Consider the following 118,391-nt stretch of genomic DNA (forward strand, 5'->3'; position numbering starts at 1 on the left):
ATTTTTTTATCGTATGTTACACTTCATTTAATATTTCGAATTAAAATTACGTTAAAACACTTGCACTATAAGTTAAAAGTAATTACAGTGGACTCTCTATAACTCGAACCCCTATAACTCGAATCTCTCCTTAACTCGAACGATTTCGCTGGCACGGTCGGAATTTCCTAATAAACTCTCATAATGAACTCTCTATTACTTGAACTCATATAACTCGAATCGCTCCTTAACTCGAACGTTTTTTGGTCTCTTCTGGTATTTCCTCTCTATAACTCGAACGTCGCGACATGTATCTAGAATTTTATATGACACAAATAGTTTTTTGCATTGTTTTGGCTCTGTAAACGTAAATAGAGTCTTAAATGATTCGAATAAATCTTTGAGATAAATTTTTTTTTTCAGTCCGTTCTTACCATACAAGGTCGAGATTTTATCCTGTACCAAAGAAGATTTCGTCCCCATTTCATTTAAGGGAGAAAAATGACGCTTTGTTGGCCATTTGTACAAAATTTATACAAAAACTTGGAAAAACTCCTAACTCTCTATTACCCAAACCTCTCTATAATTTGAACGGTTTCCAATTACCTGTGGCTGTTCGAGTTATAGAGAGTCTACTGTATAATTTAATACCGGATTTACGAAATTAATGCGGTTTATCAAATAGTGGAATGTTTTTAAGTATTTTGGATTGGCCAATCACGAAATATATGCTATATTTTTATATTATACTGAGAAAAGAGCGCAATTTTTAATTATTATCCGATTCTTATACTCTTTTTTTGATTGGCCGAAATAGCGTGCAAGAGTTCAGTTTTTCCCAATTCGTTAATAATTCGTTGAGTTAAGTTTTTGTTTTCGTTAAAAACGAGAAATTATCGCTAAATTTATTCAAGGAGTAATTTTTATGAAACTAACAACAATCATAAATATTCACAGTTCAATTATTCTATTTCTCAGAAATATACATTAGAGATACATTAAAGTAAGTGCTCTCAACCGCAGAAACTAATTGTTAACTGTGAATTTAGATGGGCAAGCTTAGATTTAATGGCACACGAAGGAGTTTTTTCTTTAATTCCATTCGTACGGAACGACAATAAGTGAAAAGGAAATTAGGAATGAATTTGAATGTTTTTATAATAGATTTTGGAATATTTTGGAATAAAATTTGCTATTGAACAAAGACTTTTATAAACCGTGATGGAAATTAAAGTTTTTTAATTCTCGTATAATTCACTTGTCTAAATGCTCGTTAAATATATAAAGGGGGAACATAAAAATTATTCCGATATTTTTCTTAGCACCATGCGATAACCACGTCAAAGCGATAACCGCATAAATTCGTATTAAGACTCGTTTTCAACTTGACTCTATTTCCCGGTATAGAAAATTCAGTCAAGTTGAAACGAGCTTTTACGCGTTTTTTTTTAAACATTGCTTGTTTTTTTAGTTGTCTTACACGCGTTTAGCTAATACACACCAAAACATACTTTTTCTTTCAGGTTAATTAATAATAGCAAATATTTTTAAGGGCGTTAATAAAATAATATCCGCTCATAAATTCACCAAATAACGTAATTCGTCCTTGTTTTTAGCTATACCTCAGAAGATCGAGAATTTTCAATACGCTATTGATAACACATGCTTTGTGTTAAGCTGGTCAAGACAGTACACTGGAAATTGTATCGTCAATCACGAAATTCAATATATAACTGGGAAGAACACAACAATGAATATCGATATTGTAACGTCGAATACAAACAAATTGTCTTATTGCGCTCCCTTACCAGAGGATATAAAAAAAATAAAAGTTATAAAAATAAGAAGTATTTATGAAAAGAGAAGAGGGGAATGGAGCAGTGTGAATATCACATTAAATGCACCAGAAAGTTCAAATGATTATGATGATCTTAAAAAAGGTTAGGTGCATAGTTGGAAAAATAAATAAGCAAATAAAAAATAAATTAATAAAGGATAGACACTTAGAGGCTGTTTATATTAGGAGCGGGACTAAAATATCTTCAGGAAGGTATAAACACCGACTATTTACTATTAAAACCGACTATATACTATTAAAATCTACATTTTATACATTTTTTTATTGTTTTATATTGATTTCTACCCCTTTTGTCTCTATGTAAACAGTACCCTTTTCTACTTTTTAAGTCTAGTTCATTCGGCAGAGAGTAACAGGTCCAATTTCGAACGTGTCATAGCAGCGAATATATCAACGGAATTCAATCCTTTTTGTCCTTACCAAATCGGCTATTTACCATTTCTTTTTTAGGAATTCCAGTAGCTGTTGCTTTGATTATTGCTTTAGTTACGGTTTTTGTTGTCGTAAAGAAAAAAAGAAAACGAGTACATCGTGCACCAGGTACGTTTTTTCTAAGAACATTAAAAACATGTTTAATTAGACGTGTAGTCAGAATGGTAGTTACTTCAACATTTAACAACATGGACAAAAGCGTAAAATGGGCTAATACTCCGCAAACACAGTTTGCGAAAATTGCTATCTTGACACATACGCTATTTGAAACCTTCGAGTCACACTTTCTCACACGCCTTTGTTACAAAATAATCCAAGTCAGAGCCTACAGGTCCTGAAAATCAGACAAAACGTGTATGCCGACGTAAGCAACAATTAAAACATTTGAAGAACATGTATGTAACCAAATAAACCCTAGATAAATTTTGAGATTTTACGAGTATACCTTTACAGGTTCAAAATGCGTGACTTTAATATAGAAACAGCCTAAATAATTATTTGTGTAAACGAACTTTGAGTTTGACAGAGTAGCTACTTGCAAGCTGAAAGTATGTTTCTTATGAATAAGCTGAATAAATTTTCTTTATTACCTACTAGAAACTACTCGGTTAATTTCGAAAAGAAATGCAGAAGGTAGCAATGAGATGGACGAGCTAATTGTTACTATAGCAACTAGCCAGGAAGATCACAAATCAGACGTATAGAACCTCTACATTTTGTTATTTCATAAAAGAGAAGAGAAAGTGAAAATTGTATACAACCCGTTTAATTCTTAGCCGTGGGAAAGGTCAAAAGGTATTTTGATTTAAAGAAACTCAATATTCTGGGGAAGTATGTACACCATTCGTGTTTTGTTTTATCTCCTAATCATAGTCGGAAGAGAAAAGCAAAATTCTACAGTTTCCATATTGATGATTTTTGTATTATTAAACAAAAAACGAGAAGAATTTGTATAAATGAATAAAATGGTTGGATTATTTTGCCAGGTAAAGCGCCAGTTAGATTTTATGTCTTTTCTCGCTTTAAAGATACCATTTACAGTGTTAGACCACTTTGTCCTAAAAAAGATATTCAACGAGGGTTATATCTTCGTATACTTGAACTTAGCTGTGACTTCCTGTTTAAGTGAAGTATTTTCAATCCTTAATTGTCAATTTTAACATGTTTTTTATATTATGTTTATATGTATATTTGTTGATAAAAAATATTTGTATGGCTCAGACTCCATTTTATCCAAAATATCCCAGAATTCAGTATGTTTAGTGGATATTAATAAATTGGGAAAGTTCAAAAGGTATTTCGGTTTAAAGAAACTCAATATTCCAGGAAAATATGTACACCATTCGTGTTGTTTTATCTCCTAATCATAGTCGGAAGAGAAAAGCAAAATTCTACAGTTTGCATATTGATGATTTTTGTATTATTAAACAAAAAACGAGAAGAATTTGTATAAATGAATAAAATGGTTGGATTATTTTGCCAGGTAAAGCGCCAGTCAGATTTTTTGTCTTTTCTCGCTTTAAAGATACCATTTACAGTGTTAGAGCACTTTGTCCTAAAAAAGATATTCAACGAGGGTTATATCTTCGTATACTTGAACTTAGCTGTGACTTCCTGTTAAGTATTTTCAATCCTTAATTGTCAATTTTAACATGTTTTTTATATTATGTTTATATGTATATTTGTGGATAAAAAATATTTGTATGGCTCAGACTCCATTTTATCTAAAATATCCCAGAATTCAGTATGTTTAGTGGATATTAATAAATTTCTTAAATAACAAACATTTCGACCTGACTAACTTGTGAAACGTTTTTTTTTAAATCAATGATATGTACATTTGCCATCTTTTATTGTTATTTATAATCTTTGAAGCTTCTATACCTGTCATGGTGGTAATGTCGCATTCAGACGCATATTGCGTATTTTTAATGCCTACTTTAATTCTCTGATGTGAAACTGATTAAGTTTAGAACTTACAATCACTACCAAGTTAATGCTACCGCCATCGTTTTCTTCATCCTTTATCTTCTTTTCTCCTTCCCCAATTAAAAAATCCCCTGCTTTTATATATCTTAAATAATTCGTATTCTGTTCAGTATTTCCTAAATAGTGACGTTTGTTATTTAGAAATGACACAACAAATATGGTTGCTTGACCATTAAGCTTTTGTTCCAACTGTTTGCTTTTGAAAACATGTTCGTAATATATTTTCAAAATCCGCAGGCACTCCTGATAGATTGCGGGAGGGGTAGAAGTAGAAGCTTAATCATTTTCTTAATCCTATACAAGCATAATTGTCAGGATATGTAAAGGATCAGTAATTAGTTTTACTCCAAACACAGCCAACACCCAGTGACGTACCTTCTCCTATAGGATTTTGAATAAAAAACTAACACATTGTGTCTCTTACTATTTTTCTTTATCTCTATGGGAATAGCTAGTGACTTTATGTGGAAACAGATAAGTCGAGGGAAGAATCTGGGTATGGTCGAAACACTTATTTAGTGTTATTTTTCTTTATTAACATGCTTTTCGTTTTATATGTTTGCTTCCTGAGATGACTTCTTGTGGGTACAAATATTGAGTTTAAAGTGGTGATTCTAATATTAGCTACCAAAATTTTGTCTATAATGGAGCTGAAGTATTGGGTTTCTGGCACATTTTGGGTGGCTTTGATTCTGATACCCTTTTAAAACTAAATTCTTCATAAATTGTGTTATAGTTGCGTACGACGCAGGGTATTAATTCTATTTTAATAGAGTCTTAAGCTATTAACATTTGTCAGGTATATCTCAACTTTGGTCTACAAACATAATGGCATAGCCTTAGCCCGTTCAGGACAGTCTTTGATCACAATATTCAATATCTAAATAATCATAAAGAATTAAATGCGGTCGATAATTTTACGCATTAACCATATTCATACCATATATAAAATGTTCCGTATTGAGCTTAATTATAATTTGGCCTAAAAAGTGCCTGACATGCTTATTTGGTCTGAAATTGTCTGAGCAATGTGCACTGGCTTTGTTTAATAAATTGTATCAATTTCTTTGTTTTTCACTCAAAACACAAATATTTTCTTTAAAAATCCTCATAATGCGTAAATTCTAATACTATAGCTAATAAAAAATAATTTTTAAGCTAATTCCTTTACATTTGTCTAAAAGAACCCTATAACAACTTTCAAGTCAATAATCCTGTTTGTACTCAAGTTATTGCATTTTTCATATTCACGAAATGGGAACCCCGCGAGACTCAATAATGACGATATGAACGCTACGCTTCAACAAATGGAATTTTTTGTCTGTCTTTTATATACACGCTTACCGCTTTACTTAAGTACAAGAGAAATTACTTTCTAGTAAAAGGAATAATAAACTAAAAGGGTTAAATCAATTCTTCAATACATCCTGCAAATTTTCGTGCGAATTATGTAAAAACGGGAAAATATGCTAAATAACTTTTATTGTTCCGTGAAAAACTATAAATATAATGTAGAAAATTCACTCTAGAGATAAGCTATCTAAATTTTAGGCAGATAGTGATATTTTGGACAAATTTTAGGCTTCGTCACAGAAAAGGGCTGAGATAAAGATTTATTCCTGCCCTTCATGACGTACTTAAGTGTGTTCAACAAATAAAAGCAAAATAAAAGTTGAATTAGCGTATTTTTAACCGTTTTGATTTCGTCACTCTTAAACACGCAAAACACGTTAATATACGGTCGAAAATTAGTCAAAAACAGCCCAACAATTGAACCGCCACAACTCCCGGGGAGAACATTCTCATAAAAAGTGCTGTTCGTGTTTAAGAAAGAAGACGAAATAAACCAATGCCAACAAACATGAACAATGTATATCAATCGTGTTATAAGTATAAAATCTATGTTAAAAAGTCTTATCAAAGTAAAACAAGAAGCCCGATGGCTTGAAGATTTCCGCCATCAGCAGAGATAAGAAGTATGGCATTAAAATATGTCATATACCTTATACAACCTCGTCCCTAGGACATCTTGTATCTTTTCTGACCCCGGGACGGCGATACGAACATGGCGAGGAGGCTGGTCCGATATGAAACCTGATTGGCGCGGATATGTCAAATAATTATTGCGTCATACAAAACATTTTGGCGAGGCGGCGAGTCTGTGACCAACAGGAGGAAGCTGTTCGTATTAAAATGGCGGAGGGGGTGTATCAGCAGTATCAAGTTTTTTCAAAGTAAAAAAATTAATAAAAAACATTACTAAGCAATGAGAGTATAAAATAAGACATCATAAAGTAATACTGCTTACATGACAATATTTCAATAGCTGGGAATGTTTAATAAAGCTACAAAGTAGCTAGCTAGCACACTATACCTAGCAAACTATCAAGATAAGAACAAAAGTAAGAAACTCAACTTCTTTCTGGCCAGGTTTAATTTGCAGCTTTTTGCAAAGAATGACGTTGCATAAAATTGCTGCCCATGTCTTTTATAGACAAAATAATTTTGCACAAAATATCGAAAATGTTTTTTTTTTACAAAATATATATACATTACGTTTTAAATTATATCAGGTTGTTATTAGTGGGCATGTTTTATTACCGTATATGCTTTGGTTAGTATAAAAGATATAAAAAGTCAGTAGGTTAACCGCCGGAGCCATTTTATCATTGAATGAACATTTACCCGGCCTAATTCAAGAAAATTCAAAGTGCAATAGCTTCAGTAAAAAAATAAAGTTATTGACTTGAAACTTGTTAAGGAGTACTTTTAAACCTATCTGATAAAATATAATTTTACACAAGGCATAAAAAATTTACAAAGCCATTTTGAGGAAGATTTTCTTAAACTGATTCTTGCTAGGCCTTTTTTAACACGCTATGAAGAAATTTCAGAAAATCGAACTCAATCAAATTTGATTGAGCGCTCAATCAGGCATATGGTTAAATCCAGGATGTACTGAAGATGGTGGTAGATATTTAACAGCTCACCACTGTGATATATTATCTCCAGAGTTTTAATACAAATTACAAAGCAGTGAACATAAAAAATAACAAAAAAAGTCTAAACCGAGTATATAGTTTATATGGCGTCCCATAACTTCAGTAAAAATTAAAATATTGACTTGAGATTTGGTATGATATGGTTTTAGATTGGTTTGATGAAATTAAGCCAAAAAATAGTTCTATTATCATCATACTTTCCGAGTTTCAGAATTTAACCCTTTTCAGAGACTCCGATAAGCGTTTTGACAGCATATCAATTTTGATCAAGATATAGATTCAGAAAATTTTAAAAGCATTTCTAACCTCAGAAATAGGTCAGATAAGATTCAACCTAAAATTATGCCAGTAAACAAAAAATTTAGTTGCAAGGAATATCTCTTTGCTGATATCTTTTTGCGATAGGATGCTCTTATGAGAATACTGAATTAATCTTCACGGTTAGCTAGTTTGGCATTTTAAATATTTTTCAAGCAGAATGATAACAATAAATAGATGTATATATCAATAAAAAATCGATTTTTGAACAGCAGCAGAATTCTACTCTACAGTTTTAAACGGAACGAGTGTTTCAAACGTTAAAATATACAAATATAATGTTTACTTAAAACAAATATCAACAATAACCATTCTTCATATCTATATTCTTATGAAGTGTTTGTGAAATAGTTTTCAATAATTTTGTTTTTTGCCCTAGGTAAAGTGCTGGTTACATTTGTTGGATATCGCGTGAAGTTTTTTCCTTATTTCATCACCATCTTTATCAAAAAGCGACCAGCGATCGATCAACTCCAGGGCATCCTCTATCTCCGATAATGTCTGTTTTTGTGGAGACACATCGTTTACTTCGATTTCTTCATCAAAAGTATTCAATGAAATTTCCTACAGCAGTCGAGGAGAAGTAACAAAATCATTATGGATCTTATGTCATTGATAGTAAACAATGAAGATCAGATGGAGATAATTATTCTAAGGAACTTTAAAACAACTTCAACAGTTATGGGGTTTCATGTGTACCGAAGCAAGTGGCAACCTGTTATTGGACAAGTTCTTAAAATACGAATGGAGCCTATGAATGAAGTCGACAAATATGCTGTGACTTTCCTTGACGACAAGGAGAACAACGTAGTAGGTCACTTAGCAAAGGGACAAAGTGGAAAATATGCAAAGACTATATCTTACTTCCTAAGATCAGATCCATTGAATAGTTGTTTTGTGAAAGTCACAGGTAAGGCGATAAATATGGGTGATGACAAAGGAATGCGAATCCCTTGTTTGCTTGAATTTTCTAGAAATGGTGAAAGCATTCAACTTTTAAAAAAATTGCTTTGTACATAGTTTTATTTTTAGGAATAAAGACTATTTTTCTTTTATAAAAAGTGTTTGAAGTTGAAAATTCTCACTTTTACTCCAGCTATTGTCAAGAATTTTGAATAACTGAGAGAATATTGAGCCAAGGGGGTTAGAAAACCACTTCGAATAAACAAATTTTCGAATAACTGTAGTTTGAATAACTGAGAGAGATTTACTATAAAACGAGTTAGAAAATTCAAGGGGAATGGAAATCGCTTCGAATAACCGAGAATTTCGAATAAGTGCAGGTTTGAATAGCCGGGAGTCTACTGTATAGAAATAAAAAAATAAAATATTTTACATATAGTATTCTCTCAAAAAATAAAAGCTTTAACTTGATGTCTTTGAAATTAATCTAGAAAATTTTGGACATTTTATGATATATACAAATTCTTCTATGTGGCATTGAACTTCTGAATGTTTCAAAATTTAGGCGTTATTCTTACTCTCTCGCTCAATTTGAAAATGCCGACGGTGGATGTTTTGATAAAGGCTGACCTAAAAAAAAACATTCAAAAAATGAGGAAAAATAATACAATTGGATACTTTTCCATACACAACATATTTATCCCTCATTTTTATCCCTCCATCTAATTTTAAAACCATCAGGAAAGATAGCGTATATACATGACAGATATATACATGATTTTATTTCACATGTAAGAAAGACTAATACAAAAAATAGTATTAATTGTGAAAATATTTGATTTTTTTAATTATACTTCTTCAAAAATTTGTACAACATCAGTAAAACACAATTTCAGTGAAATATCACTAGAAAGACGAAAAAACATTTTTTCTTCCAAGTATAAAGCTGCTTTCATTTTAATAGGGTCAGGTTTTTTATAGTAACTTCAAAATTTCAGCAGATTTTACGCTTTTTCGCCTTCAAGTGTTTTTTAATTGTATTATGTAGCAATTGTAGACTCATAATTTTGTTCTTAAAGTCTATTAAGGTATTTAAACATCAGCCTTTCTAATTCAATTTTTTCTTGTTGGCAAAAAATTCCCAACATAAACTACGCCTGCTCTTAGTTAGCAAACTCCGTTTCATGTGGGTAATTTATATTTTGTTTATGATTGCATGGAAAAATGGAAATGGAAAAAAAACTTATGTATGTAAATTAAGTCACACCCAACTGCAATAAAACCCATGTCGGCGAATACATACCAACGTGAATCGGCCAATTGCAGTGTCGACAATGTAGTGAATTAGAAAGGCTAAACGTATGTATATCTGGTCTGGATTTTCAGCTTACGGAAAAACATACATGTCCTGGTTATAATATAGATGTAAAAAACGATTAAAACATAGTATATAAGTGAGAAAAACACAAATCTTTGATATAAAGTTTGATAAAATATTATCGCCTGCATATTTTAGCCTGTCAATTTGCGTTTGGGGTCTGGAAATATATAAACACCATTGTGTCATAATGAAACATGTCTAACTAGCTAGCTACTAGGGACAAGTGATTTTACAAAATTCAAGTATAATTTTATCCAATCGAAAAAAATATTTTGTACCTAAAATGCTTCTGGTTGGTTAGGGAATTTACCAAGCAAGTTCGACAAAGTGCCTAAGCTTTCAGATAAAAAATATGAAAGTTACCGAAATGGATAATTAAAACCATTGTAAAACTAACGAAAAAAGGGGTAGCTACCTACGTCCAGTTGGCTAACTATTAACACAACTAAAAACTTTGCTTTTCTGGTAGCAAGCTAGCTTTACCTATTCTATAGCTTAGCTAGCTTCTTGGTGACTAGACAAAGACATGTGCAGATCAGCTAAAAAACACCAGCTAGCTAATCAAATTACAATAATTCTTACCTCACATCAAGTATACTATAATTTAAACTACTCTGCAGTTCCCAACAGAAAGCCAACCCTAAAAGAAATTCCCCAAAGGCACAGCCAAAGGACAAGATTCGTACAACCTGAATTCAAAATGCTTTTAGTCATAGTCCAAAGCTGGGGCCAAGGAATGTAGAATACTAGAAGATCGTGAAGATCAGATTATTTACAATCTGTACTCTTATTAGTTGTAAACGAAACGAAGCTTTCCTATTGGCTTCTCAGGTAATAACAATGACAGGGTCCGCGCAAAAATTTTAGCCTAAAGCCTAAATATGACAACCCCGTGCATCCAGCCTAGCTACGCTGTCTCTCTCTGTATCCCTCAAGGCGATTTTAAAGATTCCGCCTCGCGTAGCAGTCGGCGGAAATCAACAAAAAAAGTTTTAAAAGTACAAAATCTATGTAAAAAGTCTTATCAATGTAAAACAAAAGATGGTGTGAAATTCAAATCTCAAATGTGTTCTATATACAGTAAAATGTAAAACAAGGCAAAACAAACTAATCCCAAGACAGTTAAAACAGCAACAGTGGTAATATATAACAATTATTTGTACAAAAACGTCTTTTTAAACACAAGCACCTAAAACGGTAGCTGAGCAAATTGTTCTAGAATATTTTAACCAATCAAGTTTAGCAGCTAATGAAGTGGGAAACAAAAAAAATTAATGCTTGAAAAATTTTAATGATATGGAAATCAACATGACATTGATCTCAAAGAAGACCAAAACAAAGGTTTAATTAGTGTAATTAGTCCATTTTTCCCAAACAAACCCTGGAACTGTAGCTAAACAAAAGTTTAATTTTATGTTTTAATGTTACACAGCTGCCCTCTAAACAATCACATTATTTTTATTCCAGTAGGAGAAGGAACGAAACCAGTGAGTATAGTAGTATTATTTAAATCAAAGTGATCTATATTTGATAATCTTAAATTTGCATCATGCAAATTCCTTTGTGAAATAGATAGCTGTCCTTCAGGGAAATAACATATTTCCCAGCCATTGCTGTAACCTCAGTGTTAAAAATTATTTTAATGATTCTATTCATAATATAAAAATCAATACAATACAACAGTTAATCCATGGTAATCCATGGTAAAACAATCACTTATACAACTAACAAAAATTATCTAAATAATATTCATACACATTTATTTACATTTATTTACATAGCTTCTCTTCACTAATTTATACACTCGAGATACTGCAACACCGTCCTTAGAATTGCATTCGTAGTATAAACCATAGTTTAAACCAACAGTTGCTTTTCAATCACAATGTTATTTTTTGATAGGGTATGCAGTTTTTAGATAAAAATTCGACTCAAAGACCATTAGGAGACGATAGAGCTGAATTCGTCTTCCATTTTCTATCTCATAGCCAATAGATTGGTTAAAATCGGCCTCAACAACTATCGTGTTAAATCTTGAATCTTTTATACTTCTGTAATTTTTTGCACCTCTTCGGAAATATGAGAGCAAATCGTCTTTGCTAGATGTAAAAAACTGGCCTTTGATGGCGGCATTACCAGAGCAATGTTCTTGTTTGATATGTTGCCAGTCAATACCTCTTGAAAATGTTCCACTGTTTAAATATTTTTGGAAACTGCCATGCTGGACAAAACCGCTATGCTGGACAAAACTACCATGCTGGACATGTGGGTAACCACCGATAAATTGATACTTTGGTCCATCAGATTGATCTAACTCTATAGCCACGTGATTTGATATCTGCAAAAAATGTATTATTTATGTATGTATTTTTAAATTTTCTTAGATATATTTGATGCAAGAATTGTACCAGAAGTTCTCTAGGTTCGCTGTGAATGACATACTGCATTTAACGTTACGCTGGCAAGTCAATAAACACACTTACAGTTGGTTTTGGAGATTCCTTTTTGTTCTAGGCAGAAAGTAAAGAAAAATATAATAATAGTAACAATTATGAAAATAATAATGATAATATATATGAGTCATCATTTAATGACATTTGATTTCATTGTGAAAAGTCTTACTTCATAAATTGAAACATGTGGTGAAAGTTGAAAGTCCCCTCGGTATGAGTTGTTCTAAAAATCCAATACAACAATATACATACAATATACGTTGTTGTTAATTTTGTTATCTCTTCAAACTGTCAAACAACGACTGTTGAACGATAATTACAGACTTTAATGGAACAAACCTTTACAAACAAAGAACATAATATTTGAGTTTGATTTTATTAATTTTTTTGCGAGGATTTCAAATATTCTATCCACAAAAACGCTGTGCCATATTGAAGAAGATAAAATTGGTGTCTGTCACAACTAGCTTCTGTTTCACAACAATTAAAGTACTTTGGAATTAAAAACAACAAAGTTTGCTAATTGTTTTCAACGGTACATACCTCCGAGCATTTACAACATACACACGCAACACAGCAGAGTACTATTAAGCCAACAACGCAACCAACAATAATATATATAGTTTCATTACTTAATCCATCCCCCTCGCACAAAACTGAAACAAAATATAAGAAAATATCAGATCATGAATAACCTTTCGTGTATATAAAGAATCAGTTAAACTAATGGTAGTCAGATGTTGTAAGGTTCTGGAATGAGTGAAAACGAAAGTAGCGTACTCAGATCCAAGCCAACCTTTGCTGCTTCATTGCAAATTTTGAAAACAATGAAAACCGCTCCAAGTCATTAGTTAACGGCATCAGTTTCAAGTAATATGATTATGCATAAAACTTAAAACTTGTACAACTACATTTATACTAGCTTGAGTTTAATTATTACAATCTTGGTAGAAAGAAGAAGAATTTCAACTGGCCCGATTTATTTACAAATGGTTAGTTTGACCTTTCATTTTCCTATGTTAAAATCAACATGTTCTAACAAATTGAGTAAAGCTGACAACAAGCAACGTAATAGCGGGAAAACAGCGTTTAATAATTTTCTTTCACAATAATTTTATTAAAGCAACTGCCAGAGAAAAACATACAAATATTAATCACCTACCAGGAGATATAAAAATAGAGAGTAAAAGAAACACAGCAGTGCTGGCAGCCATGTCTATGTCTTGTTTTGAATAAACTCTTCCAATGTAATTACTAACTCGTTGTACGTCTATGTAAAATATCTATATTAATTTTTAACTCCAATTAATGTTTTTATAGCATATAATAAAAAATTCATATCGTGTTAGCTGTTTATTGGCTTATAAAATGCTTACGAATGAATTCTTATCAGGGTATTTCCCATTATGTCTTGTTTGTAGTAATAAACAATAATTTTTCATATACAGTAACTTGTACAAACAGGGGAAAACGTTTTAACTCATTTTGTCAAATAAAATTTCCCATTCCTTTGGGGTCACACGAACGCTTAGCAACGTAAATTTTCAATCACCTGGTATTTAATAAGATGTATGTTTTCTTCAACTTCCTCAAGCAAGAAATATTGGGATTTATAGGAAAGTTTCAGGAGAACATAGAGAATCCGGCAGCAGGAATCGCGTCGAGATCAACCTTGTCCCCAGGGGTGCTTGCCTTTTTGACATTGAAGCCGCCGGCGGTACAGCCTGGTGAGTTCTGTAATACGATTGGTTTTATCCGACATAGATATCTTATTAACGCGTCAAAATATATGCAACGATTTGGTGTAAAGATTTCGTAGTTAGTTACAAAAACATTGAAACATGAGGGGATTCCTAACTATCAGTAATGTTCAGGAGGATCGACCAAAGAAATAGTGAACCATACAGTAAATATTTCTATGAAAGATGGTATTTTGGCAGGTTTTCCAAGTTGAGAAGAGAAAAGCTCTTTCTTAAACTTTGTAAGCAACATGACTTTTAGCAATTTAGCTAGTTGAGAAAAGACATGTAGCTATTTTGCTAACATGTATATTGGCAGGTGTTACAAGCCATTACTAAATAAAAATAATTGTTATTTTTTATATTTCGTTTATTTTTCTACTTAAAAAAACAAGTATTTTTCTAAAAGCGTAGTTTTAGGTAGCTTTTACACGGATCCGACATGAGATTAACCCGAAATAAATGTCGCGTATAAAAACAAAATTTTGACCTAAAAACACCACAAAATAATTTACAGCTGAAATGAAATTATCCGAAAGACATATTTTGTTAATGATCCTGAAAACGTATAAACTAAGAAAAAGCTATACAATATACGACACATTTCTAAACAAGTTTTAAATAAGTTGATTTATCTTTAACCTCTTGGGTGAGGTATTAGATTCCTAAGGCCTTCTTTGATTACAAATTTCTAAGCTGGTTGTTTTTAGCATATATAATTATTTTACCAACAGAGTTCCGAAGATGTGAACCAGGATAAGCATGCTATATTGCTGTTTAAATACAATATAATTATGCTATGTACCAATGTATCTCAACAAAATCAGTTTTGTCTAATCACACGTTATTACAACGTTACCACACTCTTTTAATAAATAATGCTTCTTAAAAGATTTCATCATTATAAAATATAGTTTCATGGTAAAAAATTAATAACTTGATTTGAAATAAAACTTTTTAAATTTACGCGTTGAAAAACATCAACAACCAAGATCCATTGTCCTAGCAATGTGCAAGTAAAGAATGACTTGATCAAGTTGCTTTTATTAGCCGGAGAAATTGAGACAAATCAATAATTATTTATAATAAAAAAATATGCTGGTTATGAAAAGCAGTCTGTACTAGGATCTTGTTAGGCGTCATGTAAGCGCTTGCGGCTTCATCAGGCAACCAACCCTGGGAACGAGGATGGTCGTGAGATATAATCTTTGGCAGGAAGGAAAGGGGAAAGGGCTAAGACAGGGTAAGAAAGTAAAAAAAATTTCGTCCACAACGGTTGGGCTGCAAATAAAACTTTTCACTTTAGGAACGCTCTGAGAACTATAAAACAATTTGTTTGTTTTTACTTTAAAAAAATAATATCGTAGTTTAATTTTGAGGAATCACACAGAAGCATAACTGGTGAATTACGACTTCGGAATGTTGGTTCTCTAATAAGACCTCTGGAAATCTAAGTTAAGATTAAAATAAGGGAAAGACGAAACATTTAATTCCTAGAAAAAGGAATTCAAAATATAGTTGTTTACATTAGATAATGTTCTTCCTACAGGAGGATTCTATATTAGATTGATAAGAAAAACAGGGAATTTCCAAACAAAGCTACGAAAACCTTCCAATTCATAGTAGAGTCGAAGGGAAACAGAACAGGGAATTAAGATTCTGGAGCCTTTGGTTCTCTCTGAATTAAAGGCTTCCGGAAATTTAAAGCAAGTAAAATCACTTATGTTTTCATCGGGTCAAAAGAGGTCCTGGAACCAGTCGACAGTTTACAACACGCGGCGACAGTTCTAAGTGTCCGTGACAGTAATGACAGGCGGCGACATTTGTAAGTGTCGAGTGCACAGTTATAACACGTGGCCACAGTTATAACTGCCAAATCGACCGTTGATAAGAAAGTCCTTAAACATTTATAACACTCTGACGAAGTCATGACTATCGAAAAATTATAATTGTTGGCTCGGCAGCTATAACACACAGCAACAGTTATAGCACGCGTCGAGAGACATGATTTTAGTAATTTTTTTCACCTATTGGCCGCAGAAGTCCTAAATAGGAAACCTTTAAAAAAGATTCTTTTCATTGGTAAAGTAGTATTGGTAAAACTCTTCCTAAAAAATGTTTGTTAGATTGGTAAGTATCCAAGAGATCCAGCACATATTTCTATTGTTTTTTACCCACGTGAATATTATGGAGAATGCTTTGCTTTGATGACTAATGGCCTCACTCACCCGAACAAATTTATATTATAACATCCGTATACGTCTGTTGCAAAAAATGGTACCGTGAGACGCACACAATGTTGTGTAAAAAGGACGGTCTGTGGATTAGTCAACGGGCCACCGACAAGTATAATCAGTTCTCGTGCTAGTTCGGACCGTAAAATGTAACCACGCTGGCTTTGTGCTCATTGTTGATTTTAATTCGGGGTTTTGCTCTGAGAAATTACTAATCGGTGAATTTGACTTTTAGAGATTTGCTCTGACACATTTGTTTGCGTCAAAGAATTTAATATACTTGAAGAAAACTTAGTTAACTAGGGTAATTGATAAATAGGGAAGCATCTCAATATTGTGAAATCTTTGTTTGTTAAATTAAATATGTTTTTGCTAATTACCATTATTTTTTTACTATCTCGTCTGTGAGAATAGCATTAATATTAAACTCCTAACCAACGAATTAACTAACTACGTCAGAAATAGCCAATTTCTACGTCATCAAAGAGCTTTCAAAAGCAAAAAAGGCTGCTTAGTTATCTGAACTAGCATTGTAACAGACTATTGCACATAAGTGCAACGCGCTAACCATGCCTCGTGGCTTTTCTACTAAGCTACAACTTTGACTCAGCGAACAGTCACCTTTATTTTCATCGTTCATCAATCTTTATTACACTCTTTCAGAATCGTTACAATTTTTTACGTCATCTAAAAATATATATACATAGTATAAAAGATACAACAAGTAATCAGAAGTAATTCGCTATTTTTCTGTTGATTTAAGTGCAAGATTTTGTTAGAGATTTGCCTTTTCCAGACTTTAAACTCTTTGGTAGCCAAATGAGGTTGGTTTCATTTACCTATTTTCATATAGAAGCGGCATATTTCTAAACGTAAAGTAAGGCAATTATAATGTTATTTTTAGAAACTTTTTTAAGGGTGGGTGAGCGGGGTTTCTCTTTAACTTGTTGCAGCTCTAATGGTTAATCGACTTGTAAGAAGGGTGGGAGTTGTTGCATGTGTTATAAACGTTAAGGCTGAAACTAGTGTATCGTGTAACAAGCTCACGAATATTACGTAACGAAAATAAAAACGAATATTTAAACATTTAATATTTACATTTAGATATTAAAACTGCCTGTTACAAACTTTGCTCTATTTAGCCAAAAAAAAATTCTCTTATTCAGTTACGTTATTTATTCAAGCTTTTGTTTCAACGGTAGCTTTGACACGACATTTAAAGTGAAGGCTGACGATAAAAGGTATACACATAGATTAGGGATATCCAGCCTAAACACATTGTAAAATAGTATTGGTTAAAGAGATGAACAAATATTTTTTAAATGTTTACCTACTGTTGCTTGATACAGCTACTTTCAAATGTACCGAGCTATATGTAAACTTTTTATTACAAAACATTGTCAAATAATTTGTATTATCGCTCCAGATTTAAGTCGGGACATTGATCGAAGAAAACCATTTACGAATTTCGCTGGACCACAATATTTAATATATTGATATCTTCCCTGTCGTATTTGTATGTGTCGTACGTGACAGTGAAATGTGTCGTCTTCTGTTCTACTTCATTTGGGCTCTGCGTGAATATTCTATGCGTTATTTCATATAAGAAAACAAATTTTTACGGAGCTAAGCCACCGAGCAAAACCCATTTGCCATTTAAGTAAGTGAAAATATTTCAGGAAACTTTTCTAAAAAGTTGTCCACTTATGAACTTCAGATTAAAAAGTATTTTACTTACTGTCGTATTCCAAAGAAAATATTTTTAGCGTAGATGTAAAGTGACTATTCCGCGCAACATGTGCAAATCAAAATTGGAAATCAACCACGACGTTGAAAATAAGTTATAAAGTTTTGTTATGTGAAGGACGGAATTAAAAAATATTAATAAATTTTATCATTTTTCCGTGTTTTATGATGTCTCTTTGAATTGAGGGCCAATTTTTTTATACCTTAAAATCTACCTGCAAGTGCCACCGATACCTACAAAATTGTTAATATGATGCTTTTCAACATTTACGCAAATAACTCTGGGTAGAATGCTTGTTCAGCAAACTTTTTAATAAGCACTTAGTAGCCGAATAATCGTTCAGTCCAAATGAGCTGCCAGATTAAATAGTTTAAAAATCCTTAAACGCGAATTATGAAGGGACAACCTAGAAATTCTCTTTGTAGTCTTTTATAATTTTTTTTGCAACGTGCATGCCGTTTGCATTTACTGAAGAGATTCACGATTTTTATTAACTTCTATGGAACAGAAGTGCTTTGCACCTCGACAGCCATTCTAAATAGAAACCCTGGCGAAACCCTTATCAAAAAGTGTGAAAAGACCCCTAGGGACGAGGTTGCCTATGGACTTGTAATTCGCTATAAAGATTTCTTTTTGATTGCGATTTTGCTTAAAAACATAGAGGGCATGTCCCTGCTCTGTAACCCTTTATATAGTGATTCCTCAACCTCGATCTAATCTATAATACTCTACTTTTTGCCTATGAGACAAAGATGGCAGCTGCAAGTAACAACGGGGACATTCCCGTGGGTGTTTTCTAACAGGCCATTTGTCGTGGATATTTCCGCGAACTTTCGCGACAAAAGTTTTACAAATTAAACCCAAAAAGAGGTTAGTCACTTCTATTATGTTCATATGTTGCAGACCGTTTTGTTTTAGAGGTATTCCATAAATATGTTAACCAGATCAGTCCACATGTGTACAGTATAGTGTTTTGTTTCACCTAAACCGAAATGAAAATGGTTAAACATGATGGCGTCATAAAGTGACACAACTTTTAACTGGACGGACAAAGATATTGAGCTTTTATTAGAGACCGTAAAAAGTTTTAAAGCTGAACAAAAGGTCAACGGCAATAATTTGGAAACCATTTCTAGCAAATACGAAAGTGTTCTAGAATTTATAGAATGATAAATCAGCCAACAAATAAATAAGAAAAGTTTTAAAAACACATGTTAAAATTTTATTTTTAATTTATAAAGTAGCACGAAGCTTTTCGTAACTGAGTTACATTTTCAAGTGATAAAAATATCCTAAGCTAAAAACCTTTATACAAAATATCTACAATAAAATAATTAATTGATTTAATAAAATGTTCTACCCAAGGGAATACAAGTAAAAATCATGGACAAGCGAAACAAAAGAAAGAAAATGTGCAAAATCACCATGTGTAAAAATAAAATAAAAGAAACAAAAACTAATTGCCCACGGGAATAGAGAATAAAAACAGGCGATGGTGTAGAAAAAAAGCTATGTAACTCCATTCCTAAATAACAAAAGTGATTTGGTCTCTTTTTGATCATTCAAGAGGTTCTAGAATTATTTCATAACGCTACAGAAGACTACCTTAGGAGCTACAGAAGACCATCCTAGACGCAAGTTAAAAAAAATAATTTCAGTCAACTGTAAAAAAGCATTAGATTCGGAGCGAAGGAGGTGATGGGGCAGTACGTTAAGACAATTAATCTCCGCACGAATTTTTTTTGAAAATAAAAATATAATTTTTGTTTGTCTGATAAATTGGTAAAAACGAAGTATCAACAACACGTTCACGCACGAAGAATTACTTATCCTGCTTGTGTAAACTGTGCAGTTTGTGTGTTTTAATAGCACTTAGAAGCTACGGAAATGGAAGAAGGAAGGAGGTAAATTCACTAACTCAACCAAGAAGAATCTGTACAAGTAAAAAAATATAGAGCCATAGCTTTCGAAAGTGTTAAGAAGACAACAATGACTGTAAGAAGTATTTAAAATGACTCCAAAATGAATTATCATACTGGTCTATATTCTCTCATGTTCTCCAATGCTTTGTTTTTAATGAAGCCTCACTTACAACAAGCGAATTATTGGAGAAGATAAAAAGGTGCAATTTTGTTACAGAAATCATGCGTAAAATTAACTTTGTAAAAAATCTGACACCGTGACAAGATTGTTTAGAAGCGTCATTATGTTGTACAACCTAATTAAAATAGAATTGTAAGGAGAGTTGACGCACTTGTAGTCTGTAGTTGCTTATTGACCGACCAAATCCTTAACAAATCAAGAATGTACGAAGTTAGACTATAAACATTATTTACTTTAACAATGCTAAGCCCTTTCTAGATATATAACTTTTTTATCCGATTGTCATGGTGGGGGTAGAGAAGAATTATTGTTACGCTTTGACATTCTCGTCTTTAGTGTCTTTTTGTCTCATGAGCCGTTATTACAAGGAGCGCTCAACAGTAATTCTGGTACAGATTGGTATTGCGATATAAAAATGCACAGATATACTGGCCATTTTTGAAGTTCTTAAGTTGATAAGATACAAATTCGATGTTCGCCTCAAAAGCAAAACTTAGAGATGTCGGGCGAATAAGACACGAAGCAAAATTATTATAATTTCACTGATTTCACTCCATCCATGCGGATGAACTACATTGTTTGCATTAATTGGAAAAGTAACTGAAAGTTTATTGTTGTTAGCTAAATTTTATGAGGTGTAGGTAGCTGCTGTATTAGCTAGCATGCTAACATGATACCTGAGACAGCTTTCCTTAACCACATATTTACATGGCTTTTATATTTCCAAGTGGGATATTTTCGAGAACATCTTAGATATTGTATGCAAAGAGTTGGGCACAATTTTTAGCCAATTTTCGCCATTTGAAATTCGAAACTAATGACAGGTTCCATCTACAATCAGTAAGAAAGACTTCAAGAGCCATCATCTTGTAAATACTTCGCATCCGGGATTTACAAAGGTGCAACTTCTGTTTATGTGTAGGCATGCTAAGTATCGTTTAGAAGGTGCTAGTGGCACTCTCAACATTCCGTAGTTATGGAATAATTTAAGTCAAGTGCCGTGATGTGTCGTAATATTGAGAGTCCTCCTGGTGTCAATAACAATAAGCACGCTTATTGTTATTGACACCAGGATGACTCGCAAGAGTTTGGATTGAACGAAATAAAAAAGTCGAGATAACTACTTGTGGCGACAGACTTTGAATTTGTGCTTGTGTACCAACAATTTTTTTGTACTGTTTGTAGTTGGGGTATTAATTACATGGAGTATTACTAGAATGGTAAATTTTATCGGGATGCTCTTAATCAACATGTAAAGTTAAAAAATGTCAGGTCCAGTTCTAAAATGTTTACTGTAACTGAGACAAGAAACCATTTTCTTCAAAACCGGATTGCATGAAACATTTAACAATTATAAATAACAGAATGTGGCTTGTTATAAAGCTGCAGGGTATTAATCCTAAAAATATTGAGTTCGACCAGGATACGTGACAAGATGCTGCTGAAGATTGAAAAGTCCCTGGCCTAAAACTTTTGCGGCCTTTTGTGTTAAATTTTCTTCTTGCATTCATTTGGCCTTAAAATAAATTCGTTTCCAGCCATATTTGTTTGTTCTTATTTGACTGACTGATCTAAAAACACTTTAGAAGTTAGTAAATCTTAAGTTAGTGAATTTTTTTTAATTCAAGTTCAGTCAACCCAAAGTCATAACGCGCTGGATACTTACATTGCAGTACAATAATGTTAAAGTATGCCACATAGAGAATAAAAGCATTTCTGTAAATAAAGTTTCAGACATTTTGTGGGAAAGGCAATGACACACAAAAAAAGGAAGACAGTTTATCTGTTAGTGCTACCTTTGGCATACAATGCTGGGTCTCCCAGGTCTCCCAGGTAAGTGATCTAAAAACATCTTATGAACATTCTGACAGATTGAGGTAAAACCCACCCCATATCTTTTTCGGGTCAAGGATTTATGGATGACATACATCTGGAACTAAATGGCTACACAGTTTATCGCCTGTATTTTTTGGTCTATCTTTTAAATGCACTTACAACACTTGGTATACATAGGAATAAAATTAGTGACAAAAAATTTGTGAGCACTTTTGTCATGAAAAAGGCAATAATATGCCAAAAGAAGTACAGTGCAGTTTACGTTAGTGCTACACTTAATGTTAAATCGATGGATCTAGCTAGTACATAATTTCATTATATTTCCATATCTATGTGGTTTTTAGTCAACATAATATTTCTTAGGAATGTGATGGATAATTTTGTTATCTCACTGACTGTGTTCTCTTCAAACCTTTTGAATAAAACACAGCCAACTTGTCATCAAAATCTTTATAAAAATAGAATCAACCATTGACTTTCAACAATGGCTTGTGTACCAAGAAGTAAAAAAATAAATTCAACTAAAATACTCGAAATATATTGCTAGCTAGCTAGCTACAATTCTGCAGGGGAAGCACAAACACAAATATGGTACTGGCCTTATCATTATCCACTCCACGTAATAGATCAACTGCATTATTTGCTATTCTTGTTTACAAAAACACCCGCGCGGGAGAGAAATAAATAGTTTTTAGTTATTATTAAAATAAATTATAAACGATCATGTGACCAGCCTGTGCCTGGGCCTTTTTGCCGCTACTAAATTAATCAAAAAAGGAAGAATACCTTGGGAACGATGTTGGCAAATCAGGTAATCTATCTTGTCTTAACAATTGACAACCACATTCTCTTCTAAACGCTTTCAACATCAACTATACCCTCTGTCCCACGTTAATCACACTAAGGGAGATTTGTATCAGGAGAATGTTATTTTTTTCTTTTTTATGTGTGTGTTAATCAAACAAGAAGAACAAAGTATATGTGTCAATGAGCTTTGTATTGTGATTAAAAAAAATATATATATATTTTTAAACTTTAATTACAGGTGGTCAATTAACTAGTAGTTTTCTAACCATCCTGAATATTTACGTTCCACTTCGATCTAATTAACACAACACTTTCAAAATCAGCGTTGATTTTGGCTCCTTAACTTCCTGGAAAAAGGTATAGCGTAAATGAAGGGGAAATCAGTACTTTTAGTTTTTCACTGTCGATGAAAAGCAGTTTTAGTGGTACTTCTAAAGACTACTGTAGTCTGTGATTCTACCCTTCCTGCTCTAGAACCATAAACAAACGTATCAAACACTGCATTTGTCAAGGTAATGAAGTATATCCATGGATCAATATAGCTCTGCTGAAATGCAGAATTGCTGTATATAAGTACATGGATATTCTTTAAACCTCCAGGCAAGTAACGCGATCTTAGCTGGTTTCTTATTTCTTGCTGCATATTTGCTCGGACATACGTAAAGATACCTTTGAACAAAACAGCATAACAATAAAAACTAGCACACCCCAAACTGTGGTTACAACTTTGCAAATACCATATAGAGATGGAAAAATGTAGTAAAAGAATAACGGACTGAATATCCATAATACCCAAAATATAATCAACAAATAAACAAGCACTGTGTTATCGGGTTTTGTTTTGTATAAAAACGGTTTCATGACGGCCACACACAAAGCCGCAGTGATGAATCCAATTGTTGTAATTGCCAATGTAGCACATACGTACCCGGTTATCAACCGGATCCTTAGCATCGTGTAATTTGGAATTCCTTTATGATAACCTGTCAGAATAACTGCATATATAGGTAACGACACTACACCTTATGATAAATCAGCCAACAAATAAATAAGAAAAGTTTTAAAAACACATGTTAAAATTTTATTTTTAATTTATAAAGTAGCACGAAGCTTTTCGTAACTGAGTTACATTTTTAAGTAAACTACACCAGTGACACTACACCTGTTATTAAATCACATGAAGAAAGCAAATCATTTGTCACCCGTTTTGAACCCTTCGAAAATTTTACAGACCATTTAAAGATACTGTTTATTGTCATTATAAAGAATATACATATCAAGCTTGCCCAACATGAAACGATCAGATTCACTTTAGCGCTACTTGTTGACAACATTTCATATTTTGTAGAGGAACATCTGATAACACCACTACAGTTAGGATCCATGTTATACTAGCGAAATATATGTAGATTTAAGATATCAGGTTTTTAACTCACAATATGAACAGTATTGTAACAAATGTAACATTACGCAACCCTCAAGTTATTATATACACATTAATTTTTCTTTTTATCATACTTAGCTATTTACGTTATGTAAAAGCTGATATTTTGAATCGCCATTCGATCATTATCTCACTATAACCTGGCTATACGGTGAAGGGTGTTTTTTCGAAACATCTGCTAAAATTTAAGCAGAAATAAAAACTTCAAGGGGTGATATTGAATCGCATCAATTTATAATACTTTATATCTTGTTTGCTTGTATCCTAAATGCACTTTAAAGGAACCTATTCACCGTTTAGCATTTCTCTTATTTAATTTAAATTTCACAACGAGTAATAATAGTACTCTAATTTCTTCAAATTCTTTGGCTTTTTCCATCCGCCATATTTAACGATTTCTTTGATCGAGCCGGCTAAGTAGCGGCGGGTCTTCGCAAAATAATATTAACAAATATATGTTGAATGGAAAAGTGAGACTTGCCTCGCTTGCCTTTAGTATATACACATCGATACACGTGTTGTATAAGAGTTAGTTGTCTGAAGATCGTGAATAAGTAACACGAACATGAAACATGTGTAGTTCTTATTTTGCGATCCCACTACGTTCAACATATATTAAGAGAAATTCATATAATTATACTGGGAGTTGGAACAAGATGATTACCAAATAATATTGCATTTGTATTTTTTAATTGTACGAATTTTCACGACATTTACATTAATTTACAGACATTCTCACGCGTAAATAGAGCGAAAATTGAATCCAGATTTTGTACATGTTTGGGTAAATAAAGAACGCTTGTGGTTGTTGTTTAAACCAGCAAAATAAAAAGCTAAAGTCAAAAAACCATGGAAATAAAATGCTTGTCGGCAACATGTAACAGAAAACCTTTGAAGACATCAAAAAATTGGGGTACTTTTTCAGACAGACAAAGATTTTCTGACCAAGGTGGGAACTTTAAGGTGGATACTGGCAATAAAAGGTTTTTATAATCATATTTTAAATTAATTTGATGAGAATCAGCAGCAAATATGCAAAATAACTGAAAATGTTATGTATACTGAAATGCACATACCATGAAAGTAATAGAAAAAGCAAGCTATAAGTAATAATCACTGCAGATATTACCTTTTCACGAATTTTGTAGAATAACTGGAGCTGCACTAACTTTTGCTCAACACACGCTATTATATGCTCACCGCCCTGGACGATGTACATTTTTTAACCAAGTTCATTTATTCAGGTGCCAGTTATGTCAACTTTTGTTTCGTCTATTAAAGGACAGATGCGCGTAAAAGAAATGCGTTAAAAGTAAACACGTTACCTTAGCCCCAGGGGCGGGGCTAAGGTAAGTTACGAGAAAAAAAGATGAGCTGTTTACAATACTTTGGTGACGAAGGATATTTTTCGCTTCTAAAACGTTCTGAGACTCGTAAAACGTCTTTACCTTTTTTTAATTGAAATATTCTTTATTTAAAACGGCGCTACAACTCATGCCTTAAATAAATAGCCCACCCGTGATTGATAATATTGTGCATAGCCTCTTTTTGTTGAATTAAGAAAAAAATCATACTATTAAAAAACACTTTAAAAAATTGATTTTTTACACTTCGCAGCAAACATTGTTTAGCTACTTTAGGAAAAAACGCCTCAAAACTTGTTTAGTTATTGTTTGCCTGGATATGATTATACGGAGTTAATTATTTATTTCAAAGTATTTCATTTGACAAATAAGAAAGTTTTAAATAATTATATAATACTATAATAATTTCAAGCGATATGTAAGAAATAAAGCAGCTCCTCGTTTCCTCTTTTCGAGAAATCCGCAATGCATTATCGTAGTTGTATTCAGAAAACCCTTCGCGAAAAAGCAAAAGCACTCGTTTCTTAAAGGTTACATATTTTCGCTTTCAAACAAATGTCCCAATGATTAAGGAGCTGCAGAAATAATATGACATACTTTAGTCTTTGTCAACAACAAAAGAGGACGCTAATATTAAAAGGCAATTACTGAAGTTTGCAAATTTCGGTGAAATATACCGTTGTTCAATGTCTGACTTAAACCATTTTTGTTGTCCAACTTTTAGAAAGTTTACAACTCGATGCAATGATTTAATTTTTCCTGTTTATAAAGTATATTAACTTACCTTATTTTTTAATGTTGCAGTTAATATTTTTTAATGTTGCAGTAAATATCTTTTAATGTTGCAGTAAATATCTTTTAATGTTGCGGTAAATATCTTTTAATGTTGCAGTAAATATTTTTTAATGTTTTAGTAAAGATCTTTTAATGTTGCAGTAAATATCTTTTAATGTTGCAGTAAGTATCTTTTAATGTTGCAGTAAATATGTTTTAATGTTGCAGTAAATATTTTTTCATGTTTTCATGTTGCAGTATGTATCTCATGTTGCAGTAAGTATATTTTTTCATGTTTTCATGTTGCAGTAAATATTTTTTAATGTTTTAGTAAATATCTTTTAATGTTGCAGTAAATATCTTTTAATGTTGCAGTAAATATCTTTTAATGTTGCAGTAAATATCTTATAATGTTGCAGTAAATATCTTTTAATGTTGCAGTAAATATCTTTTAATGTTGCAGTAAATATTTTTTAATGTTGCAGTAAATATCTTTTAATGTTGCAGTAAATATTTTTTAATGTTGCAGTAAATATTTTTTAATGTTGTAGTAAATATCTTATAATGTTGCAGTAAATATCTTTTAATGTTGCAGTAAATATCTTTTAATGTTGCAGTAAATATTTTTTAATGTTGCAGTAAATATTTTTTAATGTTGTAGTAAATATTTTTTAATGTTGTAGTAAATATTTTTTAATGTTGTAGTAAATATTTTTTAATGTTGCAGTAAATATTTTTTAATGTTGTAGTAAATATTTTTTAATGTTGCAGTTAATATTTTTTAATGTTGCAGTAAATATCTTTTAATGTTGCAGTAAATATTTTTTCTTGTTGCAGTAAATATTTTTTCATGTTGCAGTAAGTATCTTTTAATGTTGCAGTAAGTATCTTTTAATGTTGCAGTAAATATCTTTTAATGTTGCAGTAAATATCTTTTAATGTTGCAGTAAGTATCTTTTAATGTTGCAGTAAGTATCTTTTAATGTTGCAGTTAATATTTTTTAATGTTTTAGTAAATATTTTTTAATGTTGCAGTAAATATCTTTTAATGTTGCAGTAAATATCTTTTAATGTTGCAGTAAATATGTTTTAATGTTGCAGTAAATATCTTTTAATGTTGCAGTAAATATTTTTTAATGTTGCAGTAAATATCTATATACGGTAAAAAAAACAACTGAAAGCAGGGTTTTTAACTGCAAAAAATATAGGGATGCTATTAAACTGTTCCATGTTAATTAGGGTCTCACAATCAATTACAAAGTAATAGTTGTCAATAGTTCAAGATAATAGTTCAATCTCAGGAAGTACCGAAATTTGCGCAAATTATGGGCTATTATGGGGAAATCAGGAATCAAAGAAGCGATTCTAATCCATGAAATTGTTAAACAAATGACATGATTGATGTTCTACCAGTATGGTTTGAGCGGTTAATGTTTGTGATATTGATGTAATGGCACGAAATATAAAAAATCTTAAGTGTTATATTTACATTCAATTAGTTGTAACTTCTTAACACTTTATTTTTACTCATGTCAGTATAGGTTTTTCTGATTGAGCATAATCTGCTGCAAAAAGAGGGGGCACACAAAATTTTTTGAAAAAAGAACATCGACATCTGACCCATTATGGTGGTGGAAAGCTCGAACAAAGAAAAAGGAAAGTAATCTGGTCAAATAAAGAGACAAAACCTCTCTACAACGGATTTTATACGAGACTGCTTTCAGCTACTAAAGTATTTTTCTTTTATAGCGTTTTTTGAAAAAAAAAGACTTACACATAGTTAATATAAAGCAACGTAAATAAACATTCAATGAATTAAAAATTAACAAGAATTGATACATAGAGATATTTATGCAAATATAGGTATTTTATATATAAAGGTATTATATTAAAGAAATATACAATCTGTATATTTATCTCGGATACTTCTTACATCATATTTTACTAGTTGGTTTGCTTCAAGTGACATGTTTCTTCAAGTTAAGCACGTTTCCCACTAGGTTGTGTTTGCTGTTGGATAACAAGAAAAAAGAAAAGGAAAAAAAATCTATCTATATAATCGAATTATGAATTTATCAAGTCCAAATTTTTACGCATATGGGCATCATCTGATGTTTGGCTTTAACTAGCGCAAAAATACCAATTTTTTTATATCTGGCGCTGGCGCTAACTAGCTTTAATTATGTTACCATAAGACAAAACAACGTTCCCACTAGAAAGAAAATATTTCTGGCTTTAAACGCCTAGTGGGAACCGTGCTTTAAAAGTTTTTATGAGTATATTTTCTCTAGGGAATCAAAACAACGTTACCAAACATAAAAACTACTTATGAGACTACTTAAGATCTAAAAAAAAAACATAAGCTCGTGGGCGCAAAATGCAAATTAAAAATTTTGACTTTTACTTCAATTTAGAAAGCAAAAATTCTTAACTTTCGTGAAACAGATTTAAAAATTTCTTTTTTTTTTTTAATATTCAGATGCTGAAGAGTAATGTCAGCCGACAAATCGTGATTTATAATAAAAAAACTAATAATTCATCTGTACCTGAGTGTCCAATGCACACTCACGCGATCATGGACCTAAAATTCACTTCAAAAAATTCGAAGATACATACAATAACGAAGAAATACCTTTTTACATAATAATTTCATAAAATATTACAATATAATTCGGCTTAACTTAACTTATCCGTTAAATAGTAGTAGGAAAGGCACGACAACAATTTCACGCATTTTGCGAAAAAAGCATTTGATGACATTTTCTTTCTCATTTTATACCGTTTTTAAAGGGATTTAATGTAAGCGACATGAAATAAAGACTGCTGAAGTCGAAATTACCATATATATGAGGTAGTTCTAGGTAAACCCGAAGAAAAAATTAGTGTAATTCATTTTTTAAAAAGAAAAAAAGCCCTAATTTTTGGGGAAATCAATTTTCTCGAATTTTGCGAATAGCGAGTTCTCCAATAATTTTCACGGGAAGAAAAAATATTCGCAAAATTATAAAAAACTCAAGAAGTCCGCAAAAAATAATTGCCCGAAAGCACATGTGCAAACAAACTTTACAGCATCAAAAATTACAAAAATTTATCTATATGAAAAAAATATGGATTAAACACTTTTCGTGCCCATTGTTTCGATTTTGTATTAGAAACAATAGGCATGCGCACTTGTTCTTGTAGGTCAAAAATATAAACAACGAGCCATAGAGGTCAAATAAATCCAATTAAAAACGAAATATTCGCTTATTAGTGAAACTTTTTTTGAACTTCGTGGTTCCAAAAAATCTTTATAGATTATAAGAGCCAGTTAACCATATGGTCATGCTTTCTTACCTATAGCAACGTGGCTTATGAACTGAAATCTGCGAAGTTTTGTAACCATTGGCAACTTATCTAGAATAAAAAAGCTAGTTAGTGACACATCAACTTGTCCAGAATCCCAATATTGATAAGTTTTCCCTTAAATGATCATTAACTAACCAAGCAATTTTCAGTAAAGGTCTGCGCGTTAAAACAGTCATCTTAAGAAATGTTCGCTACATTCAAACATTTCCTGCAAAGCTGACTTTGCGTTCGGAATATCCCAATCTCTTCTTTGAAGAATTTCAGAACATAAGAACATATCCGATTCCCTGTCCATTGTACTGAGCCCATTTCGAATGGTTATCAACTCCTTAGAGGTGCGCAAGATAGTTGATTTTGCTAACTTGTAAGAACTTCTTTCACTTTTGCGTAAATAGTATATCATATATCCTTCTGGAATATCTCTATACTTTACACCAATTGGAGAATCTTTAGATAGTTGAATACTCCCCAAGAAGTTTTTTAAAGGAGAAATATGAGCATTTAAAACTTCGAGGGCTGATGGAGTTGTTTCATACGAATTTACAAGAGTTCGTATGCTCATATTGCTCGTAGGATCAACAACATCGATAGTTGACTTGCATACTTTTTCTGTAGAAAAATAGCCATCCTCAACCTTTGCCTGATAAAAGTGACGATCCTGACCGATATCTTCACAAGTAAGGAATGATGAAAACTCTTCATCAATAAACAAAACATAGCGCAATTCAACTCCAGTTCTCTGAGCATGTATCTTCATGTCAACTCGCGTAAAACTCTTTTCACAGCGCTGTAAAGTGAGGCCATCAAATTTTAACGCTGTAAGGTTCAACTTTTCAAATACACGTTTGGTGCTAGATAAAAGATTACCAACTGAGCATTCGCCACTCTTACCAAGATAATGAAATTGGCCATGATGAACCATAAAATCATATATGACATTAGCATTTTTTGTTAAGTCACTTTTAGCATCAAATAAAATCTTTTCGATTGTATTCTCAAAGTTTTCAATGTTACTAAACGTTTTACTACTATCTGCTAAAGGTTTTAAAACTTTAATTTCTAAATGTTTATGTTCATTTGTGCAATTAGCTTTAATTAAACTAACAATATCGCTGGACGAACAACCTGCTATGAAACACATTCTACGAGGCTTATGCCGCCTTACCTCTTTCTTTAGATGTACAAACAGTTGAAAATAGGCACGCACTTTTAACTTTGATTTTCTATTTCCAATGACATGAATTTTTATTTTCTTCCAGTCAACTCTGAGACGCACGCCAAATTCTTTATTTAACCGTTTGATGTTCTCGCCTTTTTTACCAATTATTTCCGAAAAATAGTCTGCATCCACGAAATTAATGACGTCCAAATTTACACCAGTTTCTTTTCGATTTGGGTTAAGGATACTTCTTTCAGAATCATCATTATCACCTTGTAAATAAGAGATATCTATAAAAGTCACTATAGAAAATGTAGTATAGTTATTTGAAATAATATGTAGTGAACGCAAGTGAAAAATTGTTTGTTGTATATGTTGTGGGCCGAGAATGTCTACATCTTGTTGTTTTAAGGTGACTTATATCAGTTTTACTGGATGTTACAGTGCAGGTAAGAAGGCAAAAATTACACTGTTGTATGACAAAGATGTGCTTTTGGTTTTCAAAAAATATGAAATGAAAAAATAAAAAAAAATACAACAAACGAGACATCGAGCTAATATAATTTGAAAACGAAAAAATTACCTGTAGTATTTTGATTATATGGAGCATGAGCAACCCTATAATAAAGTATCAAAAATGATTAAGGGCAGAAGGTAAGATGTAGACAAGTAAAGAAAAATACATGCATCATCAACGAAGGTACATTTTTCAAAAAGAAATGAGAATAGAACACAAGTATCTTGGAGAAATAAAAAATAAAAAAAAATAATTGGTAATTATTATTAATTTAATTTAATTTAATTAGTAAAAAGTAATTATTTCTCATTTAAAGATCGCATTCCGAAACTTCTATGCTCTGGACTTGTTTATAAGTTTATGGGTAGTGACTGCAATGTCACCTACTATGGCAAGTCTATTTGCCATTTTAAGGTTCACATGTCCAAACACATGGTAGTTTCGCCACTGACGGGTAAAAAGGTTAAGGTTTCGCAACCTACTGCTATATTGCAACATATTTTGGACTCTCCTTCGTGCTCTCCACCATCCTTTGAGTCTAATAATTTTAAAGTCACGCTGAAGGAGAGTCTGCTCATTGAGCGAGATCGACCATTCCTTAAAAGGTCGGTTAAGTCTATGCCTCTTGAGCTATTTTGACACAATTTTTTTTATACGAGTCATTAATTTAATTATTACTTTTTATTTTATTTTATAACGCGAAGAATTTGTATAATGAAATGTGTGTGATCATGCTCGCATGAAGCGGGCAAAGGCTAACATAAAAATGTCGAAAAAATAGTTGTTTTCTTTTTTTTTCTTTCTCCAAGAATAGAACAGAATTAACTCATTGCAATAAATAAATATGAGACTGGAGTCTACATTATTCAACCAGCATTTGGATTTAGTAAATAAAAAAAAGTTTTTCAATATCATCATTTTTAGTTAAGCAGTAATCACTTCACTTAAAATATGTTTTAACCAATTTGATATAAAGATTATCCAGAGCTAAAGAACATTATAAAGCTATCGCAAAAACACTTAACAGGGTTTTCGTATAGATAAAATTCAGTTTGTAAAAATCATACCTCTCGATGATTCTCATTAAATCTTTATTGTCATCAGTAGCGATATTAGCATTTTCTGACGCAATGACCAAGCTGAATATTTCAGAAAATTTTTCTGAATTCGGATTAAAACCATAATTTTTATGATCATTTGCATTTTCCATTTCCAGCAGCAAGTCGTCCTCCAAATCTCCTTTTATGCCTTCAACGATAACCTTATCAACCAACTTCTTATCTTTCCACTCCTCAATAATCGATTTCAACATGTCATCTGTCTTACCTTCCGTTGATGGGTTTTCATATTCAACAATTACCAGTTCAGCTGTACACCTCCCAAGAGATTCTACCAAATGTTGTTTTAAAAAGTAGTCGGATTTGTCAACGAAGACACATACTCTTTCCGCTTCCATTCCTGTGAAACCAACATAATCAGTCACAAGAACAGATTTGCTGGGTTTATATGACTTTAAAACATCGTCTTTAATCATTTTGCGATGACTCATGTTAGAAACTGGCGTATATTCCACACACGTTTTGTCCAATAGCTTGCAAAAAATTGGTACAATTTTGGCAATATATTGATCAATGCATAAGGCCACCACATTCTTGTCGTCGTTGTACAACTTTTGTAGGACAGACAATAAACATATACTGTAGGTTATACTCTCCAATTGCTCAATTCCCTTGATGACAGTAGACACATTTTTTTGATATAAACTGCTGCTGTTGAACTGCACCAAGACAGGGCGTTTACCATTAATATTGTGTCCAAGTTTAGTGCTTCCATTAAACCTAAATTCCGTTCTAGTGCTTTCTCCTTTTTCAGCATTTTCTAAATTTAACTTCTTAAAGAGGTAATCTAAATGACTTACACCATCTAGAGCAGGGTCAGATTTTATTTTTACATCAGGTATATAAGATTTGTTCTTGATGTCAACTGGTGTTTCAAGCGCAATGTTACCTGCGGTTGGAGTTGCTTCAATTTTCTTCATGACTTCTTTAGAAGATCGAGGGACTCGGGAACGGGACATTTTAAACGATTCTTTCTTTTTTACTGTTTCTTTACTGTCATCATATGTGTTGACATTGTTCGCCTCTTTGACAACATCTGGTAATTCTTTATCAGTAACGGCTCTGCCTGAGATAGAAGTAATTTTTTCTTTGCCACTAAGGCTCTTTCCAGCCTCAATTTTTGCCACAGGTGTCGAGCGTTTCTGATTTTTGGCCATAATGTCGGCTGCGGCGAAGTTAGGGTGGTTAAATATGCTTGCCTGGGCCACTATTTTCCTGATACATATTGTAATCAATGCGTTAATGGCATTTGTTGTTCTCATAGTTCTACTCAACTCGCTTTTCTTTAATCCCGTTAAATCAAACTGGTATTTTTCATGCTTGTAACTATTTTCTTGACCATCCCTGTTAAGTTTTACAAACTCTCTATGCTTTTCCATGCTCTGGGTGATTATTAGAATTGTTGAATCTTTTATTCCTGGAATAGATTCATCTTCAATTAAATGCCTGATGCTATTTGCTTCTTCCCGATTTAACTTTTCAGCATCATATTCATCAAATATAAAGTGCACCAATACATCCTTGTTTTTCTCATATATCAATTTCATTACTCTTGACAAATTCGCACTTACATGAAGATCCATTTCTTGTTTTAGCTGAGACAGGTTTCTTGCTATAATATGAGCATTCCGTTTTTCAATCTCTTGGCAAGTTTCATCAGCTATTTCCTGAACAGTTGATTGAAACAAGCACTGATTTTCACAACACACATAATAGATCTTCACCACACCTTCTGCTTTTTCATAGAGCTGCTTCATTTTTAACTGGCCAATTACACTCTTGCCGGAACCAAATGAACCAGTCAATATTAACTTGTTTTCCGCCAACGACATTATCTCTTGTTGTTCACGTGTTAAGAACACCGTCTTAACTTGAACGCCAGTTTTACGAGACAGAGAAGGCATTTCCATCTTTCTTAAAGAAGGAAGATATACTTCAGCAGTAGCCATAAAGCCAATAGTGTGATTAAAATATGACTTCATAGTATCTTCGTAATTTGTTGGTTTTTCTTCTAGGTCATGTTCTTCTTTTAATTCTTGTACTATCTTTTGCAGGCTGTTTTTCTCCCATTCTTCAAAAGACGTTAAACTGTTCATAACGTTGTACGAAAGTAATAGTTCTAAACAGGAATCACACAAAATTTTATTCTTTTCTCTTGAAATTTTTTGGAAAATTGAATCTGGGATTACAATCAACCCAATGTAAACGACGTTACTGTCAACTATGATTTTCCTATGGATCATCGCATGCATTTTTATATCATCAGTGCAGATTGACAAAGCCTGATTGATATCTAAAATGTCCGCATGTTCCAACACGCGAATATTAAGAAATACATGCAAAGAAGGTTCATAAACCAAAATTCGGTTGTTGCATTCACGGCTTCTTGCAGTTAAACAAAGTTTTTCTTTAACTTCAGATAGCTCATATCCTAAAAATTTTGCATGTTTGTAGCTGTCATAATCTGTCAATACCAAACTAGCAACATCACATTTGACTTTGCGGGAACACCACTTTGTAATTACATGTGCAAACTGACCAATTTGTGTATCTTTTACACAATCAACTGGCAATTTGATATGTTCTTTATAAGGGTTTTCAAAATTGCGATTTACAAAGTCACCACAACGAACATTCCATTTTTTTAAGGTAATTTCATTCTTTTCTTCATGTACAGTAAATTTCACTTTCTTTAAAGAAGAAATTTCCAAGTCTTCCAATTCGCTTATGATCGAACGCACATTGCTAGAAAGCCCATTCGCATGGCACACCAATCCGATATTTAAAGCCGAGCTTCGATGGTCACAGGCTGCAGGGTCTAAATTACACAAATTATAAAGTTGGTAAAGAACACAACAACGACAACTTTCAGAGTTCTGTGACCAGCTTCATAACTGGCAATAAAGATAGAAGACAGTTCTGATTATCAAGTTACTTTTGTAGTATTTTAGAAGAAGTACCTTAACCCATGAAATTTATGCACAGAACCGATGATAAATATGTTCACGCATTCGGGTGTGCGGAAAATTTTAGAAGTCAAGATTGGATTGCAGAGAAATAGAAAAAAAATAATGCGATTAAAAATCGGTTTCTTTTTCCCGCACAAAATGAATTATGAAATTATATATCATTAACAACCACAGTAACATCAGTTTGATCGCCCTAAATCCAACGTTAACATAAAATCAACAGTTGAAATTTTGTAAATATTTTGAAACATGTGCAATACTGATAAAAATTAACTATGCGATATAATGATTTGGGCAGAAAAAAATTTCACTAATTAAAGTACCTTAGGTTTAGTTTCCAATAATATAAACATTGTCTAGCAACGGTTACACAACATTCACACAATAATTACCATTAACCCTATTCGCTCTGGACTTTTTTAACATATTTTGACCGGGGAGGCGGATTCCTAAAAATTTGGCATGCAGGTGTCTAATAGACAAATATTGAAACTCAGTAGTAGGTATCGTAGCCATGCAACATAGCATTAAGGAGTTTTTAAAAAAACCGTCAGGGGGGGGGGGGGGTCCATCGGACCGAATAGGGTTAAGCCCTTATTGGAATCAAATGTACAAAGCCAAAAGACAAGTGTTGTAGAGATCAATTTTTTTCATTTCTACAACAGCTGCTCCTTTATTCCAAACACTTTGTCAGTGCGTCACCCCAGCGATACTAATTTTTATGAAAGGCAAACAGAAACGCCAGACCATAAACATTTTTGGCATGAGAGCATTTACAGAAATTAAACCTTTTCATAAAAATAATATACAATGGCAATTTTAAAAACTTAAAACTTACCATAAGTAAATTCAGTACTTTCTATACACGCATAAGACGTGTCGTCACTCTTAACGGTAAATTGAAAAGAAATACTTTCATCTTCTCTCGGAACTCTTTCAATATAATAATACGATTCAATAGATGTAACGGACGTGAATGGAACATTCTCCAAACTCGCATCTGCTTTTATTTTAACATCCAACACAGATTTTTCACCTGGTATTTCGATCAAAAATCCACTTGTGTCAACTCTTTTAATGGTAGCCCTGAAAGTAGATAAAAAAGGTTGATACTAACAGCACATATGAGAATTCCGATACACAACAGTAATTTTACTACTAATACAGATTACTTTAATAAACTTAGAAGTTCACTTCAAAGTTTTACGTTCTTGCAAATAATTTGCTAACTCAACATTAAAAATTAAAAACATTTACAATGATTCTAATTGAAAGATACACTTAATCTAACTACTTGTATTGGTTGTATAATTATCATGCTTTGAGGTATGTTTTCTACAAATTTCAAGTTACTTACATTGCAACATTCTCCTCCACATCTAAAGAGAACAAGACATATACATAAATACAAATTCATCATTAATAATTCGGTAATAGAAAATTTTGCATATTTGTGATCATTTTTGCATTCATTCAAGTTAAGTTCACTAGCCTAGACAAACGCTTGAAGTATAAATCTTATTTTCGTGTTGAATGCTGATTAAAGAAGGCCTGGCTTACATTATAACCACTATAGCAAGCGTTGTTGCAATAGAAAAGGTTTTTAAAAGTCACAAACTCTTACATTAGAAACATGTACTAATTAAAATACGAGGTCACTTACGCCTTTAAATTATTTTATTATAAAGTAACGCAGAAAAAAAACATAATTTAAAAAACATATTGTTTGGATTTTTTAGGCATTTAAAAAATATTTTGGATCTCCCAAACCCGTTAAAATTCCACAAATTAATAAATCCACTGTTGCCAAAGGGTTTAGTGCAAAACAATAGAATTACGAAGCAGCTGAATTAGGTCAAAGATTTTGTTAGCATATCTACGAGTGAAAAAAAGCAACAAAATGCCAGTGCAAATTTGAAATCTTCCTGCAGCAAATTAGTTACATTGTTTAATAACAAACTGTAATCAGTAAAAACGAACCTACTGAGAATTAAATTTTAAAATCTCAATAGGTCCGGATATTTGTGTAATACATATGACCTTTGTGAATATCGATATACGTTGCGTCTTCAATTTAAACTAGCCAGGAGACCCGGCATAGAGTTTAAAAGAGGGTAGCCAAAATATCAATAAATTTAAGCTGCACACAACTATTTCGAACAAACAGGGTACGAATACGAATAAAAATCAGAACAAATAAAAAGATCACCTGCAACACAAAAACATGGGTGTATGAATTATAAAACTACAACCTCGCTGTGTGAAATTTATTCTGAAGGAACCACCGCCTACTAGTTTTTTGCGTATTTATTTATTGGACATCTGTCAAAATATCTAGATCCCATACCTCTCAGAGCCTAAGATATTGACCATTACCAGAAACTACCATGTAAATTTCTATGAAATTCCTACTATCGTCTTATAATCGGCAATATAGAAGTATAGCTTTTTGTGTATTGCCTAGCAAAGAGCCGGATTCAATCCGTAGTGTTCATAGTGACTAGAACTGAGAGCCGCAGTTAAACCCAGTACATTATGTGAAAAACTTTATTTAATCAAAAGGAATCATACTGTGAAATTTGGACAAGTGATTAATCCGATATCCCGATTTATTTCTAATTTTTAAGTTCGTCAAATCCTGCACATAATTATTCGAAATTAAAAATGACAAGCTCATTGGCTTTTAATACATTTTTGTTAGTTTCCTCTGGGTCAACATCAGCTGTTTGCAGCCATTGTAATTTTAACCTGCATTACTAAATGTAGTAGTGGTAGTAGCAGCTTTGGCAAGGACACAGATAAAATTAATTTTATGACTACAAAAGTGTATTCATTAAAAAATATTCCGATTTTATTATCCGGTTCGAGAAATCTCTTATAATAATACCGAGTGTGTGTGTGTCTGTCCGTCTGTCTGTAACAGGCAAAGTGGATGAGTTTATTTTCCTTTGATATCGCCGAAAATACTGCATGTTTTTTTACAAGAATAAAAAAAATTCCAACAAGGCTATTCATTATTTCTAAGTTTATATTGTTCTAAACAAATGGCTTATTGTTTTTGGTCTAATATCTCACTCTGACATTCTTATAAATCATATTCTTATTAAAAAAAGCGTTCGTGTCTTTTTGCAGAGAAAAGCCGCGAGTTTTTGTTTGTTTACATTTTAAATCATGTGATCAAAATAAAACAATTTTATTTGCTGAACAAAATCACGTGATTAAAACAAAGTAACTCTAATCGTCAGAAAATCCAAGTTTCCCTTGACGACCAAAGCAGACGTAAGATTTTGATATTCAGGAAGGTGAACGAAGGAAGTAGGTTGCTTGATATATACATTTACAAATATTAAAGAAAAATATAATCTATATGTTGTAGCACTTTCTCTAATTTTGTTTAAGCGCGATAGAAATTTTTAAAGAAAGTTGGTTGTTGGAAAGTACAGTCAGAGAGAAAGAGAAAGAAAGTTGATTGTTTAAAAGTGCAGTCCAAGAAGAGAGACAGATAATCAAAATAAGTTATAGCTAGCGTAGCTACATACTTTTTTAAAATAAGTTTTTAGTACGTAGCTTATGTTTTTACAACAATTATAAATTTCCTATAATTTTTCAATATGGCTGGCTAGATAACCAGTTCATAATTTTTTTGTCAGGGAACAAGCGAGGTTAGTGAGGACAGAGTAGAAAGTAAGCACTTTCAATTTAGCTTTTAAGACGTTTTATTCGTCCCGTGAATGTTTACATTTTAACAAAAAAAAAAAATGATTCAGGATCAGAGGAGGATAAAAAGGAGGCTGGTTTTGACTTCCATTGTCGAATTTTATTATCAAGGAAAGAATAGAATTAAATTCACACTGTTTTTACTTCCTTTTTTAATTAATGTGTAAACATTATACTGTATCTGTAAAGACACTTAGACCTGCATTTATTTGTTTATTACCAAGGAAATGTTACGAAATTTGAAGAAGTGAAAATGTTGACCAAGTTAACAGCAGGCAACATAGTGATGCTCTAAGGCAGGCAGCAGTTCGTAATGCTGAATGTAATGAGCAAGCTGCCAATAGACGTACTCGATATGCTGAAAGGCAGACTGCTGTACGTTGTTTAGAAAATACTGGTAATAGACGTGCGAGAGAAGCTCAAAGGCGAGCTGCTGCGCATCATTTAGAAAACACTGATCAAGCTCCTGTTTTTAATCAACTTTATATTTATGAAGCAGGTAGAGCACTCAATGAGAGAATGGCACGTTCCGAAAATAATGGTTGTAGAGAAGACGTGATGCAAGCTGTTCAGGATACAATGAACAGAGTTAACCCTTTTGCTGCTGCATACAGGTACATGGCTGAAGTAGAAGCTGATAAAACAGCTCGGGCAGCAGCTGAAAACCGTGTCCCATCTGAAGTGCGCATGTGCATGGGAGTTGGCAGTGATCGAAGGCGGTATAACTTGTCACATCGTGACGAAGTAGCCACAGTTTTTGTTGACCTGGAAACAGGGATATTGTTACTTACCCACGTGCAGGCAATTTGCAAAATATTTTTATGTTATCTGCAAATTTAGAGCCGATATTTTTTATTTTTTTTTACATGCTATTCAATAATACAGAAATTTCTTGAGTTCTCAATCTAAACACGTTAAATTTGGAAGCTATTTAGAACTTTAGAAAATAATTTTGAACCCCGAAAAAAGCAACAAAATACCAATTCTTGAAAATGTGGTAACCATAATTTTAAGTTGAAGGGATTCAATTATTGGTCATCAGAACTGCGAGCCACACACAAACTTATGATCAACATGATCTGACAACCAATCGGGTATTAACAAATGCATACATACATATGCCATGTTAAATCTTCGTTTACATATACCCTCTATTTGGATAAGCTATCCTCGTGAGGTGCTAGACAGTATGATAGCAATGCTCAAAGTAGCACTGTTTTAGTTTCATCACACCGATTATACCCATTCGTCACGATTAGTGATACGATTGGGCAAACAAAAACTTTTAAAAATTTCAATGTTTTCTCATATTCACGAATAAAAATTCTTTGGAAACTATTAAACGTCGCGGAAGTTCTGGTAGAATGACAATCAAAAGTTTAACCAACAGAAAAACTTACTTGATCCATACATATCTTTCACTAATTGATCAAAAATTGGTTTCATAATGCTTATTTCCTTCTCTAAACCATGTATGCGATTGTCTAAAGCAAGTATTTCCTTAATCCTTTTTTCGTATTTCGTTTTTGGTAGTAAATCATTTATTGCATCGTACAATTCTGTTCTAAACTTATCAGATTCGCTTTTACTGATTGGATCTTTAATACCACCCATGAAAATTATGATATTCTCCATTGCAAGGTTGAAACTTTTAGACAGCGATTCCCAGTTATCATGCCTTGGAAAATTCTCAAAGCTCTCCTTCCTTTTTTCAAAGTTATCACAATCTTTGTCAGTCATATGTGCGACCAAATTCCTAAGGTTCCTTATAGTCTCCATCGAAGCTTTAAGCTTATACAGCCTGCATTGATTGTCAACTTTTCTACATTTTGCACATTTCTTGCATGTTTTACAGTTATTGCAACACACTATAGAGTTATCTTTACAGTCTCTAAACGTGTCAGGGCAATTCTTACATGAATGATTACAATTTTTAATCTTCTTATCGGCACAACAGCCTCCTTTGCAATTCACAAAGTTACACTTTTTGCATTCGTGATTACAACTTCCGCAACAACTAGAAAGGTGCAAGTTGTCTATACATTGATGTAACTTTCGAAGGTGGTCTTTTTTAGACGTTTCAAACCCTTCTATGATGGTTAAAATTTGAAGTTGCACTGTTATGTCCAAAGATGAAATGTCAATCCGGGAATTAATAACATTATGTGCTGGATAAGTTGGGTTATATATCTTCTTTTGGTTTATTGGATGACTTAGAGAGTCAAATGATTTTAAGACTTTTTCGTTTTTAACGAGAATTTGAGCCAAAGCAACATCTGGAATTTTTGATGAGGAATCTTTATGATGAACCACAAATCTTTTAAGCAGTTCGCTTATCAATTCACCAAAAACAGCGACTGAAGAAAATATCCTACTGCGGATAATATGCATGACTTTCCGAGTCTTGACAACCTTAGATTGACAACTAAACAGAAAAAAATAAACGTGTTACAATAATTTTAAAATAGAATATGAAATTGCCATAACCAAACTGGGTGCCAGAAGACTAATGTTGACATAAATTTCTATAGAGTATAAACGAAATATAATAAGCCATTGATCAACTAATAAATCTCTATTTAACTGTAAAAACGTTTTACTTTCTAAATTTTTCTAATATTCTTTCCAAAATAATTTTGCTAAAGTCTTACATATTGACTGATTTTTAAAATCAAAGAAATTACTGTTACCTGACCTGTTGAAAATAAAGAAATTTGAGATTTATATCAGGATCAGACAAAATATACAAGAAATCTACTGGGTTGATTAAACTATCATGTTCAAGAAATGATAAACTTTGCACAATAAAATAAATACTGAACAGACAAACCGAAATAATATCTTTAATAAAATCTACTGGATTATACATTGTCCACCACTGAAATGACATTGTGATCGGTGAATGTATCCACATTCACCAAATTTTATAGCTACCAGGACGTTACAAAAAGTTACATTAAAGATACCATTCGGATGTATCTCTTTAGTGGTTTTAATAACAGTTCTATCATTTTTGACAAGTGATAGTTAAAAGACAATAAATCAGGACATTATTTTTCTGTCATTGGGCGGAGCATAACAATCTTTACCTAGGAGATAAAGAAGAGTCAAAATGCATAATAATTGGTCATTCGTAAAAAAATATGTTAATTACTGTTTATTACGGTACTTAAGTCTACCTGACCCAGATCGAATTAACTACTTCTTTCGTAACGCTGGCAACTAAGTCTCGGGAAGTTGATACAAGATGCTATTTATGTGCTCGTCTCATTCCATACTTGTAATTTTTTCTTTCCTTTCCTACCTGTTGTTCTGATTTTCCAATTCCAGCTGTAGTCTGCTTCTTTTGTTTTCTTTCACAATGTTTCTTACTGTAGGAGTATACTCATGACATATTTTGACATTATTTGTGGTGTTGTTAAATCAAATTTACTGTTGAACATGAATAAAATTAGTAAAATGCAATAATGGTACCACTTCAATTTCAGTGTATCAGAAAACCACTAACACTAATAAGTACTTTACATGCTAATTAAACACTCTAAAATCTTACAATGAAAGTGTCACCTTTTTTATCTGTTAAATCGCGCCAACAATGTATCAATGACGAAAAGGAGACTGGATATCGGGAAATTGCAAGGATTACAAATTTATACAACCAGACAATCATCATGCAAGTAAAAACAAAAAAAGAGAACATCCAAGCCAATAGTGAAGTGGCAGAGGAATTTGCAGCATCAGCATTTCTGCCTTATCGTCGAGTAATGAAACAACACAAGTTCAAATGCATATCCAACTCTAAAGAAACACTACGCAACACTATGTCTAAACCAAATGACAAAATTAAACGAAAAGTTTAAAGCAATGCCACTCATGAAATCCCGTGTAAAGATTGTTATGATGTGTTTATATAGGCAAAAAAGAGCAAATTCAAGCAATGAGTTCAAAAACACATGCGCGTCAAGACCCAGATATATGAAAAAATTGCAGACCAAAGCTGCAGCAATAAATATCTTTCCAACTTGAATGAGAAACAAATCATTGACAAATCTAAAACTGGTAGAAAAATAAAAAAAAACCAATAGTGTAGAACGTGACATAAACAGCATCTTGTATCAACTGCCCGAGATTTGGTTTCAAGCACTGCCAAAGAATTATTATTATTAAGAATTATTTAAATCCAAGTCCGAAAACCGTTAATTACCGTAATTAAAAGTAATTAACAGCTTGTTTCTAATTGGTTAATTTTTACGAATTTGATCCTCTGCAGTTATCTAAATACATGTCCAAATCATTATACTTTGGCCGACGACGTCGTCAAATTACTTCCTTTCCCTTTCATTCTTTAAATATATTTTATTACTTGATAAAACCTCTTCTTCTATAAATAAATACCTCTTTTTAAGGTATCACCCTTGCTCTTGAAACACGTAACTTTCCCACTTGACTGTCAGTTATTCGGAAAAAGACCATGCCTTATAATCTGATTGACAAGATTAATAAGCTGAACTACAGTATATCAAGACCCTTTTACTATCTTTGCAACAACACCTGACACTACAGAAATTTTTCATACTGCACTTTCTGTATAATATCATAACTATTTCTGCGTGATGTTTTAGTTTTTAAAATCTTTCAAAAAAGGTTTAGGAAGTATACTTACATTAGAAATTATCAAGATATGTCACGCATATCTTAGAGTTTAACAGAACCATTAACCATGTATTTTAGTTGTTTTAACCCAATAGTTTCTTTTTATGTACTATTTTTCGCTAATGTGCAACAACTTTGAAACAAATGAGCCTTTTACAGATTATACTCTGAAAACCAATTAATGAACCAGTTTATGCTACTTTGTGTGCAAGCAGATAGAAGATTTTGTAGATTCATCTTCAGATCTAAAATTACTTTTAAATAGATCCATTATCAGATACTTGCTTGCCGCAGGATCAGCACAATTTATTATTACCTGAAACACAGAAGTAACATAAATATGACATACTATTGTTAACTTCCATCCAAGTAAATGCTTGCTCTCAATTAAATTTCCTTAAGAAGAGACGCTTCAAATAGATTTATGTTTGTAACAAGCGGAAAGCTTTGAAATGGTTAACAGAGAAGGTCAAGGGCAAAGTTCTCATAAATTAAAAAGTCTTGCTAAATTAAGATTACAAATGAAATAAAAAAAAATATGGATTTATTTTCGCAAATTAGTTCAGCCAAAATTTCGTAAGACTTTGATTTCGATAATTTGTGAAATTATTAAAAAAAAGGTAAACATTCCTAACTTTTATTCAAATTTTCATTGGCACGTGTAGCTAATTCTAAAATAATTTTCTAACAAGTGCATGGGATTAGTTGAAACAAACTTGCGAATACATACAACTGAAAAACCACTCTACAACTCTTATTTATTATCTAATAATTAACATACTATGAATTTAAAAAATTTAATATATCTGCAAATGTAAGATATTCAAACACATTTGATATAAACCCACATATAAAACTCCAAACATTTATAAATAAAACGCACACACATGTTTACCCATCGTTTTTACAATTTTTTAAAAACGTAAAAAAATTACTACACTTAAAAATGTAAAAAAAATTTAAGGCATGAAAAAAATAATTGGATTCCTGCGAAGCATCAATAACTCAAATTCAAACGTTCTACTTCTTTTGAAGCATGGCGCTTAAGGGTTGACAATGGAGATATGTCTTGATCTCATGGTTTGTAATTTCAAATATTTCAGCAAAAAGAGCATATAAATAATAATACACATAAAAAGTATGCACATATATAACTAGAGTACGTAAGACTAAAAGTTGAATTTATATTAAGCATAATCAGTCTGACAAGAAAAACAATACAACGTTTTTGTAATAAAACGTGTCTTTATTTCTACTTTTAATTAGTGCAGCTACAAAAAAAGAAAATTCCTGATACAGAAACAACCTCTGGTAAAAGAGAATGGTGAAAGAGAATGGATAAAAAATATATCATTTCAAATTATGCATAAGTTTTTTACTATGAGTTAAAATTTCTTGCAATCCAATTTCTGCTGAATGTAACACAATATCGTTTCCCTGAATAAGTTTCGATGTTAAAAAAATGTCATTTTCGATTTCTCCCTCACAATTCAAACCATCTCGTACTTCAATCTCTTCTTCGGATGTACGCAGCAATGTTATGTTTGATAATTTGAATGTCTTTCGTTCACATCTTCGAACATAAGTCAACAAATACCCCTCAGGAGGAGTTCCAATGTCAAGATATAGAGTATTACTCTTTATAGACAGGCTTTCATAGAAACTCTTCAACTTCCCAATATGTTTTTGCATTTCACTTTCAGGGACGATGTTATGTTGAAATATTTGAAAATTCAGACGAGTTGATGTGTTTGTAGTAGGATCAATAATATCTATCCTTCGGACATTTCTTGGGATACATAAATAGCCTGGCCCTACTCTGTATGGATAAAATTTAGCAGGTAATATCCCTGCTTCCTCCTCAGTTATGAAGGAAACATTACCATTCTTTGGCGTTAAAAACACTTTGTATCGCATTTCAAATGATTGATTAGGTATAAACACAGATATATCATACTTCACAAAATCATTATGAGGATTTCCATAGGGCAATTCACTAAAATTGTAAGATGATTGGGAAAAGTTTCTAAAATGTATTTTTCCATTAGAGATAATGTCTTCAACCTTTTTAGGTCCTGGTTTACAGTTTGGAATATGGATATGTCCATGATGAACCATTAGCTCACAAGTATTTGCTTCGTTTTGGCGTAATAAGATTTGGATGTCACTAACAACTTTAGAAAATAGCTCCTTGAGATTAGGAATATTGTTCATGCTTAAATCAGATTCTGGCAGATCAATCAGTGACAACATTTCACAGTTACGCTCACAGTCTTTGCAAAACATTTTTTGAATTAGTTCTACAGAGTCATGAGTTTGTAATCCTACAAACACGAGTTTTTGATATGACCAAAATAACGAATCAACATATTCTTTTTTAAACTTAACAAATCGGAAGTAGGATTGAACATTTTTCCGTGCCATTGCACTACCTAAAACAAAGATTTTTCCAACTTCTTTATCGGCCACAATCCCTGCTCGAAATTGTTCAGATATTCTTCTGATGTTCTCTCCTCGCTTTCCAATAATCTTGCCAAATGCGTAAGTAGGGACAAATGAGATGCAACTCCAGGCAATTTCGTCATCCTCCATAACAGTTTCAAAATAATCACCAAAAAATAAACTTTCAAAAGTTTCTTGATTGGCTAACTCTCCACTTTCTTTAAGCTCGAAATACAATTTAAGCCACTTCTGCATCCTTGTTTTGTTCTCGAGATTTCCCTTTAACAACACTCTTAAATTTTCTAACTTAATTTTGACACAAGATCGATCTTCCAATATCATCCGGCGATAATTAAATGGCCCATTTATTTCTTCACTTGATTCCAAAGACAACACGATACCACTATCTTCGAATGCATATTCTTCAAGACAAGATTCTGATAGACTTTGATAGCCTGTTTTGTCACTTAAATTAAACATATCTTTGATTCGACCTAAAAATAAACATAATGTATAATTACTACAAATTTATTTTCTATGACCAATTGCACAATCCTATGATACATTATTTTACTTTTTATTTAAATAAAACAAACTATTTAGAACTTTCTCTGTGCACCAACAGGTAGGAAAATTTGCACTTTTAGCTTTTTTACTATTTCGTACAAAAAAAGGATGCAATAGATCAACTCACTTGTAAAATATGGGTCGTGTGCATTCCTAAAATAAAGACAAAAATTCAAATTAGAACCAGTTTTAAAAAATGGTATGGTTTATCTAGAAATGTTAGGTAAAATACATTACGGTGGCCATATCGCTTCATTGATTGCGAAATTGTATGAAAAAAATAATTATTTAGGAGAAACGTTGATAACAACAAAGATCGCGTATAGCATAGAATTTCACGACGCTTTATATAGTATCGCACCGTCCAAGCTCCAACATCTAACAGAAAGTCTAATAAATCATACAGCCATAAACCGGCGAGAATACTTTTATAATTTTTTATCTATGAATCTTTTATAAAAATCAGAAGCCTATTCCTAGAAAAATATAAACGAAGAAAAAAAAAAACTCTGCACAAACTTTTAACTTTGTTATTCCAGAGCTCAATTTTAAACAAAAATAGATGAAAATCATAATGTTCTGAAAAGTTAGAGCTCGTAAAATCCAATCTTTTTTTTGCTTAACGTGCATTTTCAATTAAAAGTTTCTGCCGACTTCCAGAATAAGTCAAAATCATTTTCGTACAAGTTAAGGTCCATATTGTCCATAATGTTAAAGAAAACTTGTTTACATAAAAATTAATCAACTGTTTGAATGGCTAAAAATTGTCTAAATACAAATTTAAAATGATATTTTTAACAAAATACTATTATTGGTAAAACTTTTCTTCTTCAAGAATTTTGTACAAAAAGGTGTGAAATTGGTACAATTCAACTTTTACCCTATGGACCCATTTTCACTTTTTAGTCTATTTTTATCAACTTAATACTTTCTAAAGTTTCATTAGACATGACGTAAGGTATTAAACACCAATCTATTCAGATAGAGATTTCTACACCTTCCGGTTGGAAAAGGAAAAAAAACATTTTCTCTTCTCGCTTAAGAATACAAGTTAAAATATTTATACTTACTCCAGAACTAGCAGAAAAAGAAAAGGTTTTGAGAGGAAAATTAAATATTACCAATGCACATATTCAGAATGTTTTATGCTTAAAATTTTCCGAACTAAATATGGCGTGGAATCAACATTTTAGCAGTTATATGCAAACATTAGAAAAAGATTGTATATAGATATAGATACCTTTTAATTGTGTCCATTACAGCTTTATGGTCAGTACTGTGGTTACTTTCATCTTTCATATTATTTAAATTATCAATCTCCTTCTTGTACTGAGGCGACATCACATTAAGGCCATACTTTACTATTCCTTTATCACGAGATAGTTCCACAAATAGTTGCTGGGTGCCTTGTCGTTTTATTGCTTCTACTGTAATGTTTTCCACAAGCTCTTCCCAGTCCTGGAGTATCATCTTAATAACCTCATTAGGTTTTTCTTCTTTCTTCCCTGGATTGTCATATTTAATAATAACCAACTCACTTGTACACCTGCCTAGTGATTCCACAAGATGTTGCTTTAAAAAGTGATCATATTTATCAACAACAACCCATAGTTTCTCAGCCTCCATCCCCATAAACCCAACAAAGTCAGTTATAAGGATACAGTTTTCTGATCTGCAACATTTCAGAATATCTTCTTTAGACTGAGCTTGGCCTTTTGAAGGGAAAGCAGGTGTGTAACAAATGCTTTCTTTATTTATAAGACTAAATGCATTTTTCACCATTAGTGCAGATTCCTGATCACAAGACAGTACCACCAGTCCCTCGATATCATCTATAACTTTCTCTGCGATCTTTGACAGGCATAGACTGCAATAGGCAACAATGTCACGAGGAGAGTAGGAACTATCAGAATTTTTGTGAATACTAACTAAGGTAGGCCATTCTCCAAATATATTATGACCAATATGGTTTGTTCCATTAAATTTAAATTCGGTCCTTGTCTTTTCCTCTGAATGTACCTGATTCGCATTAGATAATTTAAAGGCAACATCTAGATTCACTAGTTCTTGAACTATTTTTTTATTAGGCCTAAATTTTGTTGCTTGGTTATCCAGCGAACGCTTCATTTCCGTTATAGGTCTTTCCTTTCCTATTATTTCATGTAATTTGGTATCATGTTTTTTTTCCTGATCTGTCACTTGTGGTGAGGGAAGTGTAGATCGTGCATTTGTTACAGGAATTTTTGCAATCTTAGTTTCGTCCACGGAAGGTTTTTCTTCAGCTTCTAAACGTACCAAAATGGGGGGGTTAGTTTTATAGTATCTATTTGTTGAAACTTTATTTGGTGTAGTACTATCATTGACGGGATTGTGTTCGGACACACGCTTTGAGGGCCTTTTACGAACAGAAAGCCTTTCACTTGACAACTCTGGGTGGTTAAAAACACTTGGGTTCCCTTCAAAGTGCTTAATACACACTTTTATGAGATCATTAATTCGTTTTGTTGTCCTCATCGTCGTTGGCAAATCAAATCTTTTTAATCCGGTTTTATCAAACTGATATTTAAGATGGGCTTGTCTCCTCTCTTTGCCATTCTGGTTAATCTTTACGTACTCTCTGTGCTTTTCCATACTTTGTGTGATCAATACCATAACCGACTCGTCAATTTTTGGATATGTTTGATCTTTTATTACATTTTTGATTTCGTTAGCTTCATTGTTGTCCAAATTTTCAGCATCGTATTCATCAAACACAAAGTGTACCAATACATTCTTGTTTCTCTCATATATCAATTTTATTACTCTTGACAAATTCACACTTTCATCAAGACCCAAATCTTGTTTCAGTTGAAGCAGGTTTCTTGCTATAATCTGAGCATTTGCCTTTTTAATCTTCAAGCAAGTTTGTTTAGCTATTTCCTGAACTGTTGATTGAAACAAGCACTGAGATTCACAACACACATAATAGATCTTCACATCTTCTTCTGCCTTTTCATAGAGCTGCTTCATTGTTAACTGACCAAGAATGCTTTTACCAGAACCAAATGATCCCGTAAGAATAATTTTGCGCTCATTTGAGCATAGAACTTCCTGCTGCTTAGTTGTTAGCAAAACTGTTTTCACTTGCATATGCACATTATCACACATAACTGGCAGCTTCATTTTTCTTAGTGACGGCAAAAAAGCTTCTGCAGTAGCCATATAGCCAATAACCGTACTAGACATTTTTAAAAAAATGTCTTGCTTTTTATTGCCTTCTTTAGTGTTTAATTGAAGGTCTTTTCTCATCTTTTTAAGATGGTTATGGATACCTCTTTCCCATTTCTTAATAAAAGAATCAAGGTTACTGAGATCTTCATATGAAAGAAGCAACATGTCATAAGAAGAACCAGTGTTAAAAGTAGCTCCATCTGCTAACTGGTCAAGCTTGGGTACTACAAGTAAGCTAATGAAGATAACATCACTTTGGAAGAGAATATCTTTGTGAATTAGCATTTCTAGTTTGATGTCATCACAGCTAACACACATAGCATGTTGAAGTTGGACACAATTGCTCAATGTCAAATATCTTACATTGAGAATAACGTGCAATGTGGGATGATAAACCAACAATCGATTATCAAAGTCATTATCTGGCAATAACTTCAATTCTTTACTAATGACATCCATATTATAATCCAAAAATTCCGCATGTTTACGTGAATCATAACTGCTTAGAACCATTCCACGCACCTTCTCTTCATTCTGATAGGAACAGCACCAGGCTTTAAGGACATTCACAAATTTGCTTGTAAGAGTATCTTGCAAACAATCAACTGGAAGTTGTATTGTTTGTTTGCAGGATTTGTCATAATTGCGATCTACAAACTTAAGACATGACGTATACCAATCTTTCTTAGAAACAACTTTAGACATAGGACCAGCTGAAGTATAAACTTCATGCTCAACTTCAGTAGGAGTTTGTAGTTGATGTCTTTTCATATTCTTCATTACACTACGTGGGCTTGATGGAAGGCAATTTCCAAAACATATAAAACCAACTCCTAATATGGAATACCACTGATATGAAGAATTGGCTTCTAAAAATGTAAAATAACATCTCTAAATCACAGCAGATGCAAAAGAAATTAAAATTATCTGCTACTACAAAATCCAGAGAAATTTTTTAAACTTCGTACTCGTAGCAGACATACTTGAGTTTAGATATAACACAGTGTTAAAATGTCATGAGTATATCCTGTCTTAAATCCCACTGTGGAAATTGACAAGTAAATTTTCACAAGCACAAAGCAACGGTGTGAGTCTGATATGAAAATAGCTGTTGTTAACCTTTTGCCTGCAAAATGAAAAAAAAAACAAAGTAAAGGTGAACCTACAGAAGTGTCTTTTATGACGGATTGAGCAATAAGTGCCCCACAATATACTTAACATGAAAGATAATCTGCTCAGAACTATGGAAAGTCACTGAAAACAGCCTATGAGATATAAAAGAACATCAACATGGCAAAGTAGATTGACTTGTGTTGCCTAATGTTGTTTCCAACGTTTTGTCACAAAAAATTAAATTGCCTTTGCGACAAATACAAATGCTTTAATATCTCTTCTATTTAGAGACGAGTGCCTAAATTTTTGATAAAAATATTTTGACATAAAACTAAGTATGTTGCCTCTAAGGCTAATCTTATACACTTTACATGGTACATTTACATGGCTTTCGATGGAATTATGATGCTAAGTTATTTAGTTGTACTCAAGCTCTTGAAATGTGCTCATTTTCAATAATTTAAGGGTAAAGAATTACACCAGCAAATTTTCTCAAATAAACACCTCTCTAGAAGGTAATATGTAATGAAACTCTACACTTTTGACTTTATTTAGAAAGCATTTACTTGACACAGCATAACAAAAAATATGCAACTTACTAAATATAGCATTTTCACTGCAAAATTCCTCACTTCGGTCCAAACCCATTCTATTACCAATCACTTGAAAGCTATAACTACTTCCATCCTTAAAATTCATCTTCACTAACAGGTAAAACCCATCAAATTTCAATGAATTTTCTTGAACTTCTTTCCAGTCACCCTTATTCTCACTGACTGAAACTTGAGTGACAATCAACTGCACAGGAAGCTTCAGAAGACACTCATTACCATGCATTCTTTCAAATCTAAACCACAATAAAATAGATTATATTACTCTGCATGTGTATGTGAGCCAAAAACAAGATATAGTGCAAATCTGTTAAAGAATTGAGATTTATTTGGTAAAGAGAACCATGAATTGTGGTTACTGTGTGTCTAATTAGTTTCTTAAACAAGACTTTAAAGATAAATCATAATGTGAACGTGTTCATGTTTTAAGGCGTGTGAGTACAGGGAAAAAAATTTAGTGATTGGATAGATAAAATCTGGGCTTTCTAATTGTAGAAAAAAAGCTTTTTAAAAATGTATTTCAGTTAAATAATTTAAAAAAAGAAAAGAAATTGTGACAAATTTCTTTTTTTCTGTGACAAAAATCATATTTTACATGCAATCATGCCAGGTATTAATTTTTACTACTCATGTGTGCGAACACGAGCAGCATAAACAGATGTTAAAAAAACTGTCACCAAATGCTCGTTACTATAGTCAACAATGTGTTACGCAGAAGCTTAAGATTTCTATAAGAAACTTTAAAACTCTTTTTCACTTTATTTAAGAGAGTACTTCTTTAGGAGAGTACTACGTTTTACGTTTTAACCTTTTTCGCAAAACTCTGGGGTGGAGATCAAGCCAAGCGTGGACAGAAATGTTTGATCTGAAAACTATTTTTTTTATTTCACAAAATGTTGAAAAAATTTTTATACAAAATATCTCCAAAACAAAAAAATGTTAGAAAACATTTTGAAAAACAGTTTGAACAAAAAAGTTCAGTATTTTCAAGAAATAGCTTTGTTAAATAATACAAAAATAGATATGCTGATTCAGAGTGGGAATGCTTGGACTTTATTTTAAACGTCGGTTTTCCATCTTTTCCCTTTCAGCATTCCTTAAAGGAGCCATTGTTTTTGTTTTTTTGTTCATTCTACTTTTTACATTGATAAAGTTTGTCTCCTTCGAATAAAAACATGTTGATTCCATATGAAGGGGCTTTTAAATATTTATCACTTTCCGAGAGATAATAATCAGGCTATCTATCTAAGTTGACTATTTGATTAATATGTTCAATATGTTCAAAATATAAAACTGAATTGGTGAAAATGTATTTAAATTCTCACATACCTTGACACACCCTTAAATACGGTACCTTCTTTAAATTAAATACCTGGGGTAAAATTAGACTACTAAGAGAGACGTCTCGGTGAAGAGCCTTAACTCAGAGATTAAAATGATTAAGAAAACAACAAATAAATAACCACCTCTTTAAGAAAGGATATACTTACATTAAGTTTTGTTTGCAATTATAACCTAAAAAAAGAATTTAAAAATGTACGCAAACTTTCTTGGTATATAATAATAAAACATCCATAATATTCGGTCTGTTAAGCTCATATATATACATTTAATTAATTAAAACAAGCGAAACTTCAATAGCCTACCTTTAAAAAATTCTAAAATGCTTATTTTTGAACCGTTTATGCTCATTTTGCACATAACTTTGTCATTTTGTAAAAAAATAAGATTTTTCACTGAAAACTGACTTCGTCACATTCGGGGGTTCAGTGTTCCCTGTCATTGTGCAAAAAATTCAGAATAAACTAATGATCTACTGGTCCCTGTCATTGCGCAAAAATAAAGAGAAAATGTTGTTTACTAAAAGAGAAGAGGTAATACTCTATGACTAACATGAAGCGTAATTTGTGCTTTACAAGGGAGGGGGTACACCTCTCACTGATTTGGCTACTTTGTGCTGAGAAAATTAGGATTGTTTGGGTTAGAGTTAGAGTTAGAGTTAGGGTTAGTAGACTAAAAGGTGCGGTTTACCTTCAGGAAAAGAATAGAAAATGGGTTTTAACAAGTAAATTCTTTACACTCTTCATAAGGTTTTAGATAGCATTTCTTATGTACGCCGCATACATAATTCAGTTTAAACTTGACTAAACAGGTAATTTTTGTGGCTTTGCTTTGAGTAGATAATGTTAAGGGTGTGCCAAGAAATGGTGCATTGGTTTACGTGAAACAAATAGATAAATCTCAGAATTGTGGTTTACTTTCCATTAAGAATTGTGGTAATTAGGTACATATTGTTCTTGACTTCCACATAAGGGAAAAAAGAAAAGAACATCCAACTGACTTGAAAATTGCAGTTTTTTAATCATTTTCCAATATTGCCTGTCAGCATTGTCTGACGAATGCTTCACAGTCAAAAGACTGTGGAAGTTGGTAAGGATAGTTGAAAATTTGCTAGTCTCACTTTCTGTGATGTCCACAATACGGCCAAGAAATCTAGAAAATGAACCATGCTGACGTCGGCAATAAATTATCACAGTTTGAGGTGTCTGATGCAACCAAATAATCTAAGTCCTAAGTCCGTTTTTAAAAATTCGCAGGTGAAAGTGCGTGAGGCTAATAAAAAAAGGCCGTAAATCGTTACTTGTGGGTATGATCTTTAATGGTAAGCATATTGCAATAATATTTCTAAAAAATTTTAGTAATACAAACAAAATTTATTTGGTCATTGGATCATGATTTTTGCACAAAAATAGAGAACCAGAGACCTTCGAATGTGACAAGGTCTGCTTTTTTTAAAGAATCTTATTGTCTCAAAAATGGTGGATTTATGCGCAACTAAGGCAAAACAATCCAATGTTGTTTGATTATCAACAGCGCGCGAGCACTGTGCCTTTTTTACCAAAAGAACATATGCAGTTTTCTGGTTAAGTATTTTCCCAGATGTCTATTTTATCAAAGATACAAACATGCTGGACATTATAAATCCACAGTATTTATCATAAAAATTAAAAAAAAAATAGAAGAGGGCAGTCATGACAATTCCGTCAATGTAAACCCACTGTTTTCATTTAGTACAGAGAGTAACATTATACTTATTTAAGTATATAGTTGCCATGGTTCTATTACTTCTTTGATAGAAATGGAAGATTTAAAAAAAAATATTGCTTTGGAAAAAAACTTTACCGGTATCAATAGGTTCTGGGACTAAACAATAAGTAACAACTTACTTGATTCGTACACATCTTTTACTAATCGATCAACAATTGGTTTCATAATGCTTATTTCTTTCTTATTTCTGTATGCCATTTCGTCTACTTTAAATATACGATCGTCTAAAGCAAGCATTTCATTAATCCTTTCTTCATACTTTTCTTTCGGCAGTGTATCACTTATTGCATCGTCCAAGTCCCTTCTAAATTTGTCAGATTCAAATTTACTGATTGGGTCTTTCATATCACCAAGGAACGTTATGATGTTTTCCAATGCAATATTGAAACTTTTAGACAGCGATTCCCAATCACCATAGTTTAAAAAATTCTCAAACCTTTCCTTCCCTGTTTGAAAGTTTTCACAATCTTTATCGGTCATATGTGCAACCAAATTTCTCAGGTTTCTTATTATCTCTATCGAAATCTTAAGCTTGTAGAGCGGGCATTGCATGTCAACTTTTCTACACTTCGCACATTTCTTGCATGTTTTACAGTTACTGCAACATACTTTGGAGTTATCTTTACAGTTTCTTAAGGTGTCAGTGCAATTCTTGCATGGATGATTACATTTTTTAATCTTCTTATAGTCACAACAGTTTCCTTTGCAATGCACACGGTTACACTTTTTGCATTCGTGATTACAACTTCCGCAACACTTAAATAGGTGCGCATTGTCTATACATTTGAGTGAATTTGGGGGATTGTCTTTTATACACGTATCAAATCCTTTTATGATGGTTAAAATTTGAAGTTGCACTGTTATGTCCAAAGATGAAATGTCAATCCGGGAATTAATAACATTATGTGCTAGATTATTTGGGTTATAAATCTTCTTTTGGTTTATTGGATGACTTAGAGAGTCAAATGATTTTAAAACTTTTTCGTTCTTATCGAGAATTTCTGCCAAAGCAATATCTGGAAATGATGAGGAGGAATCAATATGGTCAACAACAAATCTCTTAAGCAGTTCACTTAACACATCACCAAAAACAGCAACTGAAGAAAATATCCTACTGCGGATAATATGCATGATTTTCCGAGTCCTGGACGACCTTAGATTGACAGCTAAACAGAAAAAAAAAAACGTGTTACAATAATTTTGAAATATGGGTGCCAGAAGGCTAACGTTGACATAAATTTCTATAGAGTATAAACGAAATATAATAAGCCATTAATCAACTAATAAATCCCTGTTTAGCTGCAAAAACTTTTTACGTTATAAATTCTTTAATATTCTTTCCAAAATATTTTTGCTCTAACTACTATATCTTCCACCACAGAAATGACATTGTGATTGGCGGATGCATTCATCAAAATTTATTGCTACCAGGATTTTTCTCTTTAACCCTATTCGGTCCGGGGTTTTTCGAACATACTTTGACTGGGGGTGGGGGAGGGGGGCAGAATCTGCCCCCCCCCCCCCTCAATAACTTATCATAGGCTTGCTCAAATTGAATCAAACTTGGCACACTTTTATAGTACGTCATAAAAGGAACAAAATGGCAGCAATAAAATTTTTCCTTGCAAAATTTTTCCTTGCGTCAGCACATTTTTTGTGACGTCATCAGAAGCTTGAAAGTTCTTAAAAATGCCACTATTTGCTTAAAATTTAATTACTTTTGTTCCAGAGCGAATTTTTACATTCTGTTTAAAGTTTCTGAAAGGTAAATAAAAGTTACTTAACATATTTTCCGGTTTTTGCGTGGATTGCAAAAATCGGGTTTTTTCCGATTTTTGGGTAAAATCAGACAAAATCGGGAAATCGGTTAATCACGTGTCCAAATTATGCAAAATGATTCTTTTTAATAAAAAAAAGTTGTGTTGCAAGTTTCAAGTTCTAAAGATAATCCTAACAGGCTGGCTATTTCAATCCTCTATATTTTCCCTGATGATGGCAAACACATTCTTTTATCGCCTGTAAAATATCATGTTCACAAAATGCTAAACCTTTATTATCATTTTTAACATAATTCTCAGCCTAATTCGGTGTTTCATGGTGGCGATATATCAAATTCCTCTCCATCAAAATTGTCCTCATCACCTCCTGCAAATATGTTCTTAGTCTACCTATGAGCTTTCTCTTAAAAGAATTATGTCTTTATTCTTTCTTCCTAACGATTCTTCTCAATCTTTTCAAGGTGTGGCACCCAAATCAATCTTTTTATCTAAATCACTTCTTTAATGCTACCAATACATTCCTGCATCTTAGGAAATATGAAGTCCTTCTGCGTCCTTTCAAATCCACCTACCAATTCTTATATCATTCCTTTCTACACGTACAACACAAAACTTTATAAACATGCCTCATAAAAAGATTCCTCAATCAAGAAGATTCTCTTAGTCAAAAAGGACATAACGGAAAATTTTCCAAGGAAAACCTATCATGTAGGTAACACTTATTTTAACACCACGCCTTTCTACCCAACAGATCACATAAGTTACAGACTGAATCTAATATCTTGTTGTCTATAATCTTACCTACTAACATTTCTCCAATACAACTGCATTTCTTATGTATCCAGTGCTTACAAGTCTACAAAAAATGGAGTTACTATCAACTACAGGGTTATATACGAACTGTGTTGGTGAAGTTAAAAAGAAAATTATACATTGACGAAAAACAGCACTACAGATTAAAACCTTCCGATGGAGCACAAGCTTGATTCTACAGACTACCAAAAAGTTACAATCAGGGAAATCCATTTCGACGAATCGTTTTTTGTACGGGTACACAACTATCTCTTTACGACGACGTATTCAACATAGTCAGGAAATTTAATCTAGAACAGTTCCATAAACACATCAACAATCTCGAATTTCAAATTTACTGTTGAACTTAAAAAAGATAACATCACTTTTCTTGACACCTTGACGCATTGGTCAAACGCAAGAATGTTGCCAATTTAATTTCAGTGTGTCACCTGCTCACACTGACAAGACCCTTTAATACGAATCAAACCAATAGAAATCTCACGAAGAAAGTGTCATCTCGTGCAAAAAATGTAGTCAGTGACGAAAAGGAGAAAAAACATGAGACCAGACTTGTAAAAAATGCATTGGTCCTTCGCCTAGTTCTAAAATTTGTTAAGATCAAATGTGTTTTCAACTCTAAAGAAACACTGCGCAACATTTTGTCTAAACAAAAAAAGAAATTGACGTAAAAGAGCAAAGGAATGTTGTTTATAAAACTCTGTGTGAAGATGTATATATGGCCAGAACAAAGAAAAAATCAAGTTCCAGAAAACATGCGCATCGTAAGAAACAGAGATGTGAAGAACAACGAAATCGCAGACAACAGCTGGAGTTATAGTCATCAGTTCCTAAAACAACGGCTAGGAAGACAATGCAAAGGATCAATAGTGCATCACGTCACAAACACAATGTTAATTATTATAATTAACAGTAATTAACCCGTTGTGTTCCACTTGATAAATTTTATGAATTTTGATCCTTCGCAATTTATAAATACATGTCCAGCATCAATATACCTTACCCGATAATGGAAAAAGGATTTCCCGAAACGCCTCCTCCTAAACTATCATAATATGTAAGGTCACATTTGGCTCCAATGGCAATAATCACGACTTTAGACTTGGCTGCATTTTCTCTTAACCCTGCCTTTTCTAGACCATTCTTTTAATTCTCAAATTTGCAACTTATTTTTCCATTGTCGCTGCTATAAGAGCCGAATTATCTGTACACAATAACTCCCATGAACACCTTGTTCTAAACTCCATTGACAGCGCTTTTAAAACTAAAACAAAAAACAAAGGACTAAGCAAAGGACTATAAATACAAAACACTAATGTACATCAAAGTTGACGCTACATTCATAACTCTGTGAATCGGTAATTCTGTACCTAGACTCGTCTACACCTAATTTTCTCATATCCCACTAAATAACTTTACGTGGCAATCTTTCAAAAGCATCTCCAAATGTACAAGGTAAAATAGAAATTCTTTAAATATTGTATCTGTAGTTCCACGCTTTGAAACAAAACCAAACTGCGCCCTATCAACATCAAGTCTTTCTCTATCACTTTTTTAATAACTTTGTTTGCCTGATTTCTTCTTCAAGCGTCTATAAATACCTCTTTCTAAGGCATCACCCTTGCTCTTAAAACAAGTGACTTTCATACTCGACTGTCAGTCACTCGGGAAAAGACCATGCCTTATAATCTGATGTGCAAGATTGATAAGATGAATTTTCAGTATGAAGACGCTCCAAAAATTTTATACACTGTGCTTTCTGTATGATGTGATAACAAAATTATGCTGAAATATACTTACATTAGAAAGTACCAAGATATGTCACGCATATCTTAGAGTTTAACAAAACCATTAACCATTTTTATTTTTAGTTCTTTTAACCCAATAGTTTCTTTTTATGTACTATTTTTCGCTAATTTGCAACAACTTTGAAACAAATGAGCCTTTTACAGATTATACTCTGAAAACCAATTGATGAACCAATTCCAATTTTTGCAGCTATCACATTGTGCAATCAGATAGAAGATTTTGTAGATTTATCCTCAGTGTCTAGAATTACTTTTGAATGGATAAACTGACTGATAAATGCTTGCCACAGGATCAGCACAATTTATTATTACCTGAAACACAAATATGACATACTATTGTTAACTTCTATCAAAGTAAATGTTTGAATTAAGTTTGTCTCAAGAAGAGAAACATCAATTAGATTTACGAAAGGCTTTGGAATGGTTAACAGGAAAGTTTAAGGGAAACGTTCTCATAAATTAAAAAGTCTCGCTAAATTAAGATTACCAATAAAATCAAATAAGAAAATGGATTTATTTTTGCAAATTAATTCCAAGTTTCAAGTATTTGTAAAATTATTAAAAAAAAGGTAAGCATTCCTCACTTTTATTCAAAATTTTTATTGGCATGCGTAGTTAATTCTGAAATACATTTTTGACAACTGCATGAGATTAGTTGGAACAAACTTGCGAATACATACAATTTGTTAAAAACGTAAAAAAAATTACTACACTTAAAAATGTAAAAAAATTTAAGGCATGAAAAAAATAATTGGATTTCTGCAAAGCATCAATAACTCAAATACAAACGTTCTACTTTTTTTTGAAGCATGGCGCTTAAGGGTTGACAATGGAGATATGTCTTGATCTCATGGTTTGTAATTTCAAATATTTCAGCACAAAGAGCATATAAATACTAATACACATAAAAAGTATGAACATATATTACTAGAGTACGTAAGACTAAAAGTTGAATTTATATTAAGCATAATCAGTCTGACAAGAAAAACAATACAACGTTTATGTAATAAAACGTGTATTTCTACTTTTAATTAGTGCAGCTACAAAAAAAGAAAATTCCTGATATAGAAACAACCTCTGGTAAAAGAGAATGGTGAAAAAGAATGGATAAAAAATATATCATTTCAAATTATGCATAAGTTTTTTACTATGAGTTAAAATTTCTTGCAATCCAATTTCTGCTGAATGGAACACAATATTGTTTCCGATGTCAAAAAAATGTCATTTTCGATTTCTCCCTCACAATTTAAACCATCTTGTACTTCAATCTCCTCTTCGGATGTACACAGCAATGTTATGTTGGATAATTTGAATGTTAACATCTTTGAACATAAGTCAACAAATACCCCTCATAGAGTATTACTCTTTATAGACAGACGTTCATAGAAACCTTTCAACTTTGCAATATGTTCTTGTATTTCATTTGCTGGTACAATGTTATGGTAAAATATTTGAAAATTCAGTCGAGTTAACGTGCTTGTAGTAGGATTAACAATATCTATCCTTTGGACATTTCGAGGGACACATAAATAGCCTGGCCTTACTCTGTATGGATAAAATTCAGCAGGTAATATCCCAGCCTCCTTATAAGTTATAAAGGATCCTTTAGTGCCAGAAACACTTTGTATCGCATTTTATATGATTGATTAGGTGTAAACATAGATATGTCATACCTCACAATATCCTTGTGAGGATTTTCATATGGTAGTTCATTAAAATTGTAAGAGGATTGGGAAAAATTTTTTAAAATGCATTTTTCCATTGGAGATCATGTCTATAACCTTTTTAGGTCCTGGTTGACAGTTTCGAATATGGATATGGTCATGATGAACCATTAGCTCACAAGCAGTTTTTTGTTCTTACGTAGCTGAATTTGCATGTCATTAACAACTTTAGAAAATACCTCTTTGAGACTGGGAATATTATCTATATGTAAATCCGATTCTGCCAGTTCAATCTGTGACAAAATTTCACAATTGTCTTTAAAATCTCTGCAAGACCTTCTTTGGAATAATTTAACTTAGTCATGGGGAGACAACCTTACAACAACAATTTTTTGATCAGACCAAAATAACAAATAAACATAATTTTTTTGAAACATAAGAAAATGGAAGTAAAAATTGACATTTCTCTTAGCTGTTGAACTACCTGAAACCAAAATTTCCCCCACTTTGTTACCAGGCACAATCTCTGCTTGAAACTGTTGAGATGCTCTCTTGATGTTCTCCCCTAGCTTTCCAATAAGAGGTAAGTAGGAACAAGTGAGATGCAACTCAAGGCAATTTTGTCGTCTTCCATAACAGTTTCAAAGTAATCACCAAAAAACAAACTTTCAAAAGTTTCTGGATTGTTTAACTCTCCACTTTCTTTAAGCTCAGAGTACAATCGAAACCACTCCTTCATCCTTTCTGTGTTTTCCAGGCTTCCTTTTAACCTTACTTTTAAATTTCCCAACTCAATTTTGCCAAAGGTCGATCCTGCAATATCATTCGGCGATATTCAAATGGTCCATTTATTTCCTTACTAGATTCCAAAGACGACACGACACCAATATCTTCGAATGCATATGCTCCAAGACAAAACTCTAATAGACTTTGGTAACCTGTTTTATCACATTTGACCTAAAAATAAACAGAATGTGAAATAACTAGAACTTAGTCAATTGTTTGTGAATGACAGATTACACAAGACGTCTAGGTAAAGAACCTTTAACTCAGAGATTAAAATAGTTAGGAAAATAACAAAAATGAATAACCACCTCTGTAAGAAAGAATATACTTACATTAAGTTTTGTTTGCAATCATCACCTAAAAAAAAAGATTTTAAAAATGTACGCAAACTTCTTTATATATAAGAATAAAAACATCCATAATACTAAGTCTGCTAAGCTCATATATATACACATTTAATCAATCAAGCGAAACGTCAATGGACCTGCCTGGATTTAAAACATCACAAAAAAACTAATAACCCAATCCTAAGAAAAATTCGAAATCCTTATTTTTAAACCGTTTATGCTCATTTTGCGCATAAATTCGCCATTTTTCAGCAGATAAGATTTTTTCTTACAAAAATGATTTTGTCACATTTGAAAGTCTTATTGTTCCTGTCATTGGGCAAAGAAATTTAGAACATTTGGTTTACTAAAACAGGTAATATTTGTCGACCTTGTGCTGAAAAATTTGGGATTGTTTGGGTGTAGAAATAGGGCAATGTTAGCTATGGTAAGAGGGTCAAAGGTGTGGTTTACCTTCAGCAAAAGGATAGAAAATGTGTTTTACAAGTAAATTCCGAACACTCTTTATAAAGTTTTGATGGGATTTCTTAGGTAACTCTTTAAAATCGGCTTATACATAATTTAGTTTAAGCTTGACTAAACAGGTAATTTTTGCGGGTTTGCTTTGAGTAATTATTGTTAAGGTTAAAACAAAAATGGTGCATTGGCTAGGTGAAACAATCTCAGAATTGTGGTTTACTTCCCATTAAGAATTTTTTAATTAGGTACATATTGTGGCTTGAAAATAAAACAAAAAAGAAAAGAACACCCAACCGAAAACTTGAAAATAGTAGTTTTCTAGCCGTTTCTAAAAATGGCCAATCAGCATTGCCTGACGAATGCTCCGCAGTCAAAAAACTACATTAGTAGCTGCGTAGTGCAGGTGAGGAAAGTTGAAAATGAGCTAGTCTCACATTCTACGATGCCCACAATACGGCAGAGAAACCTAAAAACTAGACCAGACTAAGTCCTAAGTTGTAAACATTGGCAAGTGATCTTTAACAAGTTTTTGAACTTGGGTGTGAGTCTAATAACAAAAATGCCATAAATCGTTACTTGTGTGTATGATCTTTAATGGTAAGCATATATTCCAATAATATTTTAAACAAGATTGTAGTAATACAAACAAAATCATTGGATCGTAATTTTTGCGTAAAGAAAGAGAACAATAGACCCTCGAATGTGACAAGGCCTGTTTTTTTTAAAAGAATCATATTGGCTCAAAAAATGGCGGATTTATGCGCAAAATGAGACAAAACGATCCAATATAATTTTTTGTTTGACTATCAGAAGTGTACATGCACTGTGCTTTTTTCAAAAAACATGCTGTTTTCTGGTTAAGTATGTTTCCAGATGTCTATTTTATTAAAGATATAAACAGGACAAATAATATCCATAGTGTTTATTATAAAAATTTGATGACGTTTAACTTAGAAAAAAAAAAATCAATAGTATATTAAAAATAAAAGAGGACAGTCTCGACATTTCTGTCAATGTAAATTCACTGTTTTCATTTAGTACAGAGAGTGACATAATACTTGTTTAAGTACGTAGTTGCCATGCTTCTAAGACTTCTTTAATAAAAATAGAAGATTTCAAAAAAAAATATATTGCTTTGGAAAAAAAACTTTACCGGTATCAATAGGTCCTGGGACTAAACAATAAGTAACAACTTATTTGATTCGTACACATCTTTTACTAATTGATCAACAACTGGTTTCATAATGCCTAATTCTTTCTTATTTCTGTATGCCATTTCCTCTGGATCTTGTATACGATCGTCTAAAGCAAGCATTTCCTTAAACCTTTCTTCATACTTTTCTTTCGGTAGTAAATCACTTATTGCATTTTTCAAGTCCCTTCTAAATTTATCAGAATCAACTTTACTGATTGGATCTTTCATACCACCCATGAAGGTCATGACATCCTCCAGTGCAAGAACGAAACAGCGATTCCCAATTAGTTTGAAAAATTCTCAAACGTATCCTTTCCTTTTGAAAGTTTTCGCAATCTGTGTAAGTCATATGAGCAAACACATTTCTAAGGCTCTTTATTGTGTCTATTGAAACTTTAAGTTTATACAGCGGACATTGGATATCAGCTTTCAAACATTTCGCACATTTATTGCATGTTTTACATTCACTGCAACATACTATGGAATTATCTTTACAGTCTCTTAACGTATCAGGGCAATTTCTACATGGATGATTACACTTTTTAATCTTCTTATTGTCACAACAGGCTCCTTTGCAATCCACAAGGTTACACTTTTTGCACAAATGACTACAACTAGTACAACAATCAGGACGGTGCTTTGGGTCGCTATATTCATCAAATTCGAAGGATTCCCTATTTGGGACGTAACAAATCCTTTGATTCTGGTTAATATTTCGTATTTCAATGTTATGTCCAAGGATGAAATAACAATCTGGGTCTTAAAATCTTTCTGCTTAGTTGAATCATACATCTTCTTTTGGTTTATTGGATAATTTAGAGAGTACAATGATTGTACAACTTCTTTGTTTTTGTTAAAAATTTGTGCTAAAGCATCATCTGGATTTTTTGTTGATGAATATTGATGGTCAACTACAAACTTTTTCGGTAATTCGCTTAATACGTGACAAAAAATGGCGACCGTAGAATACATCCTCGAGTGGATATTATGCATGATTTCTTCTAGTCTCTGATGACTTTTGCCTTTGTGCTAGAGAGAAAATGAAAAAAAAAGGTTATTATTAAAATAATTTTTAAATCTTCAAACGAAATATAATAAAACTCCTATTTAACTTCAAGATTTTTTTAGTACTTCAAAGTTTATTTTAGTTTCTCCAATTTTGCATTAACAATAATTTTACCAAGTTTCATACACACCTGTGTAAAAAACTTTTTTGCTTTTTGAAATAAGGGTTTAAAATAAGGGTTAGTTTCAGCTATACTTTTCGAGGAACTTCTTTCAACAATATTTGCAAAAAGAACTAAATATTTGGATCAACAAAACTAAAAATCAACATGGGAAATTTCCAGGACATTTCCATGTCAAATGTCGAGAACCAGTTTATTTTTTCCAGGATTGTGGTCATGACGAAAAAGTAGTATGAAAAAAAAGAGCGTTGCCTTGCTGTTAAATTTGAAGATATTTGAGATAAATCTCTCGGTCAGACCAAATATACAAGAAATTTACCGGCCTTTGGATTGCTTATCACAGAAAAGACGTGAGCACATTCTAACACTCAGTATAGTGGGAAGACAAGTCGAAATTAACAAAATCTGTGAATGAAATTAGAATTTTGCGTGCATAATTAAATCCCCAAATAAAATATTTAATTTCAAAGTAAGCCAAATTAATTTTATTTGGTTCCCCAAGAATTTTTTATGCTTTTTGAAGTGCTCTTAATTGCATAGGTGGGTTCTATCATATGTGCAATAAATTGACAAGATAATAAGTATATCTCACATGTATCTTCTATGTGTCACTCAGAACCAACTCTTGTATACTGCACAAAGTTTTTTATATAATGTCAATACATTAGTCATATACCTAAACCACATTAGAATGGGGAAGGGGCAGCACAAAACAAAACAAAGAAGAGATGAAATCAAAAAGCAGCTGGGGTTAAGACTTCCTGTCCACAATGACCATACTCAAAAAAGGTAGGCAAACATGGTACCCTCAGCTGCATACTACATGTATAAACTATGTATAAACTATAACATGTATAAATACTAAGCATATATGTGTGATAACTTTATGTGAGCCATCTCACACATTTATTCCTGTATTTTTAGTATTTTTATTCCTGTAAGCTTTAATGGGATTACTGAAGTAAAGTTTAAAAGGAGTTAGGATAGCAGTCTTATCGCCTATAATAATACGAAAGTTGTGTCCGACTGTGACCGCCAAAGCTGATATTTTTGTTTTCCTCTGATGTTTCCGAACAAGTCCAATTTGTTAATCTTTCTAACGTTACGGCGCAACGTCAATGCATTTAGAGTTACTTATTTAGAGTCCTTTAGAGTCATTTCGAGTCAATGCGTTTAGAGTCAATGCGTTTAATAAAATTGATGAAGCTATTGCATTGCAGTTATAACTTTGAGGCCAAATAATTTGGAACAAGATAGTGACGTCAGTTATTTTTTACCGTGTGGGTAACTAGGGACAAACATGAGACCAAATTGGGTAAGTTTCCCAATCCTGTGTGCCCGAATCCGTTTTGAAACGGGGTAATGACGTCATCAAAGAAGGTTTAAACCTCAACATCTATGCAACTATTTGGCAAAAGTACATAATCCTATACATTTTCTAGATCAAGGTTTCAAAATCTATATGACAAAGCCAAGAAGTATAAAAATTTCTAAAAGAAAATTCTCTTTGTATTTTGGCAGGTCTTTGCTGTCATCAGCAAAATTTTCAAACCCTTATATTTCCTTAAACGTTCGTTAAAAGCACATGATCCTATAAATTTTTCTCATCAGCGTTTCAAGGTCTACACATTACAGGCAAGCGATAAACAAATTTCGCCAATAGTGTTAAACGTCCCCTAGACCTATTTGTAAAAATAAAAAATGGAGCAACTTGAGTGTGAAGGGGATTTTGGACTTAAAAGTTGCCATGGGGTGCTTTTAGACCAATGTCGACAAGGAGATCGTTAAAACGTTCTTTGTATTAGCTTTGCTTTCTGAGTTCAGAAGTTAAGATTTTAAAGGAAGCTAAATTTTTTTTAAAAAAAATCAGATTTGGCCAAAATAATGAAGAAATAGGTACAGCTTTTTATCAAATAATGTGATCAAAGACACAATATTTTTCATTCCACACAGTTTTGTTTGAATTAAAAAGAAAGGGGTGTCAAACGGGACCCATACTTTTAAATTGCTATGCTATTATAATATACTTAAAAGTCTAGCTGCATTCTCAGAGTAAAACTATCAGAGAAAAATCCAACTGAAGTTTAAAAGTATTAAAAAGTATAAATGAAATACAAACTAAAGTATTTTTAGAAAGGCAGAACAGGGGTTAATACTGTGAGTAACGTGCTATATAGCTCTCATTTTAAAAACATCCTACTACTCCCAGGTACCATTTTGGCTCACTGACAGACGGACGGACGGTTGGATGGAGAGGCATAAAGAGGAGCATAAACAACGGCCAAAAAAGTTAGGAAACAACGAAGGCATGTGGAAGAAGTAAGATTTTGGAAAATGTCTAATAAAATCAACAGTAATCAACTTGCTTCTGATCAGTTAATTTTCCTACATTTTGATTCCCTGCAATTTAAACAAATTTGTACTTTGTACTTTCCCCGATGATGGGAAAAGTATCTCTTGAAATGTCTCCTGTAAATATATCATGCTCACGAAATAAAAAACCTCACAAATAACAAAGTCATCCGAAAGATAAAGTAACTTTACAAAATGAACGCTTGATTGGTGGTAAAACTTGCACCATTTTATTATGTATAGACATTGACCCGTTTAGCAATCGAACTGAGACTAGGCAGCCTTTAATATACTGTGAAAAAAGATAAAAAAAGATATAATCTAAAACAAAATATCCATAAATAATAAAAAAAGTCAAACATACCTTTGTCCAAGCTAGAAAAGATCAACACCAACACCAAGTCTATTATTAAGAAAATAAAGGTAATTGAATTGGTACAAGTAGCTCTTTACACTATAGTCAGTCACAACAAATCTGCATTCAGGAGTTAAATGTTGGAGTCTTAATTATTAAGCATGTTAGAAACATTAGAATGTAAGAAAATGAAGAAACCTAAACAATGTTCGCTTTTATGAGTTAAATTCTCCGTAAAAGCTCTTTTCCCTAGATAAATCGAAATGCGTAATGAAACATTTTCTTATTGTATTAGCTTTTTTATATAACCATGCTTACAAGAATAAGAGGTGGGATTACATGCAAATAATATTATTTTATTTAATTTTTATTTCTAATTCCATAAACCACTCTTTACAAGTTATGAGGGTAATATAATCCAGGTATTAAAAATGCTTAAACAAGAATGGTAAACAAACACTTATTGCCTGCAACTCTAAGGGTGATAGGGTCTAATACCATTAAAAAAAATTTGAAAAACACTAAAATAAGGATTAAATTTATTCATCGTGTCAGAACTAGTCACAACATGCTCTCTAAAATCGTACTAAGCTGCAATATGCTGAACAATTGAGTGTCTGCTAATAGGGTAGGTAAATTTTTTTTCTGTATGATGTTTTAACTATATCTGTATGATGTTTTAACTATTTTTTGCGTGATGTTTTAGTTTTTAAAATCTTTCAAAAAGGATTACAAAATTATGTTAAAGTATACTTACATTAGAAAGTACTACGAAATGTCACGAATCTTTATTTTACCAAGACCATTAACCATGTCATGTACGTGTATTTCAGTAACTTTAACGGAACTTTTTACCGAGTGAAATGAGGGTTATACTAAAAAAACCAATCAATGTAACCAGTATTTATGGTACTTTTGCAGTTACAAAATTGTATCAGCAGAAAAAGGAATACTGTTTTGTTTACGTAGATTCGTGTTCAGCATATCGAATTACTTCTAAATGGATCAACTAACAGATACTTGATTGGCACAGGAACAGGAAAATTTATTTTTAACTAGAACACAAGTAATATAAATATAAAATTGTATTTTTAACTTCCAACTTGATACAGTATATGACTAGACCAGAGTAAATGATTACAACATACAAAAAGGTGATTTTTTAGGTGATTTTTTAATTGTTTCTTCAGACTGCTAAAAATATCCCTTCTTAATAATAATAACCATATTTTGCTTGTTGACCAAAAGCAGGTCGTGCTAACCACACACAAAAACTTAAAGCTGCAAATAACAAATAAGATAATTTTAAATGACTTTGCTGCGATGGGTCTATTCCTGTGGATTTTCCACCGATTATTAACTAAATCAAGAAGTTATGTATCCTGATCTGCATCAACATTATGAACACATTGAAACAACTCCATCAATAGCAAAAAATGTCATTCGCGGTACCAGTAAAAAACTTGTAACAGAAAATTGTAGTTGTGTTGCAGTATATAATTTAGACAAACTGTTAAAATAAATACCTTAAGTTGATTAATTTTCGCGAAAATGGTCCAAAAAATTTATTTTTCAAAGATTAATTTTCGTGAATCAGTGATGTCAAGATATTTCATAAATGAACCATTTTAAGGTTTGTTTCGCAATTTAATGTCTCTCAAGCCTATTTATTAAGATAAGGTAGCCTTTAATTGAAATGGCCCAGAAAAACCAGAGAAGAAAAATGAAAGAATCATTTTGTTTTAAAACTTTCGCGAAGTTAATTTTAGCGAACAAGTGATTCCTACATATTTCGCGAAGATTAATTTTCCCAAATTGACATTCTAGCTAGACATATTTCACAAACATGGATAATTCGAATCCTTCTCAAAATGACTGCTGTGAGCATTAAATTTATAGAATTCGGGTGAAATTTTCCAAAACCTGGGCTTCAATTAACTTCACATAAAAAGATAAAAAGCCCTAACATTTTATTCCAATTTTTATTGGCATGTGTAATTTTAGAATATACTTTTGACCACCGTGCAACATTCGTTGAAATAAATTTTAGTGTACATGCTGAAAAGCAAAATAATTTAATAATTAACATGCTATGACTTTCTAAAATTTACATTTTTAATTGTAAAATCTTTTACACACAGACTTAGTCTAAATCCACATAAAAAAGCAAAAAATTTACAAATTTCACAGTAAATTAAAGGTATACATGTAACGCTTACCCAATCAATTTTACAGTTTGGTAAATAAAATTTTAAAACAATTCTACCCTCAAAAATGCATAAAAAATTGTGACACTAAAACAAGAAATTCAAAGAATTACAAAAATAATTAACTTTACGTAAAGCAATTATACTTTTAAGAAAAATAATCCTATGGATATATTTGTGCAACTTAATTCTACCAAGATATTTTGTTAAGACTTAATTTCTAGAATTTGAGTGAAATTTGCTACAATCGGTCTTTCAAATAATCACAATTTTTTGACTTTTTATTTCAATTTTCATTAACACATGAGCAATATAAATACATTTTCTTGTCCAGTGTACAACAAATTTGCGATTAGAGAACAAAACAACTCTAAAAAAGCTATAGCACATTTAAAATTTATTTCTTATATAACAATTAATATACTATGAATTCCTTAAAATTTATATATTCGCAAATGTAAAATATTTTACACATTGACTTAATCTAAATCAACATCTAAAAATCAAAGCATTTTAAAAGTAAACAATGAATTAAAAGAATACACATAATTTTGTCAAAAAAACCTTAAAAAATAATAACACAATAACTCCATAAGGTTTATAAAAAAGTGATAAAGGATTTAATGTTAGTAACACTAAAAGAAGAGATTCAAGAAAGTACAAATATTATTAACTTTAATATAACGCTATTCGTCTGAATCATTCTTTGATCAATGTCATCAAAAAGCCATTTAGTAACCTTTCAGCAACGTTGTAAAGCATTAATTCAGAAATATACTTTGGCAAAATATCTCACTTTTCTTAAATTATTTACAGTAAAATTTTCCACACAAAACAAGACCACAATGCATTTTCATCAGACCCAAATTTCTTGTTATAATCAGCATACTGTAAAAAATCTCCCTGCTTCTTAAGCATACGCTTAAAAGGCTGACAACGAAGAAAAGTAATGTGTATAATAAGTATATCCCCAGCCTCGTGATTTTAATTTAAAACATTATTAGCACAAAGAGTATCTAAATACCAGAAGCATTAACATCTATTACTAGCAAATCAAGATTAGAAATTAAATTTTCTGAAGGAGTGAAAACAAATGAAATGGAGTGGAAACAATCTAAAAGAAACATATTATGGTGAAAGAGAAAGGATAAAGAATATATCATTCCAAATTATGCATAAGTTTTTTACTATGAGTCAAAATTTCTTGCAATCCAATTTCTGCTGATTGTAACACAATATCGTTTCCCTGGATAAGTTTCGATGTTAGGAAAATGTCATTCTCGATTTCTCCCTCATAATTCAAACCATCTCGTACTTCAATCTCCTCTCTAGATGTACGCAGCAATGTTATGTTGGATAATTTGAATGTCTTTCGTTCACATCTTCGAACATAAGTCAACAAATACCCCTCAGGAGGAGTTCCAATGTCAAGATATAGAGTATTACTCTTTATAGACAGACTTTCATAGAAACTCTTCAACTTTGTAATATTTTCCTGTATTTCATTTTCTGGAACAATGTTGTGTTGAAATATTTGAAAATTCAGTCGAGTTGATGTGTTTGTGGTAGGGTCAACAATATCTATTCTACGGACATTTTGAGGGGGAGTACACAAATAGCCTGGCCCTACTCTGTATGGATAAAATTTAGCAGGTAATATCCCTGCTTCCTCATAAGTTATAAACGAAACATTACCATCCTTTAGCGCCAAAAACACTTTGTATCGCATTTCATATGATTGATTAGATGTAAACACAGATATGTCATATCTCACAATATCCTTGTAAGGATTTTCATATGGTAGTTCATTAAAATTGTAAGAGGATTGGGAAAAATTTTTAAAATGTAGTTTTCCATTGGAGATCATGTCTATAACCTTTTTAGATCCTGGTTGACAATTTCGAATATGGATATGCCCATGATGAACCATTAGCTCACAAGCAGTTGTTTCGTTCTTACGTAGCTGAATTTGCATGTCATTAACAACTTTAGAAAATACCTCTTTGAGACTGGGAATATTATCTATATTTAAATCCGATTCTGTCAGTTCAATTTGTGCCAAAATTTCACAATTGCGTTCACAATCTTTGCAAGACCTTCTTCGAATTAATTTAACAGAGTCATGGGAAGGTAACCCTACAACCACGATTTTTTGATCAGACCAAAATAACGAATTAACATAATTTTTTTTAAACATTAGGAATTGGAAGTAAAAATTGATATTTCTCTTTGCTGTTGAACTACCTGAAACAAAAATTTTTCCAACTTCTTTATCGGCCACAATCTCTGCTTGAAACTGTCGAGATATTCTTCTGATATTCTCTCCTCGCTTTCCAATAATTTTGCCAAAGAGGTAAGTAGGAACAAATGAGATGCAACTCCAGGCTATTTCGTCATCCTCCGTAACATTTTCAAAGTAATCACCAAAAAACAAACTTTCAAAAGTTTCTGGATTGTTTAACTCTCCACTTTTTTTAAGCTCGAAGTACAACCTAAACCACTCCTTCATCCTTTCCGTGTTTTCAACGCTTCCCTTTAACAACACTCTGAAATTTCCTACCTCAATTTTAACATGAAATCGATCTTGTAATATCATCCTGCGATAATTTAATGACCCATTTATTTCGTTGCGTGATTCGAAAGGCAACATGATACCACTATCTTCAAATGCAAATCCTTCCAGAGAATAATCTGATACTTTTTCGTTACTAGCTTTGACACTTTGATTAAACATATCTTTGATCCCCGCTGAAATGATACAGAATATATTAAAGTTGGCATTCAGTCATGAATTTTTACCTATCGTATAATTCTACCATCAAATATTATCTATGATTTGGGTACTCCACTAAAATAAATAGCCTTCTTTTTCTAATCTGCCTTATTATTTTAAAATTGCTAAATAAAAAATGAAACAAAAACTTTTATCGCAATGATTAAAGAAATATATGACGTCCTAAATATTAATTTTGGATGAGTGGCTTGTTGGTTCGTTATAAGACTAGCCAAAATAGGGTTCAGGGATTGAATTGATGGTAAAAATATGGATGAAACAGAACATCCATTAACAATTTGCAATGAAATAAATACAGTTTGATTTTGCAGAAAAAGGCAACTATTAACAATTTTTTCAAATTTTTTTTCTTTTGTACATTAAAGAAAGAAAATACAATAAATCAACTCACTTGTGAAATATGGATCGTGGGCATTGCTAAAATAAAGAAAAACATTTAGAATGTGACACAGTAGTCAGAGTGTCCACTCAAAACTCAATCTTGATTTTTATGACATTTCGGTCTTTTTCCAGCTAAAAAATTTTCAGCTAAAAATTCAGCTGAAAGTTTTTGAATGTTCAAACTTTTATTTTTTGTTTTGATATTCCTATAGTTATAGCTCACTTTTTAAGGGGAAAAAGTGCAATATATGTGAAGACAAAGGATGACACAAATACAAGTTAAGGATAAAAACATTATAATAATATGATAAGCATGTATTCATAAATTTGTGATGCTTTTGATGCGCTTATTCACTTATACACTTATTCTTTCCAGTGTGATGAGATTAGTGTCTTGCAAATTAAATTTGTAAAGACTGCTGTACAAGAATTTGATTTTCACCTTCAAACATCAGAAAAAGTCTGAATATAAATACCTTTTAATTGTGTCCATTACAGCTTTATGATCAGTACTGTGGTTACTTTCATCTTTCATTTTTTTTAATTTATCAATCTCCATCTTGTACACAGGTGACATCACATTAAGACCATAACTTTTATCATGTGAAAATTCCACAAATAGTTGCTGGGTGACTTGTCCTTTTATTACTTCTACTGTAATTTTTTTCACAAGCTGATCCCAGTCCTGTAGTATCTTCTCAATATCGTCATTAGGTTTTTCTTTTTTCGGATTGTCATATTCAAAAACAACCAATTCACTTGTACACCTTCCTAGTGATTCCACAAGATGTTGCTTTAAAAAGTGATCATATTTATCCACAAAAACCCATAATCTTTCAGCCTCCATCCCCATAAACCCAACAAAGTCAGTTATAAGGATACAGTTTCTTGATCTGTAACGTTTTAGAATATCTTTTTTAGATTGAGCTTGATCTTTTGAATGGAAAGCAGGTGTGTAACAAATGCTTTCCTTCTTTATAAGACCAAATGCATTTTTTACCATTATTGCAGATTCACGATCACAAGACAATACCACCAGTTCCTCAGTATCATCAATAACTTCCTCTGCAATCTGTGACAGGCAAAGGCTGTAATGGCTAGCGATGTCACCATGAGAGTAGAAATCATTAAAACTATTATGAATACTAACTAAGATAGGCCATTCCCCAACTATATTATGACCAACTTGGTGTGTCCCATTAAATTTAAATTCTGTCTTTGTCTTTTCTCCTGACTTAACCTGATTCGCATTAGATAATTTAAAGGCAACATCTAGATTCACTGACCCTTGAATTAATTTTTTGGGGGGTGGTACTTCTGTTGCTTCTTTAGGCACACTACTACTATTATCAAGCCTTGTATCCATTAAATGTGGTGTTTGTTTCCCTGTTGTTTCTAATTGTGCATCGAAATCATCCCCTCTGTCTTTTACTTGTGGTAAGGAGTATGCAGATGGTGCATTTATTACAGGATTTCTTGTCGCACTATTAACGTCCAAAGAAGCAGGCGTTTCTCTTCCCGCTTTTGAACTTATCGAAATTTTGGGTATAGATGTGGCAGGATTATTTTCATAATATCTAGCGGCCGAAACTTTATTGGCTGTATTATCATTGATTGGATTATTGCTGAAAACAAGCTTTGGGGTACTTCTACGTCCAGGATCTCTCTTGCCTAAGAACTCTGGGTGGTTAAAAACGCTTGGGTTCCCTTCAAAGTGCTTAACACACACTTTTATGAGATCATTAATTCGCGTTGTGGTCCTCATTGTCGTTGGTAAATAAAATGTTTTCATACCAGTTTTCTCAAACTGATATTTAACATGGGCTTGCCTCCTCTCTTTGCCATTCTGGTTAACCTTTATGTACTCTCGGTGCTTTTCCATACTTTGTGTGATCAAAATGACAACTGACTCTTCAATTCTTGGATATGATTGATCTGTTATTACATTTTTGATTTCGCTAGCTTCATTGTGGTCCAAATTTTCAGCATCGTATTCATCAAACACAAAGTGCACCAATATATTCTTGTTTCTCTTATATATCAATTTCATTACTCTTGACAAATTCACACTTACATCAAGACCCATTTCTTGTTTCAGCTGAAGCAGGTTTCTTGCTATAATCTGAGCATTTGCCTTTTTAACCTTTAAGCAAGTTTGTTCAGCTATTTCCTGAACTGTTGTTTGAAACAAGCACTGAGATTCACAACACACATAATAGATCTTCACAACACCTTCTGCTTTTTCATAGAGCTGCTTCAGTTTTAATTGACCAATTATACTCTTGCCGGAACCAAACGAGCCAGTCAATATTAACTTGTTTTCCGCCAACCACATTATCTCTTGTTGTTCACGTGTTAAGAACACCGTCTTAACTTGAACGCCAGTTTTACAAGACAGAGAAGGCATTTCCATCTTTCTTAAAGAAGGAAGAAATACTTCAGCAGTAGCCATAAAGCCAATAGTGCGATTAAAATATGACTTTATAGTATCTTCCAACTTCTTTGGTTTTCTTTTTAAATCATGTGCTTTTTTTAATTCTTTTATAAATTTTTGCAGGCTGTTCTTCTCCCATTCTTTAAAAGACGTCAAATTATTCATAACGCTGTCCGAAAGTATTAACTCGAAACAGGGACCACACAAAAGTTTATTCTCTTCTTGTGAAAGTGCTTGAAAAAGTGAATCTGGGATTACAATCAACCCAATGTAAACGACATTACTGTCAACTATGATTTCCCTATGGATCATCGCATGCATCTTTATATCATCATTACAGACTGACAAAGCCTGATTAATATGTGAAATATCCGCTTGTTCCAACACGCGAATATTAAGAAATACATGCAAAGAAGGTTCATAAACCAAAATTCGGTTGTTGCATTCACGGCTTTTTGCAGTTAAACAAAGTTTTTTTTTAACTTCAGATAGATCGTATCCTAAAAATTCTGCATGTTTGTAGCTGTCATAATCTGTCAATACCAAACTAGCAACATCACATTTGACTTTGCTTGAACACCAGTTTGTAATTACGTCTGCGAACCGACCAATTTGTGTATCTTTAACACAATCAACTGGCAATTTAATATGCTCTTTATACGGGTTTTCAAAGTTGCGATTTACAAAGTCGCCACAAATATCAAACCATGTTTCTAGGGTTATTACTTTCTTTTGTCCATGGACGGTAAATTTTACTTTCTTTGAACAAAAAAATTCCAAGTCTTCCAATTCGCTTATGATCGAAACCACATTGGTAGGAAGCCCATTCGCATGGCACATCAATCCAATATTTAAAGCCGAGCTTCGATGGTCACAGGCATCTGGGTCTAAATAACAACAATTGTAAAGTTGGTAAAGAACACAACAACGACAACTTTCAGAGTTCTGTGACCAGCTTGATAACTGGCAATAAAGATAGAAGACAGTTCTGATTATCAAGTTACTTTTGTAGTATTTTAGAAGAAATACCTTAACCCATGAAATTTATGCACAGAACCGCTGATATGTTTATGCATTCAGGTGCGCAGAAAATTTTAGAGGTTGCATCAAGATTGGATTGCAGAAAAATAGAATAAAAATGATACAATTAAAAGTTTTTTACGCACAAAATTAGTTATGGAATTACAGATCATTAACAACCACAATAATATCAGTTTGATGTGAAATCCAACATTGGCATAAAAACAACAGTTAAAATTTTGTAAACCTTTAATTTTGAAACACATGTAATACTTTTATGTGTAAATTTTTTAATATATCACTACTAAGGAGTGCAGAAAATTAATTATGCGATATAGTATAAGATATTTGGGCGCAAAATAAATTTCACCAATTAAAGTGCCTTAGGCTTGGTATTCATATAAAGTTAAGCAACAGAGACACACAACATTCCCACAACAGTTGTTATTTGAGTCGAATGTACAACAAAGTAAAAAAAAAGATGGTGCACAACACATGTTGTCGATTTTTTCATTTCTATAACAGTTGCATATCAACAGCTGCAAACCAATAAATAAAACCTTTATTCGGAAAACTTTGTCAGGGCATCACCCCCGTGATATTAATTCTAATGAAAGGTAAACAGAAACGCAAGACCATTTTGGCATGAAAGCTTTTACAAAAAATAAACCATTTCATTAAAACAAGTCAGTAATTTCAATACCCACATAAATGGCAATTTTAAAAACTCAAAACCTTTCACCATAACTAAATTCAGTACTTTCATTAACTGATCAACCAAGCTCTTGGGAATTTTAAACATTTTAGCCCCAGGTTGCACTAGTTACTAACGAGAAAGATGGTGATAGTTATTTATACAAGATATTTCGCTTTAAAGTAGTGAGAGCAATGCAATGGCTTTGTCTACAATAATTACAGTGGGTATTGACATCAAACTAATAAAAACATCAAAAAATAGGTTATTTTTTTTTAAACACAAGAGACATAAAACATTTTCTTCAATCACAAACAGCCACATCAAATTATTATATTCAGGCTTTATGGCCTGTAGGGATATCGGTTTAGAAAGGTGGACATTTAGAAATATTTGTTAATGACATTAACATGGTCCCAGGGCCAGACCATAGCATTAATCTATTTCAATCTTACCCACTTCACTTATTTTTCACCCCTCCCCTTCTCTGGTTTAGGTAGTGAAAAGTTAGAAATAAAACAAAACAAATGGCACAATGAAATGATACAAAAGTGTCAATTAAATGCATACAAAGGGAGAAAGCACACATAATTTTTAAAAATAAATACATGAGCAAAAGTTCTATAATAATTTAATGAGAAATTAATTAGTCTTTTCTCCTACATGAGCAGCTAGGGATAACCTAAGACCAAAATTGTGTCAATTATGATCAGGATTATGACGTCAATAAAACATCATTAAATCCTAATTTATGTTCTTTATAAGTACATGGTCACATAATTATTTTGGTCATCGTTCCAGACTCTACACTATTTTTAATATTTTGTTTGCTTTGTTTGTGGATGAATTCGCTATTCGTGAAGCCACTACTTGGCCTTTGTACTTATAAATATTAATTATAAATAGCTTAGAAACAGGTTCAAATATTGGGTATTATTTATGTGTGAAGGAACTAGAACCCACCTGGAGCTACATTGAAAAAGTTCCTCAAACCTGGATCAGTCAATGGATTTAGAATTGCCAGGCTGATCACATCAAGAATACATGATTAAATACTTTATTCTAACCATAAATATACTGGATATTTTAGGCCTATAAATCTAGGCCCAAGATTCTCCCCTCCCCCAAATAGTATCAAACATGACACACTTAAGTTTGTCTTAAAAGAAACCTTTCCCGTGACGCCACTATAAAGCATAACACAATGCGATAACAATAAATATTCACAGTCAGAACTTTGCAAGTAACATAATGCCATTATTATTGTGTTAGTAACACTGTTTGGGGAATCACAGTATTCTTGATGGGGTCATAAACACGCTGTTCTGAAACATGTGGGTTTATTTAACGTTAGGAAATTGGATAAATTTGAATCTCAGGTGGTTCCTAGTTATCCATGTGGCAAAAAATGTCAGTTATTCCCACTCTTTTCCAAATTACATGTGTTTAATATTGTTTAATAATATTAACGTCAGTCTAATCTATTGAAGTCGTGTTATATATCGTCAACAACGTTAACGAATAAGAGATATTTTCTACAAATGGAAATGAACATATCTACTTTGGGTATTACAGACAGAGAGATGTATTACCATATTATTATAAGAGACTAGTTCATAAGTCAGCGCAAAAATTCACTTAGGCAGAAAAACAAGCGAAGATACGGGAGGCTTTAGGAATGATGTTGGCTTTAGCACTGCACAACAAATGATTTTTTAGCGTTTATATCAAAAAAGGTTTTTCGAAAATTTATTTCACTGTAACTTCTATCAAGTACGCCTCCAACATTGCTCAAGAAAATGTATAGGAACATTTTTTGGGACGAATGGTTAGAGAATTATTGAGGTTTAAATGTTCCGAAATAAGCGATTTTTCTGGAAACTTGTCCAATTTTGTAACAATCTAATACCAATGGTGACCAAACTAAAAAAAAAGGTTTTAATAACCAGGGATGTGAAACTTCTTACCAAGAAATGTAGGAGTTTAAAAGATAAGGCTAGCAATTGTAAAGGCTTTTCTAAATATTATTTGTTGATTTCTCTGCTAAATCCTATGCCGTAAAAAACAATTCAGCAAAAGCAGATGCAGAAAAAATATTTATGATTCCGTACTAAACAGTGGCTTCCAAAAAGAATTTATCACGATAGAGGTGGCGAGTTAAACAAAAAAACTATGTAATAAACCATACGAATTGTGATTCTTATCTATTTTTCGCAAAAAACAGTGTAATCTGTGTGCCAACTGGTTTTTTCCTTTATTTTTAATGTTTATAGAGCAAGTATTGCACGCTCAACATAGAAGAAAGCAATGGATATACAAAACAATACTTCACTGACTAGTGGAAAACCTCTATTCAACAAGCCTGAGATATTGTTGCTAAACATACCATGAAAGCATCTGCTGAGGCTAAATCAAAATATGACAAGAAGCAGCATGGCAGTGGGGAAAAAAGAGAGAGATCACAGTGTAGAGGGATAAATCAGATAATAATCATATAACTGACAAGACAACGATGGGAGATGACAAATCAGAAAAAAACGACAGATAACTAGACACTAGGCATTGATGACGATAAAGCAGGAGTAACGGTGTGTCCGAAAATGGAAAAAATCCAACATACCAACGTGCGACTCTGATTAAAAAACACATTACGCCTCAAAACTTCCACAATGTCAAGGAGATAAGGTGCTACATAATTAAGGGAATGATGAAACAGATACAGTTTTGTATGACATTAAATGTATTGCCTGCCTGGAGGTAACATCCCATAACTGAAGAAACAAAAATTGTTTTATGTAAGCTCTTGTTCTGGTGATAAAAATGTGTTAATTACTGATCTTTTCTTTTTTATATACAGCCTGCTATGGCATTTCATAATCAAGGAGAAATCTTGAAACCTTTTTATGGTTTTAAGCAAATTGGTTTGACAATATTGAGGCGCTTGATAAGGTTACTGAGTGAATGAGACATGGAAAGAATCTTCAGAATAATTTTTTTAATAACATACACATTGTTGTTCTAAAGTCGAATTATCATATTTATGCACATTTTTTAAGATTATATTATATTTGATATTTAAAAAATAGGTTTAGTTAAATCTAAATGTTGTTTTAAAAAGCCATGCGCATTGTTTCGTAAACTGTACTGTCTGTGTTTTCTGGAAAATGAAAAGATATGCTATGTTTATAATAAAAGCCTTAATATAACATATCAAGAGTACCTACATCTAACAGATTGTTCAAATAATTTTTGACTTAGCATATTTGCAATTAAATTGAATTAGTATTAAAATTGTACATCGAAAGCCACATGTAGAACTATTTCACATAAAATTTGATTTATTCTGATGATTAACTTATTCCTTTTAATGTGATTATTATTGTTTGGCAGCATTTTTTGATAAAATAACAACTTACCATACATAACATCTTCACTGTAGAATTCTTCATTTTGTGGGTCTAAATCCATTCTATCACCAATCACCTTAAATCTGTAACTATTAGAATCCTTAAATTTCATCTTGACAAAAAGATGAAGGTCATCAAATTCAAATGAATGATCTTCAAGTTCTTTCCAGTCACCCTTATTCTCACTAACTGAAACGTGAGTAATATTCAATTGTACAGGAAGTTTCAGAAGACACGCATTACCATCCAGTCTTTTAAATCTAAGCCACAATAAGAAAAGCTTGTTAATCAATGAGGTTAACGTGTGTTTTAAATAATTTTTAAACAAGATTTTAAAGATAAACAATAACGTAAACTGTTCGCTTTTTCATAACACAACCACAAAACCAAAAAAATTATGCACACACTTACTCTAATCTTTCCACATGTTCATCACCTGTGGAAAAATTAATATTGGAAAACTTTTATTATCCAATATAATTACTTTGATTAAAAAAACCTGTCTCTTATTTAAATCACTTTGCATATCATTTTTTAAACAAAGTAAGATTGCTGGATATGTTAAAACAATTGTCATTTTCCTTTTTAAGTAGTTAACCTTCATTATACAAGGGACAATCCGTTTAACCGAATCAACTAGGTGCGACTCAATAACACAAGGAAATAGACCTACCAGTTTGGATTTTATCATTCCATAATATTTCAACCTTTGCTTCTGTACAAGACATACGTTTCTCCATCTTACTAATTTTTACATCATGTTCATGCAAGAGCTCTTTCACGTCAGGGTCATGTAACGTTTTGAGTAATGCTTTTTCAAATTTGTCACATTCTTCCAAGGGTAATGGATTTTTAAAGTTTTGCATAAACGTAATAATATCCTTAAAAATCACATTGATTATAAAATCAGAGAATGATTTCCAATCTTTATAATCAGAGAAGTTTGAAAATGGCTGTTTAGAATTTTCAAAATTCTCACAATCTTTGTCAGTCATATGAGCAACTAAATTTCTAAGGTTCATTATCATGTCTACAGATTTTTTCAGTTTATAAGTTGAGCACTGATTTTCAGCCGGTAGTATCATTGTGCACTTTCTACATTTTTCACATACATGACAGCATCCAGATTTCCCCTTGCAATCTCTTTGTGTATTTCTGCAATTTGTACATGGATGATTAACATTTTTGCATTTCTTAGGACAATTGCACTGATGAAAACATTTATTACAGCAAGGTTGATGAGCTGGGTCCTTACACTGAATTGACTTCTCCTGATTGGTTAAAAATCCCTCTACACTGGTTAAAATTTTATATTGCAATGATATGTCCAATGATGAAATATCGATACGTACTTTGAATGGAGTAGAGGGAGAAGTAACATCATATATTTTTTCTTTATTATCTGGATGCTTAAAGGACGCCAACAATTTTTTATCTAGACTTTTATTTTGACGTAGTATGTTTGCTAAAGCAACATTTGGGGTTTTTGTAGCTGAATCTTTGTGATCAATGACAAATGTTTCCAACAGTTTGCTCAAAATATCAGCAAACACATCAACAGCACAAATTAATCTGGAATTGATGTCATGCATCTTCTAAAATAAAGATAAACATTTGAAGAAAATAATGTACTTAATTCTTTAGAAGCTAACAAATATGTCGTAGATTCTAAAAGAAATACTTTACTACACTTGTTAAACATATTCGTTTACAGATTATTCAAACACTATGATCCACAGATTACTTAATGCGCATTATTTTACACATTATATTTAAAGATTGAACAACCATAATTCCCAATTTATTAACACTAGCCACTAGCCTGTGAACACCCATGGAAAGTCACCTATAGCAACTTGCAGCTACCATCTTTGTCTAATTGATGGAAAGTTGAGTATTGTATTGACAAGTCCATAACCTGTGGAAAAATCCATGGGTTTGCGTCCTTAAATCTTTCAGCCAAGGAATTCATTGGTATTTGCACAACGTCACTCATGAGTGTCAGATTAATTGTTTTAAACCATACCGTACATCCATGTGGAGCACTTTAGTACATATATACGGTATGTTGCAAATCCAGTGAAGTGCTAACAGTAACACATCGTTTTGGGTGTAAAATATTTATCAAAAGATAACTTTCCCGCAACTTTAACTGAAATAAAAACATGGGTTAGAACCTGTTGTTACTCCGTTATAGCAGAAATAGCCAACATTTTATCATTTTGCAGAATAATCATCTGGGTTCAGTAACTGAATTGTAAAACAACAGCTTTCAGTTCTCAGGAATACTATGTGGGTGAGCTTTCTTGTTAATGCAGTTCTTAGCTTACACTTTTCAGGTGACACAAAGTGTATCCTGTGTCGGTGATACTTGTTGTGGCTTCTGGGTTTGGGTTTTTTTATACAAAATTTCATAATGCAGGCTTTATTGACATTCACACATTTAGTTATTTCATTAAACAGTGAACAAAATTTTCAAAGACACTAAGCAAAATCCTGTCATTTAGTTCAAATTCTTTTTACTACGTAATATGAAATTTATCGAGACATTTACAGGCCTATCAATAAGAAAATAACACCCCAGCAACAAATCGCTCACCCAAGGTTACAATAATTTAAACTGGGTGAGCAATCTGAATAAATAGAATAAGTTTATAAGCGTATGTTTTATCACAGTCTCTTTTATCTATTTCATTTTACCTTTTTTTATATATAATTTGGTTCTTTTGTACTGTAAATAATAAGAAAGAACATTGATTTCCATGTAAGATGAATTGATATTGCTCAGCCAGAAAAGCATTTATTGTAATTCAGACATTCAGGAGAGAGGTCTTGGCATTTATAAATTTGTAATTTTTATAGTGCGAAAAAGTAAAAATACTTCTGCAAATTTATCCTCCTGGTATGACGAGAAAAAATGACATAAAATTGACAAAGAAAACTCTTGTAAGTCGGAATTTATTTGTAATTATGTGCAGAACTTTCCTGTCATTGCGTGTTAAAATGCTCTCAACTTTCCTCTCAATCGAGAAATTTTAATCAAGATAATTAATTATTATTATAGGATTAGAACGTAGATCTGTTGATGTGTTGTGTTCAGGAAGTCAGGTTAAGAGGAGCTTCAGTGAGATTTGTGGAAGGTAGGAGGGCAGGTATAAGCTTTTTTGGATTGGTAATAGTGATGGATATGGAGGAATTGGCATATTCGTTGCAGAGAAGTGGGTAGAAAAAGTAATAGATGTTATGCGTGTTAATAGTCGCATTATAGTGATAACATTTTTGATAGGTAATAGGATTGTCACTTTTTTGTCAGTTTATGCTCCACAGTGTGGACTCAGTGAGGAAGATAAAGATAAGTTTTATGATGCGTTAATAGCAGTCACATCAAAGTTTGGAGACACTGAACTTGTCATGGCGACTTTAATGGTCATGTTGGGAAGTCATCTGAAGGTTATAGAGGTGTGCATGGAGGCTATGGATTTGGGAGCAGAAAAAAAGGAAGGGGGGAGATTGCTTGAGTTTGGAATGGCAACGGACATGGTGCTTTGCAACACATCATTCAGTAAGAGACAGAGTAGGCTGATAACATAAGAGTCAGGTGGCTGTATGACACAGATAGATTACTTCCTGGTTAGAAAGTCAGACAAGAAAGTGGTGAAGGACTTGAAAGTTATATCGGGGGAAGAGTGTGTTTCCCAGCATAGGTTGCTGGTTTGTGATATTATCTTGAAGAGTGTTAAAGAAGCCAAGGGAAAGTATAGGCCCCGTCGTAAAGTCTGGAAGCTGAAGGAAGAGATTGTAGCAAGACAATTTAGTGCAAAAGTTCAGCAGTTAGCCCACAATGGTCAATGTGATAGTGACAATGTTGAAAGTACTTGGACTAATTTGAAGAATTGTCTTTTAGAAGCTTTTGATGATATCTGTGGGTGGACAAAAGGACCAGCTAGACATAGACAGACCTGGTGGTGGAATAATTAGGTTGAACAGTGTATAAAGGAAAAGAGGAAACTTTAGAAAGAGTGGAAGTCAGGTGGTAGCAAAAATATTTACTTAGAAGCTAAGCGTCGTGCTCGTACAGCAGTGTATAAGGCAAAATCAGAAGCAGAGAGAAACAGATTTACAGATGTGTTAAGAAGGGAAGACCAGCGCAATGAGGTATTCAAGATAGCAAAGCAAATGAAGAAGACTAATCAAGATGTTATAGGCGAGAAGTGTATACATAATAATGAAGGTGTTTTGGCTAGCACAGAGGAGGAGAAAAGGGTAGCTTGGAAGAATTATTATCAGAGGTTACTTAATACTGAGTTTGATTGGGATGAGGATAATTTGTCTGATGATGATGTTGTAGAAGGGCCAGCTATGCAGATCAAGACAGAATGGGTAGTGGAGGCTATTAGGAAATTGCAGATTGGCAAGGCTGCAGGAGTATCAGATATTGTTGCAGAGATGGTAAAAGCATCTGGATATATTGGAGTTAAGCTTATTACAAGTCTTTCTAATCAGATTAAAAAGGATGGTGCTATTGCGAGTGAGTGGCAGTCGAGTGTAATAGTGAATTGTTTCAAGGGCAAGGGTGATGCATTAGAAAGGGGTAACTATAGAGGTTTGAAGTTGGTTGATCAAGTAATGAAAGTTATTGAAAGAGTGATTGATAAGTTACTTAGAGAAAGAATTGATATAGATAAGATGCAATTTGGTTTTTTTTCCAGGGCATGGCACTACAGATGCAATATTTTTACTAAAACAGTTTTAGGAAAAGTATTTAGGAAAGAGAAAGAATCACTATTTTGCCTTTGTAGATTTAGAGAAAGCTTTTGATAGAGTGCCACGTAAAGCTATTTGGTGGGCTATGAGAAAATTAGGTGTGGATAAGTGGCTAGTTACGATGGCACAGTCTATGTACAGCAATGTTATAAGTCTTGTCAGGATTAAATATTCACTTAGTGATGAATTTAGTGTAAATGTTAGTGTACATCAGGGTTCTGTACTTAGTCCTTTGTTGTTTGTTCTAGTCTTAGAAGCGCTGTCGATGGAGTTCAGAACAGGTTGTCCATGGGAGTTATTGTATGCAGATGATTTGGTTCTCATAGCAGAGTCGATGGAAGAATTACTTAAAAAGTTGGAGAAGCGGAAGAAAGGACTAGAAGAGAAAGGGCTAAGGGTGAACACGGCAAAGTCTAAAGTCATGATTATCAGCATTGCAGCCAAGTGTGACCGTGTAGTTGGAAAGTGGCCTTCTGGAGTTTGCTGGAAAGGTGTTGGTAGTAACTCAATTTTTTGTCAGACTTGCAAGCATTGGGTACATAAGAAGTGCAGTAGTATTGGTGGAAGGTTAAGAGCTGACATTCAGTTTGTATATGCAAGCGTTGCAAAGGTGAGATTATAGAGAATGAAGTATTTCCAGCTTTAATGATGTACAACAGTGGCTCGTTAGAGATAGTTGAGAACTTCTGTTACTTGGGTGATATGTTGGGCAGTAAAGGGGGTGTTGGAAGAAGTGTTACTTGCAGGATAGGTTCTGCTTGAAAAAATTCCAGAGAGTTACTTCCTTTGTTGAATAACAGAATCTTGTCAATTAAGGTAAAAGGTAGGTTGTATGAGCGCTGTGTAAGAAGTGTTATGTTGTTCAGTAGTAAGACATGGGCAGTGAAGCAGGAAGATTTTGACCGTTTAGAAAGAAATGATATGAGAATGGTTAGGTGGATGTGTAACGCCAGACTGAGAGACAGAAAGAGTTCAGATGAGCTAAGAAACAGGCTAAGTATCCGTAGAATTAAAGATGTTATCCAGCTAAGAAGATTGAATGGGCTGGGACACTTGGAAAGAATGGAGGAGGTTAATTGGGTAAGAAAATGTAGAGACGTGATAGTTCCTGGGGCAAAGCTCAGAGGCAGACCGAGAGAGACTTGGCAGGAGGCTATAAGGACAGACTTTATACAAAGGAAGTTGAGTTTAGATCACAGTCTAAATCAGATTGGAAGATGGTAATTAAAATACCCCGTCCAACCCATGCTAGCATGGAATACGGACGTTAAGCCAAGAATGATGATGCTGATGATGATAAGCCCAGGGGTAAGTCACAACAATTTTAATTGCAAAAATATTGCCTCATGCTTTTAATACTATCTTAATAAACATGTATGAATTAAATTTAAAGTATAAAAATCAACTTAACATTAAAGAAACTTTTTACCCAATCTTCAAGGTAAATTGAAAGGATCATGCTTAACTATATACCTTCGTGTTTATTGTTACTTGAAACCACAAGTTCTGGTTATCACATGTAGATACAAGTGCGACAAGTGCAATGATTTTTGGGATTTTTTTCTTAATCATTTAATGTTTAAATATATGGTAGTCTAAAAAAAGGAAAAAAACACCTCCAGCAAACAAAGTTTTTTACAAGGCTTTTATTTTTTCCTACGAGAATTTAATTTTTCATATTATTTCTGGCTCATAGCCTGTAACTGCACCTTGAAACACAAAATCGTCGCAAATATTGAAACTAACAGTACCCGCAGAAACCACTGGTATTTTGAGGTAACCACCAGAGAACTAGTAGTAATTTGAAGTAATTACCAGAGAACAAGCAGTTTTTCTAAGTAATCTTCATAGAACCAGCGATTAATTTTTTACTTTACTCAGCAACGATGTCTCCAAGGTGTTGATTTTCAAGCACAACACTTTGTGACCTTAAACTCTCAAGGAAGATAAATAAAAGGACACCCAATTCCCAAGGCTTATTTCAAATACTTTATGTGCTTGTTAACTCTCCTTTTTATAAACAATTGATTTTTCACACACCAAACATTGTTTAGTTACTTAGGAAAAAACGCCCCACCAAATATTGCTTAGTCATTGTTTACCTATACAGTGCAAACGGTTTATTCCCAAAGTATTTTAAAATGAGTCAAACATGTTTCAAGTCTTTATATGAAAATTTGCAAAATATTTATTCAAAGGAGTGCAAGTAAGTCACTTAAACACTTGATTCTGAAAGCACCTGGAGGAAGAGATAATATTATACGGATTGTGCAGAAGATTTCACATGTCTTATGTAGGAGAGAGAAAAATGTTAACTGTGCGTTTGTTAATTAGTTTAATTTTCGTCCATTTATTCAACCTATGCAAATTGGTTAGCAATTGCTTAAATGTTTGGCAATTTGTATGCCGATTGTTTAACTTAAGCATTTTTTTATGTGTAGGCATCTAGGTTGTTTATACAAGGACCATAGCACAATTTGTCACACTATACACAAAAAGTAATTCTTTCGGATTGAGCCTTTTCCACAAAAGTTAATAATGCAAAATTTCAAAAAAAAAAACATGTATTACACTATTGTTAGAAAGATTCAAAGTGCTTAAATACTAACAGGTTACACAGACTGTTCAATGAAGTTCCTAGTATCAAGTAACTGAAAATGTGTTCATACAAAAAAAGATGGGTTTTCTTAGTATTTAGCTACTATTTCCATCAATAAATCTTTACAAAAAAATTTGAAGAAGAGCATGGTTATCTAAATGAAACATAGCAAGGTTTCTAAAGGTTTGTTAATGTTTTTTCCAGTTTTAATGATATTATTGTTGCGAAACGTGTGTTTAGCTAGCTTACATCATAAAACCAGCCACCGACAACAAAACAAGCAGTTAGGAAGTAAAATTTAAATCTAATTTAAATATGTAGTCATGTCTCCAGTTTATATTTAGCTGGTCAAAAAATAACTATGTTTTATTTAGCAAGCTAAACTATACCAAATAATACGTACCTTAAATCTATAATAATATAAAAGTCAATATTTTGTTGTTACATTTTTCAAACTTACATGATTTCGTTTTTATGTTATCTGCATTTTCGTTTGCATATTTTGCCAAAAAAAACGGATATGGAAATAGGTCTATTATAGCTAGAAGCGCATTTTCTGAAATTTTGTTAGGCTTAATCTATAAACCAGAATCAGAATGATATGAGACTGGTTAGGAGGATGTGTAACGCCATTTTGAGAGACAGAAAGTTCAGTTAAGCTAAGAAGCAGGCTAAGTATCCGTGGAATTAAAGATCTTATCCAGATAAGATTGAATTGGCTGGGTCACTTGGGAAGAATGAAGAAGGATAATTGGGTAAGAAAGTGTAGACTTAATAGTTCCTGGGGCAAAGCCATGAGGCAGGCCGAGAAAGACTTGGCAGGAGATTATAAGGACAGGCTTGATACGGAGAAAGTTGGGTTTAGATCTAACACAGTCTAGATCAGATTGGAAGAGGGTCATTAATATACCCCGTCCAACCCATGCATGGAACAGCATGGAAAACGGATGTTAAGCCGAGAATGAATGAATGGGAATGAATTTGAATTACAGCCTTTTACATTGTCTGGAATTAGTCTTGCGTAGTTAAATATTTAGTTTTGCAGTTGTTTTTTTAAAAGCTAAAAACACGACCATTTCATCTGATCCATATAACACACGAGGCAGCGTTTATGTTTTAACTTTTTTCATCAATAAGCATAACGTGAGCATACCCTAAGCCTGATTGTCTCTTTTTGCATTAAACATATTTCAGCCTGATTTCAAATTTTCACTTGCTTATAAAAAGAAACATCTATGTTGACTTTCAATTTTTTTTTTCTTTTTCTTTCTTTTTCCAAAAAAAAAAACACTATTAAATTTTTAAAAAAATCATGATTTCATGAAGGAAGTTGGGTGGATGGGTGCTTGAAAGCTGAAATAATAATAATATGTTTTCAGACATTTTTCTTGTTAAACTAGTAAAATATTTGAACTATCATCAATTTTACAACAAGATTTGTAACAGAAATTTCTAGAATTAGAAGTTCCATTTCAAGGTTGATACTTTCTCAGCATATGTGATGGACATTGAGGTCGAGCATGTCTGGAAGTTTGCTACTCTCTTTCTAGAGGTGCTGCTATATTCTGTGGTGAAACTTATAGTTATAGTAATCACCACCCACAAGTGTGCTTTAGGTGAGATTCTGGGTGTTACTAATACAACCAGAAAAAAAATTCAAAACTGCATAAAAGTCATGGTGGTCATGAAAAGGATTGTAAAGATTTCCTTGTATACTCTTGGACAGCTTTAGAACATCAAATTGACATGTATTGTAGCATATTTGAGAAGAAGAACTGAAGAGGAATGGGAGGGAAAGGCATGGGCAAATATATAGGTAAAACTGTGCAAACCTAGTGGTCAGCAGTCCTAGTTAACAATGGGAGCTAACCAAAACAAATCAGATGCAGTGTTGTGTGATGATTTCATACTAGCTGAATATAAAACCTTATAAAACTTATTAGGAACTATAACTGCACATCGGTAATTTTATTCAGATGTATACAAAGCTAAAAAGTTAGCTATGGTTTAAAAAAAGCAGCATGATAGAGACGTGAAATTTCAAACATCAGGAAATTTAATGATTTTGCCATGCATTCCTTGGTCTTTAAAGTTTATCTGGGATAATTTGCAGATATTCCAGTGTATTGGAAACACTAAGCTGTCTTCCAATAAGAAATGGTCTATGAGAATTTCGCTTCTGTGGCATTACACAAAAAATTATTCGGATCTACATAAAAAAAACCTCCTATCACACAACGACTGATAGACATTTTAATAAACATGAAACATAAATAAAACCGTAAATATTTTTATTTTTATTTAACCGCAAAAGCAACACAACCACTAAGGCGTGATTTTTCAAATTGGGCCGCTTTCTTGTTATCTTTTAGAACACATATTTTTGGTCATGATTTGGAGAAGTTTTTAGATATACTAAAATCAAAAGCTGTTACCGTATCCTTTAAGACTAAACTCCATCCTCTCTCTAATCACTGAGGATCAGCTGTGAACATGCATAGGAGCTTGGTTTACATAAATTAGCATCACATGTGGTGATTGTTGATTTCTCTAAGAGAATTCAACTTAGTTTTACTTTTACATTGAACTCTATCGATTTTTGACATAGATACACAGCTGTCAGCCTTGGCCGTTTTATCAGTGTTAATGGAATTCTCATTTAACTATGAAATTTACAATATTGGCCTACAATAGCACAACCAAGTCCATCCTTAATCATTCGGATTGCTAGCAACGTCAGTGACTCAAAATCACCTAACAAAGATTAGCCTTTAAAGATAAACTTTGCACAATCCATATTTCTTATTGAAATTTTATTCTCCAATTAAAGATTACTCACATTATAAAGTACTAACTGTGTTGCACAACTTCATTTTGCTAATACAAAATTGTAACCATGCCAGATGTATTACAGACTTTATCTAATCCATTTGCTTCTTTTAGTCAAACATACTTCTGTTATTTAATTTGGTTTTAATATAGATTACTATTCCAGCAACAAACACCAATTGGTGCCATCATTTCTAAGGCAATTGCTTTTGCATACAAGTAAATCTTTTAGATACAGCACTTAGCACTAGCAGATCATTGTTTATCAATATACTAATAGTGTTCTTTTGTTATAATAAATTTTATCTAAAACATAATGGAAATATATAATATAAACTGAAAACACTCATATAAACAGTAGTATTTCAAACCTAATCGTCATCTTAAACATGAGTTGCAGTGTAAATCAGCACACATTAAAGTAATCTTGATGTCACTAAGTTCCTTGCTGTCAAAATGATTGAAGTTTTAATATGGGGCTTGTAGAAGAGGTTTTTGTATGAGGAGGGTAAAATATTGGACTTTGACATTGGGTTTTTAAGTCATTTTATATATGTAAGGCACATCTGAACAACATAATGACATCAAAATCGCATTAAATCTAAAATAAGTTTGAACGAAAAAACATTTTGAAATTATCCTATGTTTTGGCCTTTAAAACATGCTTTAAAGATTTAATGATCAAAACATTTTGATTCTTGAAACGTATTCTTGAAACGTGTTTTTTGATAAAAACGCTAACATCACAAGTGCGAGAACAGCTAAAGCTATTACAATCCCTTCCCACCCCCCACTCCCAAAAATTAAAAAAGGGGCTTGAAACGATATATTGTCAAATTGAGTGTGCCTAGATTTGACTTTTCTTTCTTCTCAGTTATTTTTACGTGGCACATATTTTCAGAATTAAAGTGTTTTGACTTTTTTCCTGTATTTGTATTTTTTCAAATTTTGAACTTTTGCACATTTATATGTGTACTCTGCAGATACATCAGATTTCTATATAGGCACATTGGAAGCTATCAAATTAAACATGTGGTTGCAAATGATGGAATGTTTGCTGTCCCCGCTCAACAAAACACCTTTTTAGGAGGGCTGATTTACATGGAAAACTTGCTTGTTTGTTTTTTTGACAAAAATTACTAAATGTGATATTTTTAAAATAAATTAATTGTAGTCTGATCTTTGTTGTAGTTGGACACATGACCTGGTGGTTTGTTTTATTATTTATGTAGATTAGATTACACATTCTTTGCAAACATCATGAAAAGAGCATAAAGAAACTCTGTCTCACACTGCTACTTTGCTGCTTATAAACAATGACGAATTCTTCATGTTCCAGCTAATTAAGCTTATTGTATCCTCAGCTTGTTTTTTCTTTAATTGCAAATATGTTTTGGCACTCAATTTAATAATTTTGGCCAAAACTGAAAAATTAAATTTTACAATATTTTTAATCTGGCATAACCGACCAAATCATTCGGAAAATATAACATAATAATATAATGATACAGCATTTCTAATTCAAGAGATATGAGCCTATCTTGTAAAAAGAGTTTGTTGAATATATATATAGTAAAAACAGTGGTAATTATCTTTTCAACGCGTATTGTGAGTACAAAAAAATTGCAGGTAGAGACTGTTGATATTAATATGTTGTCTCCATAATATAGACTGTAAACAATAGTGAATGTTCTTGGTGGGGCCTCAAGTGGTTGTGCAGTTGTGTTGATATCCAGTTGTGTTGTTGTGTTACGGATCAAATTATGTTGTTGTGTTCCTTCTGGTTGTGTTTGTGATACCGCTGAGTAATCAAGTGAGACAATCAAAGTAAGTCATTATTGTTACTTAACAAATGGTAGCAGAGGAATAATGGCTTCAAGAAAAGATTACAAGGCCCTGCCAACGTTAAGTGAGGACATTTCATATGAAAACTGGAAAAAGGAGATAAAAATTTGGCAAATTTTTACAAATGTTGATAAAACGAAACAGGCTGCTGCTATTTTTCTTACACTTGAAGGTAAAGCTAGAGATGCAGTTCTTGAAATGAAAATTGAGACTCTTAATGCAGATAATGGTGTTGATAAAGTAATAGAAACTCTTGACAGCTTATTTAAAGACACGTTACAATTAGCTTTTACTAACTATGATAATTTTGAAAAATTTTGCAAAACTGAAGAAATGACAATGAAACAATATGTAATTGAGTTTGAACGCTTACACAACAAAGCTAAGCAATATGGCTTGGAATTACCGGATGGAATTTTAGCATATAAACTTTTGGTAAACGCAAGACTACCTGAGCAACAAGAACAACTGGTGAAGGGAACTATTACTGAACTCACATTTTCCCGGAATGAAAAATCAACTGAAGAGGATCTTTAGTGATATAGTTCAACAAGATAGAGTCAATGTAAATGATATTAAATTAGAACCGACTTATCATGGCAGTCATCAGTATTTTAGAGGAAGAGGAAGATACTTTAGAGGTGCGACCAACTACACAAGACCTACTGCTGACAGAAATAGTGAAGATAATCGTCAAAGAAATCCTGTGGATATGAATGGAGAAGTATCGATATGTAACATTTGTGGATCTGTGTTTCATTGGCAAAGAGATTGCCCAGACTCATACGAAAATAGAAAGAAAAAGAAAGAGGAAGTGAATGTAACATTGTATACAGAGGTAATGGATGTATTTATGGGTGAAACATTGAGCGCTGCTGTTCTGGATTCAGGCTGTTCAAAAACTGTTTGTGGAGAAAGTTGGCTGAAAGAATATTTAGAGACATTGAGTCACAGAGTCACAAAGTAATACAATATGTAAGTTGGAGATGGAAATGAAATGAGATCTATTAAGCAAATGAAATTGCCAGCCAGAATTGAAGATACTAATATCAGTATTGTAACAGATGTTGTGAAAGGAGATTTGCCACTACTTTTTAGTAAAGATGCCATGAAGAAAGCAGGCACAAAAATTGATTTTTCAAAGGACACAATAGAAATTCTGGGAATGAAGCAAAAGGTGTTTCTCACATCCTCAGGACACTATTGTATCCCTTTAGGCAAAAGAAAATTTGAATTTGATGATATTTCAAGTGTGGATGCGGAAGAAATAGTTCTGTACTCAAAGAGATTCGCTATGAAAAATGAAACCGAAAAATTAAAAGACATTGTTAAACTTCATAAACAATTTAATCATCCGCCACCAGAACGTTTAAAGAAGTTACTTCCGGATGCAGGTGTTGAGGATAAGAAGTTACATACATTGATTGACCATATATCACAGAAATGCGAGACATGTTTCAAGTACAAGAAACTATCCCCAAGACCTATGGTGGGTTTGCGTATGTCCAATGACTTTAATGGCTGTGTAGCAATGGACATAAAAGAGTGGACAGATGGCAATACAAAAACATGGTTTTTACATTTAATTGATACTTTTACAAAGTATAGTGCTACTGTCATACATAGCAAACGAAAAGAAGTGATTGTCAAAAAGATATTTGAAATCTGGATAGGAACATTTGACTGTGCAGGGAAGTTCATGGTTGACAATGGAGGGGAATTCAATAACAGTGAATTCATTGATTTCTGTGAAAAATTTAACATTAGGGTTGTAACCACTGCTACAGAGAGTCCATGGAGTAACAGAATAGTTGAAAGGCATAATGCTATCACTGGAGAGACTATTCAAAAAATTATGAATGATTAAAACTGTGAGTTAGAAGTGGCTTTAAGTTGGGCAATTAGTGCAAAGAACTCACTCAATTACAATGGCTACAGTCCAAACCAATTACTTTTTGGCAAAAACCCCAATATACCATGCATATTGACAAATAAGCCACCTGCAATGGAAAGTAAAACTGCTAGTCAAGTAGTAGCGAAAAATTTAAATGCTATGCATGCAGCAAGACGGGCATATATCGAAAACGAGTCATCAGAAAAGATACGACGAGCTTTGAGACATCAAATTAGACCTTCTGGAAATGTGAAATACATGAATGGCAATAAAGTCTATTATTGGAGAAAAGACGACAAACATTGGCATGGCCCAGGTACAGTTATAGGTTTTGAAAGTCAGCAAGTTTTGGTAAAACATGGAAGTCGATACATTTGTGTGCATCCATGTAATTTAATGCATGAGAAAGGTCAAGAGAGAATAGCTTCTGATGACACACCGAAACCTGAAACAAACACAGAACAGTTTATGAAACATCTTGCACTAGAAGATGATGTATACAGTAAAAATGATGAGGATGATGTAGATGCTGTTAGCTGTTACACTAGAAGAGAACAATGTATACTTTGAAGATACCGAAAATACTATTGAAGAAGAAGAAATGAGGGAAATGATGATGACTTTGATAGTATAAATCCTATCGATGAAGGAAGCAAATTAGAAAATGTGGAACACAATAAAGATGTAAGCGAACAGCGGAATGTCAATGCTAACAATAAAAATGATGATGCTGAAAATGATGTTGTTAAATTAAAACCAAAGATGAAAATACGCATTGCAACAAATGAAGATTTGCAATTAAAAGAAGTTGAAGTAATTTTAAGAGCTGGAAAAGTTGGAAAGGCTCAGGGAGGAAAATATAAAGATTTTTGGAATGTTCGCCATAAAGATGGCTCTACAGAATGTATTGATATGAAAAAGGGAATATCAAAAATAGAAAGAATAAATGAAGAAATTAGTCCATCAATTAGTGAAGAGATACTGTTAGTTGACAGCACATAGACTGAATTAATTAAGCAAGCAAAAACGAATGAGCTGGAAAATTGGATTAAAAACAATGTTTATAAAGAGGTTCCAGTGTCTAAACAATCATTGATATTGACAAGATGGGTGATTACCAAGAAATGTGACCAGTCTGGTTTGGTCAAATTTAAAGCAAGGTTAGTAGCAAGAGGATTTGAAGATAAAGCAGATGTACAAACAGATTCTCCGACCTGCTGTAAAGAGTCACTTAGGATTATGTTTGCTATTATGTCTGTCATTAATTGCACATGCCATTCTATCGACATTAAAGCAGCATTTCTTCAAGGAAAGCCTATTGACAGAGAATTGTATATACGTCCACCCAAGGAAGCCTACAAAGAAGGAACAGTATGGAAATTAAAGACATGTGTTTATGGATTAAACGATGCTTCAAGGACTTGGTATCATAAGGTTTATGAAGAACTTACCAAATTGAATGTTAAAGTATGTAAATATGACCCTGGTTTACTTTATTGGCACCACAATGGTAAACTAGCAGGTATTATTTCTACACATGTTGATGATTTTTGTTGGGGAGGGAGCGAATATTTTAAGAGAGAGGTTATTGAAGAGATAAGAAAAATCTTTCAAGTTGGTGTAGAAAAATCAGTCGCGTTCAAATACCTTGGTATAAACCTCAGTTATAACGATAACGAGATAATGTTAGATCAGATATCATATGTAAATAGTATCCAAGAAATTTACCTACCTAAAAAGAGATTATTGTCCAAATCAGACGGTTTAAGTGATGAGGAAAAGACAAAGATGAAGCAATTAATTGGTCAATTAAATTGGGTAGCTACTCAGACAAGACCAGACATTGTTTGATTGCTGTCAGCTGATGGGAATTGTAAACAAAGCTACTATTGGTGACCTGACATATTAAACAAAGTTATATGTAAAGTGAAGAAAAATGATGTTGCACTCCACTTTCCAAGCGTAGGCAATATTGAATAAGCCAAACTTATTTGTTATAGTGATGCTTCATATGGGAATTTGAGTGATGGAGGTTCACAAGGCGGTTATGTTATCTTCCTAAGTAACAAAGATAAGTCAATTACGATCCCCTTAGCTTGGCAGTCAAAAAGAGTTAGATGAGTTGTCAAAAGTACACTATCAGCAGAAACGTTAGCTCTTATAGAAGCTGCAGAATCGTCATACTGGTTATCGAGTATTATTCGAAATGTTGTCTTTGATGGCAAAGGATTGCAATTGAATGTTATACGGATTGCAAGTCTTTGGTAGATGCTGCACATTGCAGTAAAGGTATTTTGGACAGAAGATTAAGAGTTGACATTGCCATCTTGAAAGAAATGATAGATAAGAAAGAAATTTCAAAACTTAGTTGGATAACAACAAAAGACCAAATGGCAGACCCAATGACAAAGAATGGAGCTTCGTCAAGTCGACTTTTGCAAGCAATTGCAGAGGCTCGGCTGTAAGCTGAGAAAGTGAAGAAGTTTGTAAATAGTGTACATATGATTGAGTTGATTTACAGAAAATGAAAAAGACTAATAAAAATGAGAAGACACAGATTCTCACCAACATTCACTAATTGAAGAAAGAGAAGGGAGATTGTTGATATTAATATGTTGTCTCCATAATATAGACTGTAAACAATAGTGAATGTTCTTGGTGGGGCCTCAAGTGGTTGTGCAGTTGTGTTGATATCCAGTTGTGTTGTTGTGTTACGGATCAAATTGTGTTGTTGTGTTTCTGCTGGTTGTGTTTGTGATACCGCTGAGTAATCAAGTGAGACAATCGAAGTAAGTCATTATTGTTACTTAACAGAGACAGGTGCAGACCGTTTTCTCCTACAATTTGCGAATTTATCATCTAAGTTAGAAAAAGAAGTCAGAGTCACAGCAAAGTTACAGCATGCAGAAAATAAAACAGAAAAATTGTAAAACATATTTGGGGATTCCATCCAAAACACTTTTGTACTTGTTCCCACAAAACAAGGATCCCCTTATTTACTTCAGAAAAAATAAGAGGAAATGGAATTCTGCAAGTAACACTTCTTCCTACACCCCTTCACTGCCCAACATAGGTTCTGCTTGGTAAAAGTTCTGAGAGTGACTTCCTTTGTTGACTAGCAGAGTCTTGTCAATTGAGGTAAAAGGTAGGTCGTATAAGGCCTGTGTAAGAAGTGTTATGTTGTACGGTAGTGAGACATAGGCAGTGAAGCAGGAAGATCTTGACCGTTTAGAAAGGAATGATATGAGAATGGTTAGGTGGGTGTGTAACGCCAGTCTGAGAGACAGAAAGAGTTCAGATGAGCTAAGAAGCCTGTCTAAGTATCCGTAGAATTAAAGATGTTATCCAGATAAGTAGATTGAATTGGCTGGGGCACTTAAAAAGAATAGAGGAGAATAATTGGGTAAGAAAGTGTAGAGACCTGATATTTCCTGGGGCAAAGCCCAGAGGCAGACCAAGAAAGACTTTGCAGGAGGTTATAAGGACAGACGTGATACAGAGAAAGTTGAGTTTAGATCTAACACAGTCTAGAGCAGATTGGAAGAGGGTCAATAATATACCCCGTCCAACCCATGGTAGCATGGAAAACGGACGTTAAGCCGAGAATGATGATGATGACAAATGAAACTCATGCTTATTAAATATGTTATTACTACACTAATTGTTGTTCTTAAACAGTTCAGACATTTATTGCCCACCCTCCCTGATTAATGTACTAATTGTTTTTTGTGGGGTTTTTCTTTATTTGACACTGTATTACAAGGTCGGCGATGGCATGGCAACAGTATCGCTCAGGCATGTTATCTTTCACATATTCATCTACACGCAAATACGGCTTTGGTAATGGCACGAGGAGAACAACAACCTGACACAATATATATCACGTATTCATTGATATGAAGGTTTCCTTGCAGTGGGGCTAAGGTTTATTTGGCTGATAGATCCCACCAAGGTTTTAGTCCAGAGGCAGAATCAACTATCCCTGTGTCATCTTCTTTCTTATAATTCAACTAATTCTGTTAGGGGTGCTGGGCTTTCTTCGTTATTCGGTTTAAGTTTAGAGTTGTTCGTTCCGTTCAGTAATAAGGGTAAGTAGGAATTTTTGTAAGTATAGAGCGTGTCAGTTCATGTCAGTTTGTTTTAATGAGACGCACATTTAATTGTCAATAATTGTCATATGTAATTGTCATGTAGTGTCAAAAGTCGGTTGTCAAAATGTCTAAAAGAAGCCAGTGGTCACATGTTGCAGTAAAAAGAAGCCCTGTTGGCCAACTGTTACAATAAACACTCATCATAGACATTAAGTGTCTAGTGTCAAAAGCCAGTTGTCTAGGAATAATGTCAATTGTCTTGTCTGTTACAATGTCAGTAATTTATTTCGGTCCAAGCACAAGTTTAGAATGGTAGTCCTTTGTCACAAGTTCCCACTCAGGAGTCCTAAGTTTTCATCAGAAGACAGTTACAGTATGGTAAGTCATTTTCAGTCCCGAAGCACAAAGTTTAGATTGTGAGTATACGCATTAATAAGTTCTAACGAAGCCCCAGCACCGCAACCCATACCCCAAATACTACAGGACAGTGTTATGAATGCAAAACAAGCTAAGAAATCAGTGTGGTTCACCTGGAAACTTTCCAAACACGATGAAAAATAGCTAAAGGTGTCAACGTATTTTTCTCTGACACAATCGAAAACTATCAAAATGGAATTGTATAAAGCTAAAGCTTTATACAATTCCATTTTGTAAGAAATGGAATTGTATAAAGCTAATTTGTAAGAAAATCTAATTTGTAAGAAAATCATTAATTGTGATTTGTTTGGAAATGTCAAAACATAATTGCACAAATCTTCGTCAGTTGGTTTTGGAAACCATAAAAACTTTTTACCCAAAGAAACTAACTTTGTGTACATTTTTGTAACAGGAGTCATGAGAAAAGAATGTCTAAAAATAATTTTATGCAATACCTTTTATAAGATTGTTGATTTTGATTTTATAAAAAAATTTGTTCTGCATCTGCACAAACGGACAATTTCTGCTGAGACATGCTGTAAAACTGCTTATTTAGGGAAAAAAATAAGGAAATCAGCTTGGCTGATTCTTATAAAAAGACGTGCTAAATAAACAAACTTGTTAAACCCTTAAAGGTAGTGACTGCTTATATCAAGTATTCAATTTAATTGAGAGATCAAATCTTACTATTTTCGTGTTTCAAGTTAAAAGTTGAAGAATAAAACGTCCAAGCTGTAATGTTGTTTTCCTGATTTTCGAATCCCATTCTCCATTTTGAAATCAGTGCTGTTCACGAAAACGAGGCTTTTGTAATATTTTTTTCATTTACGTCATGACCTATGGGTGAAACAAATAAGAGTTTTACGCCCGTCACCAAGAGGTGAGATTCGAATGAATAATTTATTACTTTTTTTCTTCCTTTTAAAACTTTTAAAATTTGAAGGGCCTTGTACACATTGGAAAAAAATAAAGTAAGGAGAAAGAAAAAATATGGAAGTGAAATTACTGTTATATCACGCAACCAAATACAATTTTGGATTTTTATCGACTAATTAGGTACAACTGCAAAATCAGTCCGAGTTTTGAATATGAATTTGGTTTTTTCGAAAATATTTGCGTGAAAACCAGGTCCTAAGTTTCATATCCCGATAAGATGTGCGCTAAAATCTTTGGGTTTGTGGAAAAAAACATCGCCTTGTGTGCTGCGTATCGCTGCAGTAATAAAAATCAGCTTGAAAAAGATAGAAGTTTCTTTTTCAAGATGATAAATTACAGAAAGCAATGGGCAGAGATAATCCTCTGAAATATGGAAGGCTATGTTCTGACCATTTTTCGAACATTGTTTCGACTCGAGCCGGGCCATGCACAGCACAAGCGAGTGTTACAAGGATAGATTGCCAAAACGAAGATTAGTAAGAGGGGCAGTCCCATCAATATTTCCTCATAAAAAGAAACTAAAGCAAAGAATAGCATCGAAGAAAAGAGTGAAAAAAAGATCACAGGAAGAGGTTAGACTTTGCGTGCAATCTACTTTTCAGGCTCTGTGATTTAAGTGAAATTTTCACTTAAACTATTCTCTTTTTAAATCATCTAGGCTGCTTCACAGACTCTACAATGTGAATTTGTTGAATATTGAAGCATTTCAGATGTTAAACTATGTTTATCTTATGACACTCCTTCATCATACTCCATTGGTATTCAAACGGAAAGGTTAGGAATATCATCGACAAGAAGTTGTGCAACACAAGTTTCAAGCGTGAAAGTTTGCAATTTTGCAGTCCAAGTAGACTTTAAACCAGGCACAATAGCTCAAACACAAACAGCAATGGTGATGTGCTCCATCTCATCTCACAATTACGCTAAAAATCAAAACACACATATATCATTTAGCGCCTTTTTATAGTTCCCATCTATATAATAATACGCTAAGTGTGTCTGTCTGTTGGTCTATGACAGGCAAAGTGGATGTGTTTATTTTTCTTTGAGTTAGCCGAAAAAGTTATGTCTCAAACGTTATCTTGGAAACAAGGTAGTGACGTCAATGATTTTTCACCGTGTGGGTAACTAGGCACTACCTAGGGCCAATTTGGGTAAGTTTCCCAAACCGAGGTCCCCAAATCGGCTTCGGAATGGACCGGTTGATGACGCCATCAAAAAACCTTCAAACCCTAATATCTCTGCAACCGTATGTCAAAAGTACATGATCCTATACATTTTCTCATCAGAGTTTCAAGCTCTGCAAACTACAGGAAACAGATGAACAAATTTCGCGAAGTTTTTTTTGTTTATACACTGCTGATGTGAGCAAAAAACCTAAAACAACCTAATTTTGTCTATTATTTTTCTGCCTAAGTGGATTTTTCCACGGGCCTTATCGACTAGTTATCTATATTTAATTTTCGTACCCAGGGCTTCAAGAACTCTGTAGAATGGTCTCATATCCAGGGCCTCCTTTTATGCGACGACTATAAGGAATTATATGAATAGCTGACAACATATTTTTAGATAATTACGAACCAAATATCGATGATAGTGTAAATGTTAGCAAGAGTGAGTTGGATGACGATGATAATGAAGTGGAAGAACGAAGTAACAAAGTAACAAAGTAACGAGTCGATTCAACAGTGCATTTCAACTGAAGAGTTCTGAAGAATTTTTAAGTTTTTTTAATGTTCTTGGTGTTTCGACTTCTTTCAATTTAACATGGAATGAATGTAGTGTACATGATTTGAATTCCAAGAATACGATAATTCAGTGTGAATCACAAGAATCGAGCATAATTGAAGACGTTAAGGATATTGAATGTGACGAAGTGAATCTTGAAGAAAATGATTAAGGCATCTAAAAACAAGAGTAATATATGATCCACTGTTTCTCTAAACCTTGGCCAGAGATGTATATTATGTTATTCTCGTTTAGTGTTCAGAGTTCTTGCACGCTGGGCTCCTGCTGTAGTAAACAACCTGTACTGGGCTATAGGAACGGTTAATGAAAATGGAAAAGAGTTAGCAGAAAGATTCGTTTCCGTGGTTCATCACACAGTAAATAAACATGAGTTCCCACATAACACCATCAATAAACAGTGTGACCACAACAATCACCTGCGCATACTGCCCTCGTCAAAATTGCCACACAAAATACGCTGGTTAAAGACATGGAACAAATGAACGAACAAATCCACACAACAATGCTTGAAGTGTTTGAGAACTCCTTGAAAAACAAAAGAATAAACTAGAGTTATTATAAATACATTTCAATAGTTGTCCTTGTCCAGGACCAGGGTACTCTTGAAATATCCTATTCACAACACAAGAGGGTATGACATGACGTACACCCCTTCAGAATCATTAAAACTGGGCGGGGTTCCCAAGCCACTCACTCAACAGGTTCATATTGAAAGCCAATAACATTATTTTTGTTGCTTTTAGTCGCCATTTTTATTGAAAAATTGTTTTGAAAATTGTATCGAACGACTAGAATGCAATCTACATATGTATTCCACAAGGAATAAAATGATAAAGACATCTCAGTGTTATTTCAGAGGGTTTATGCTTTTTCTTGTTTTTATTCCCAAAATTAGTATTACCACTGACGTCAAATGCATATTTACGCATATTAAATGTTTTACCCAGTCTAACTGTGCAAACATTCAGAATGAGCAAAGCTGTGTTTCGACATGACTACATGAAATAAAAAGTTTTGTTTATGTTTATGTATCAGTTTTCTTTATCAGTGCACGAATATGAGTTAATACAACCATTATAAGTTTCAAGCAGTCACAACCTTTAAGGAATTTAATTATAACAAAAGAAAAACTGCTGCAATCCCCCTGGAAAAGGTGTGACATCAGCATGTACCTGTCAGATTACACTCAGACTGTACTGTAGTGAATTTCAAATGGCAACAAGGTATTTTAGTGAAGGAAAAGTTGAAAAGTCTTGGTGCAGTTCTTGAAGTCAATAGGGTTTTTATACAAGTTTGTCATGAGTTTCCCTTTTATACAGATATCGGCCTTGTCAGTAAATGGAGATGTAAATCACTTAGAGTGAACAATAAACATGAAGATCTCTGAAAACCTGAAGAAAACACATGACAAAAAGGGGACAAAAAGAAAGACAACTAAAATATAGGATTTGAACACAATAAAGGATAATGTTCCAATTTTATCCTACACTTAAAACATTCTGCTCAGTTCTGATAGGAAAACTCTAAGAACAAAAAGGTAACATGATATTCAATGTTCACAATCAGGTGAAATCCTGTCTATGGTTTTTTGGACATGTCAATGGAAACTCTCCATTATTTGAAACTAAATTTATCAACAAATAAAAACAAATAAAATCTGAACAAGAAATTGAAAAATAGGAACAGATAAAGGTATTCAGATATTTTTGTCAACTAAACAATATAAGATTTTTTCTAATCTTGTCACTTTTGAAAATAATAACCAACCACCCTTGCATTTGAAGATGACTGAAAAGACAAGAATGGTACAAAACCGAAAAAATAACATTTGACCAGAGAACTACTTTGCTTTCTGAGAAAATGTAAAAGATTAAAACTAATTATCAATGACATAATAACAACTATAATATCTCAGTTTACGTAATTCTTTATCTGGGCAAGAAATTGGTGGATTATTCCCATTAAAAATCTGAAAATGAGCAACACAACCTGTATACAACATCAACATTGCCAACTGATGTAGTGGAGTATTTCTAGAGACTTAAAGCAGTGTTGGCCAGGTGGCGACAAGATTTTTTATTATAACCATCAATAAAAAAAATCACAATTTATGATTTGATAAGTTGACCCATGGTAGATTATTTCAATCTGCCCCTTAACCTAGCCCCAGACTATCTTTTCACTGACTATAACTATTCTTTTTCAAAAACACAAATGAGAATGTGCAGAAGATTTATCTTTAGTAGCATGTGTTTTATTGTGTATAAAATAAAAACAGGTCCCTCAGAGCTTGTGGCAAAAATTATTTTGCAAATGACCAACGCCAAAACATTCTTTGCATATGTATGATTATTGCGTAACATTTCTTCCTTCAAGTAAGGTAAAAAATAGATCTGAAATAATTCTCACGCAAACATTTTTATGCAGTTAAAATTTTGAAAATAATATACTTTCTATGACTACATGCAAACAAACAAACAGGAATTATACTCAAGAATAATATTGGAAGTTGTAAAACCACAAGAGGACACAAACCAATATTTAATGATGATCATTGTTTTAATCATTCAGTAAAGAAGACGACAAATGTTCTAAAATAGCTTTGCAGGTGAACATTGCAATTTTTCTAGAGCGATGTGCAACTTTTGCCTCTTGTCGATTTTTTTTCTTTTTTCTTGCTTTGCAAACTTTGTCCAACAATAGTTGTTTGTGTTGATCGAAATCAGTTTTTCAATGATCTAATGTATATACTTGCTGTAGGTTACTTTCTACGGTGAAGCAATGTGTTTTGTTAATATATTTAACACTTTCACTTATATTATATACTTATATATTAGATGATACAAAGTGAGTAAAGAAACAAAAAAACGACAAACTTTGTATTATACATTGAATATAATACAAATTTCAAACAAAAGAAAGTTATATTGCTAAATCTAAGTAAATATTGAGTTGATTTAGATACTTCTTTTGTCACAGGAAGGTAAGCTTTAATAAGAACCACAATGATCATTGGGAAATTCAAGTGGAAGTTAACACAAAAATTGTTTTTTCATATTGGATTGAACTAATCCATAAAATCATGAAAAATATGACTTATATAGATCCTGAATATTGTTTTCTCAGTAAACCAGTTGCTGATTTGCTTTAAAGAATGGCCTCTTTCTACGGAACGCGTTTCGTACTGATAGCCTGGGACCACACAAGACTAAGGACATAAAAGCGTTCAAAAACAAAAATTAGAACCTCGTGTATAGGTACAGGCATACTGGAATCAGTGCCTGCTGTCATATTAATAATTTATTTGAAGTAATATACCAAGTTATATATTTCACTAGTCAGTAACCCGTGGATAAATCCACGGCTTCGCCCGTCCCTTATTAACTGCATTTTGTGCGCCTGGCTACTGCTGTTACCATTTTGTGTGACATACAGAGAGACGTATACAGGTATTATAATATAGATAAAACATATTTCAGATAATATGCATATATATCACAACACACAAACTTATTTGTGTACTTTGTTTGATAACACTATCTATCTCGTGCTCACAATACACCTGATATATTGTGGCATTTGCAACAGGTGTTTGTGTGATATTTGTTTATAATATGTTTATTGCAAAATCTTAAGCAGAAGAATTTTATTGGTGATAGTTATTGTTTAGGTGCAAATACACCTTCCTCCAATTATGTTGTTGATTTACACTATACATAGAATTTTTAATTTGCTTACTGGTGCTTGATTGCATTCACCAGCAAAATACAACGTTGTTTTAGCTCCGTTTTGATAATATTAGACGAAATTCAGCATTTTTTTAAGCTCCATACGATCACATTTTGATGGTTTTAGAACAAAACATGGCATTGTTTAAGCTCCATAGGACCGTGTTTTAATGATTTAGAACAATTTTAAAATCTTTTAAAAAAGAATCAAAAATATTTATTGTTAAGAGGGATAAAATGAGGAAAAATCAATTTGATATTTTAGTGTTTTCAATAGTGTGCTCAAAGTTTAAAATTCCTTAAATATATTTAATCTATTTTTAATCTTAAATATATTTAATCTGTATGTATCTGTATATCTAATCTGTATGATGTATGAGGCCTGTGTAAAAAGTGTTATGTTGTACGTTAATGAGACATGGGCAGTGAAGCAGGAAGATCTTGACCGTTTAGAAAGAAATGATATGATAATGGTTAGGTGGATGCGTAACACCAGTCTGAGAGACAAAAAGAGTTCAGATGAGCTAAGAAGCAGACTAAGTATCCATAGAATTAAAGATGTTATCCAGATCAGAAGATTGAATTGGCTGGGGCACTTGGAAAGAATGGAGGAGGATAATTGGGTAAGAAAGTGTAGAGACTTGATAGTTCCCGGGGCAAAGCCCAGGGGCAGACCAAGAAAAACTTGGCAGGAGGTTATAAGGACAGACTTGATACAGAGGAAGTTGAGTTTAGATCTAACACAGTCTAGATCAGATTGGAAGAGGGTCATTAAGATGCCCCGTCCAACCCATGCTAGCATGGGAAACGGATATTAAGCCGAGAATGATGATGATGATGATGATGATGATAATTAAAGAGAGTTATGCAGAACGAATAAAAAATTGCATCTCTACAAATAACATAGGAAACGTTCACACTTTAATAATCTATACAAATTTATTATTAGTTATAATATAGTTAATAATAATATAGTTATGCCTTTTTAATTTATTTATTCTTTTCATTTTTATCTTGTGATGTTATGTTATCCTGTTGTCTGTTTAACAATAACAAGACCCAAATTTTTGTGAAAATACTTTACCTTTAATACTAAATAAATATTCATGAGTTATTAATTATTCATAACGTTTAATTGGGTTAACATTTTTTCCTAGTGATTTTTGCAGGTAAAGCAAAGATCTTTGATTTGCTTTTTCTTGAAATAAAATTTTCAGTCATAATGGTATATTTTTATCAAACACTCTCCTCCATCTTGTCGAAATTGTACGAAAACAAGTTTGTTGCGATAATTATAGAACTTTGCTTTTTCTAACGCAGAAAGTGAGGAAATATCGAGTTATCAATCTATCATGCTCAAAAATAGATAAATCAGTTATAAAACAGCTATTGTAACACAAAATATGCTATATTTTCAGAACCACATGTTGGTTTGAGTAAAAAAAGTATAGTTTTTTAGAGCTGAATAAGAAGAAAAAAAATTTTACTGAGGGGAGTGTTCGACAAAATAAACTTGAAGGGGAATTTTTGTATATCATTTTTTCCCCTTTATGGATTTTTTTTATGGAAATATTATATCATCACTCTAGAGATAATTTATTTGGCTTTCAGAATATATATATTTGTTAAGGTTAATATAGCGAGCAGGGGGTTACCGTATCCTTAATGACAGTTTTTGCTAATTTAATTTCAGTTTAATTCAGAGCTTCTTTGATGGGAATCTTGTTTTACCTTAACCAAGAGTTGTACCAAGTGACGTTTAGCAAGGCATTGGCAAAAGTACGCTATTATGTAGTATCTAGCTAGCTATACTTTTTGTCCAAATGTTTGGACATAAAACCATACATCCACGGTCTATATGACTACAAAAAGTAGGGAAAATACTTACAGTTCAAACAGCTGTATGCCTCTTTTTAATTTACAAGTGAGTGCTCCATGCAAACAAAACTACTGTCCATTCTGCCCTTCTCTCTCGCGTCACGTCTCACTCAACATGACATTTTCTAAACATTATGCATAAAAAATTAAGTTAAAATTAAGTTAAACAATTTCTTAAATGATTTCCTACTTTACTTTAGCCCTGTAGTAGAATGTAAGGCTTTAAAATCCTACCAAACAGTAATAAAACGTCAGACTTTCACTTTCGCCTACGTTCCTTCTCTTCTCATCCTTTGCTTTTTGCTCCCAAGGGTAGATCGCCTGGAAGGGAGTGTTTAGACGCAGACGATATTGTTTTTCCGAAACAAGTTCCTTCCCAGTCTCTGTCTGACACCACTTTCGGAATACTCAGCAGCACAGAAAGTTTAGAGAAGTTAAATACAATTTTATATACTTTTTAACAAAAAACGTTTAAATTTTCCATTACAAATTTATTTGAATTTTTGTCTTATTTTTCAAAACTTATTTTTGTAAAGAACAGGTAATATAGAACAACAACGCAACACGACACGACACCAAGCTCGACCCCAGCATTTCGCTAGAACTATCAGAAAGCGCAGCGCCGTTGAGAAGCAAATAGTCCTGGGGGCGAGGTTGCTTTGACACAGCAATAAACTGGAGATTCATCCCAATGGTCCGCGCGCCTGAAAAAATTAGAGAGCCCAAGCCAAAGGTATCCCAACCTGAATAGGGTTGGAATACCTTTATATTCAACCAAAAACAAATTACAATAATACATAATGCGTCATTATCAATGCTAACTTCTCCCTTTAATAAAAGCTCGTTACAAAGCATCAGTCAATAAATAACAAGTCATTGCATTCTCAAAGAGCTCTGGGGTCCAGAATGAAATCATTGATTACGTCAGTATTTCTGGTATTTAAGTTGTTCGCATCTCATACTTCTTTGGGCAACCAGATTGCTAAACGACTAGGCCTTAAATTGGGCTAAAAATTAAGTAAAACAGCAAGTTGCTGAACTAAAACATTTTTAAGGGGAAAAATTTTCGCGGTTTGCAATTTTGATTGTACTTTTTGCGGTAATGAATTGTGTATATCTTTAATTTAAAAAACCGCTGAGTTTCATTCCCTTAAGTAAATTTCTAACCTCGTCCCAGGGTCTTTTGGTCCTTGAGCCGTTAATGCGAAGCGGCCAACAATTCGCCGCCATTAAAATAATTAAAAACGCAAAATGCCGAGGTTGGTTGATTTTATGTATCAAAAGCTTAAAAAGATTTTCACAATGAAATTCCGTGATTTTTAAAAACAACAGGAAGTAAGTAACGGGAAGTTTTAACGTCCTTTGGGATTCCATCCAAACGGTTGGCTCTTCCTCCCCTCCGACTGTCACTATGTTACATTACCGCCAGAAATACGCATAGCATTGCTCTAACTTGCTTGCCTGCCATAAATGCCGGTTAGCGATCAGTAGATGGCACCAATTGGGCTGACAACACTGCATTTATAGTGCACCGGAGTGGGGACTCGAACCTGAAAACTTATGATTACAAGTCGAATGCGCTACCAGTACACCATCTTCGCTCCGAAAGAGCGAAGCATTATTATCCTGCTTATTGTGAAGGATACGCAGTGAAAAGTTTTAGAATTATTACTAAAGAGGTTACAAGTAAGGTTGTAGGGTCACACACGAAATATGAATCAACTTTACACTTTAACGAGCTTGAATATGCTTAATTTCATACATCCAAAGATAACAAAGTTGAAAAAAATATCGCGTGTTACAATGGAAGTCTACGATGTATTTCCAATTAACATCCACCATCTCTTCTTTACAATTACAGGACCAATGAAATACGGAAATGGACCCTCCTTCAATTTTTTTAAAATTCTTTCAATCAAAGAAAAATTTAGTTTGCATAGACTAGATTGACTTTTCGCTGCCTTACTGTTGTTATTATTTAAGAGGGGGATCAAAGACTGATAACAACCATCCATGTGAAAAAATTTCATTTGGCAAACTAGGTAAAATTATGTACCCCCAAGCAATCGATTTCAAAGACCGAAACATTGGTAAGGAGTCACAAAAAGGCCGATGCTCTAACTCGTTGATAATTTTGCAGATTAAGTAAAAGAATTAGTTGGAAAAAAATTGTGTGGCAGTTTTTTTAGAAAGTTTGGGTGATTTTAATATGTCACGCGTGTGCAAATATTTAAAAAGTTTTTCCATCGTGTTTAGCCCGCGCAAGAACAGCTCATATCATGTGGAAGAACCTGAAATACAAAACTATGATTGTTCTAGCTGGTTGATTCATCAATCAAATATTTAATTATTAGAGCGTTAGTTTAGGATTTAACGCATCAAAGCAATTGCAGCTGGATCTGCAGATACGGCTATAGGATAATAACATTGCTAAAGGAATAAGTAGAGTACTAGATAACAATTTCAATGCCCTGATTTGTTCTCTCACTAAACAATTGACCACAAGCAAATATAAATAAGGCAAAATATGGCAATATACATATATATTCTTCCCAATCGCAAAGAGTTGAGAAATGATGGAATCTAAATGTGCAAAGCAATTTTTGAGAATAATGGCAACGCAAGAACAAATCACTGCAGCTAGCCTTATATATGTTTTATCGTTATCACCATTGGTTAGTTGTGAAAGAGATTTAAATCTCCATATGCAAGCTCAAAGACTTGTGTAACAATAAAGAACAAAATATTCTTGATCATTCTCTAAAAAACATTTTTAAATGTTTGACAATTGCATAGAAACAAAAACCAGCGTCACTCGCATCTTCACAAATCTCATCCCCATATTGTAAATATCGCCGTCCCGATGTCAGAAAAGATACAAGATGGCCTGGGAACGACTTCGATCGTCACAAGATTGTAGTGGAATGAGTAGTTTATAATATATATAATTTTAATACGCAATTTTATAATCGTTATGTTTAAGAAATAAAAACAAAACAAAAAGATAAAAAAATTAGAAAGAATAAAAAAAAAAAAAGAATGAAAATAAAATAAGTAAAAAACTGAAAACATACTAAACCAGTTAAAAAAAGAAGACATTTTCGTCGTTTTGATACTATTCCTCATTCCTTACCTTATATTTTAGTTACAAATGCTTTCGTGAAAAACACAAAAATATGTGTTTACATATTTTTGTGTTTTTTTAATTTTTTCAAGCAACTAAGGTTTAGCCTAGCCTTCCAGCTTTATTATTATTATTGAAATTATTTACCCAGGAAAGCCTCTTCAGTTCCTATTGGTACTGCTATCAACCGGGGTCCTGCAAAGGGGGTCCTAGTGCATTTAAGCTCCCATTTGAGCAACAAAAGTCGTGCAAACACAGCTATCGCACAAATATTGACAACAGCCTAAGATATCTATCCTATTCTCATGCTGAGCGCTAAGCAGTAAGGATAGATTCATACTTTTATACCCTGGCATGACCGGGCCGGGGTTTGAACCCATTAACTTCCGAACTGAAAGCGAACGCTCTATCATAATGCTACCAGCCCGTGGTACTGGTACGGTAAGTAAAATTTTAATTAATTTTAACACTTTTTTAATTATTTCCCCTTTTTAATAGTTCGTTAAAATTTCCATTCCAGCACTAGTTGCTTATTGATCGCTCGTTTACTAAAAAAATGTGTAAGCCCTATTAATTATACAAAACACTAATGATTAAACAAAATAATGTAAAAAATATTGAACATAAATGTTTTGCGGCTAAACTAGTCTCACCATCGTCCCAACCAAGTCGGTAGTTATTTCTAGCGCGTTCTTTTTTCAACCAATCAATAAGCGGTTTAAAGTATTCGTTGATTGGTGCAACAGAAAGTTTGTCTGAGCCAGTAAATTGTTTCAGTGCTTCAGGCCATGGCTTTTTCTTCCCAAGTCTCAACATGTCTCTATAAAAAAGTTCACAGTTGAAAGGAGAAAAAACTTAACTGACAAACTTATGTTGTATAAAAATATGAAAAAACATAACCCATGTTGCTGTCTATATTTCCTAAGCTGCGAAATAAAAGTATATATATTTCTTAAAAGCTATTTATTATATATCAAACAGTGTTATTTCTCTAGTAATAAACTGAGAAGATGTAGATATAAATCAGACACCTATTTCGAGTTGTCGACTGCCGAATACAAAAGGTACACAGACATTTAAAGCTTTCAAAAATCGCTCAAAAATTACACAATCCAAATATACTCCACTTGAGTACTAGCTAAAACAGTGTCTCAGTTTTGCTTTTAAAGTTCTACTTCAAAATTTATATCTAAAAGTTTTCATTTTGAGCTTCTCCGTTGTACTTTCTACCTTCACACTGTAATAAAATCTCAGCAATTCAGTTTTAAGAAAACAGACATCGTGTTTGGAACTTTATGGCTGTTTATATGGATGCGGGCTGGCTCGCAATCCGAGCTGGCTCACTTACCGGGCTGGCTTTAACTTGTGTTTACATGCAAAAAAACTACCTCGGTTAGGCGGGCTGGCTCTGAACAATGAAAACATTAAATAATGTATAACAAAAAAAAATAATTTTCATAACAAAAGAATTTAATTAATTGAGCATAATAAATCATCTCGCCTAGACGGGCTACCCCGCCCCGCGACTGTTTATATGGAGTTTTATCCAGCCCGCGTACCGGGATCCCGCTTCTGAGAAACGAGATCTCACCTACCGAGCCACCTCGTTTGACCATATAAACAGATGAGCAAAAATATGAGGAAAATAAGGAACAAGCAAGATCTCGGTAAACGGGCCAGCCCGTCAACCGGCCTCATATAAACAGCCCCCTGCCCAGAACATTAATGTTTTTGTTTTGGCTCTATAGCCTAAAGAGGTGTGTGAAGCAAAAATTGATTTTTATAAAAGAAAAGAAAAGAAAAAATATTGTTAAAAATATATCTAAGAATTCGAAGCTTCGATATAAAAATCAAATATTTGACAAAAATTGCGTCTTGGTTGTTTCATGTAACCCTTAAGTTAGTATGAGATTCGAGAAATTTGAGTAGTCGTGCAATTAGTTCATCGTTTACAATCTCCATAAGTAAATAAGGGCTACAGGCCGAACACGAATAAAAATAGTGATGGATAAAGGACAAATTCACCCATACTTCTAATTGGAAACAGATTTTGGTGCTTACAGAGTGTATAAAATGAACTAGCGGAATATATCATTGTTTAACCAGTTGCCATATGATCTTACCCGAGTGCCTTTCCAGCCTCTTTGGAGTTATAAATAGAACACTTATGTAATGATCCCTTTACATTTGCATGTCTACAGGCATGTTTGTGAAATGTGAATTGTAAAATGTGAGCGAAGAAGTATCTAAGTAAAAAGGTTAGAATGTGAAGAGACAAATTTATTTTCATAAAAATTGAAACAAAGCAAATAAATGGATGACGAACCTGATGTAGGGTGTATCTGCTGGGATGTGATACTTTGCACCTGGATCGAAATCATTTTCTGATCTATCCACAGGTGGTTTTATACCTTGATATTTTAATCTCATCTCCCACCATTTCTTGTTGTAATCTTCAGGCCTAATATCTCCACTATAAACTCCCCACATCCATTGATCCATTAGATAGCCAAAAGGCAAGAAGGCAATTTTTTCAATTGCTATTTTTAGCATAAAGTTTATATCAGCTTCTAAAAGAACAAAAGTGACAAAATAAACGTAAAGGGCCATTTTTATTTAGTTGCATTTTTTATTAAAGCTCAAGCTGCTATCAAGAAGAAACCAATTTCTATTCCCCTTTAAATTTTTCACGCGCGAAATGAAATCTACAAGGTAAAATAACAGCAGTTGTTAGCAGGAGTTCATTCTCAGGTTTTAAGTTTATTAAATAAGACTAGTCGGTGACCCGTGGATAAATCTACGGATTCTCCTGTCTTTTGCTACTGGCAATGGAATTTAGCGAAGAGAACAGACTGAGGCCAGCTATAATTATGAAAGAGGAAAAATCGGAGTAGATCTGTATCCAATTAAAAGATAACGTTTATGTAATTTTTTTAAGTTGTTTCAAGAGAAACGAGTAGAAGAAGAAAATCTGAGATTGGAAGTGGTGTTAACTTTTGCAAAAATATCACATATTATTTATGATCTTTGCGAGATTACATAAAAAGTCGGAATACTACAGTAGTCACTGTCTATGCGCTGCAAGAGAGGAAAACTTTTTTTTAAATTTCGCAGTAGCGGGAAATGCAGCCCTATGGAAACAAGTCTGGCAATTTTAAGATATATTTATACATATTTTATTTCAAACAAAAGGGAAGTTTGTTTCGGGAATAGGGTCATTCTCGACGACAGACCTTTTTTAGATAAACCTTCGAGGTTTTAACTCAAAGAGATTTCGGGACGAGTATTTTAAGGGTATTTTGTGTAAAGGTGCAAAAATAAAATGCGTGTAATGTGCTACAATGAACATAGGGTAGAATCACACACACACACACGCACCATGTGAATTGGATACATTTTCAATAAGTCCTATGTCTCTTAAATGTTTTGGCGTTTGAACAGAGAGAGCGATTGTATCACCAACTGCTTCATGAAAGCCAGGGTTAGATCCATGCCTGTAGGCTGCCGGTTGATTCCAATATAAAAGGAAATAGTAAATGTGACCAAGTTCGTGATGAATTGTTATGAAATTATCTTGATCTTTTTCCGTGCACATCTTTACTCTAAAAAAGCAATTCAAAAGATGCAAACTTAATTAATTTAGAGTAAATTAGAAGCAACGATATCTAGCATCTCTCAACCTGCAAACAGATTGTATTTGATAATACTAAAAGTATTATCTTTAGTATCTTTAGATGTCTTTAGTGTTTGAGTCAACAGTTGTGTAATGTACCTACCTTTCTGCGCCCTAACACACACAAGACAAAGAAAAGGATAATTACTTACCGTACATCCTTTCCATCTTTTAGTTCGATTCCCAAATCCCAAGCTGATGCATGACAAACAACTTCTCTATCTTTAGGTTTCACAAATAACGATTTTTTCCAAAATCCAGCTGGCAATTTTGGCCATCCAATTGAAACAAAGAATTCTTCAGCTTTTTTAAACATTTGATGGACAGTGTAATCCTTTTTTAAAGCTGGTGTTACATCCAGTTTTGGTTCCTCTGTGAATATAAATTTATATTTGTTGATATGGTGAAATACACGAGGTCTGGTAATGCTAAAGACAACATAATTCAATTTTTGCGGTGAGAAAACAAAATAAACATGAAAAGTTGGATATCTAGAACTTGTAATTAGAAACGACAGCACAACTTGGCTTTTACAAACAGTTTTGCAGGAGTCACAGCAACTATCTCATTGAAAACGTCAATATTTACAGTTGTACAATTACGATTTACTGTGTTATATGTACTTTTCCTATAAGCAAATAGGACGGTTTAATGATACAGTAACTTTCATTTCCCTGTAAACACAACTAGTCTCTCGCGTATTTAGCCTAATTGCGTCTTTTTTCAGTATAAAATATAAATGTGGTCGTTGCAGGCAACGGTTATTTTCTAGTAAAGGATGTTATGTACGTTCTCCGGCAAAAAATAAACGAACGTCATTTTTGACTTAAGCCCTTAATAGTATATTACTTTAATAAGTATAATTTTCTCAGCGATACTTCTGTTGGCAAATATGTTTGCTTTAATAAAACCTTGGAGTGGCAAATGGGCGTACCCCTTGATTAGTTCTCACATTTGTGGTGCACAATAGATCTTTCCTTGCTATTTTGTTAATGGAAAAAACGCTTATTGTATGTACTTATAAATTCAAAATGCATCAATTTTAATTTCATAAAAACATGCATACAATATGTATGTTATGTATTACCATGGCAACGGCATTAACGAAAGATAGCGTTAAGCTCTACAACAATATTTATATTGTAATATTTTATCCAGACTCGTTTATAAACGAGCTGTCGTGCACGCGAAAATTTCTGATGATGTCACAAGAGAAATGCTGATACTAGCAAACTTTTTATTATATCTTTTTTATTATATCTATTATATAAGTCTCTACATTGTATTACGGCCACGTTTTATTGGAAGAAAACTAAGCATAATGGCTGCAAGTTCTCCTTTTTAATAATGTTTTGGTGAACTTTGTTTGGTTATTCACGTCGCGTGAAAACAAACGGAGCGAATGGGAGATCAACATTGACATTTTTTTCAAATACTAAAAATAAGTTGCCATCGCCATGCTGACATCAATTAAATGTATTTATTTATTGGTTCCTTCTAATCCTTTATCTAATTTCTATAGTAATGTCAATAAGATGTTTCCACAAACATATTTCCTTTAAAGCCATTCATTTATACGATATAAATAGAAAAATATAATTGCAAATCTCTCTTTATTTTGAATGTAGCTAAAATATTTTATTGAATTTATATACGACAGATAGCAGGCTCTTTTTTGAAAAAAACTACATACCCTTATAAGGAATTACATGTTTAAAAACGTTATCCCATGATTGTGCCCACATATTACCCAATAAATGAGCTGGAATTGGTTCGGTGTCTTTTACTAAATCTACATGTGTCAAACGATGTCGAACATAAGCATGCACTTCTTGATAAAATGGTTTCAATTCTTTCCAAAATTCTTCTGCCACTTCTTTTAAATTATTTACTTCGTATATTTTCCGTTTGTAGTCGCCAGCATCTTCATAATCATTTTCCACTGCACCAATGTTGTTGAGATGAACATACTCTTTATATAAACCTTTTAATTTGCTTGCAAGTGTGTCTCGCCATCCCTTCCAAACATACAAAAGTTCTTTAGAATCGTTAGAAGTCTTCATAATGTTAACCAGGTCTCCCAATGTCATGGTAGTAGTGTTCTTAGTTATGCTTTTGATTATATTTTTATCGTAAGGTACTTTACCAGTGCTGTAAAGTGTTTCCATTTTACCACCAATTTCACTAATTTTTTTGACGATGCTTTCATTCTTTGACGTTCTTGTCATTAATAAAAGTTGGTATTGACGTTTGGTATCGGCATCAACTCCATCCAAACTATACGTCGACGCATTTTGATGCATTTGCAATGAAAGATTAGTTTTTTTTACTGCAGCTTCATCTGCAAGCATTGTGTTGTGTTTTGTTATATTAGTAGCTTTAATAAAAGCAAGTTCAATTGCTCTATACGTCATCCTACTTATATTGTCATTATACCATTTTAAGAAATTTACAGGATCGTCTGCTTGACTACTAGCGTATCCAAAAAGCGATATCGCGACAAGTACATTAAGAGCCATCTTGTCCATTTTATATAGACTTATATTCTGCAGCTTTTACAAGAAATAATTTCCTTCTCATCACTTGGATAAAAAGGTGAATGAAAGGGCTTGGTTTATATGCTGAGTATTGGGTAAGATTTACCGTTGAGACAATCATAAGAAATTTACAGAACACGACGGTAATTGGGGACAGCTGTTTTTTTTTCCAGGGGGACAAGTATTATATGGTTTATGTTGATTTTTAATTCACCACCAAATTTCCATCCTTGCTTCGTGTCGTGTAATTATTAAAGAATCTCATATTTGCGTAGCTCCTTTATATGACACGGTACTGCTAAAACGCAACATATAAACATATTCTTTCTTTGCTTATCAATGACCTGCGTAGGAGCGCGGTTATATAATTTATAGACTCAACAATATTTTAATAACAATATTTTTTCATTTAGTCCTAGCGGTTGGGGGTATCGTCGGTAGTTTTTCCGATTTTTGCTGATGTCAGCACTTGTTTACTGAAGTTTAAATCGACATGAGCGTTTTTACATTTGATTGATAAATTATTGTTTGTGTGTTGTCAATAATTGATAAACAATAATTTTAGATTTATAAACAGACTTCCAAGTGCCCAAATATAATAAATATATTATATATTAAAAAAAGTTAAAACTATATGTGTCAAAAAAAGGTGATGACATACGCATTTTGACAGTCACCATGGTAACAAATAAAACTTTTAATATTTTACAAGAAGAATTGAAATATATCTATGCAACGTTTTATTTTTTGTGCCAAATCTTCATCTATTTTAACTTCGTTGAATACAAATGTAATATAGAATTTTTTTATCTGTAAAATTACAGAAACATTCGCGGTTTTGAGCCAGTTTTGCGTAGTTAGTTTGTAGTATATTACTTGTAATCCCATAGCATTCCGTAACCTCGTCGCACTTTGTACTACTATCGCATTTCGTAATCCCATCGCACTTTTTTATCCCATCGCATTTTGTAATCCCATCGCAATTTGTAATCCCATCGCATTTTGTAATCCCATAGCATTTCGTAACCTCGTTGCACTTTGTATTACTATCGCATTTCGTAATCCCATCGCACTTTTTTATCCCATCGCATTGTGAATCCCATCGCAATTTGTAATCCCATAGCATTTCGTAACCTCGTTGCACTTTGTATTACTATCGCATTTCGTAATCCCATCGCACTTTTTTATCCCATCGCATTGTGTAATCCCATCGCAATTTGTAATCCCATCGAATTTTGTAACCAAATCGCATTTTTGTAATCCCATCGCACTTTGTAATCCCATCGCATTTCGTAACCTCGTTGCACTTTGTATTACTATCGCACTTTGTAATTCCGTCGCACTGTCTAATCCCATCGCTCTTTGTGTTCCTATCGCATTTTGTAATCCTATCCCATTTAGTAATCCTATCGCAATTTGTAATCCTATCGCATTGTGTTATCCCATAGCATATTGTAATCCCGTCGCACTTTGTAAGTCTATCGCACTTTGTAACCCCTTCGCGATTTTTAACCCCATCGTATTTTTTATCTTTTTTTGTCACACTCTGCAGTCCAATCGCACTTTGCAATCCCAAACCTAGAACAAATAGTAATTCCCTACCTATCGCACTTTTTAATCTTAGCTTTGTTATTTTTAATTATTAACCCAAAAAGTATTTTTTGATATTTGGTAAACAAAACACAATAATTTGTTTGACACTGTTTTTGTCTTTCCGTCGGATGAAATAAATTTGAAGAAAATGCAGTTGG

At 32.9% G+C, this 118,391-nt stretch overlaps 5 protein-coding genes across 13 annotated transcripts in view; 1 reads left to right on the forward strand and 4 right to left on the reverse strand.

The window, feature by feature from the left end:
* LOC130636598 (uncharacterized) overlaps nucleotides 1-3,982 on the forward strand; it is a 7,719-nt gene extending 3,737 nt beyond the window's left edge. For all 3 annotated transcript variants that reach the window (XM_057446370.1, XM_057446371.1, XM_057446372.1), the window contains 3 exons: nucleotides 1,596-1,919; nucleotides 2,288-2,377; nucleotides 2,867-3,982. In XM_057446370.1, the coding sequence (XP_057302353.1) occupies nucleotides 1,596-1,919; nucleotides 2,288-2,377; nucleotides 2,867-2,973 (521 nt within the window). In that variant the 3' untranslated portion in view covers nucleotides 2,974-3,982. The remainder of the gene's footprint in view (nucleotides 1-1,595; nucleotides 1,920-2,287; nucleotides 2,378-2,866) is intronic.
* Nucleotides 3,983-11,496: 7,514 nt separating this feature from the next.
* On the reverse strand, nucleotides 11,497-13,638 carry LOC130636599 (uncharacterized). Its single transcript, XM_057446373.1, has 5 exons — nucleotides 13,478-13,638; nucleotides 12,859-12,971; nucleotides 12,485-12,538; nucleotides 12,346-12,372; nucleotides 11,497-12,200 (listed from the first exon to the last, which is right to left on the reverse strand). Exons 1-5 carry the CDS (start codon nucleotides 13,527-13,529, stop codon nucleotides 11,751-11,753), a joined length of 696 nt encoding a protein of 231 aa, XP_057302356.1. The 5' UTR covers nucleotides 13,530-13,638; the 3' UTR covers nucleotides 11,497-11,750.
* A 14,142-nt stretch (nucleotides 13,639-27,780) lies between these two features.
* Nucleotides 27,781-44,335, reverse strand: LOC130636601 (uncharacterized). 3 transcript variants are annotated; one of them, XM_057446380.1, is made up of 8 exons: nucleotides 43,855-44,335; nucleotides 40,592-41,616; nucleotides 36,832-36,853; nucleotides 36,313-36,560; nucleotides 32,455-35,323; nucleotides 31,454-31,488; nucleotides 29,847-31,142; nucleotides 27,781-29,759 (listed from the first exon to the last, which is right to left on the reverse strand). In XM_057446380.1, the coding sequence occupies exons 2-7, from the start codon at nucleotides 41,580-41,582 to the stop codon at nucleotides 29,884-29,886; spliced, it is 5,424 nt and encodes a 1,807-aa protein (XP_057302363.1). In that variant the 5' UTR covers nucleotides 41,583-41,616; nucleotides 43,855-44,335; the 3' UTR covers nucleotides 27,781-29,759; nucleotides 29,847-29,883. The 3 variants fall into 3 exon arrangements, with proteins under 3 accessions (XP_057302363.1, XP_057302361.1, XP_057302362.1); XM_057446378.1 differs by having other exon boundaries at nucleotides 27,781-31,142; XM_057446379.1 differs by lacking the exon at nucleotides 43,855-44,335 and adding an exon at nucleotides 42,022-43,840 and having other exon boundaries at nucleotides 27,781-31,142.
* A 249-nt stretch (nucleotides 44,336-44,584) lies between these two features.
* On the reverse strand, nucleotides 44,585-53,170 carry LOC130636602 (uncharacterized). 3 transcript variants are annotated; one of them, XM_057446381.1, is made up of 4 exons: nucleotides 51,776-53,170; nucleotides 48,094-50,932; nucleotides 46,981-47,006; nucleotides 44,585-46,780 (listed from the first exon to the last, which is right to left on the reverse strand). In XM_057446381.1, the coding sequence occupies exons 1-4, from the start codon at nucleotides 52,011-52,013 to the stop codon at nucleotides 45,195-45,197; spliced, it is 4,689 nt and encodes a 1,562-aa protein (XP_057302364.1). In that variant the 5' UTR covers nucleotides 52,014-53,170; the 3' UTR covers nucleotides 44,585-45,194. The 3 variants fall into 3 exon arrangements, with proteins under 3 accessions (XP_057302364.1, XP_057302366.1, XP_057302365.1); XM_057446383.1 differs by lacking the exon at nucleotides 51,776-53,170 and adding an exon at nucleotides 51,230-51,666; XM_057446382.1 differs by lacking the exon at nucleotides 51,776-53,170 and adding an exon at nucleotides 51,047-51,666.
* Nucleotides 53,171-60,142: 6,972 nt separating this feature from the next.
* Nucleotides 60,143-116,650, reverse strand: LOC130636600 (uncharacterized). Of its 3 annotated transcripts, XM_057446374.1 has the most exons (14): nucleotides 115,797-116,650; nucleotides 114,256-114,475; nucleotides 113,809-114,032; nucleotides 112,757-113,000; nucleotides 112,554-112,676; nucleotides 111,084-111,250; nucleotides 73,498-76,342; nucleotides 73,032-73,057; nucleotides 68,605-72,594; nucleotides 68,397-68,514; nucleotides 67,649-67,687; nucleotides 63,704-64,774; nucleotides 62,077-62,101; nucleotides 60,143-61,915 (listed from the first exon to the last, which is right to left on the reverse strand). In XM_057446374.1, the coding sequence occupies exons 1-9, from the start codon at nucleotides 116,629-116,631 to the stop codon at nucleotides 71,006-71,008; spliced, it is 6,273 nt and encodes a 2,090-aa protein (XP_057302357.1). In that variant the 5' UTR covers nucleotides 116,632-116,650; the 3' UTR covers nucleotides 60,143-61,915; nucleotides 62,077-62,101; nucleotides 63,704-64,774; nucleotides 67,649-67,687; nucleotides 68,397-68,514; nucleotides 68,605-71,005. The 3 variants fall into 3 exon arrangements, with proteins under 3 accessions (XP_057302357.1, XP_057302358.1, XP_057302360.1); XM_057446375.1 differs by lacking the exons at nucleotides 111,084-111,250; nucleotides 112,554-112,676; nucleotides 112,757-113,000; ... (1 more) ...; nucleotides 114,256-114,475; nucleotides 115,797-116,650 and adding exons at nucleotides 80,586-80,836; nucleotides 80,988-81,012; nucleotides 81,250-82,171; nucleotides 107,317-107,431; nucleotides 107,541-107,743 and having other exon boundaries at nucleotides 68,397-72,594; XM_057446377.1 differs by lacking the exons at nucleotides 111,084-111,250; nucleotides 112,554-112,676; nucleotides 112,757-113,000; ... (1 more) ...; nucleotides 114,256-114,475; nucleotides 115,797-116,650 and adding exons at nucleotides 80,586-80,836; nucleotides 80,988-81,012; nucleotides 81,250-82,171; nucleotides 90,779-99,225 and having other exon boundaries at nucleotides 68,397-72,594.
* Nucleotides 116,651-118,391: the final 1,741 nt, after the last annotated feature.

The sequence above is a fragment of the Hydractinia symbiolongicarpus genome, chromosome 3, assembly GCF_029227915.1.
Source record: "Hydractinia symbiolongicarpus strain clone_291-10 chromosome 3, HSymV2.1, whole genome shotgun sequence".
Lineage (NCBI taxonomy): Eukaryota > Metazoa > Cnidaria > Hydrozoa > Anthoathecata > Hydractiniidae > Hydractinia > Hydractinia symbiolongicarpus.

Bases quoted from the DNA above. Each gene is read 5' to 3' on its own strand.
- LOC130636599 (XM_057446373.1), bottom strand. From the start codon at position 13,529: ATGGCTGCCAGCACTGCTGTGTTTCTTTTACTCTCTATTTTTATATCT. The intron at 12,539-12,858 runs GTATGTACCGTT...TTGGATTTTTAG, and splicing joins TATGTTGTAAATGCTCGGAG to AACAACTCATACCGAGGGGA. The intron at 12,373-12,484 runs GTAAGACTTTTC...CTTTCTGCCTAG, and splicing joins CACATGTTTCAATTTATGAA to AACAAAAAGGAATCTCCAAA.
- LOC130636601 (XM_057446380.1), bottom strand. From the start codon at position 41,582: ATGCATATTATCCGCAGTAGGATATTTTCTTCAGTCGCTGTTTTTGGT. The intron at 35,324-36,312 runs GTAAGTTTTAAG...TGTGTAATTTAG, and splicing joins AAGTACTGAATTTACTTATG to ACCCTGCAGCCTGTGACCAT. The intron at 31,143-31,453 runs GTAATTTTTTCG...CTTATTTACAAG, and splicing joins ATATAATCAAAATACTACAG to GTGATAATGATGATTCTGAA.
- LOC130636602 (XM_057446381.1), bottom strand. From the start codon at position 52,013: ATGCATGGTAATGAGTGTCTTCTGAAGCTTCCTGTGCAGTTGATTGTC. The intron at 50,933-51,775 runs GTAAGTTGCATA...TTACATTTTTAG, and splicing joins CAGTGAAAATGCTATATTTA to AAGCCAATTCTTCATATCAG. The intron at 47,007-48,093 runs GTATCTATATCT...TCTTTATTTTAG, and splicing joins GTAATGGACACAATTAAAAG to GAATGCACACGACCCATATT.
- LOC130636600 (XM_057446374.1), bottom strand. From the start codon at position 116,631: ATGGACAAGATGGCTCTTAATGTACTTGTCGCGATATCGCTTTTTGGA. The intron at 114,476-115,796 runs GTATGTAGTTTT...TTATATTCACAG, and splicing joins ACATGTAATTCCTTATAAGG to AGGAACCAAAACTGGATGTA. The intron at 72,595-73,031 runs GTGAGTTGATTT...GTATCATTTCAG, and splicing joins CCACGATCCATATTTCACAA to CGGGGATCAAAGATATGTTT.